The following is a 144,179-nucleotide window of genomic DNA, read 5'->3' as shown; positions in this document are numbered from 1 at the left end:
ACAAAAGTGACAAGGTTTATGATGTACAGTACTTTTAGCTGGACTTTCAGCTAGGCTCTTCTTACATGACTGTTCTCCATTTGCATGATTTTTATTTCCACAGCGGAGAAGACAAAACCAGCAGAATAATTCAGTTATGAGTCCCGGTAGTACAGCTGTGTGAAGTTTGCCTGCTCATACCTTTCAATTGGCCAAAGTAGAGTACTCGTACCAACGTGCGCTGCAAACTGTGTAATCAAATCTTGCGGGATTTGGTAATGACTGTAGCGCAAGGGTCTCAAACTCAATTTACCTGGGGGCCGCTGGAGGTAGAGTCTGGGTGAGGCTGGGCCGCATCAATTATTCCACAAAAAAAGGGTTTCAAGTATTCCAAAAAAAAGTACAACTGATCCAATCTTCTCAATATTTATTAGAACATAGGCTTCTCTTACCTACTCCTTGCTGCCAGAGACCTGGCAGCGCTTCCTCTTACATAGCTGAGCCACATTTGGCTTGAGGGAGGAAGCAATTGAGACCCTCAATATGGCTTGAAGATGCTCATCACTAAGTTTGGACCTGTACTTTGACTTGTTAAAGTTCATGGTAGAGAAGAGCTTTTCACACAGATATGTGCTCCCAAAAAGGCACATGGTCCGCTTGAACATCCTGGAAAGCTCAGGGAAGGTGGGGGGCAATTCTCTCAAAAATTGTCCAAGCTTGTCTGCTTTTCCACTCACCTCCCTGAACTTGGCTTTGAGTTCAGAATTGCACTGCAGGTCAATTAGCTCCATTTGAAGCACAGGAGGGGCATCTTGCACATCGAAGGAGAAGGGGTAAGCAAAAATTTGGCTCTGTGTGTCTTGAAGTCTGCAAACCTGTGATCAAATTCCTCCTGTAGCTTTACAATGGCATCAGCATACTTCTCACCACTGAATGGTGTGCCCGCATCCATGAGTGCCTTGCATGCTGGGAAATGGTAGAGGTTTGTCTGAGAGAGCTGGGCTTTCCATAACACAAGTTTTGTGGAGAATGCTCTGACGTTGTCATAGGCAGCACTGACAAGCTGCCCCTGGCCTTGTAAATTCTTGTTCAGTACATTCAGCTCCTGTGTGATGTCAACAAGAAAAGCTAAGTCCATGAGCCATTTGGGATCACTTAGCACAGGAACAGCCATCCCATCCTTCTCCATGAAGGCTTTCACTTCTGCTCTCAACTCAAAAAACCTCTTCAAGACGTTTCCCCTGCTGAGCCAACGTACCTCGGTGAAGTAGAGCACATCCTCATATGCTGACTCTTTAAGCCCCTGGATCTGATATGGTTGATGCATTTCACAACGACAGACATCACATTGTCAAACTTCAGGCATTTGCTGCAAAGGGCCTGCTGATGGATAATGCAGTGCAGAGCAATGGCCTCCTCCACATCCTCCTCTTCCAGTTTTCTTTGAACAAGTGCCACCAGTCCACTTCTCCTCCCTGTCATTGATGGCGCTCCGTCGGTTGTTATTCCAGCAAACCTCTTCCATGGTAAACCGGCATCCACAATGGCATCACACAGCTGGCGGAATATCTCCTGAGCGGTGGTCTGGCCATGCATTGGAGTCACTGTGAGCAACTCCTCCATCACTTCAAAATTGTCGTCAACACCACGGACATACATTGCGAGCTGCGCAGTGTCAGTGATGTCTGTGCTCTCATCAAGAGCGACTGAGTATGCACGGAAATGTTTGGCTTTCTCACGCAGTTGATTGTATATGTTACCTGACAGGTCAACAATGCGCTCTGCCACTGTGTTGGCTGAAAGGCTGATGTTGCTAAACTGACCCTTCTTTTCCTGACAGACTATACTTGCAGCCTGTAACATGCACTTTTTGATGAACTCGCCGTCTTTGAATGGCTTTCCCGCCTTAGCAATCATCTCACTCACCACGTAGCTAGCTTCGACTGCCGCATCACTCTCTTTGCTTGCTTTCTTGAAAAAATCTTGTTGCCTCAGTAGACATGTTTTCAAATTGGCGACCCGGTCCTCTCTCTCATCTCCCTGGTATTTTGCATACTCCTCAGTATGTCTAGTTGAGTAATGACGTCTGATGTTGTATTCCTTGTGCACCGAAACTTTCTCTGTGCATATAAGACACGTCGGGGTGCCCCTGTGCTCAACGAAAAAATATTCCGTCTCCCATTTTTCCTGAAATTGTCTGTGCTCGTCGCCAACCTTTCTCTTCACGGCAGGTTTTGAGAAAGACATGACTGGGGCTGGGTGACAAAAATGTAAATTTATCAATCGTGTTCTCTCTCAGGTGTTTAAGTTCAAGTGAAGTCTTCAAGTTCAAGTGACTAACGTTGCTAATTCGCGTTGGCTAACTTGTCAAAAACACCACCAGAAGCTGTCACGAGCCTGAGCTATGGTAGCCCATAAGTGATAAAAAAAATATTAAACGCCCAGGGCAACGACTCGGCAAAAAGGTGCGTGTGAGAAAAACGCGCGGGCCGCACTAACACTAAACTTTGATGTCAAGTAGGGGGCCACAAAATGCGAGTTTGAGACCCCTGCTGTAGCGTAAGCCTATGGTAATTTGAAGACACTCCCATATCAGCAGCCACTAAGTAACACGATCACGGTGCTCAACATGCAATATCATAATTTTGCAAAACGGCATCCCACATGTACGATGAAGCCCAACTGGTATAAACCTCTGCTATAAGTACCTTTCAGATCAATTAGGGCTCGGAACCCTTAAAAATCAGGTACTAACAAAAAAACAACTGTCAAATCAAATAGGATTTCAGTCTGAAATTAGTGGTTAGTAGTACAGTGCCCTGCGTAAGTAATTGGACAGTGAAGCATTTTTTCTTCTTTTGTCTCAAGACAAACAATTACTATGAGGTAGAGATTATCAGCTTTTATTTATGTACATATTGGTTTCACCATTTATAAATGACATCACTTTCTATACATAGTCACTATTTCAGGGCACCATAAGTAATGAGACAGATTCATATAATGTCCAAATTAAGCACTCATGTTTAGTATTTGGTTGACAATCCTTTGCATGCCTGAAGTCTGTGACCCATTGACCCCTCCGGACGCTGGGTATATTCTCTGGTGACGCTCTGTCAGGCCTGTAGTGCAGCCATCTTCAGTTGTTGTTTGTTTTTAGGCATTTTTGCCTAAAATCTCATAATCAGGATTTAAAATATCCAAATATTGACTTGGCTAGTCACAATCTTTACACTTTTTGGCCCTGAAAAACTCCTTAGTAGTACATTTTGGGTCACTGACTTATTATGAAGCGCCATCCAATGAATTTGAAGCCATTTACACTCTAGTAGGCAAGATGTTTCTGTACACTTCACAATACATTCTGCTGCTGCCATCAGCAATTACATCATCAATTAAGACAAGTTAGCCAGTTCAATGCCAGCTATACAAACTATAACACCCCCTCCACCATGTTTCACAGATGAGGTGGTATGGTGTAAATCTTAGGCAGATTTTCTCCAAACTTTCCACTTGCACTCTGGTACATAATAATATTCATATCATCTGTCCACAAGACCTTTTTCCAGACCTCTGCAGACTTTCAAGGTACCTTTTAGCAACCTGACCATTCTTTTTGAGGATAACTAGCGGTTTGCACCTTGAAGTGAAGCCTCTGTAGTTTGGCTGGTGACGTATTCTGTAGATGGTAGACTCTTCACGTCTAACTCCTGGAGGATGTTCCTGATCTGTGGGACAGTTGTTTTGGGGGTTTTCTAAATTATGGAGAGCATTCTTCGGTCATCCACTGTAGAAGTCTTCCTTGGCCTACCAGCCCGTTTGTGATTGCTAAGATCACCAGTGCTCCAGTGTCTTTTGAATGATGTTCCAAACTGTTGATTTTGGTATGTTTAAGGTTTTAGCTATGTTTCTGATTTGTTTTTTTCTGATATTTCAGCCTCATAATGGCTTCCCTGACTTTCACCAACATCTCTTTGGTCCTCATGTTGACAGATACCAGACTCTACCAGACTCCAAAGGCAAATGCAAAGCCGAGAATCATCACTAGACATTGAGAGCTCTTTTATGACTGCACAAATGATGTGACGGAACACACCTGATGAACCAGAAACACCGGTTTACTAATTCTGATGAAATTTCATGTGACCTACTGTCTCCCAAGTTCAACACTTAAAATCAAATAGGCTTCTGGGTTCACCTTTGTTGAGCAGTTCCTGGAGTGCATTCCTGGCCAGAGAACCCCGGATCTTCAGCCTCTCAGACACAACTGCGGGTGTGATGAGCTTGTAGTTGGGCACTTCCTTGTACAGCTTGTCATAGGTGGCCTTGTCGAAGAGGACCAGGTTGTTGAGCTTGTCCCTCACCTTTCCCTTGGACTACTTCTACTCAGAAGAAACAAAAATGGAGGTTCTAAATAAGATTGTTAAATTCCAATAATGTGCCGTTTGTCTGTTAGCCAATGGCTCCAGACTGAGACCAAATGAGGTTGCTTTGCAAGTTCAATCCTAGAATAATGTGCATGATTCGACCAGAATGTAAATGTTCACATTTTGCTATATAAATGGACAGACATACCTTCTTCTATATAAATGGACAGACATACCTTCTTCTTGGCTTTGCCTCCAGATTTGTTGGCTGGGTCCTTGTCCTTTTTGGACTTCCCTGAATCCTTCTTCTTATCGTCCTTTTTAGGAGGCTGTGAAAACAGGAGGGGATGGTCAACAACACTGAAACATATTGATGTAGTTATTGATGTAGTTATAAGCTTACATCAAAGATGTTCCTTTGAAAGAAGATTGCCTACATGCAGTAATAAGAAGGAAGGGTCAGATGTCATAATACCCAATAACCCGGAACAAATGCCACACTGGGAGCAAGATTTGAAATGGAATTGCATCAAAACCTATGGAGCAGGGTGAAAAAAAATCCATTCAAACACAGAGCACCTGTATTTTAAAAAGGTTTGTGGTCGCAGTTCAAGTATTAAATGAAGGTATATGGTAAAAGTCATTTGGGGTGCCATTTTATTTTTCTTCATGGGTCCATTTATTTCCCCATTTAGGAGAATAGCCTTGGGTGTTCTCCTAACTTGGGTGAATGATGGGTCTTCCCATACAGATGGGACCTTTACGAAATTAAACTGATCAGTTTTGACAAAGCTACGGTGAAATAGATTGTTTAGGATTTTCCGCCAGTGTAACCATTTGCTGTTTCCGTGATTGTAAACATAGATTGGAATTGTAGATTATGCCTGTTAGTTCTCAGTTTCTTAACTATTGTTAATATGGTGACAACGGTGTATGTTCTGTAACGGCTATTGCAAGAGTAGTATTGGAGAGGTTTTTGCGCTCGGTTTTATAGACAGCTGTTGTGCACTTAAGTTCCCAGGCGAAGGGAAAAGGTGAGAGGAGAAGAGTGCGTGGATGAGAGGGAATTAGATAACAAGCAAAGTGATTATGCTGTATGTGGCTGCTATGAAAGTGAACCGGATGATTAGTTCAGCAAGACACAGCAGAGTGCAAGGCGGTATTGAATGCGTCACTATCACCTTGATAACGCCAATCTCTCTCTCCTCCTGTGCACCTGCGTTATAAATGTCCATGTGTAGGCTAGGTTGTAGCAACCTCATGATGGGTATAGGATGGGAAAATTCTAGTATCATGATGGCCGGGCTGGTTATGTAATAGCCTAAACCTATCGATGTGTGAATAAAGCCCCCAAAATGTCCTTCCTAATCTTGAACGGCACCAGCCGCCACTGATGGAGATAAGGGGCTGCAGTTGTTAGAAATTATTTTTTATAAAAACAGTTGCATTATAATGCTCAATAGCAGATGAGTAAATAAAGCTATTCAGTTCTTTATTTAGGGTGATTAAAATAATTGTATTTGATGCTCCATGTGCAAATCAATTGATTTAACTTGTTTTTTTAATCATCTGATTCAGGGAACATTTGTTTGGTAATCATTAACTCTTGATTGAGAAGTGTTGGAAATCATTATTATAAAAAACAGTTTATTATTGCTATATAAAATACATTACTGCAGTGTGCTAAATTTACTAATGTGATGGCCTGTTGATAAATGAGAGATGAATCAAGCATTAGTCCCATGGTACGTTGGATTAATACATGGAGAGGTTAGGGTCAGGTCATCAAGATGGATGTTGCAACACACGCATAACGCAAGAATGATGTAATGGAAAAATACTAGGCTAGGAAAGGACAAATCAGAGTAGGTATATGTTTTCTTCAGCAGGTCAACTCGTTCCCAAGAGGGAACGGACCGGCGATATCTCTACCTGGAATGGATCGAGTGTCGGGGGCTGGGACCAGCCTAAGCACCAACGAGGGAAGAGCCAAGTCTAAACCGCGGCTCCTCCCCAACCAAATAGCCAATCACAATCACTTTGTTTTACCGTAAATGCTTTGTGTGACATTTTGAATGTATCCATTTTTGGAGGGTTGGTTACAGATTAACAGCTTGCTGACTGTGATTTTCTTCGCCAAAAGTGGTCCTTGTACAAGCCTAGAATTTTGACATATAAATAAATAGCTAAAAGTAAGAAGTAGTTTGTCTTCTCCTTCAAATAAAGAACACGTTTTCACACAGTTCACACTTGTATGCTATGATGGTATGTTACCAAGCATGCATGGGTAGCTAGCTAGGTAACTAACTGGATAAGGTCCGGTTCCATCACGAATTACACTAAGGATGCTGCTGTCTGAGCAAGAAAATGTATAAACTGTAAATTCACATCCCTACAGAATCGGCACTTTTACGAGATTCATTACTTCTTAGCAGTATAACTTAATGAAAATCCTGAAAGCCTCACCATGATGCTTTACTGTTCCGTGTCAAAGAAAATTCACTCCGCGCAAAAGCCGACAAGACAACCCCGTAGGTCCGGAGTTTGCTACAACCCCTGGGAAATTTAGTTTTTGTTATTTCAGTTTTGCTCGTTCATCATTTTATCATTAGCCAAACAAATCTCAGGACGTGATGATGCACTTAGTGTAGTAGAGAAGAACGTCTGTAAAATTGCTTTTATTTATTCAACACTATTTGAAATAGTTCCCGTCACGTGACAATATTGACAGGAAGTCAGATGTGCGGAACAGTTCAAAGATGGCGATATTCAGTGTTTACGTAGTAAATAAGGCTGGTGGATTAATTTACCAATATGACAATTATGTCCCGAGAGCAGAGGCAGAAAAAACATTCAGTTTTCCTTTAGATTTGGTGCTCAAGATCCACGACGAGAAGGTCGTTGTATCATTTGGTCAGCGCGATGGCATTCGAGGTAGACAGTCAATTCACATTCGTCGAGCAATGATCATTAGTGGGCTTGCTTCAGCAAGTTTTAGGTCATACTCATACTATTGTTATTGCTTATACTTATTATTATTAGTGGGCTTGCTTCAGCAAGTCAAACTATTGTTCTTGCTCATACTTATTATTAGTGGCGTTGCTTCAGCAAGTCCTACTATTGTTCTTGCTTATACTTATTATCAGTGGGCTTGCTTCAGCACGTCAAACTTGCTTTTTCTCACTTTTGTTCAACTACTAGCCATCATCCTTTCATCCTATAACCCTAAGTCACTACTGCTTCACTCAGTATAACCCATAGGCTACTTACAACCAGTAATGATGTTAGTGTTATTGTATCTATCTGTCTATCCTCTTACCTTCTCTCATCTATTTATATATTGAAATGTATGCACTCACTGCAATGTAAGTCGCTTTGGATAAAAGCATCAGCTAAATGGCATATATTATTATATATATTATCTAGCTGGCTATCCTACCCTCAGACCATTTTCACTAGTCACTACTGCTTTACTCAGTATAACCCATACTATAACCCATATACTGTGTGTATGTGTATATATATATATAACCTTATGTCTATCTAACCTTTCAACTACCTAGCCATTATACCTTCTTCCTTTCCCTAGTCACTCCTGCTTCACTCAGTATAACCCATACTGATTAATCTCTTAATTGTTTTGATCTATCTATACCTCCCCTCTCTCATCTATCCTACTGTATCTATCTATTGATCTATCTAATAGATCTATCATTCTTTCTATCTCTCTATCTATCTACAGTATCTAACTATCTTATCATCCCTCCATTCAACCAACCAACAGACCAATCTTTAACTTTATCCAGGTCCACAATAAGACTATCTCACTTTCTTTCAACTACCCAGCAAATCTATCTATTGTCCAAACCATCTTTAAACTGTTTTTACTACCAAAATAAGACTTTGCAAGCCCACAAAGTTTCTTCTGGAACATCTTTTTCAAGCTAGCTTCACAATTGAAACAGATTGCACAATCATTATAGAAAAATATTTGTATTTGTATACTCAAGTCTGCTGAAGCAGTTGTTAACACTGTCTCTTCATTCAGTGGGCCATGCTTTGCTATCCATCAATGGAGTGGATGTGAATGGGAAGTATACTGCAGAGGGCAAGGAGATCATCGAGTATTTGAAAGACTCAACAAACTATCCAGTGTCCATACGATTTGGAAGGGCTCGCTTGAGTTCTAATGAAAAACTGATGCTAGCTTCAATGTTTCATTCGTAAGTATGTACTCTCAGTCCCAGAGTAGTAACGGCAGCATAACACAAATCCTTTATCCATTAGTGGTGTTTGGATTGCACAAACATTCTTGTGGCTAATGTTGGTTATATTGCTGTGATGATAAATTATAGCTACAAGCAGTACAGACCTCCAAAGGAGCTTTTCCATAATCTATCACCTCAAAAGAAGTAACTATTTCAACTGCACACCGTCTAATGTTCTCAACATTTTGTGCTATGTCCTAGATTGTTTGCTATTGGCTCACAGCTGTCCCCTGAAGTTGGCAGTTCAGGAATTGAGATGCTCGAGACAGATGTTTTCAAGTTACACTGCTTTCAGACTCTCACTGGTAAACCATGTACCATGCATTTTAACTCAACTACAGTTCTGTATGTGAATTGTCCATAGACGCTCTTGTAGTTTGTCTCACTGTGTATTAACTCTTTTTTATCAGGTATAAAGTTCATTGTGCTAGCAGACCCCCGGCAGTCTGGCATTGATGCACTTCTGAGGAAGATTTACGAGATCTACTCAGACTTTGCCCTCAAGAACCCTTTCTATTCTCTTGAGATGCCTATCAGGTACCTTACTGTAACTAGTCACTGTCACATGTCAGATATCCACCCTTGTCTCTGTCCTATGAGTACCCATCAGTTTTGAGGCCAATGCATGGCTATACAGTACAATCATGAACTATGCTTTGCGCTCTGTATTTCAGGTGTGAACTCTTTGATCAGAATTTGAAGAGCTCATTGGAGATTGCAGAGAAAGCTGGCAACTTTGGACCTGGATCATGAACTGGAACAGAAATGGCAAACAGTGCTCAAACATTCTTTGAACCAATCCATTAAATTAAGTTAATTGTGACTGGGGAGCTACAGTACATTATATTTGGGTTAAGATGTTTCAGAACTAAGAACTGGCAAATGAGAAGCATAAGTAATAATGGGATACATTGTAAATACTTTGTTTTTGTACGTATCTCTAGAATAAACATCACTATGTAAAGATGTTAGTTGTCTCACAAAGCCTACTATATGTTAGATATCATATACTGGTTTCATGTTTTGTTTTTTTACAATTTAAGACATTTGAAAGGAACTGCAAAATTAACCACAATATAAACAATTTCATTCCATGTTTTTTATTAGTTAAAACAGATTTCTCCCATATGGGGATGACCTGTGTATGACACAACAAATGTTATCCTTGCTTGAAAACTTATTGAGTTGGCAGAAAGAAAGAAGAAATCTGGTATTACATTCCAGTACACTTTCTCACTTCCCTCAAATTATTGTTGAAATGTAAATAAATAATCCTTCAGTCAACTTCATCTCACCACCTGAGGTGTGGCACCCAGCACAGATTCCTCTGTACAAAAACAGTGCAAATAATCAATGTAAAAATACAGAATTATGTCTCCCACCAATGTACTTGAAATTAAAAACACTTTAAATGAATCATTGCAACAAAGCACCATCAAATTACATTTTTTTGTGAATAGCATGTTTCTAGATGACAGAGAGGGGGAATGGCATGCTCAACTCATTCTAAAAACTTATTTAGGTTGCTGGGTCACAAGGACATAAAGAAAAAAAAAACACACTCACTAGAATTACTTTTAGTAATTTAATGCATTGCAGCAGTGGTCAAACGTACGTGTTTCGGCATTTGCCTGCTTCAATGTTTAGATTAATTATCCTGAGTTTTTATGTTATATACTGTACAGATTATTAATAGAAACTTTCACTGTACATTATCACATCTGTTTGGCTCTTTTGAAAGGGTTAAACATGAAAAAGGGTTTGGAGGTAACAATGTATGTAAAAGAACACAAAGAGATAATGGCCACAGACGTGTACTTTCTCTCCACATTGGCAATAGCGTTATGATATAGAACTATCAGTCAGCCTTCTTGGGGACATGACCCATCTTTGTTCTGGTATTACGCAGCAGGAAAAAGCAGATGGTGGTGGCGGCACAGGTGATCTCTGCTACCCAGAAGGCCATTTCCCAGCCGTGATGTTTGGCAATTTTGCTGAATGGCAGTCCAGAGAGGAAGCCACCAACTGATAACAATGCAGAAGGGTTATTGAGGCTGGTTTCTAATCCGGGGATAGACAGTTTTAATCATTGACCAACATGTCTGAACCATCATTTATGCCAGGATATCATGACCAATTATGAGTGCAAAATATGATAACACACAATATTACAATTATTGTACAATTGGTTTGAGATTAACTTACTGTTTGCCATCAGGGCAACAATTGCATGTGACGTCCCACAATAGTTGGAGGGAGCACTCTCATTGGCTATCACTCCAAACAAGGCTATTGGTCCATAAGATGAGAAGCCAAACGCAGCCCCCAAGACAAGGATCCACATCTGAATTTATATGGCAAAGAATAAAGAAACCAAACACAGACAAATAGAGCTTTTATGCTCCAAAACGTTTACAGTTATTCAAAATTATGATGTATCACATATGTTTTAAGTGCTGCAGCACTAAAACTGCTAAATATGACTAATGCTAATTATGACAGTTTGTGTATACCATACCTTAGGGCTGTCTGCAGTGACAGTGACCCGGAAGAGATACATGGAAACAAACATCCCAGCCATCATTGAGATCAACAGAAAATGTCGGGGGTTGCCATGGCTTTGCATGCCTTGCTGCACAAAATATATATATATGTCAAAATACTGCATAGATTTTGTAGAGGTTCTACTTGGTAGAAAAGGTGGTATGTAAAGCACTGTATTGTACTGTATGCATCAATGTCAACTCACTTGTGCCACAGCCTTGTCTGTAAAATATCCTGCAGCTAAACTGCCCAAAAGGCCACCCATCTCCAGGGCACTCATGTAGGAACTGCCTGTGAGAGAAACAATATCTGCAGTCAGGTAATTGTGTGGAGAAAAGCAAACTCAGACACACAGTAAATAGACATGATTTCACTCCACGCAATAGGAGTTATTACCAACTAGCAGAACTACGTGTTCATGTGCATGTACATACCAAAGAGGTATTTAACATGTTATACTTCCATACCCATGAGTGTTGACTGGCCCTTGTCCTGGATGAGGAAGAGCTGACCCCAGTCAGTGCATGCCGTCTTCACCCCAAACACCACAAGGTAGCCTAGAGACAGCAGCCAGAGGTAGGGGGACAGGAGGAACTCTTTGAGAGTGCTCTCATCAGAGGAGGAGCCTGGGAAAGAGGAGGCAGAGGTTGGGGCAGAGGCCTTCAGTTACGCTAGCACATCACTATGAATGTCTTGTTCACACTAGTGGCATGTGAGGAGGACCACACTGGGTACAGTGTGAGTCCATTACCACAGTGTCACTGACCTTAGACACAACAACACATGCAGTCCTAAACACATACACATACAATCATTGATGCTTATGATCTCAAACACACCATATTAGATCAGTGACTATTCTAGCCTTCTTTCTTGAGACTAATAACAACTATTAGAAACAGTAAGTTTGAACCAGGTCTGTCTAGTAAATTAATGAGTCAGGAGAGTGCATTCATATCAGAAAAACTATCAGGTTGTAAATAAAAGAGATATAAAAGGCAGGAAAAGCATCTACACAACCACCTGAACTTAGTAACTAAGTAATTAGTAACTCGGTAACTAAGCAATTTATCCTGTACTGGGTCACATGGGTTGTCTCTTCTCTCACCTGCTTTACCCTTCTTGGCCGCGGCCTCGATATTGGGCAGGCCCACATCCTTGGGTTCGTTCCTGATCAGCAGCAGACAGAAGAAGGAGACCACCACACAGCTCAGGCCTGAGATGGACAGAGTAGTCCTCCAGTTGTAAGTCTGTGCCATCACAGTGGCGATGATGGGACCTAAACTCCCAGCCAGGTTCATACTACAGGACAGAATCGCCCACCATGTTCCAAACTGAGAGGGCTCAAACCACTGAGGAACAACAAGAGAAAGGAAATTACATATCATAAGACTCAACAGATTTGGCATGTGCCACATGAATGGACAGGGATACAGTAAATGGTACTTTTCATGTCAACCTCATATACTGTGTGGACATTTCTTATTTCAAACAGACCTGTTACCTCCTGGTCCTACCTTGCGCAGCACCCTGCCGCATGGGGGCCAGCCTAGGCCTTGGCCGAGGCCGTTGAGGAACCACAACCCAGAGAAGACAATCACAGTGGAGGACCAGGAGAAGACCACATTGATGCAACCCACCATGAAGAGGCCAATGGAGAAGAGCCAGCGAGCGCTGATCTGATCTGACAGCACGCCGCTAATGAACTTGCTGATAGCATAGGCTAAAGACTGGCTGCTGGTGATCATGCCTGAGGGGTAGATAGGACACACAGTCCAGACATAGAGCAAGGAATTCAGATTATTGAAACTTGATTAAATATATATATTATATTTATATATATATATATATGTATAGTAAACCATGTAAAACTCAACAGTAAAATAAGATGTTGAATTATTTCGACATTCAAGATCAACTTCAAAAGGAAACTTTCTCACTCCCCACTGAATGCTTGTTATAATTTTATATAACATTATAATTATTATTATACTACTATAAGCAACAACTGATGGTTGACATTGGTTGTTTGGGGTCAACTGTAGATAACAAAACTAAATGTGACATATTGTATTGTAAATGTACATTATGTAATTCAAGAGCTCCACAGAACTTAAGGGACATGCTAGACAAAACAGAGGGGAAGACAATGAGTGACATGGCCTTACCCAGGTCATCTTTATCCAGCTTAATCTCTTTCATCAAAGAAGGCATCACAAAGGAGAATGTCTTCCTATTGAAGTAATACAGTGTGTAGCCCACAAACATGGCCAGGAAAATTGTGGTGCGGTAGTATCCATAACCTGATGTCGCCATGTTTTTGGCAGTCCAAAGAAATAGGCTCAAATTGAAAAAAGCTCCTCAAAAGTCAAAAGTACAGAGGAGGGAAAAGACTCCTCTTGTTCAAGGGTGTAATACTTCTGCCACCAATGACTGTGAACTTTGAGTCAGGATCTGTTGTGTAGTAGAGAGCTAGTTAGATGAGGGAAAAAGCTGTAATCAATAGTGGGGTTAATGGTCAACTTCCCAACCCAAAGACTGATTTTCTCTGCCTTATCCAAGTTCTTAAAGGTGCAAGGAAGAGGCTAAAGGTGGAGAATGCAATTGATATGTTCTGATGCTGTTACTGGAATGACACTTTCTTTTGTCAAGTAATTGGTAAAAAATATGCCAGGATCCTGCTCACCTTGGCTGTGTCCCCCCCCCCCCCTCTAGCTGATCCCGCCTATCCTTCTCTGTAACTGTAGAATGTTATTGAGGGTTCTCAGCCGTAACAAGTTAATGATTAATTGGGGAGTCCAATGGTGACTACAGACCTAGAGGGTGACTCCTCTCAGCTGAGGGGCTGTGTGAACAGTAATGGGCCAGCAATGCAAGACCCACTTTCACTAACAAGAGTAGGATATCCACTATTTTAGAAAAGAATGATGACCAAAGAGGATGGGGAAATTCATTCAGAGGGAACTCTCTCTAAAGGTTTTATTTGATGGTATTTGTGTACATATTGGTTTCACCATTCAGAAATTACAACATTTTTTATGCATAGTCCCCCTATTTCAGGGCACACAAAAATGACACTTGGCTTGACAGGTGTTTCTGGTTCGTTAGATGTGTTCCCTCACATCATTTGTGCATTCATAAGAGAGCTCTCAGTGGGCCTCATGCAGGAAGCGATATACAAACAAATTTCCTCTTATTTTTGTTCGTATCCACGATTTGTTCTTATTTTGTTAGTACTCATTGATTTCTGGGATTCACCAAAGTTTTCTTATTTTTGCTCTTCTCTTAGGTAAGATAACATTTTACGACTGGTCGAGAGCAATCTTACCAAAATAATAAAAAATATGATGGGTGGCTGATTGGTAAGTGATTTGTAATTATGGAAACCACTATCCAGTGTAACCTTTATAAAAACTCAACTTTATAAACATTTAACATAGGCGACCGAGGTTATGTCCTCACTCAATGGCTCATGACCCCGCTTGCAGACCAGACAGGAGCGTTCTTACAACCACCGACACGCGCGCACTCACTCCATGGTCGAGCGCACAATTAGAGTGCTGAAGGCCAGGTGGATGTGCCTTGATTCCGCTGGTGGAAAGCTTCTATTCACCCCGGAGAAAGCTTGTCTAATCACAATGGCCTGCTGTACGCTGCACAATGTGGCCATGAGACGTGGCGTGCCACTTCCAGATCAGATACCCCCTGTGTAGGAAATGCGAGACGACCCACTGGACGCACCTTATAGAGATAGTATCATCCTTCGGCAGCAGTTAATTGACCGCTTATGAGATAGGCTAGCATATGGTTTTGTATAACTGTGGGCCTGTAAAGCCCTTTGAGATTGTAAACAGTGATATTGGGCTTTAAATAAACTTGAACTTTAAATGGTGGTGAATAACAAATAAGGAATTCCACACAAGCCAGTTGCAGTGTCACATTTTACTTTTGAGTGTTTCATTAATCCTTTCAAGGTTTTCGACTATATTATTTAACACAGAAGTCAATGAAATTAATGTTGTGGAAATATCTCGTAATGCTGAGACAATCTTAATTTTACAGTTTGGATTGTTGCCTCGGCTGATGTGGCCACTGACAGTTTACGAGGTTCCCATATCGAAGGTTGAAAAAATGGAAAGGTTGATTAACTCTAATATTAGAAAGTGGCTTGGAGCCCCGCGCTGTCTGACCAGTGTGGCCCTGTATGGAAAGGGCATGCTAGAGCTGCCGATTTCTAGTCTGACAGAGGAATTTAAATGTGCCAAGGCTAGACTGGAAATGACTCTAACCCAGTCAAAGGACCCAGTTGTTAGAAGTGCAGCGCCCATAGTTAAAACTGGAAGGAAGTGGAAGCCTAAAGAGGCAGTGCAACAGGCACAGGCAGCCCTTAGCCATAGGGATATCATTGGGCAGGTTCAGCATGGACGTGGAGGTCTAGGGCTGTGTGCAGGAAAACCTCTGTGGAGTAAGGCAACAGCAGTAGAAAGGAGGAAACTGGTAGTGGAAGAAATACACAGACAGGAGGAGATGATAAGATGTACAAGGGCGGTGGCACAGGCAAAACAAGGCCAGTGGGTAAACTGGGAGAGTGTAGTGAAGAGAAGCTTGAAGTGGAAGGATTTGTGGAGCATGGAGGCAAGCAGAATTAAATTTATCGTAGGGGCTACTTATGACGTACTGCCATCTCCCCAAAATCTTAATCAATGGTTGGGTGAGGATGCTGCCTGCCCGTTATGTTCCAGCGTATGCACACTTAGGCATATAATGACTGGGTGTAGAATCAGTCTTTCTCAAGGGCGATACACGTGGCGTCACAATCAAGTGTTGAAATGTTTAGCTGCTGCAGTTGAGGGAAAACGGCTAGAAGCAAACTCGCTAGCTAGTAGTGGCCAGCGGAAAGACATTGCATTTATAAGAGAGGGAGAGACTGGCGTAAGGAGGCCAGGGCGCAGCTGCGCGCAGGGACAGTTGCGAACTGGCGCAGATTGGAAGTTAAAGGTAGATTTAATTGAACAGCTAATCGTACCGGCTGAAATTGCTAGCACTAATTTGCGGCCAGACATGCTGCTGTGGTCTGAAGCACAGAAGCTAGTTTATATTATCGAACTCACGGTCCCTTGGGAAGACCGGGTTGACGAGGCTTATGAACGAAAGAAAGCTAAATATGCAGAATTAGCGGCAGACGCGACACAGCGTGGGTGGACCGCTTTTGTTCGCCCAGTGGAAATTGGTTGTCGAGGATTTGTGGCCAAGACAACCTATGCACTGCTAACGGAGCTGGGTATTCGCGGACGAGAATTGAAACTGGCGATAAAGAATATGTCGGTAGCAGCGGAGAGCGCTAGCCAGTGGCTGTGGCTGAGGCGGAAGATCAGTAGCTGGGGTTCCCGTTAAAGGTAAGATGCAACAGCGACTTGACTAGAGCATGAGGTAGCATAGCTTGGCATTGTTTGGCTATATTAATGAGAAGGCATCGTGTCATATTGTGGTGGTGAGGGGTTTTGTACTGCCATTGTTTGGCTATATTTATGAGAGGATATCGTGTCATAGTGCGGTGGGGGGGGTTAGTACTGCTAGCCAGTGTAGGCTAGCCATGAAGTTGCACGGACACAAACATTCCCCCACAACATAAATAAAGGGCACACTCACCCCTCCTTTCCCTAATCCGGGACCGTATCCACCCGGGGGCTTCCCCACCTCTAACCCTTCCCTCTACCCTAAATTAGGGTTTGAATCCCTGCATCTACACTTATATAAAGACATAAACATAAACACATGCACACACTATTTAGGCCCCCACATACACCGTTCCCTTACCTTACAGAAAACATTTACCCTAGATAGGGCATCACACACACACACTGATGGGGTGGGTAGGCTGATAGGTTGGTTGTAGGGTTTAAGTTAAAGATAGTATTGAGGTAGTGGTGTTGAGGGGGGTGTTTCCAGGACGCTGGACTACACAGTTAAGCCTTCTCGAGGTGTCGTGGGCCTAACTTAACGAAACACCGGTGACAGAAGGTGCCCACTTGATAACCCCAATGACATGCTGCTTACCTCAGTTGGCTAGAGTAGGTAACCGGTGAATGGTACCACCTGAGGAATGACTCCGTAGACCTATGACGGCGTAGCCTGATGTTTGCTATGGTGTTGCATCGAATGGTGGATATATCACTCGCTTTGTTGGTTTGATTTGGCCTTCTACATCTGTTTTACCTTGGATCATGGCACAAGGGATTATAACATCTTGTCCTGTGTATTAATAAATGTTTGCAGGACCGCATCGGAGACAACATGAGTCCAAGAGAAAATGTGGCGAGGGCGTTCAGGCTCTGTAGTTTGTGATGATGATGCACTTGCTTGGCTTTGTTCTGAAAATAAAATACATATTTGAATGCAGATGTTTGAGTGTTAATTGAAATAACAGCAAAGAAGCCTATAGACTACCACAGGTAGAAAAAAAGTTATATGTATAAATTAATTTTAAGGCGTTTATACAGTAGATCTCCAACATGAACATGCAAAATGTACCTTCAGCAACTGGTGTGTCTGTAAATGCATCGCTGGTGGGGGCTTGAGTCCCTGATGTGCCTGGCAGTGGATCACTGTCTGTGTCGGGAGGCTTCAGAAACTGATGCACCTGGAGCTGCATTGCCGTCAAGTGGAGCGTCTGACTGGCAGTTTAAGGCCTACCTCCAAGAAAACAACATCTTAAATGAAATGCAATCAGGTTTTAGGTCAGGCCACAGCACTGTTTCAGCAACATTGAAGGTTTTAAATGATATCCACTGTGTCCTTGACAAGAAGTTACATTGTGTGTCTGTCTTTATTGATTTGTCAAAGGCATTTGACACTGTGGACCATACTGTGTTGGTGCAAAGGTTAAAATGTTGTGGAAATACTGGTCATGCTCTTGATTGGTTTATAAATTACCTATCAAATCATACACAGTGTGTAATGGCGGAGTCGATAGAGTTGTGCTTAGGTGTGCTGCAAGGTTCTATTTTAGGCCCACTGTTGTTCATTTTGTATATCAACAACATTGGGAGACTTATTGATACAGCGGATGTTCATTTTTATGCAGATGATACTATTCTTTATTGAAGTGGTAGTAGCTTGGCTTCAGCTTTTGAAAAAGCTCAAAGAGCTATTAACACCATTCAACAGAATTTGTATGACTTGAAGCTTGTTCTGAATTCGGTTAAAACAAAATTCATGGTATTTTCAAATGCCATGATAATCATGTCATTGCTACACTGGACTGACATACAATAGAGCAAGTCAAAGTGTATAAATATCTGGGAGTTTGGGTGGATGACAAGCTGAACTTCACTGTTCATGTTGAGAACTTGATAAGGAAGCTCAAGCTGAGAATAGGTTTTTATTACCGGCATAACGCTTGCTTTTCTTCAGAGGCCAGAAAGGAGCTGGTACGGTGTACATTCCTGTCGGTCTTGGGTTTTAGTGATATTGTATATATGCAGGCCTCAACCACTGCCTATACTTGATTCAGTATATCATGCGGCCCTCAGGTTTATTACCAACCACAAACATCAGACACATCATTGTGATCTCTACAGTGCTGTTGGCTGGTCGTTATTGACTCTGCATAGGCTTAAACACTGGTATACTCTGGCCATACTGGGTAAAATGCCACCTTATCTCTGTTCATTTTTGATTAGGTCGGAAAATAAATATCAGTTATGATTTCACTTGCACTTGCTTTTAACGGTTCCAAAAATAAGAATAGGTCATGGTAGAAATAGTTTTAGCTACTCAGCTTTGTGGTCCTGGAATTCTCTCCAGAACTGTTTAAAACTTGAGGATCCAGTCACTTTGGTGGAGTTTAAACACTTGGTCGATGCAAATATCACAGATGTGTGTAACTGTCATTAGGACAGCTGTTCTTAATTATGATGTTTGTGTTTATACATGTAACTGTTGTACTGTATGTGTGTCCATAGTTTGTTCAGTGTTGTGTCTGTGCATGTAAGTTGTCTGAAACTTTGTTCCCCCCCTGCTGCTGTTGAAACACTCTCTTGAAAAATAGATTTTATCTCAATGAGACTAACCTGAGAGTTTTCCATCAGCTCTTGTAGTGTGTTACCCTTTGATCTATTACCCAGTCTGAAGCAGTATACAAAGCATTAACATATTCATGTCATACCAACCTGTATGTTAATTGGTTTGATAGTTCTTGTCACACAGAACTTGATCACTCACCATCACTGTGTGTTGTGTAAACCAGTGGTGTAAACCAATGGTGGTCGGATTAGCTTGTTTCCTAAGAGTCTAAATCTTTCCGGTCCATGCCTCATTTAGAAATATAAATGTAAAATGTTATGCAAATCCACCACAAGGTGGCGCTATAACTCCCACATATGGATATACAATGCCCAGAGATGAGAGAACATTTCCTTTCCTTCTTGGAGACGATATTCCAGAATGGACTGCAGAGGTTTCACCCCTACTCAAAGAGGAAGACGAATGTTGGTACTTGCCAACCTTTGGAGTCATCCGAAAACACCAGGCCAAATCTGTGTGGTATTTGATTCTCACCTTCAGTATGTTGGAGTCTCGATAAACAAAAAGAGGATAAAGTCCTCTTGACTGGACCGGACCTCAATAACACACTTCTCAGAGTGCTGATCCATTTCCGCAAGGAGTCAATCCCAATAACAGCGGACATCCAACAAATGTTTCATTGTTTCCTTGTGAAAGAAGAGGACAGGAACTTCTTGAGATTCCTTTGGTCCTGCGACAATGACCTAACCAAGGCCCATCCTGCTCCAAGTCTTCCTGAGAGGGACACTTTCGATCTACTGGACCCAGGATCACATTTACATTTACATTTACATTTATGGCATTTAGCAGACGCCTTTATCCAAAGCGACGTACAACAATACATTTGTTTAATACACACCTCATCCCCTTGTGCCAGGCACAGCTTGATACAACTAAAAATTGTTTTGAGGGTGCACCTGACCAAGGCAAGACTGGCGAAAATGTTCTCTAACGTAGACCCTTCATGCCCTCGCTGTAAGGGTCAACCAGCCGACTACATACACATGTTCTGGTCCTGCCCCAACCTTAACACATTTTGGGCCAACATCTTTGGTGCCTACACTAAGATATTTAAAAAAGTCATCACCCCCAATCCTATATGTGCTCTATTCGGTTTTACCCCTGAAACTCACTCCCTTAAAGGCAAAGCCTAAGTAGTCATAGCATTTACCTCCTTGATTGCCAGACGTCTAATTCTTCTCTCCTGGAAGGAACAAACACCCCCTAACTTCACAAGATGGATCAAAGACACTATGCATTTTCTGAAACTTGAGAAAATCTGATATCCCCTTAAAGGTTCTTTGCAAAACTTTAGGAAGATCTGGGCCCCATTCTTAGATTACTACGATAGCTTACCACTCATAAGTACCACTCAATAAGGATGACTAAAATACTAGTATTAGAGTGAAGCAGCGGAGTCCCTCCCCCATAACTCTATCATCTATCACACTTTACTTGATGCTTTTTGTGTTTTTATTATTATTATTATTATTTTATTTTTTTTCTTCTTCTCTTTTAGATTGTGTGTATTTCTTGGTTGGACAATTGCCTCAATGGACAAGCATTCTGTTGAATATTTGGACTAATAAGGGCAAGGGGGAAGGGTTGGGAGGGAGGGAGGGAGGGAGGGAGGGGAGGGCTGGGGTGGGTTCACAAGTGTGTAATTATTTTGATAGTGCAGCTGTCCTATACTTGCATACAATGTCATTTAAACCATATGCTGCATATGATTGTATGTTAATTCAATTGAAAAATCAATTTTTAAAAAAGTGCAAACCACTAGTTAGCCACAAAAACAGTGGTCAGGTTACAGTGTGCTAAAAAAAAGTAGTACCCATAAGAGCCTACAGAGTTCTGGAAAAAGGTCTTGTGGACAGCTCAGAACCAGAATCAGAATTATTTTTATTTGGCCAAGTATATTTGCACATACAGGAAATTGACTTGGTGAGGTTGGTACATGGGACATAAAAAACAATATATAAGCAAATATTAACAAAAAATGTACAAAATAGCAATAACAAATGTACAGAATAGAACAATAAAACAATACATTTTGTAGGCTGTGCAAGGCTAAGTGGCAATGAGGCTAGAGGCTGGGAAATGGGTATGGGGCATGTACACTATAAATTAGAATAATTTTAAATAATTATAAATTACACTGTCAGTGTGTGTGTGTGTGTGTGTGTGTGTGTGTGTGTGTGACAGGGGGGGGTGGGGGTGGGGGGTGCGTGGGGTGGAAGTTCCAGAGTCAGTGAGAGGCAGGGAGCTTGTTTGTGAGCCCCACTGCCATGGGGAAGAAACTGTTCAGGTGGCGCAAGGTCTTGGTCTTGATAGACCGGAACCTTTTCCCAGATGGGAGTCTATGGAAGAGGTGGTGACCAGGATGGGAAGGATGAGCTATGATCTTTCCTGCTCTTTTACTGGTCCTGGAGTGGAACAGGTCCAGGAGAGACGGCAGGTTACAGCCGATTACCTTCTCAGCTGACTGAATGGTCTGCTGCAGTCAGCCTTTGTCCTTGGCAGTGGAGGCAGTGAACCAGATGGTAATCGATGAGCTGAGGATGGACTCAATGATGGTCGTGTAGAACTTGAACATCACTTTCTGCGGCATGTTGAATTTCTTCAGCTGCTGCAGGAAGAACATCCTCTGTTGGGCCTTCTTGAAGGTGGAGGTGATGTTCTCCGCCCACCTGAGGTCCTGTGAAATTATTGTCCCCAGGAATCTGAATGACTCCACAGTGTTAACTGAGGAGTCAAACATGATGAGGGGGGCGGTTGGGGCTGGGCTTCTCCTGAAGTCTACTACCATCTCTACAGTTATTCAGCTCCAAGTTGATGAGACAAAGATCAACCTGATGGCAAGTGTGGAGAAAAAAGGAACTGCCCAACATCCACAGCATACTGCCTCATCTGTGACATATGGTGGAGGGGTTGTTATGGCTTGGGCATGTGGCTTCCAATGGAACTGGTACAAGCAAATGCCTCCAAACTCATTGGACGGCGCATCATCATACAGTTTTGATTTGAAATCAATGAAGTTATGAGGTTAAAGTCAAGATTCCCAGTTTTAATTCAGTGTTTTCTTTTTTTCATATTGGTTTCACCATTTACAAATTACAACCTTTTTTATACATAGTCCCCTATTTTAGGGCACCAAAAATAGTGGAGAATTGGCTTGACAGGTGTTTCTGGTTTGTCAGGTATGTTCTGTCACATAATTTGTAAGACAGTAAGACAAAAGACCCAAAACATCCTGACATAGCAACAAGGGAGTTTTTGGGGGCCAAAAAGTGGAAAGTTGTTGACTGGCCAAGACAGTCTCCAGATTGAAATCCTGAAGAGGAGACTTAAGGCAAATGTCCTCAAAACAAACAACAACTGAAGATGGTTGCAGTACAGGCCGGGCAGAGCATCATCAGAGAAGATACCCAGCATCAGGTGGGGTCAATGGGTCGCAGACTTCAGGCAGTTAATGCATGCAAAGGATTTTCGAACAAATACAAAACATGAATTTGGATATTATATGAATCTGTCCCCTTACTTTTAATGCCCTGAAATAGTGGGACTATGTCTAAAAAGTGTTGTTATTTCCGAATGGTGAAACCAATATGTACACAAAAACCATCAAATAAAAACTGAGTAGAGCCAAAAAAAAAAAATGCTTCACTGTCAAATTACTTACAGGGCAGTGTATATCCAGTTTTCATGTTTTTGTAAGTAGCAGTCCTATAGAAAGCAATAGGAGGGCACATGAATATCACAAATTAGGATCTTTTTAAAAATTTTTTTTTTTTTATCGCGGACGCTTTCTAATCTTCAACTCCTCCTTAGAACAGTGCCCTACAAGAAAGGTGAGTCGAGGTTCCGAGTGTTGCGTAGGAATGACGCCACCTGTCGTCAAGCCTGACAATAGAGAGCCGAAGTCGGCCCCGCCCCCTTTATTTTTGGTACCAGTAGTGCTTGTCTGTCCTCTCTGTTCCTCATCAGCTGGATTTCTAACCTGTATTTAAGGGATTGCTTAAAATCACGCTAACATGATGTAGCTTTAACCAGTGTCAGTCAAGCCTGGCAATATGTGTTTTATAAGTGTACAACAAAAAAGTTATGAACTTCATTTCCCTTTCGGCCGCGTCACTCCAGTGCTGAGTCTCCGCACGCTTGTTCATCATCCCTCTCTCCAACATGCTTAATCATCGCCAAAATATTAAGTTGTGATCAGCTGCATACATCTAGCCGTACAGGAGTGAAGCCTTTTGATCACGAAATTAATATGAATAAAAATGATATCATTGGTTGTTTTCCTCGGTTGATATATCATTAATAACACCAGTGAAATTTCGAATAGTCAAATCTTTGTATTTAAGTGAAACCCATTTATGGTACAAAGCCTAGATGGAGCATCTCCTGTATAAATTATTACTTCTGCTACCAGCGCGTCATACCGGTTTCCCTTTTAAGCCAAGTGCAGTTTCCATGGAGACACAACAACAAAACACCTTTGTGCAAACGTCCTACAGCCTACAATGATACAGGCGAAAGAATTGGTAGGTACTTCATAAACTTGAATATATTATTTCATAATACTATTTCGTATTGTAATGCTGTTCTGTTGATCTTCTGTTCAATGTTTTAATTCTTATTTCATTTTGGTTGGCGAGTGAGAACGATTTGAAACATCATGGTAGCTAAGTTTCGAATCGTGGGCCACACTTGTCTGGCATTCGTAACATCATTAGCTATATATAGCTATAACTAGAGGTTGTACACTCATTTTACACCTTTCTTCTGCAGCCACAGCGTGTGGGGTCTTCGTCTACACGACCTTCTGGCAGCTCTCATTCACGCCGCTATCGCACCCGTGCCCTCACTTCCCATGTGGATGAAAGTCTCTTTGGAACCCCAAAACAGGTGGGCCATATTGGGGGGAGGGAGGGGGGGGTAGAAAAGGAGTGAGAGAGAGTGTCAGAGTGAGAGAGTTGAAGAGATATGGTGGGAATTTATGTTGGATAATATAATCTCACCCAAGGTGTCAGCCTGTGATGTCAAAGACTCTGAGAGATGGCGTCACTCAGGACCCAGAGGCCAGTCCCGGTCTGCTCCAAGTCAAAATGCTCAGAAACCAGTGACAGTTCGCATTATTACCAAGGACCTCATCCGTGACCTGAAGCAAGTATCCAGTCACTAACATGCACTGCAATCATTTGATGAACATTAGGAATAGCCTATCCCAAAGTATTTGACATGGTAAAACCAGCATTGTAGCAATAAACATACACAACAACTTTACCAGTGGTAAAATACAAATTAAGAACAAATTTACTGTCATTTTGCCAGGATCTCAAGTAAAGATCCATCTGGCCTGTCCATTATCCTCGGCCCTACTGAGATTAAGCGTATCGCAATAGCATCTCGAGTTCCAACCAAGGAAGAGAGGGAAGCCATGTTGGAAGCCCAGCGGAAGGAAAGGGAAGATGCCATGGTGAGAGGAATAAGTTGCTCTTCTGTGGAGCAACCCTTCATACATGACACAGCTATATGAAATATGTAATATAGCTGCTTCAACACAGACACAGATCTATGATCAGCTCAGTTTACCCCAGTCCTACCATTAGGTCTAGGCCTAAACTGATCTAAGATTACTATGGTTGACTCTGGCTAGGATGCTGCTGAGGAGAGGAAGGCTCATATCCGTCAGGCAGACCTGTCACGTCAGAAGAACCAGGGTCTGAGTGAGCTGGAGGCAGAGGCCAGGGACAGGGCTCAGTACCTGTTGGAGAGAGCCAATGCCATGAGGATGGAGCAGGAGGATGAAGTCAAGAAACTCAATGAGGTAGGAAATCAACTGGTCACTGATTTACTGTTGACTGTCACTGTCACTCTTTCACTTGTGGTTCACACCTCCTTTATAATAAATTTTTAATCACTACACAAACACATTCCTTCAGTAACTTACCTACTCACTGACCATACTCTCCCACCTCTGTGTGAGCGTGTGTGTGTGTCCTATTGTCCATGTGTGTACCTTTCTGGCCCTCAGTTGATCCTAGGTGCCCAATGCCATGCAGTGCGTGATGCTCAGATACTGGAGAGGCAGCAGATCCTGACTGAGCTGCAAGAGGAGGAGAGACGTCTGGATGCCATGATGGAGCTGGACCGCAGGAGAGCCCTGGAGGCCCAGGACCAGATCGTCGAGCTACGCAAACATCAGAGGATCCAGTGAGGCCTCATTATGACACACAGACACACAGACACACAGAATGTTAGTCTGTCTCTACCATACAACCCCTCCACTCTTTCCTCTGTTTGTGAGTGTCCAGGGGAAAGCAGCTGATTGTGAATCAGATTGAGGAGCGTCTGGAGGACAGGATGCTTCAGGATGAGGTGAAGGAGCAGGAGGGTCAGCAGATGCTGGAGAACCTGGAGAGGATGCAGATGGAGGAGCTCGAGGTATTTTAGTGCAGTACAGCAATTATAGAATAATTATGGAAAAAATGTTGAAAAGTCAGAGAGTGGCGTGTATGGAAGTAGGCTGTGTGTGTGGTATATGTATGTCAGTGTGTGTAGTGTGTGTGTGTGTGTGTGTGTGTGTGTGTGGCTGACTGATCAATCTGTGGTTGTGTGGGCACAGGCTCTGGAGAGGAAGAAGGAGGAGCAGCGGAGGCTGCAACAGGAGATCCTCCACATCAACGAGGATAGCTTGCTGGCCAAAGAACACAAGAAGGAAGAGGAGAGACTGGCCGACCTCAGAGCCATGGAATATACCCGCAAGAAAATGGTGAGAATACTATGTAGAATGAACAGCCCCTATACTGTATGTGTAAGTGACAAAAGGTGTGTACTGTGTGGATCTGTGCACCGCCCCCAACACACACAAACAAATAGATTAGTCTTTGAGGTGGACAAAGACTAATCTCTGTATGACCTCTACAGGAGCGGGAGGCTGAGTATGAGGCTGAACAGAGACGCATCAAGAGGGAGAAGGAGAAGGAGGTGGCCAGGCTGAGAGCCCTGCAGGAGAGAGACAGAGACCACAAAGCAGAGCAGGTTAGTATCAAATTACTTCTTTGTCCCCTTAACACACATAACCACAACAGCCATTCTGAACTCATTTTCAACTCAAGACACTTTTCTTGCCCAGTCGCACCAGACCCTTTGTTCTATTAGCCAACCCCTATTTCTTTTGTTGTGGCGACCAGGCAAACATGCTGCTATTTCAGTATGATACCTAATTGGCTGTAGAGGACATGGAGACATTAACAGTGAGTGTTTCTATGTGACTGTCAGGATGAGCTTCGCGCCCGGAGGAACCAGGAGGCTGCGGAGAGGGAGTGGAGGAGAAAAGAGAAAGAGCAACTTAAAAAGAAAGTAGAGGAGGAGGAGAGGTTGAAGGCAGCACGCTTGGAGCAGGTCACCCACAAAGAGCACCTCCTGTCCATTGAGGCCGGGCGAGAGAGGGCTGAGTTTGAGAGGGTGTTGAGGTATGTTTGCAATGTCACACTTTCCTCAGAAGACAAACAGTGCCATTTGAGCTCATGAGAAAATATTTTATTAGTTTAGTAGAAGGCCAATTCATGTTTTTCCAAGTTAAGCACAACTCTACCACAGTACTACTAACTCCTAACTATAGTAACTATAGTTCCAACAATTGAAATAAGTCTCTTTGCCCTGCTCCCTCTTCTACCAGGGCCCAGCAGATGTCCATCTCTAAGGAGAAGGACAAGGAGGACAATCACAGGCAGAAGGTGCTTCGCCATGCGGACGGGGTGCGTCAGCAGGTGAGGGAGCGTGAGCTACAGGCCATCGCACAGCGCAGGGAGGTCTTCAAAGAGGGAGACCGCCTGGACGAGGAGGCCCGCCAGCGCCGCATACGCCTGGACGAGATCAAGGAGAAGAAGCTGAGGGAACTCAAGTTAGTGAATTGCAATACAAAAGACAGAGCATTACATAAAGCTTTCTACATTGTGTAAACTACAGTAAGAGGCCATTTTCGATGCGCTAAATCAATTCATGTTCATTCATTTTTCTTTCAGGGCTGCTGGACTTCCAGAAAAATACTGCAATGAAGTAGAGAGGAAGGTACATGCTCTTCCTACTCTGGATCACTAGCACTACTGATGCAAATCCTAAACCTAAAAAAGTTCTAGTGATCCTACTCATATATTTCAAAAGAGAAACTGTGACTAAAGTTGACTAAACAGAAAATCAAGTGCACAGGTTGGAAAATTAGTGGAGCATAATCAGTAGATCATTTCTGAATAAAGATGTATTCATTGCACATTATGATTCATGAATGTTTTTAAAAGTTGTAACTGTTGTATGCCTGAACGTTGCAACTATTGATAGCGGCAGATGACAAATTGTGGCTTAATATGTATCTACTCGTAATAAGTTATATCATCAAATTATTTGTTTGTAAAATTGTTGACTGTCCCTCACACTGATTCATTAAAAGTACCAAAGATCAACTGGACACCATTTTATTTAGACTATATTTATCTTTCAGCCAGGTCTTGCTTTAGTTGATCAGTGATATAACCTCTTGCTGTCAATATGCATGACAAAAGTTATCATTTAACTAGTTTGATTGATTGATTTAATTTATTTGATAATTAATAGTAGTTAGTACATAGTACATGACATCAGTACACACAACTGGTGGATTTATGAGGGGAGACAGATTTCTCATGTCATTTATGATATTCCCTATAATCAATATAGCCATACAACAATCTATTTCAATCTGTATAACCATGTCATGATGATCATATTTTGTTCAGTCATACACTGTTCAATTTTGTTATGATCAGTATTATAGTCATTTATGATTTTATGTAGTAACGGTACAATTCAAGTCAGCCAGTCAGTATGGCGCCAGTTATATCTGTCCCCTGGGTTCTATCTGTTGGTAGGGACTTAGGTGCAAAGCCACTCTGACCTAAATGGCGGCCTCTTGTTATTGAACTGTGCATGTGTTGCTGTCCTATAAAATGGTTGCTTGAAAACACCTCATCTGAGAGTTTGAGACAGAGAGATCGTGCACTCCGCCAGAGAGTTTGGTCTCTACGCAGACAGACATCTTTTACTCTCTGCTGTAGATCTGTAATAATTGGTAAAGCTTGGTTGGACTCTGGAATCAAATGGGTCTTCTTTTATTTAAAGTATTCAAGTTGGGCCCAGGGGATTTCCTTGCACCCTAACAGATTAGGACTCTTTACACAGTTTAAAGCATTGAAAGAATACATCAAGGTAAATACAGGCTTTTATTTCAGACCATTCTTGACAAAGAACTGTATTATGTACTGAGATCTAATTATTCATAATAACCATCTAAATATATACCTACAGGAGTGTTACTGACCTAATCAAGTTGACATTGGGACACCAAGAGACCACTGTCCAGTCATCTAATTCCCTATTTGTTCTCAGTGCCAATCACATTAAACCAAACAGGTAAGTTTCTCTAAAGCGTCATAGCACTAAGACTATCAAGTCCATTGTGGGCAAATGGTTAAAGGTGATTTTAGTGCTAGCAGGCCTTCAGGAAATCCACCCCAAGACAGGACAGTGGAGGAGGTCTCCACTTTTTTATTTATCATTTGGTCTGTCCACGCAAAATTATGGTGACCTAGAAACACCACAACACCTGGCACATACAGACCTCAGCACAAGGAGGGTGGTGAGTAAATACACACATACAGGTCCCTAGGAGTCAGCCGTGGTCCCCTTGCACATACACAGACTCACACACAAGCACTGTACACGGTACAACAGAAGGTCACCTAGAACACACAGAGCCAACAAAGGAGGACTAACATCTACTGGATTGACTAGAAAGCCAATATAGCTGAGAGGGGATTAAAATTCTTATTTAGATCATTAGATCTCACACACACAGTCTGTATGCATTTTAAACTCCATAAAGCTACACGCCTGTGCAGAATATACTATCATTACTTAGTGTTGCTAGCTATAGCCATTGGGTGGCAATATATGTTCAAATATTATATGTAACCTTTTTTTTCCAGAATATACAATGAAATGCATTATACAGACAGACAAGAGACAATGTAAGCTGTTCACATGTTCAGTACATTAAAATTAAGAGATTTCTATATTAGTTTCTTCTCACGAGAGTGCAAATCAGTTGCTTCTCCACCTATTTCAAAGGTCAGTTGCTTCATTCTGAAGTCCACTTACATACATAACAAAAAACATAAAAAAATACATCATTACACACAAAAATCTTCATTCTAGTGATGTAAGTAGTCATAAATATGGAATGTGAAAAACAAAACAAAAACATGTGGTCCAATTTATTTTAAAACAATACAAATAAAAGTCCTTCATTGCAGTTTTATAATGGAGAAAATAATGAAAATAATTTAATGAGCGCATGTTTGAATCCCCTGTTGTGAGTAGAAGAGCATGGAAGCTGGTGAGGAACACAAGGAGAAACAGACAGGTGACTCGGGTGGGGGTTCACATGCCATAGCCAAAGCCAGGCTGGGGGGCCTGGCCGTAGCCGGACGGTGCTGTGTAACCGCCATAGCCATAGGGTTGCTGGGGGGCCACAGATACGTTGGTGCCCGAAGTGAGCATGAGTTGGGGCGTGCCTGCAACACAAGCACAGGGGAACATACATGAGCATATGCCCCAAGAAAAGAACAGACACACTCAAATATTTGTAATTTCCTAGCTGCTAACATAAAAAGGCAACTCATTACAGGATCCGATAAACATAGCGTATAGCTACCATAAACAATGGGCTGAGACTCTGTGGCCTGCTCCTCCTGTTTCCTCAGGGACTCGGAGGCGTCAAGCTTGTCCACCTGTAAGAGGCAGAGAGGTGAGCGTGTTGGACCATGATACAGCCAGCAGGGGGAGCTCTGATGAGCAAGGCTGAGTTGCCATTATAACTGACCTCTGGGTTATTTCACTGGCTGACGGATGGGACCATTCCTGATAGGCAAAGATGAATAAATCAAGATTAAAATAAGCTGGCCGAGACAGGCCTTGCTACTAGGTGGGAGGGCTTTTTAGGCAGGAGCTATGACTATAGTTGGTGCTATTGGCTATACTACAGTACAGTACCAAGCTTGAATGACCACGACAGTCCAGTGTAAGGAAGTCTGACTTTGGATTAGACTAAGCAGACATAGAAAACAGCTCAGTACAACAATGGTCCCACCATCCAGCCACCAGATGTATCTTTTTTCAGGTGTTTAAACTGTATGTAGAGAACCAAACCCATTTAAACATGAACATGCTTCAGCTTCAGTAAACTTAACTACAATGGATTAAAAAATGTATTACAATACTATCACTGAAAGTTTCAGAAACTTACCCTATCATAAAATATTACAGAAATGCACAATCAACTAGAAACTACAATCAAGAGAACACACTACAGGGATAAACTGATAATATTTACAATTATAACTGAATAAATAACCATCTGCAAATAAGGTAATATTTATTATTTTGTCCTCTTGGTTAGTGAAGCAGGTCTGAGCATGATTTATAAAAGATCAAATTCACAGCATCAAGCAAGAAGGAAGAAACTCCAGAAAAATACTATTCTGAAAATTCTTAAAATATAAGTTTGTCATGTGAGAGTAAATTCCTCCAAATCAAAATATAGGGTTCAGTTCTCTACATACTTGCTGTCTACAACTACAGTAAGTTTGGTTAAGTAGGCTGTTTCAAGATAGATCAACAGGCTGTAGTTCCATAGAAGGGAAAAGAAACATGCTGAAGCGGCAGTTTGGTTATTTCTCTGTTAAAAGTGCATGAGAGAGAGGCACAGAGCCACAGTGGAGGGAGTGAGAGGGTGGAGGGATGATTTGTACGGCCAGTCAAGGCGTCCAGGAGCAGGCACAGCCAACAACTATGTCTCCTAGTCTGTCCAAAGTGCTGCTAATTCTATGGAAAGGGTAAATGCATGCTTGCCCTGGACAACATGGTCAATTCACACTACAGGTTTGTTGCACGTTGCATCTCTTACTCTCACTCTCTCACACACACACACACACACACACACACACACACACGTTCTGGTATAGCTAAAATAGCAACTTCAGTACAAAGAATGATAAAATGGAAAGAAAAAAATATAACCACCAAAACCCCACAAATAATGTACACCGGAAATGTAATGGGAGTTCATTTACCCCAAATCTTGGGATATATCACATTAAGCGTTAATTGACTAATACATAGCCACGATAGATACAAAGAAATAAACAGGGAACTCTGAAAGAATGGTCACTTCATCAATTATTGTAAGTTCAATTCCTGGTTTCAGACTTTGCAGCAGTCTACAGCCCAAATGCTGTATGAATCTTTATATATTAATTAATTCTAATCTTATCCAGTTTGAGAAAGACAAAGCTATTATTATTTGCGAGTAGGTAGTATAGTTACATATAATTACGCTGTCTAATGGCTCAATCAGATCACATCAGGCTAGGTTCAACATGGTGGAAAGTGTCAATTTAGAGTTACAGTAAGCTCTCCAATTCACAGTCCCCATCGACATTGCACATTAAATAGGAAGTCATATTGTTCCTCAGTGACTCCGAAGAAATATAGGCCAGCAGCTGACTGCAGCTCAGTGAAATTACAGATTGGCATTAGTATCTACAGGTATATTGGAGAGAGGACTGGCTAACTACAGTAGGTCAGTTATCCAGAGCAGATATCTCCATTCATGCTCAAAGACAATTACTGAGCTTGCTGGTTTATGTGGATCTGGTGTTATGCATTTTCAATGTCCCCTTGTTTGAGTGTTGTTGGAATGAATGAGTTTCGAATCGGTGCAACCTTCCACCAGTCACTGATTTAAACCAGGAACACAGAGCTAGAACAAACAGCCGTCACAACCACCAGCAGGCTCAGTGGCTCTTCAGACACAGGATAGGCGAGCCCCACTATAGAACATTCTGTGTGGGTATTCTAGTCGAGGTGTGACATGTGGACTCAGAAGCAGCAGAGTGACATGGGGAGGGGACAGACTCATGCAATTTCATCTAGATTCACTCCTCGAAACTACAGGCTACAAGGGGGTCAAAAAGAATGATTTGAAATGGATTCGACTTTCACCTTTTCCTTAATCGCATCAACCTGAAAGGGAATTCAGAGAGGCAACTTAAGGAGAAAAACAAACTGAATTCTCTAACAGAGAGAGAGCAAGAAATGTGGAATCATCAAGTTAACAGAAAACAGAAGAAAATCACAGTGAGAGATGTAGATAAGCCATTTTTGATACAAATGCTCATTTAAATGCTGGAACTATGTGGTAATTTAAGTCAGTCAGCAGATGATGTATACAAATAGATATAAAGTGTTTTTAAAACTATAGTACGCACATTGCACAATATTTACCTAAAATATCGTCATGTTTAAGTCAGTTTTACAATTTCATGTTAACATTTTATCACAATTCTATCACAACATTTCAACTGTTACAATGTTTGTCTTTGGTACCAGTATATCATTCTACATTGTTTAATCACTAGACATGTCAGGCATGAACAAGAACTGGTATTTTCTGCCATGTGACAAACATATGTGGTATGAGGAATAACTTGGCAGTAGGAATCTTTGTGAAAACATTTGTATGGAAAAGTAGCAGAGATGAAAAACACAAATGAAAAGAAAAACATGATTAACATGATTGACAGGAACAAAGAAGGATGAGAGTGAGATCATATGGAGGAAGTAGAAACTGAGATGCAGACTTCAATTTAAACAGTAAAAAAAAAAAGGGTTGCTGGAGTTTGGTTGTAAAATTACCTCCTTTTAGGTAAAATGCCTGATAACTACATACAGCTTATTCAACAGTATGCCACTGTGTACTCCCTTTGAGTTGCTGCCTTTCACTATTTCAAAGAAATCCAGTAGGCCATTCCGAGTCACTGCAAACCTAAGAAACGTACCTGACTTGCTGCATAAAATTTCATAGGTTGTGAATTACCATCCATGTCCTGGCCAACCCACCTTGGAAAGGTACTCCCTCATGACCTGGATGAAGTAGGGCATGGAGAAGTCCATGAGGTTGTGCCTCCAGGCGGTCTCCAGGACCACGTCTGGCCGCAGCAGGTCGTAGCAGGTGAAGAGGCAGGCGGCAAAGCACTCCTTCTTGTCCTCCTCCAGGAACCACGCCAGCAGCTCCTCCGCCAGCTCTGTGTCCTTCGATTCTGACGCATACTGCATGGCATCCTGGAGAGACAAAGACACTCCAGTATCAAACCTGAAAAGAGGATGATGATGGCATGGTTGTAACAGAGTGACACATAAAAGCAAGCAATAGTAGCTTACAAAACCAACTACCGCAAAAGGAATTTGTGCTAAATATGGTCAAATCTTCTCCGTGGCTCAGTTGGTTGGAGCATGGTTTTGGATAAAGTTGTGGGTTCCCATGAGTCTAGTATTGTATTAATTAATTCACTTTGGATAAAAGTGTAATTCATGGCCACTGATCAATAGGCATAAACTAGTGCGTACCCTCTCACTCACCGCTCTTTCTTCCTGTCTTATCCGCCCTACCCTCTGTTGAATCCTTCTCCCTTCTATCTACTGATGCAGCCTCCTCCACCCTCCTGTCCACTCTTTCCACATCCTTCGACTCTCTCTGTCCACAGACCTCAAGGCCGGCACGATCCTCTCCACGCACTCCCTGGCTGTCTGAAACCCTGCAAGCTTGTAGAATAGGGCTCCGGGCAGCTGAGAGGAAATGGAGAAAAACTGGCCTCCCTGATGATCTAGACCCTTATCTCTCTCTCCTCAACTACACCTCATCTGCATCATCTGCTAAAGCTTCTTACTACCATTCCAAAATTCAATCCTGTGCCTCTGACCCAAGGAAACTGTTCTCCACATTCTCCTCAACCCACCTCCTCCCCCTCCTCCCTGTCTGCCGATGACTTTGTCACCTACTTTGAAAAGAAGGTTGATGACATTAGCAGCTCTTTCCCTCTACCTCTAACCAACACTGCCACCTCTCCTCCCAAACCCACTGCACTACACCCGGTCTCTGGTTTATCTGATTTTTCCCCCGTCTCCCCTGATGATATTCTAAAACTGGTCAATCCAAGCGGGCAACCACCTGCCCCCTCAATCCTATCCCCTCCCCCTTTCTCCAGTCCATCTCCAAAGACCTCCTTCCGTTCCTTACCACCTTAATCAATTCCTCTCTATCCACAGGATCTGTACCAGCTGCCTTCAAGACAGCCAGAGTCAAGCCTCTTCTCAAGAAACCAACTCTTGAGCCGGCTGCTGTCCATAACTACAGACCGGTATCCCTTCTCTCCTTCTTATCTAAAACCCTTGTACGTGCTGTCTCTAACCAACTGTCTCACTACCTCCTTCAGAACAACCTCCTTGACCCTCACCAATCCGGCTTTAAGGCTGGGCACTCTACTGAGACTACTCTCCTTGCTGTCACGGAGGCCCTCCACTCTGCTCGAGCTTCCTCCCTCTCCTCTGTTCTCATTCTTCTGGACCTGTCCGTTGCATTCGGCACTGTAAACCACCCGATCCTTCTCTCTACCCTCTCAGAATTGGGCATCTCTGGCTCTGCACTCTCCTGGTTTGCATCCTACCTGGCCGATGGCTCTTACCAGGTGACGTGGAGAGAATCACTGCCCTCTCCATGAGCCCTCACCAATGGGGTCCCCCAGGGCTCTGTCCTAGGGCCCTTACTGTTCTCCCTCTATACCAAATCTCTTGCCTCGCATCACATTCAAGACCCTGGTGCTCACCTACCGGATGGCAAAGGGAACAGCCCCTCCCTACTTGCAAGCAATGGTCATCCCCCAAACCTCTGCCCGATCACTCCGCTCTTCCACCTCGGCTGGCCGCCTGGCGCCGCCGCCTCTACGTGGATGCAGCAGTCGTGCTATTCAGTCACGGCTTTTCATTGTCCTGGCCCCCCGGTGGTTTCTTATGACTGATGTATAGATGATTCACTTACTAAAACAAATGTACTTGTTGTAAGTTGCTTTGGATAAAGGCGTCTGTTAAATGTCTAAATTGTAAATAATGTAATGTAGTGTTTCACTTGAACTTGAGGAGTCAAGCTACAAAACCTTGTAGAGTTTATCCTTCTTGCAGAGCTCGACACTTTGCTTCCAGCGGTTGTTGCCTTTGAACAGGTAGGCAGCGATTCTCCTGAACTCTATCAGCTCGTGCTTTTCCAGACCCTGGGCCAGGGAGATGTTGTCAAAGTTGTCGTAGGCATCGATGGATGAGCGCAGAGCCTGGACAGGACAGGGGAATTGCACAGAGGGGTTGGGGAGATGGAGAGACACTTATTAAACGCAACAGTCAGAGTTTATTCAACAAATTAATCAAGGAACTTTCCCTTTTTAACAATGTTAATACTCTTACTCCAGTGTCTCCACAGATGATTTTATCGATACAAACATCCAAAAAATCTTAGATTGTAGATCTTTGTACCGCATAGTCTTCCTCTGTGATGAAGAGGTTGTTAAGTGCTTCGTTGACTGACTTGTTGTTGTGGTTCTGTACTGACCGCAGATATGGTTTGACCAGGGAGAGCTGTTTGACCTGGTGACAGGGACAGAGACGCAAGGGCCAAAAGAATTGTTGGGTAAATAACTCTGAACCTGAACAAACATTACTATCCAGCTAACAGAAAATATTATAAAGCACATGTATGTAATCACTGGAAGACAATATGGGGACAAAGGAGCATCCCAGTACCTTGCTGAAGAAGTTGACAGCTCGTGTGTGGTCAAGTCGTGGCGACAGCACTATGAGCAGGTCGTTCAGTAACAAAGGTTTGAACTCCAGGTAATACTGGACGGCTTTGTAGTACAGCTCCACATTGGCCACCTACAATGACAAATCATCATACAGTCAAAAGTCAGATATGTATTCATTAACACTTGTCTTATACAAAACTGATTGAATATTGACAATGTCATACCACACCATTTAATCACCCATGCAAAAATATTTAAGAGCTGAAAAGCGCCATCTACTGATCTGTCTGCACATTTTGTGGTGTTACCTTGGTGACGATGTCCTTGAACTGGCCTTCCTTCCAGGCATCTGCTGGGTGGTTCATCATGGTGATAATGGCGTTGTCGTACTCCTCGTATTTGTCATACAGGAAGACCAGCTCCCCCCACAGGTGGGCCTGCTCTGCAGCCCTCAGAACCTGCAGCAGCACAGATGGTATATCCACACCTCAGCAGAGACAACTGCCACATCATACATTCAAACACATTGCTGTCCATCAAACAGCATATACATAAAATAAGAAAGCATATAGATTTAGAGTGAAAATATGCAGACAAATGTACAGATCTCTTGGATGCCTCTGCAAGGGGACTATCTGGAGACCACTTACCTTTGGAATGTTGACTCTGGACCAGAAGAGCTCCAGGTGCTCCCTCATCTTCTGGGGTTTGAATTTAGAGTACAGAATGGCCAGCTCAGTGAACATGCCCATGTGAGCGCGCTCCAGCCCCAGGGCCGCCTCAAGCATGGTGATCAGCTCCTCAAAGTAAGCACGATCCTGTGGACACAGACACACACACATTACACACACACACCTGACATTCGATCCTCCAATAGAATATGTAATACACTTCAGATATCTTGCCTGTTAGAGCTAATTTCTATAAGTGAGTATGGGCAGTAGCACAGGTATGCATCATCTGATCTTGGTGGTAGTTGATGTGTATGTATGTCACTGTGACTGTGTTGGCATACGGCTCAGTGGCATTTGCACCCTTGCCTGGTAGTAGTTGATGAGCTCCTCCAGTTCATCAGCGTGGACCACAATGTGCAGGCCACACATCTGAGCCAGGCGGAACTCATTCCCATCCACACAGGCAAAGCACACCTGGGGGAGGAAAAGGCAAAATGGACTTTTATTAATTAAAAAAGCAACACAAAAAAACTTTGATTTGAGAATTATTCATGTCTGAAATGTGGGTGTAGCAACCAAAAAGTAAACCAATTGCTACCATATACTATAGTTTTATATATTGTGAATATCTGACCTCCTTCCAGGTCCTGGTGCTATTTGCCTTGCGGGCCCCATCCACAGCGGCCTGGTACTCTCCAAGGTGGACCAGAGTAGACGCCAGCCGCCCAAAGTTGGACACATTGTTGTAGAGCAGCTTGGCTGCGTCGTACATCTTCTCATCATAGCATCTGTCACCAACCTGGAGTAAAGTGAAACATGATAGTGATACAGCAAATGTACAGGAAAACCTGTGTGTCTGTCTGTGTGAGAGAGTAAGTGAGAGATGAGTGATGCGTGTGTGTAGGGTTTGGACCGTACCTGTTGAATGTGGGCGTTGTTGGGCCCATTGATAAATTCCTCCAGCTCAGCCAGACGGTTGGTCTTGGCCAGGGCAAAGATCAGCTCTGTCTCCACGTAGGACTCCCGAGACTTCTTACGAGCCATCTGCAAGAACTTGACCAGGTCCTCCCAGTTACCTGAATTTAGTAGGGGAGGATTTCAGCTCAGTACAAGTTTGCATAGCTCAACATCAAACATATACACATTCTTACACTTATTGTCTAATTTACACTTATACCAATTACACTAATTGCCTATTGTGTTATTGTATTTTTATTGCTATGTCCTGATATTTGCACTGTTGAGAGGAAGCTTGCAATGTAAGCATTTCACTGTACAATTTACATCCTGTATCTTGTACATATGATCAATAAACTTTGACTTGATTTGATACAGCTCAACCCCAAATAACAACTAGAGTGAAAACCCTACATAAATTGGACAGATAGGGTGGAACATGTAGAAAAGATTATTGTTGTCTCTCTTACCGCTTTGGGCTGCAGCCTGGCCCACCTCCATGTAGGCGGATGGGTCATCAGCTTTGATGTAGGAGTCGATGGCCTCCTTCACCAGGCCCTTCTGCAGCTGGGCCTTGGCCAGCTGACTCCACACAGGAGGCTCGTTACAGCGCTCCGCAAACTCATAGGCCCGGTCTAGGTTCCCAATGTGCTCAATCAGGACCTGCACACAACCAATAAGAGCTTTATTCAATTGACATTTTTAACCAAATCAGGCAAAGAGGGGCACAAAAGTAGCATCTCCACCAGGAATAGAATCAGCAACCTTTTAGTCAATGTTCCATGTCCCAAAGTAATATTTCAACCTGATAACATGATTAAAAGGGAGAGAGGACGCTGTCAGGCCCAACCACTGACCTGCACAGCAGAGGTGTTGACGTCAAACTTCCTGAAGATGGCGAAGGCCTCTTCAAACAGCTCGTTGCTGATGGCAATGTTGGCAATGTCAGGGGCGTCGTAGTTGTCCAGGCGGTTGATGTACTCCATCACACGTGTACGGTCTGCCTTGATGGCTGTCAGGATAAGCAGGTTTTGCAGGTTTCTGAAAACAAGATGGGATCATTCTCAGCACTGGCATACCAATAATAAAAGATTCAAATAACAAAAGATTCAAACCACCCTTGAAATGAACAAGAGTTATTACTTTTGGTCGGATGCAACTACTGGAGAAAATTTGGTATCATGAATGAATAATAAATCTTCCCTATTACCTGTGTTCACTGAAAACAGAGTTGTCCAGAACAATCTTCTCCAGTAGCTCGATTAGTTCGTTGGGCAAGTCGGCAGTCATGAAGGCCTTAACTGTAACTGACACCTCCTCTGGGTCCTGAGTCTCAGACAGGGCTGTCTGCACAACCTGCATGACACAGCCAGCCATACAACAGTTCATCAGAAACACAATGACCCCTGAGTGTTAGAAGTATAACATTGTTGGGACCAGTTAGCATTAAGTATTAATGGAGGTACAGCTACCTGAGCCTCTTGAAGAAGAGTGGGGATCTACAGTACCTGGTCAATGAGGGGTCTTCTGTAAGGGTTACTCTCCAGCAGCACACTGGCCCACAGCTCAGCGTCCTTACGGCGAACCAGGTAGCGAGACAGACTCTTGAACAGGGAGTTCTCATTGCACACCTACACAAGAAACACAAAGGCAAAAAAATACAAGCAGAGATGCATTCCTATTTCAGTCTATTAGACAAGTTAGAGCATTTAACCGTACTAATGCATTAATGCTTCTGCTTTTGAATATCATGAAACGATGATGGGTCATTAATGTACTGTGTAGTGTACAATACATTATTGCTCTGCTTTGAGCTCTGCTCCAACTGAATGTATGCAGCTATTCCCCACTTACATGGATGAGCTCCTGGTCACACTGTCCTCTCTCGTAGGCCACGCAGGCCAGGTGGGGGTCCCTCTTCTCACAGTACTTGCCCACCACACAGCTGTCGTAGAAGGGATTCTCACGCAGGAAACGCTCTGGGTTGTTGTTGCTGTCGATGTAAATTTTAGCCAGGGCATTGTGGGTAGCAGGCTCCTCACAGCCCTCGTGGATGCGGGCCTCCAGCCATGGCAGGAGCAGCTTCAATCTGAGAAACACACACACACGATCAGTCTTATGCACACCAGGTGCACATGGTTTATGTGTAGAATACTGCAGCCTCATTGGACAACACTGAGTGCAGTCTGCTGCCTTCCCATTAGCCTCTTCTCACAACTGTTTTATCTCTGTTGTTTTTCATTTTAGTGCTAGAGTTGTTTACCGAAGCTAGTTAGCTAGAAGTTAGCAATGGATATATCCGACAGTCTCCTTGAGTCAGAGGTATGCCAGCTTGTTTTTTATTTTTTATTTTATTTCAAAACGGGATTTGCTTGTGATATCTAATTCATTCATTCATTTCATTTAGAACATCAACAGCCCACCCACTTCTGACTGCTCAATCCCAATTAAACAAGGTCTGTTTGACAGATTCTTGAGTGTGTAGTGTGCGGTGCACTCTGAGCCTGTCATGAGAGACTACCTTGCCATGGACTGTACTAAAACCTCAATTTTCATTAAGAGTTGTTTCTCTCCCCTTGAAATAAAATCATTGAGACTCAAAAGAAATAAAGGTTATGGAAACATGCCCAAATGGTCCAGATCAGATTGTATTTAGTTTTGGATGTCTGCCTATGTGGCTGAAAACGGTATTTGATTTTATGAAGGTACACTGACCTACACCGGGGAACACCAACCCTGTCTATGCTCAGTGCAAAGAGAAAACCTTTAAATAAAATAATAATAATAATAAACTAGTGACTATGAGATCTAATAGATACTAAACAGCTATATTATTAATATATGCAATTTATTTTTGCTGGAATTGTGAAAAAGGACATGAAGCTTTTTCAAGGATTAAAGAGTTTTAAAATGGGAGGTTTAAAAAATACAGATAGAGTTGCGAACATCACGTAGCATGTCTTTAACATACTTCTACATTTAATTGGACGACAACTGCAATACTGCATCCTTATTTCCCTATTAGGTGAAATACACAATGAATGAATTATAGCTGCAGTTGGTAACAAAAAAAAAATATCTTGCACGCCACCTAAGTCTAAGAGAAAGAGCCCCCTTACTGTCCCTCATGGTCCTTACCTGTTCCTCTTCTCCACCTCAGCCACGAGCTCATCAGTGGAGAACTGGCCCCTCACCACCAGGATCAGGTTCTTTATCACATCCTCAGCACAGTCCACATCCAGCAGCCCTCCTATCACCACCGGCAGACGACTGGGGTTCACCTATGACACACACACACAACCGCAACCACACACACACTTTGTACACAATCTGCATTTTCTTATAGTAACCCTTACGCTATGGGCTAACAATGACTCATTCTAGTCTCTCAGTCTAAAAATGTTTTCTAAAATTAATGTGTTGAAGTGGTTGTTTTATTTGACCTATGGTTGTCATCGTATAACAGACTGTTATACAATTACCATGCCAGTCCTTCTATGTACCTTTTGCACGTAGATCTCAATGTATTTCTGCAGGGTGTTGCGGTAGAGATACAGGACCAGATCATGGACAAAGTCAAAGCGATCACACACTATGATCAGGGGGAGCTGGTCAGTTAGCTTGGCTTCCTGTGAGGGAGGAAATGGCTCAGATCAGCTTGTGATATCACACCAACATTCAAACCTTCCTTGGGTTGACAAAAGAGAGACTTGAGCGTTATGATCTGTGAAGCCTCATCAGAATATACCCTCTTTACCTTGAGGAAGTTCTTGACCCGTTCTGGGTCGTAGCAGTTGCTCTCTCTGCAGATCCTCTCCACCTCTTTGATCTGGCCAGTCTTACACGCTGCCTGGATGTACTTGAAGTGGACCTCAGGGTCCTGGCTGAAGTTCACAATGGAGCCCAGGAAGTAGAACAGACCTAAAACAAACACAGACCAAGAACTTCATCCCCACACTAATCCAGGTGGGAAGATCAACAATACTTTTTCAGTCAAAACAGAGATCAGTATGGAGACAGGATAACTGATATAGTCAGTGTAAACAGGTGTAAGGCCTGCTTACCCTCAAAGCTCTTGAAGGACTCAAAGAGCTCAGTGAGGGACTGTGTGGAGAGCTGCTCGTGGTACTTAGAGGCCACCTGGACACAGATCTGCAGGTTCTGACGGATGTTGGCAGACAGCATGGCCCTCAGACACTCCAGTGAATCCTCCACTGACAGAGAACCAAAGAAGTTCACCAGCCACTGCAGAGAAAGGTTATACAGATATACACATAGTCAGTGCACAGACAACCAGAGACAATACACATACGGTACTGGTTTTCAGACAGTACATAAACAGCTAACCAGTCAATTTTGAGTTCAGAGACAGCATAATACAACACTATACTCAAATGATTTAATTACCCTTGACAAGGTCTGAGCTGCATTTCCCCTTCCATACAGATGGGTGCTACTGTACACTGTGGTGTGTTGGGTACCGTACCTCAGGGTTGAGCAGGTGTGTGTGCACCACAGCGCGTTTGATGTCATAAAGGTCAGTGTAGTGCTCCAGAGCCCTCTGCAGGAGGCCTGCCTTTTCACACAGCTGGGCCACATGGGGGCGGTCATAGTGAGTGAACATCTGGTTGCCCAGGATGGCATCAGCAACCTGTGAAAGAATACACAAAACAACTTTTACATCCATCAAATCATGACTTGATGTGAGGTGGCAAGATGAGAATGTGTGTTTGTGTGGCAAAATTCTGTTAGATTACCCAAAAAAAGGTATTTATGGAACATTTAGAAGAGTGTGTTACGGAACTTTTCCACTAGAGAGTTGGTCTCACTCTTTTTGGGCCCAAGCACTGGAGTCTTTTTTGGTGTGTTGTGTTTCCACCCAGGGTGATTTTGAGGACTTGTTTCCCAGCGAGTTTCACCCTCAAACCAGCATGACTACTGCTAACAATAAATCTATCAATAAGTTTTTCTCCAGCGAATTTCTTAGTTACATGACTTTGAAACTAGCTAAAGAGTTTGGTTGAATGTGTGGCATTCATTTAGCTTGTAAATGTAAATGAAAACTAGCATAGATTGTTCAGTTACCCAGCCATTTCCCATGAAATGAAACGGGTGCTTACCCACAGTTGTGCAAACTTAACAGTGCATGCACATGCTTCTAAATGTGACTTCAAACCAAAGTAACTTTTGTAACATAAAAAGTAGCAGTCCCATAGACTAGCAAAGCCAAACAATGGGAGGGCACAGTAGACATTGCATGCCTAAACCCAAACCCCGCCCCAAGTCCCAACCATCTCCCCAAGGTCACAGGTCAGGGTAGGACCTTTTTTTTTTTTTTTTTTGCCGTTTTCAGAGATGGAAAGGAATGGAGTCTGAGGCTTTGGGCCAAGCACCGGTGCCAAAAGTGACAGTCGAAAAGCAACATTAGAGAGAGAGAGTGTGAGTGAGTGAGTGAGTGTTAGACTGACTGAGTAAGTGTACCTGAGGTGCGTGTACAAGGTTCATCTCCAGCAGGCGTGTCTGGAGGGGGCCCTCCATGGGCCTGTTGTTCTTCAGTGCATCCAGCAGGAAGGAGGTACACTGCTGGATTAGGTTATATTCCATAAACACATCCACGATCTGGCCAGGGAGAGAAAGACACATCAGCTACTGCACAGTTTCTTACTGGATATATCATAGTGATCTGCAGAGGCAAACATCTCATAAAACAGTGATAACAAATTACATGCATGCACCTAAGAAAGATGAATACAGACATTAAAGTAAACCATAGATAAGACTTGTGGTAACATGAAACCTGTTTTGTCATTTTTACAGTTTGAGAGCAACCAACGAAACCTCTGCTCATGACTTCATTAAGCTGTTAACCCATAATTTTACAGCCCGGTATTAAGCAGGTACTTACTTAGAAAGTACTGGGTAAAATTTCAAATTTCATTACCTGATATTTGCACATTAATTACACCCACTATTTACTTTAGATTCACTGACTCAAGCATGACTGTGCGCCATTTAGTATCAGGTAGTTACCAATTGTGCTGAATTTATTGAGGAATGTACCAGAAAATCCCTGTTGTTACCACAGTTTCTTACTAAATAACAGTTGAAACATGGCTGTAAAATAAAGTGTTACCATAAAGCATTTTTGGAAAAGTCAATGAGACTTCGCTCTCTGACCTGTGTGATGTCAGCTAGGGGCTCCTCATCCTGTACTAGCATTTGGGAGAACTGCAGACCCTGTTCTGGACTGATCCGCATCACATTCCTAAGTAGGAAGATCCAGTCTGGAGTGTAGCCCACCTACAGAAGGAACAAGGAAAACAAAATCATTCAAAACTGGATATCATCCTTTCCTCAGTATTCCACAATGCCAGAGTTTTCCTGTCATGTTGCAGAGGATTACTACATAAACACCACAAACCTTTTTGGCATAGAGCACAATTTTCTGGAACTGGCCAGTCTCAGCAAAACACTGGATCACCTTGTTGGGGACGTTGGCCCTGAGGTAGACGCTGAGGGCCAGAGTGGGGTCCACAGACTTCACCAAGTCTCCCAGCTCCTCAGAGCACTCCAGCTACACACAGAAACACATCACATTGAGAAAATGCACTTCATATCTTAGCATTTAAGCAGATTTAGGACCATAGACCAATAATCATGAAACTTTAAACCTTGAGTGACATTTTTTTTAATGTGTGATGCTCTTTTCATGGACTTCTACATCAATACAATGGTCTGAGCTTTCTGATACATCAAATACAACCCACAAACATGGGTGCTACACAGTATCAGTTTGACATCACAGTCATGGTTCACTTACCTTGTCCTCTTTCAGCCACTTCTCCAGCAGCTGCTTGCGGCCCTGCTGGAGGACAGGTCTGCACAGCTCCAGGGACTCAAACTTGTTGAGCTGGCCTTGGTCCAGCAGGATGCCAAAGTACTGTAGCAGCGGGGAGGTCTGGCCTGGCTGGGCCGGCACACTCTGGAACCGCCTAATAGTGTCTGGTGTACGGAGGATGCCCTACGGGTGGGCAAAGAGAGAGGGTGTCAGTCCATCCCATGATAACCCATGATTTGCGCTGTTTGTTTCTCACTGTCAGAATGTGACATTAGTATACAGTAAATAGTGTATGTTTTTAGTTTAATTCTGCTTTTTATGCAGTAAAAAGCATGACTATGCTAATGTGTGTCACGTATAACATACAGTAGGCAGGGGTTTAATCCATGCACACAAGTGTGAAGTGCAGCTGAAAAGCCACCACAAGGTGGTGAAAAGAGTTGTGAACGATGTTTGAAAAGAGAATTGTTTGCCTTATCAGATACATGTACATATACTGTAGATTGGCAACATTTTTTGGCAAGTTTATTTATAATAAAAGCTCATGAATTTCAGATCATGCATTCTCTCACAGTGCAGAGAAACAGGGGGAAATGTTTTAGTGCAGTCTAACATGAATAAGCGCGAGTCAGCTCTAATAATGTAACAGAATGATTATAGAATGAAGTTGACAGCAGTAGGTACAGTATGTTGGGTTTCGGTGGTAGAAAAGTAGCCTACAGTTATAATAGGGTGCGAACATCCACATTTTCAGCAAGGGCAGCTGTGTCTCGTTCACACAATGTAATAATAATAATAATAATAATGATGCATTTAATTTGCATACTGTAGCGCTTTTTGAGGGATGGTTTGAAGGGGAGAGCGTGTTGGATAAATTATCACGCCTTTGTTTGTTAATCGGAAACGATCAAGAAAAAGATTATCCTCCTCTAGAGTAGGGCACAGGCAGGGCTGCGCGAAGCTCACAGATGGATAAAGTTCAACTCCTGGTGAGAAAGGCAAAGTTGGATAATTTTGGTGGGGGAATAGGACACTATTGAGAAGCCGTGTTGGTAAAAATGACAACCATTATTGACAACTAATTTGGCCACGTCTCTCTTCAATGTCTTCCACAGCAAATTCCATATTGCTGCAAATACAAACAGCCTTTTGTACTTGCAATGACTACCTGAACTAGTGAATACCTGAGGCTCTCAAAACACAAATGAATACAAATGCGATTTACACAAATTGTCAATATAGGCTACAGGGACCATCCGACTGCAGCCATGTAGGAGGAGCATGCTGACAATGAGCAAGGCGTTATTTCTATTACAGCATATGGCTGGATAATGGATGAATGGATATTCCATTCACCCAGGTCGATGTAACATCCAGGTTTAGGCTATTTACATTCCCACCCCGGGCATGCAACTGAAATGTATCCACCCTATACAAGTCATGAGGTTGCTACAACAAAGGAAAGTTTATAACACAAGGGCACAGGAGGAGAGTAACATTGAAGTAATCAAGGTGACAGTGACACATTCAATAATGTCCTGCACACAGTTACATCCCCCTCGTTCTCTCACACAAAGATTACCCTTCCCCATCAACATTACATAAGCCTAACTTTGACTGAAGTCTGTGAATAGAGACCCACCAAAAGTTGGATTTGTCTTGATGACACAGGTCTGTTTGCTACAGTTGAGAACAACTTACACCAGTAGGCTAAATCTCGTTCTTTGTTTAAACATGGAGCAAATAAAATAATGTCATCTTGTTTTGTGGACAAATTTTTTATCATAATGCCATTGCCTATTTGGAAGGTGCCGTTCCAAGATTAGGGAGGATGATTATTTTTGTTATGAACATGGCATTATTTGATTTATATTCCATTGTTGATGTGTTTAGGCTTCACTTTGCTCGTTGTATTATTCCATCTCGCGAAATATACTTGCATCGTCCCTTCCCCCAATAATTCTATTCAAATGCATTTGAGCAGAGTGGGAGTGAATAATTGTTAAACGCTCTTTACTTTGCGAGCGCGCTGGGGGTGGGGGTGGGGGGGTGTTCACCTTACTATATGCAATCTCTTTTGGTGGTAGTGCATGTCAGGTTTGGATGAGTTGGGATATACACTCACCGGCCACTTCATTAGGTACACCTGTTCAACTGCTCGGTAACGCAAATATCTAATCAGCCAATCACATGGCAGCAACTCAATGCATTTAGGCATGTAGACATGGTCAAGACGACCTGTTGAAGCTCAAACCGAGCATCAGAATGGGGAAGAAAGGTGATTTAAGTGTCTTTGAATGTGGCATGGTTGTTGGTGCCAGGCGGGCTGGTCTGAGTATTTCAGAAACTGCTGATCTACTGGGATTTTCACGCACAACCATCTCTAGGATTTACAGAGAATGGTCCGAAAAAGAGAAAATATCCAGTGAACGGCAGTTCTCTGGGTGAAAATGCCTTGTTGATGCCAGAGGTCAGAGGAGAATGGCCAGACTGGTTCGAGATGATAGAAAGGCAACAGTAACTCAAATAACCACTCGTTACAACCAAGGTATGCAGAAGACCATCTCTGAATGCACAACACGTCGAACCTTGAAGCAGATGGGCTACAAAAGGGGGTCCCACCCAGTACTAGCAAGGTGTACCTAATAAAGTGGCCGGTGAATGTATATCCAACAAATATATCCAACGCTCTCGTGATCAGAGCTGTTTATCGGGTCCACTCGGGTGAATCAGCTGTAGGCCTTGTGTCATTTAGCCAATCATTTCATGCTTTTCACTCGCACTAACCACTACGTTATTCTCCCATCAAAAGTTACCAGAATTGCTTGTTTATCAGGTGATTTGCAACATTTTCTGTGGGTCACAACATTTTTATGATGTGTACGTCCCTGGACAAATAACCAAAATGTGAGGGTGATCAGATCAGACTGACATATTAACAAATATATGCAACGCTCTCATGATCAGAGCTGATTAATTTGTTTTATTCTCGTCATTGCACATGGCATGTAAACATATTTGATTGATTCATGAACGTTCTCATTTCAATCATGTGAAATACGTTCAGTGCTCGAGCAGAAATCGAGCATTAATGACACAAACTGTGCTCTTTGCTTTGTGAATGTGGGTTAGGGTTAGGGTACTATATATATATATATATATAGTGTCCACATACAGTAGCCTACTGCTGAAATGCACGGAATCAACTGAGAAACATTATATCCAAATTGAAACAACTCATAAGCTACACTTCACATAATTAGATCAGGCGGTAATGTTTGTACACAGTGTAAACGTATCCATCATGCTCAATGATGCCTCCTGGTGGTGGTTTTGACAAGGTGAATGACCTGAAAAAAAATTGACTAGTGCCGTTGTGACATCGTCACACAGGCAGCTTGACTCTAAACTTCAGCCTACTGTACTTAGGCATGTTGGTGTATTGGCAGTACCTTGGGTGCGTTGGCAGCCACCTTGGCAGCCTCTGAGTAGTTCCCTGCTGCGAACAGAGTGTTGAACTTGCGGGCAAATAGCTCCTCAGCCCCGGCCAGGTTGTTACGGACGGCCATGCGCAGGGCCAGGTCTGGGTTCTGCAGCACGTTGGTGATGTAGGGGATAATGTTCTCCTCCTCTACACACACTGACAACACCTAGGGAAAAACACATTTGCACACATGAATACATACATTGACAGCATTTGATATTAGAAAGAGCAGGTCTTCATATTGTTCTACACGAACCATACATGTATGGTACGTAACAATGCAATGGTACAGCTTTTTTGTTAAGCTAATTTCTATGTTTGAGTTCACTTGTGTGCAAAAATACAGTTAAGAGAATCACATTCTGTGAATTGGATTTGTGAGGTTCCTGAAATACACAGATGTCTAACCCCATGGAGCAGTGTTTGTGTGTGATACATTAGCTTGTATTATTGAGGCAGACTTGGGGGTGAGAGCCAAGGACATTATGACGCCTGGCAGGCGCTCCCACTGTGTATGTCACATGCTGCTCTCTGCTGGAGGTGCTGCAACAGCATGTTATTTACAGGAATTAATATAGCTAAGGTCATTCGGTAACACGCCACATCACACCGATGGATACAAACAGTGACAGTCAGATACACGCACACTAGAGTTTCAAATTTCAGCTCGAATGCTCAGACACAAATACACTGAAGTCACAGGGAGACAAATACACGCTAGTGTTGTCATGATACCAAAATGTTGACTTTGATACCGATACCAGCTTAAGTATCACGATTTCGATTGTTAAACAATACCACGGCAACCAAAAAACATCAGGCAAATGAAGAGAATATCTTATTAAATAATGAATCCATAATGAGATTTGATTAGCTGATATTTGAATCAGTATACTATGCTGAACAACACAAGTGAACACAAAATAATTCTATACATTTTTACATTCATTAAATATTATACAAAATATAAGGTTCTATTTGTTAATCTGCCCATAATACAATAGGTCATATCTCAGTTCACAAGTTATGCTATGTAGATTTTAACCTTATCTTGAGATTTCATTTTTAAATATAACTCAATTCACAAGAAGAAGAATAGATTAACATGTACAGGGATGGAACATCAGGCAAAGACACATGATCACAGTTTACCAGGAGAGGAGAATATACTTTTTTTTTTTTTTTTAAACTCACCCGCTTGCTCAACTGAATATTTGTGGAAATGCTGAACTTAATTTCCATCCCTGAAAGTGTTATGTTATCGAATCATGTACCTAAACATATCCTTAGCTATCAGATCTATTCACTAACCTGTCATGATTTTAATTCCTTGAAGAGGTTGGGATGCCTATCGGAGAGATGCTTGACGTGTTGCCTCCCTTTGACTACATAGCCTTGTAACAGCTTTTGCAAATAGGCTTTGTGATTTCGGTCTGCTAGCCGTCATCATTGGCTCTATAAGCAAAGTAATGCCAGATTTCACTTCTGGCATTCTTATCATCAACAAGCTGGGGACGGCCAGCATCGACACTAGCGGCTTCCATCCTTCTCTTTCCTCCTTCTCGTCAACGCGGCGTGTGCGATTGTTTAGCGTTGTCTTTCCCAGCCACACCCACCATGCATGCAAAATGCATGCCAGAGCGCACTGCCCCCCGCAAGGATATAGACAAATTACACTACAATATAACATTCCGCACAGCTCAAAGTAAATACTGCATCAGGCATTTATGGGGGAAAAAAAACAAAAACGTCTACATTTTCTTAGTATAGAACCGTTTTCAAAGCAGGGTATCATGATACTTTTGCAGAACCGGTACATTGTGCAAAACTAACACGCATACTACACACAGACTCTTGTTTTCACAATGCCATATATAGGCTACTATATACAGCTCACAACCCAACACTTACACACTGTACTGTATATCTGAATGCTGAGAAGAGGAGCTGGAGCAATAGACACTATATAGCCCATCAACTTTCCACCCTTCTGCATATTTAATGGCTCTGTGTTTTGGACAGGAAACTCAGATCAGCCCACCAGCTTCTAATTACTGAATGGATTGAAACATCACATTTCCAAAGGTTCTCCTATGTACACTATTGAGACTCCTACCTGTCCTTTCCTGTTGACGCCAATGATGCCAGCGGTGGGCTCATGGGGCGCTGTAACAAAGATGGTCTCCCCGCTGATTCTGTTCATGTAGATGCAGGTACCCGTCTCTAGGTCATACAGGTGGATGTAGCCATATTTAGTGATGAGAAAGACAACATCCTGCTTGGAGCTGATCTAGAGGACAGAAGGCAGGGACAGGGCTTCATCAGTACCTGTATGGTGACCGGTATTAGTGTGAAGTGCCTGAATGTCTGTAGAAAACAGATTTGGGTACTTGAATGACTGATGTGAGCTGATCTGAGTACCTGCATGGCTACAGGAAAGTCATTCTGAGCTTCAGGAGGGAAGAACACGTCCACGGCTTTCTTTGGAAACGGTTGATTTCCGGTCGGAGGGGTCCCCACTTCAATGATGTGCAACTAGAGACGACAACACATTCAGTGGAAATATAACAAGACAATTGTTTTCTCATGCAGCAAATAACCCCTTTCTTTGTTTTGTTTCCCTATTCTACTTCACACCCCTGACATCTCGATGCTGGGCTGAGACATACCTTTCCTCCAGCCTGGCCTCGCACAGCAAAGCAGAAGAGTGTGGACTCCTCTGTGTTGCCCTCCATTTTGAACTGGGCAAAGCCGGCCGCGTGGCCCTCGATGGGCTGGGACACCTTCCTGTCCACAGAGTACAGCTGCATGGCCCCCACCACACGGTTTTGCTGGAGACAGGAAATACTGTACTCATATGATGCACTATTGCTCTGTTTACAATTGTACAGAAATGCAAAGTAAACATCTCATGATGCTATGCTAGTTCCAATTCTATTAATGCTAACTATCAGTTTTACCATAGAGAAATCACACATGGCCATTTCACAATAATGCAAGATGCCCAAAAGAAATTGATAATATTCAATTCAATTCAATATCTGGGTCATTCCATAAATTTGGGGGTCAATTCCCAATGTTTTGGGGATGGAAAACCTACAAGGGCTGTTCCAAAGACATTTATATTTAACTTGCAAATTTTTTTGATTTCTTTTAAATGTATTGGGACAGGATATATTGTAATGGAGAAGAGCACAGAGTATTTCAAATGCTTGTTACATCCTTGTATCGGCTTGGTGCATTCATATATTTAGCAAAAATTGAGTGACAAAACTATACTTGTCTTCCATTCATATTTCATGGTGTTATTAACCAGAATATATAATTTCAATATAATGGCATCTAAATGCCAAGTAAAACTTGAATCCTATGACATTCAATTTGTTACATGCGTCTTTGAAGCTCACTGTAGCAGCGTAACTTTTTATGCACTTGATGTTACGATGGTAAGGCAGATCTACTGGTCCCACTAAATCACATTAAAATTTGTGTGATCAAACGCCTTTAAAATTGTCATCATCATGGCTCCAACACTACAGTGATGAATGCTGTTTTAGCTCTTATTTTATGTCTGTCTATTTTGTTACTACGCAATAGTTTTGACCATCATCAGAAAGATACTAAGTAAATATGTGAAAGACAAGCAAGCATTGACTATCTTGTGCCTTACTGCAGGTGATCACCATGAGCAAAAGTGCGGGAGCTGAAGGCGTTCGGGAGAAATAGCTAGCACTTTTCTATCCTGTTACTACAGGTTGTTGTTCACAATAGGCTATTGGGGGTAAGTACATTTTCTTGATTAATTAAGGGATCTTTTTTCAATAGAATCCTCACTTGCCCCTCTCGTTACTATATTAACCATTGGCTCACAGTGTATCATCCACCATGATTCCAACTACACGTTTGCGAAACATAAGGCTCTGCAATTGGCTTTTCCATTGATCGTTGACAACGAAGGTCTCAGGCGAGCCAAACACTATCCAGAAGTCTGTTTGCAATCTTACTATCCTGGTGTTCGTCTCTGCCAGTGATCGTAGCAAGTATCCCTTTATCTTGGCTTGATCCTCCATGATCGACAGAAAAGGACCCTAACACAAGTAAAATCGAATTGTCTGGCCATTGATGGTGGTGGTCATCAGCTAACATGGAGCACAGTGTTGGCCATGCCAGGTATATTAAGCTTTTCCCATAACCCATTGGCAAGCAAGCAAAAACATCTCTTTTGGAGACTAGTTTTCTCAAACAAATCCTCTGTATATCCTTTATTGATATTACTGCATGTAGTTTGCACACTTGTGACAGAACTGCATCAAAAACCTTTTTCTAAAATGTCTATGTTGCCGAGTAGGTGAGCGCATACCAGGGGACCGGTTAGGGGGAGGGTGGTGTTAGAGATGATTGGTTGATAGTCGAAAACGCTTAATCTGTCTTTTTATTGGTTTAATAAAGGCCAAGTTTATTGCGTTGTTCCACCAGACCTTTCACGCATTGGCGCGGAAGTGTCTGGGAACGAGACTAGGTGTCTCTTTATCTTTCTATCATTATTTCTCTCTCTCCCCCTCGCCCTTTCTCTTGCTCACTCGCTTCCATAATATGACATTTTATTTATTTATTATCATTGCAGTATCAATTGTTGCAAGCCTGTTTAATGTGAATATCTTCAACAAAATAAATATGTTGGTGATATGTCATTTAGAGATTCATCTCATGGAAAATGAGTAATGATGTTTTGGTGTCACATGAGTAGTTCACATGAATAGTTTTGGATGAGGTGCGTAATGCATTTTGCCACACTTAGGACAACATGAAGTCCAATTCTGCAAATAATGACTTTTATTCCTGAAACTGGACAAAATATTTTATCTGTATTGAACCACTTTTTACCCCAATGTCACACTTTGGCCACCTCATTTATGAAATGACCCATATACAGTATAGACTATCTAGTGTTGACAGAATATAAAATCAATTTCTCCAACTTTCTCTCTACCTGTGCTGAAATTCCAATGAGGAGCAGCCATTTCTGTTTGGCGTCAGTGCGGTAGTTGATGATTTGACAGCCTGCAAGACTGGAGTGTCGGTCAAAGACTTTGATTGGCTGTGAGTCTCCCTCCATACTCCAATGGTAAACGGCGTTGTCTGTGACAAGCGCTACAGTGTTGAGGGAGATCCATTTCCAGAAGGTGACATCGTCCGTCATGGTGTGAGCCTTCATCTTGCTCTTCATCTCAATGTTGAAAATCTGGAGTGTTTTTGCAGCTGAAAATTCAGAGAGGCAGGTTTAGATCATGCTGGCACTGCCTCTTGATTAACTACTGACTACTACAAATCACCACACACATCAGACTTCAGGCTAATTGAAATAGGGTAATACCAAATATCACTAAATATTGGTTGTGATGGTTCGGTGCGAGTACCACTAAATGACCATACAGTTGCAATGCAGAAAGCAAGACCGACAACAGACAACCAATAATGTGATAAGATCTGCATTTAGTTAGAAAAAGGCTCAACAAAAATAGGTAAAGGGAATAGCAAACAAAGGGACCCCAGCCACCCCAACCACGCCCTGGTCTCTCTGCTACCTTCTGGCAAAAGGTACCGGAGCATCCAGACCCGGTCCAACAGGCTACGGAACAGTTTCTACTCACAGACCATAAGACTGCTCAACTCATCATCACCACCACGACCCCCCCCCCCCCCCCCCCCTCCAAAAAAGTTGAAAATGCAATTCAAACACGGCTTATCATAAAGCTAATTTCCCCATGTTATACATTTCTGTTCACTCAGAAATCCAAATTGAGTAGTTCAACGTCTTCATTTCATTTAAATCAACAGTTGTCAACTGACCGAAATGTAACATCAACAAACGCATTCAATTGTATTTTTGTTGACATATGGAAATAGTGTTGATTCAACCACAATTTTGTCATGAATTACAGGATTCTTGACAAAATATGCTGACGAGGGTATTAGTTATGTCTGAATGCAGATTCACAAAATAAGACCACAAAATAAAAAGATGTGATGGGTATGAGAAGTGGCCAGAGGCATTGGGATGCGTTCACACCCATTCCAGTTCAGGCTTTTCTATTCAGGCATATTCAATTCCATCTCTTTGCAAAAGTGAGTATTTGAGCTTGGCTTTAGAACCCGCTATTCTCTACCTCTCTAGCCTATTCCTGTGATTAACTCAGACACTGAAAAACATAATACTGGTGATTTAAATATGCCAATAAGGCTCATACAGGCAAAAAACACTAATTAGTAATAAATATGAGGTTAAAATAAAAAATAAATAAAACAAATCTAATTGCAATGTAACATATACTGTACAAACAGGATTACAACTTCCACAACTTGTGATATATAAAATTCAACTCACCATCTGCAAACATATAAGAAAGCAGTAAGAAAAGAAAGAGCAAAATCAAGCAAAAATCGACAAAGCATTCATAATACTATGACCGTTTGACCAATATATTTTACTTATTGTTAATAAACTATTAAAATGTACACTTTATTTAGCTCTTAACTGGCTGGGTTTTACAAAACAAAATAGAAATGTAGGCCTGTTGAAGACATTAACAAGTGAAGCAGATTTTGATAGGTCTAGATTGATAACTGACAAATGCAAGAACTAAATCTACAATAAATGGCCTTATACATACGGATAGCAACAAACTGAGAGATGATTGGTACAGTCAACAGAGTTCTTGTTAACCCCTGAGTTTAGGTGCATTAAGTAGTTAAATACTGACAGTCTTGGTGAATCATTTTATGCAGAGTTTACAGTTTGGGGTTCATGCTGAGTTGGAGGCCTTACCTTTGAGGGCAATAACTTTGCTGGCTGGATTCATGATGGCGCTGTCAGCAGAGATGGGCCTGCGAATGGGTGTGTTGGGGTCGGCCATGTCAATAATCACCACCTGCGCCTGCTCGCCCACCTTCTCCCTGATACAGATGAACTTATCAGACTCCATTGTCAGGGTGCTGAATCCAATGTTGGCGGGGTTGATCCCCAGGTTCTGGAGCTAGTTCAAAAGAATGGACTTGTTAAAATGCTTGATTGAAAAATAATAACAGTACACACAGTTGGATCATAGATCCAGATACTAGTGAAGAATTTATTTTAATGACGACAGATAATGAGCCTGACCCATTTAATTTAACCAATGGATGTACAGTATGCCTGTAACATTGTGTGCATGCTTTTGACAACTTAATATCGTTATGTAGCTAGCTATATTATATCAAAATCTATAAAAGGTCGCTTTCAGTGATAATAACTAGCTTCTTGTTGTGTGTGTGTCAAGATAAACCAAGCTCAAATCAAGAGTGACGGATAGATAACTACTAGCCAGATAGCCTATTCAACTCAAACAGATGCATGCAGGCTGTCATGTGTTGGATATCTACAGTAATAATAATGATAGCTAGCAATATTACTGCTTGGCTGACTAAATAAACTAGACTAATATCATACAAAATTAGTTAGTTAGCTAGCTAGTGCTGTGTTAGTATCCTCCCCTATACAATCCTATTAATACTACGGTATGGACAGATGGAATCGGAGGCTGTCCTTATCGACATAAAAATTACCCCGCCAAGACACAGTTTGTATATAAGTCCTTCTTTCACTGACTGATGGTTCGTCGGGTGGTTGCCCCCTTTGAAGTGCACCAAGCTTGCCATATTTCTCTTGCAAAGTCATTTAATAGCAAGTAAAGGGACTTGACCAGATCCCGATTTGTAGCTAAAGACTTAAAGTTAGTTCGCTAACTCAGCTCGCTTTGTAGTATACCCCTCGAGTAGTAGAAAAGCCCGTTTATTTTATTTTTTTGGAAGGCACATTTGCAAGCTTTATGGCCGCCAAAGACGACAATCACAAGAGGAACAATCAGAGTGAGTGAATGAAGGATTTTATTACGAACTGTGGCTTGGCGGGGTCATTTGATTTCGATACAGTTTCCGACTATTTATCCATAGTGGACTGTATGGAGGAGGATGCTATCCGGCTAGTGTTGTCAAATTGGCCTGTTTCATACAGCTAGTTGATCTATAATTCCCCTTATTTTGAACATGTCAAGTCAGTGCTAGCTAAATGAGTAACTGATACGATAATTGGCTAGCTGTATCAAACAGGGCAATTTGACACAACAATAGCAAGCTGTGCACTAGCCAACCGTTATCTAATTTACTATAGTAGCTAGCTAGCAATCTAGCTGTCAATTTTGCTGGCTTGCCTGCCATTTCTGCTAACATATGATAACGGGGAGGGGAGGTCATTCATTTCGCTGCGGGTGTTGGATTGCTTGCTGCTAGCTTGGCACATCACACCGTCGAGGGCTAGTCTGAAATATTGTGTGGGTTTAGTCAATTAGCTAGGTAAGCAGCTAATCTCTCTGTTTACAACTGCTTTGACAAGATACATTTTAGCTAACGTACCTGCAGGTGCTCCTGGAAGCGGATAGGCAGGATTTGGGCCATGGTGGTTCTCCTTCTTGCTTCTCCGGAGTCCTGAAATTCTAGCTAAACAGCTAGCTAGCTAATGGCAGCTTCCTAGCTACGACCTCCTTACTGACTCGTCCTAGGTCGGTGTCAGACAGTGAACATAAAATCCCAATGAATGTGAATGCGATACGTTTTAGTTGTGGTGCCACAATGGAATGTCTAATCTGTCAAAGGTGTACCAGCCGGATGTTAGTGGGCTTTCTCCACTGCCTCAACGCAAAGGATGGCAGTGGTTTCAGCACTGATCTCCTGTCCAAGACCGCAATGGCGGTAGAAACGGCTCAGAATATTTCAATCCGGAAGCAGCTAGGGACCTCTCTGGAAGAACATATTCAAACATACTAAAATCAACATGCCACCTGCAATTTTATTTTTGCCATTGATAGGAAACACTTAAAAACAAAATATTTGTCTTGGGAGCATGCAGATTATTATAGATACAGTACCTATTTTGCCACATCATTCGCCCTTGTACGTCAGTTCCGGACCATTCAATGCATCAGAGATGCAGACTGTCTTCCAAAATGCGTTCTTGCGCTCAATCTAGAGCGTATACCAAGTACGGATATGCTCTAGGTAGATCCACATTTTGGAACACATCGCATATTTTGACAGCTCTTCTTTACACTTGAATTATTATTCACCATTTCTGTTCATAGGTTTCAATAGCATGTATTTTTTAATTTACTCCTATCCACCTGCTATTCATTACACTTTCAAGGTCGACTGTCTACCAAGATGCTTCAGAATCAAACCATTCGGGAAACATTGGTGATGATGCAATATCCATTCCACACACAGCCTATCTAATGAAGCAATGTTTTTGTAGTCCCTTTTAAAGATATTCAGATCTTAGTTGACTTAAATGTAATGTAAATAAATGGTGCATGTTTTTTATTTTTTTTCTGATGTGAAAATAAACAACAAATTCCCTGCAGATGAGTCATTTTTAATATAAAAATTAAAATAGTATAACTGCATTCTCTTGGTTCACCCTTGATTTTAATAAAGTATTTCATTTTCTAATGCATCAGTCTACACATCATAATACCATACCATTGAATGCCTATAGGTAGATGGTATGGTATTATAAAAAAAAGTAGGCCTATAATGAGAAGTTGGAAGGTATTGTGATTCAATTGAAAGACAAATAAAAAGGAAGACTCAAGACGCAGATGCATTACAAGAAGCAGCTGTATTCGACTATAAAAGGCATCTCTAATCCAGTGTCTACGCTGTTTTCTTTATATTTCAGTGTAAAAAGCCTATACTCTATTAGAAAAAAAAGAAACAAAAAAGATAACAATAAACCCAAAATAACATCTATTAAAAAGAAAACAATCATAAAAAAAAATCCCCATTCACCAGTCATTCTCAATTAAAATAGAAACAGCATTTAATTTTTGCTAACAATTTCCCAACAAATATATATAATTTTTTTCCTGATATATATTTATATATCTATTCTCAAGGCAGTTGTTCACGGTCAATTAATTGACCTAGTCATGGCCATTTTTTCATATGTCAAGAAAACAGACCTAAAATAGAAGAAAAAATGATGAGACGTACAGTTTGGAACCACTGCACTGGCCAACTATTAGTGTCTCATTCTGAGCGGGAGGAAAAGAAGAGAGTGTGTGAATTGCACACAAGACACACTTCCTCTGGGCCAAGAGAACTGTGGTTCCTCTGTGGTGTTGAACCACGGCCCTCTTCTCTCTCAGCACGCTAGTCGTCTGGCACATTCCTTTGTCAACGTCTCCTCCTCTGATTCCTCCTCCTCTGATTCCTCCTCCTCTGATTCCTCCTCTAACTCTCTGCATTGACGTCTGTGTTATATCTCTTTTTTGGCCAATGACATTGGAGCTGTGTAACCCTTGCTATGAGGCAGTGGGGCAGAATAGGTTCTTGCTACTTTATCCCAGACCTGTGGGGGGCAGTGTGTTCTATGGGTGAAAGCTATCCACCCTGGAGTCCCTGATCCATCAGATTGTGTCCTCTCATCTTCAAATGTTCTGAACCAAGACACTGTTTTTGCTTTTAAGGGTTGTCTAAACAAATTTCTATGAAGGCAGTATTTGAGGTTGAAGCTAGCTGTGCCAGGCAGGATAGGAGAGATGATTATTACAAAGCCACACATGCCAGCACTAATATTACAGTAACTTGTATGAATGACATGATCTTCCCTGAATACTGAAGTCCCTAGAAAAAGAATTGGTATGTCTGACAAAGGGAAGGAGTAAATGCAGGATTTCCATAGGGTAGACACATGGGGGGAGAGATACATCTGTACATGACAAGGAGTAACAGTTCAGCAGCCATGAGTATGTGCTCTGCAGTAGTTCTCATGAAATAAAGAAGGAATTGGACAGAAGAGGGGATGAGAGTGTGAGACAGAGAAAAGGTGGTATCATCACAAGTAGGGTCCTGGGTTTGGATGTGAATAGGTTCCCTGGATTAACAAGTAGGTGTGTGTGACTATGTATGCATGTGTATATGAGACAGCATGTGTGTGTGAGAGAAAAAGAAATCCCTGGGCTACTCAGGATGAGGTGATGGCAGATAGTCCCACACCATGTCATCAATGGTTCACACAGGGCCATAACCTCCTCCATCCCATCCCTCCTTTCTCCCAACAATCATCTAGCAGAACTATGTGGAGCTCCTCTTTTGCAGCTCCTGGATAAAAGCTGTGGAGAGCGAGAGAAGAAACAAACAATACATCCGTTGTCCAATTTCAGCTTAAAGCGGAATTTTACTCAAAATGTATTTTAAGTTTATTCTCATCAGCCCACCATTGAAATGGTCCCAAAATATAATTACTTTGTGCATAAAAACCTCAGATATCCAAGTTATCAAGATTCTTTAAACCAAAAAGTTCTCATAACTCTGTGAGTATTTAGGAGTCATCAAGAGGTGTCCTAACTCATTATGAGTAGGCTATGAGTTGCTGATAGATGGCTGCACATAACAGATATAGAGATGTTTTACAAATTATATTTTGTAATCTCCATCTCCGGTAGATCTTTTGTATTCTCTGAACAAAATAGTCCTTACGCTTCGTGGTAGGCCTACTATTTTATTGTGATACTATGATTAGGCCTATACCAAAATAAACCATTAACAATTATTTACCCTCAAGTTGAACAAAAGGTGGTAGGCTATCAATCATGCATTATTATGTTCAGTTACTTGTGTTTTTATTTTAATTTAGAGAGTGTTTGGAGAAAACCCGATATAGGATATATGTCCTAAAATCTAGAAGAAATTCAATAATTTACATTTACATTTTTTACATTTAGCAGACGCTTTCATCCAAAGCGACTTATAATAAGTACTTTTGTCTAAAGTAAGTGAATCATCTATACATCAGTCATCATAAGCAAAAATCATAAAAGTTGTTCTACTTCTTCCTGAGAGTATGTGTAAGGAGCTTGATAACACACTCCAACTGCCTACAGTACTAGAGAACTACAGTTGTTTTAGTCATAACTGCGTTTTTAGCACGATTCCTATGAGTAATTCCGAGACTGATAACATGGGCCCAGATTTACTTCCTGAAATAGCACTGAAACAATTATATTTGGGGACCATTTCAATGATGGGCAAAAAAATATGTTTTCAAAATTCCACATCAATCTTGGTGTGTCTGGGTTGTGACTTTAGTTCAATAATAATTGGATCAGTGAAATGACATTAAGCTGTCTTTTCATTTGAAACATAATTGTGTTAAAAACATATAGATATATATAACTCTGCATGGTCTCACCTCCAATGATCTCCTCCTTGACTTTTTGTAATTCCTTCCGCACCTCCTCCAGAATATCCTGCAGAAAGGACACATTGCAACCAAAAAGTTATATCATTTTAATTCTTATATTGATTTGGACTAGATGTGGTGTCGTAAGAAAAGAAGACGTACCTGCTTAATTCTCTCCATATCGGTCTCTTCTCCAGCTCCTGCATCATTACTACCACCCCCATGCTTCATCCTGAACGAGTTGGGAGGGGGGGGGAGATATACAGAGAGAGAGAGATAGAGAGAGAGAGAGAGACGTTAAAATAACTGCATGCTGAAATCTTGCAGCCAGGAGCGGCCTTTTCCAAGTCCATCACCATGACAACCCCTGCTGACAATCAAACTCATCACCATAGCGCCTTAGGGAGCATCAAACAAACACACACGCACACCCAGACAACCCTATCCTTGTTTTAATTAGATTGACACCACCAAATGCCCAGAAATGTCACAGAAATAAACACAAATCAATTTTGCATAAATACAATTGATCAACACAAAAACGCTTATTACCAGAATGGATTCATGTAGCTTTACAATCACACAGGAATGCCCAAAGCTCAAATATGATCCCTGATGAACTCTGCCATAATATTCATGCTATTCTTCGTTCCACTAGATGGTGCTATCAACAGTGAAGTGCAATGCCCCAGCACACCTCTCAGAAGCTGTCACAGTTGACCAAATGATAGAGGAAGAGAGCAACAGCCCTGTCTTTTTATTGGGGAGATAGGGGCATTGTACCTGGAACCCTGGGGCAAGGAAGTGGTGGAGTCCATGCTCTTGGGGATGGAGTTATTCCTGTTTGTGAGACACACACACTCTGCTCTTAGAACAGAAATCAACCAAATCTCTCACACCCTTTTTTACTTGGGGACTGAAACACACAATTGCACAAACACAAGTTGCTCTTGAGAACTGATAGGCAACTGTTCTTCATATGCACGTACACACACACACACACACACACACACACACACACACACACACAGGTGGGAAGCTGAACTCTTACCTGGGCATAGTGGCTGACTTTTCCCAAGGTTTCCTAAGTGTGTCTAAGAAGCAGAGGAAGGCACATTTGAAAAATAAGAACAGTGTAAAAGACAATAATAGCAATAACAATAAAAGCTGATGACACATGTCTCACTCACACACACACACACACACACACACACACACACACACACACACACACACACACACACACACACACACACACACACACACACACACACACACACCCTCCTCACCACTTTGGCCTTGAGATTCTGAATCATCCTGTAGAAAGAAAAGAAGCAGAGTTAGACTCAAATTTGTTACAATGAATTCACCTTAAAAGCTCCCTATTTGTTTTCCGATCCTCCAGGACTACCTGGCACACATGAAACTGACTAATAATAAACCAAATACTTACATTATCTTCCGTCTTAGTTGCTGGCTTCTCAACCTTATCAGTTGCTTTTCTCCTGAAGAGAATGATATAATGATATAATAAATGTTTTATTGTTTAGAACAACTAGAGCTATAGGGACCAACATTCAGGGCTTAAGGCAATATTCATGCATTGAGAGAGGCGTGGTCCCACTTAAGTGCCACCCACCTTCGTGCCAGGATGGCACTCATCTCTCCCATCAAGCCGCCTCCTCCTCCACCACCACCACCAATGGAAGCACTGCTACGGCTGGCATCAGCCTTGGCAGCTGGGGCTGCAGCACCACTGTCATCCTGCAGAGGTCAGTAGATAAACATCAGAAAAAGGAGTTACTAACACAAAACAATCTGAGCACCTCTTCAGCAAGGCAGTAAATGGGCTAATACAGGCTCAACATACTAAATAATTGGCATTTAAGTCTACACAACTAACAAATATAATATGCTAATGTGAATGTAGACTTCTAGAGGATATATGGCTCCTCCTCCTTATTCTCTCACCTTGGCCACTTTGCGGAGCTTGGCCCCAGCCAAAGCTGCTGCCAGGCCTCCGCCTACCCCACCACCACCATCTCCTCCAGAGGAGGGCAGTGGTGGGGCAGGGGGTGGGCCTGAGGGAGGGGGTCCCGGAGGAGGAGGGGGGCCGGGAGGTGGAGGAGGGCCTGGGGGTGCTGGGGGACCTCCAGGGGCCATTGGAGGGGCCGGGGGAATGGGAACTAAACAAGAAAGGCATAGACACTGTGACAGACTACTCCTCCTTGTCTTTTCACAGTACATTTCATGGTGTCATTTTGCAAAAACTGCAATTGAGCGTGAATTAGAATGTGAATGTGATTTTGCCAATAATGTATTGTAATTAATGTATTTGCAGTTATTGTGAGCTATTATTGCCAGTGTAGTTCAGTTAACCAAGGCAGTCCCTCTGACCTGCTACAGTTTGTCTTTCCCGCTCCTGTCTCTCCCTCTCCTGATGCTCTCTCTCCTGGCGCTCTCTCTCCTGCTGTTCCAGCTTCTGCTGCTCTAGTCTGGAGATACAACCCAGTCGAATTAAAAACACTGACATAAACAAACACTGATACATACAATCAAACAGACACATGAATGCATGCTCATAAACAAAGTTACTGGATCAAGATTAGTATACATAACATTCAATGTTTTATTCATTGAAGGTATGAATGAGAAGACAGCACTTCATACGTGAAAAAAAGGCAGCATGGCAGAGGAAGCCTTAGCCCACTAAGGACAAGACTCCTTCTCTGAACTGAGCTATAAGGACTACTTTGTTCATCTAAGTAACAACCACATTGCCCAAACAATTCTAGATGGTACTGTTTATTTGTGACAGATGGCATTTGAACAGTGTTAAAATCAGGACCACATTTAGTGATTCTGCTGACTAGGCGGCTATACCTGGTGTATAGGTGGGCATTTCACAGCTTCTGATTAGCCAAGCACTGGAATTAAATTCCACATCTGGCCAAAACAGCCTAATCCGGGTCACCGCAGTCCCTCTTCCCTCCCGTCAACACATCTGTCACCCACAGGAGCTGTTCCACACACACACAGCCCAGTAAGATTTAAAGCCCTGTTGGTTGACTTGGGGTATTAGTGAAATTGTACTTCCCCTTCCTCTTTCTGTGTCCATGGATTTATTCTGTGGGATATTCAGTGGCTGGAGGAGATATATATATATATATATATATATATATATATATATATATATATATATATGGTGGTCTAATGGTGTAGGGAATGTTTTCTTGGCACACTTAGGGCCTGTTAATACCAATCAATCATCACTTGAATGCCACAGCCTATTTGAGTATTGTTGCTGACCATGTGCATCCCTTCATGGCCTCAATATACCAATCTTCTAATGGCTACTTCCAGCATAATAATGCACCATGTCACAAAGCAAAAGTAATCTCAAACTCGTTTCATGAACATGACAATGAGTTCAGTGTTCTTCAGTGGCCTTCCCAGTCACCATATCTGAATCCAATAGAACACCTTTGGGATGTGGTAGAATGGGAGATTCACATCTTGAAAGTGCACCTGCAAAATCTGCAGGAATTGCGTGATGCAATCATGTCATCATGGACCAGAATCTGTTTCCAACATCTTGTGGAATCAATGCCACGAAGAATTGAGGCTGTTTTGAGAGCAAAGGGAGGCCCTACCCAGTATTAGTATAGTGTTCCTAATAAAGTGTTCAGTGAGTATATGGCATGAAGGATGGACAAAATATTCAAAACTACATGATATAAATGGTGTTCATGCTATTCTAGCTTAATTTCTATATCAAACATTTGAAACCATAGTTTTCTGTCCAACTGGATAAACCCCATGTCGATGACCATGAGTGCCGCCATTTGACATACAACCTTGCCAACCTATGCTAAAGCCTACTCAGTTGTGTCACATTTTGCCCATTAGGGTAAATGAGATTAGGGTTAAAGCCAGGCATATTCGGGGCAAATGTTGGGTCCAGAGTCACTAAGGAGGGGTTGGTGGGAAAGGAGGGATTTACTTGTCAGAGGCATTGACCCTCTTCAGCTTTTTAACCTCTGACCTTAAGAGACAGGCTGAGGGCTAAGCAGTGTGACGCTAATCCTGTCAAATCCTCTGAGCGTGCAAATGTGGTTATGCAGAACTGTGCCAATAGGACTCTGTTTATAAGGAACCATCGTTTTGAGTTGATAATTGAGTGTTCATCCCAAATTACAATGCAAAGGGGAAGTAACCCTAACCCTTTCATTCAATTGGCAGTTTGAACCATCTATTGGATGCATTAAATAGGCATACCTGCTATTCCCACCCCAAGCCATTGACTGGCACTAAAACATATTGATTAACTTGACCTCAGAGTGGAATCTTATATACAGGTAAATGAGAACAATCAAGATAGTGCTGGTTTCCCTGACACAGATTAAGCCTACTCTTAAACTAAAAGGCATATTTGATGGAGACTCTCTTTTGAAAGTGTGATTTAGTCCAGGAGTGTGATGTAGCCTGTCAGGGAAACCACCCCCAAATCTGTACTCTCCCATCCCCACCCCGGGTTTCCCACTCTTGGTACCTTCGCTGCTGTTCCAGCTCCTCAGGGGATGGCCCATTTGACACTGGACGGGGGAGGGTAGCATACCCTGGAAAAAGAGGGGAAGTAACCTTGCTTAGCATGACTCTGCGAGAGTACTCATGTTCCCACACCTGAACCTCTTAGTCATTCTGTTTTTACTGTTTGAACCTCCATGGAGGTAATACTTTTATTATCCTCCATTGTTTTTATCTTGTTGTTTTTTAATCATCTCCCTCTGTTTTTATTTATTCTTCTTGTAAAGTCATTGTATTTGTGTATGTTTGTGTATAAAATGTGTTAAATAAAGTGATTGATTAATTGATTGATTGTTCATGACATGCTGTTGGAATGTCTATTAAGGCAGCATGTACTTTGACAGCCATGTACATTTAATCCTGTCTCCTGACACACATACACCCATTCTAACAGTACCTGCATCTGCCAAGGAGTTGAGCACCTCTAGAGCATGCGTCATGCTAGTGGCGAACAGGGTGGCGTCCTCCTTACTGCCGAAATTAAGCCCCCAAACCTGCCTTGCGTCCCGCCACTGGTGGAAGTTGGGTGTGGCTTGGTTATACTTCAAACCCTTCACGATTGGACAGTTAATCACCACCTGTTACACAGTTAAACGCTACCAGTTAATCACCAAGACAAGAAATGTGCATATCAAAGATACCAAGTAGATACTGCGTAATATTGAAATTAACAGAATCTTTCAGACAGGTTTGTAGTCAGGCTGCATAATCAATAAAGGTAGAACATTCCTTAAGCACACAGACGTATTTATTCAAACCAGCAGGTGGTGCTCATCCTGTGAGTCAGTGGAAGAGTGCTCTGGGTTTGAGCGGCCTGAATGTGCTGACGCGTCATTTCTCTGTTTGTTTTACAACCCAAAAATTCCACAGAGCAGAGGAGCGAGCAAGCCTCCCGCGCCAAAAAGAGAGGCTGGCGAGTTTAACTGAGGCACCGCAATGGTATTCCTAACCTTCAGGCCTGTCAAAACAGAGACAGACAGGGACAGGGGACAGATATCGAGGGTACATACAGAGATAGAAGGCCTGAGTGACTGGATCAGAGAGAAAGAGAGAGCTATAGAGAGAGGGGGGAGGCTTCTTTAATTGTCACAGGAATGGTTGAGCTCGCCAACTCTCTCAGGAAATATCCACTTTAAGGCATGTCTCTTGGGAACACTTGTGTGACTGAGTGTTTAAAGACAGAGAGGGAGGGAGAGAAAGGGGGAAGAGATGAACGAAGATGGGGTAGTGAGAGAAGTGAAATAGTGTCTTGTTCTATTGTTAAAAGCTGTCACACAAGTAGTGTTAGACAGTACTGAGAAGGCATAAGTATTGATAGGTCACATGTGCCAAGCTGTATTACCCTGCTGGCCCAGATAGGGGCCTATGGAGCATACGTCTCTCACACATCACAGAAAACCTGGGTTAGGGCATCTGTGCAAGTGTCACCGTGGAGGCTAATGGGCATTAGCCTACAGTTGGTAGTAGGGTGGGAGAGGTTATACTGTTCCGCTGTCAGTCTTGGTGGTGCTAGAGGTGCACAGTTGTGACCCAGTTTCTGTTGATGACGTAACATTTCCTACACATGAATAAACACATACTCACATACAATAGCTGAGCATGCATGCATGTACGCATAGGTATATGGTATAAACAAATGCTTAAAACACAAATACTTACACATGCTGTACAGAAAGAGAAAGACATATGCGCATGCACTCTCACACACACACACACACACACACACACACACACACCTGCTGATCTGTCTGCATCTTGCGGCCCACCACTCTAAAGGCGTTGGTGGAGGGGTTGTGGTAGATCTGGACCCTGCTGAAGGCCTGGGGTCCTGTGCCTGCCGGGAGCCACTTCTTATTGCCGTCATCATAGATCATCACTGTGGCCCGAGCCTGGCAGATACTCGACTCACTGACAGAGAGGGACAGAGTAATACAGTGTTACTGTACTCTTCATCATTAACATTTGTTACATTAACATTTTCTTTGTGTTGTTGTCTAATCATGTTCTTATATGTGTGTGTGTGAGAGAGAGAGAGAGAGTGAGATATAGAGAGATAGAGAGACAGAAGAAGGAGAAGAAAGAAGGGTGGTGATGGGGTAAGGAGAGGAAACAAATAAAGATAGCAAGCAATGGAGGAGAGAGCGGTGAAACAAGGACAAGTATGACCGGCAGAGCAGTAGGGAGGAGAAGAGGAAAAAGAAGGGCAGGGAGGAAAAGGGGTCAGGGAGGTTAGGGGGGAGTGAGGAGAGAAGCAGAAACATAATCACAAAAATGAGTCACATCACACACTGCCATACACAAGACATGCCTGAGAGTGGAGCCAGTCCATGCAGGCTGACAACCTTCAGTTAAAACTCAGCCAATGTGACACAGTGGTTCTCAATGGGCCCAGAGTACTGACGCAGGGCAGCTCAATAATAAACGCATAATGAAGGAAAGCAACAGGTACTGAGTGGTGTCTCTTCAGCACAATCAACAGACTGAAGTGTATAGTTAGTCTAAGCTTAGGTTCTCTCTTGGCATGAGAATGGATTGATGACGCATTTACCAGATATTAATGTGAATAAGAGTGCAAGTGTAAATAAGAACGAATGAGAGGAGACAGACAGACAGACAGACAGAGAGAGAGAGAGAGAGAGAGAAAATAGGAATGTTGTCATTTGTTCATTTCATGAGGACAGGAGAGATTGGTCTAATCTTAAACAAGACGAGTGGTGAACAACAATGGAGGCTGACAAAGACAGGATACTGTGTCGTTTCAGCACAGTGGAGAGGCTCTGGAACCTTCCACCTGCACTACATCAACATCTCCTCCTACCTATACACAGAGAGACAGAGACACACACACACACACACACCAGAGTCATGAGGGCCACTGTGAAATGGCTTGACTAAAGATTTGCAAGGCCAACAGAGAAACAAATCAGATCCTGTAGAACAAACAAAAAGTGACTGGACTGGAAAAGCAGCCCAAATTCTTACGGAAATAGGACTGCTTTGTGGCACCTTTACCCCTGATCTTACAGAGAAACAACATACACATTCGGAGAGACACATGTTCTGTAAATACCAACAATAATATATAGAACTGTGGTGTTGTGCCGTGTGTATGGTGGTACTGACAGGCGTGTTGGCAGGATGACACAGACACAGATGCTGAGTGCCACCCTGCTGCTCTTACTCATCAACAAACACTATCCCAGTCAGACATACAAGAAAAGCCCCTGAAGGTCAGACAAGGCACAGGTTAGAAAGAGCAAAGATGAAAGAGAGGTGAGGCAAGAAAGAGAGCGCAAAAGAGAAATATGTAGCAGACTGTCAGTCTAATTTCTCTCTTTTTCCTCTTCCATCCTCTCCCATCTCTTCTCCTACTCCTCCTCTCTCTTCATCTGTCCAGCCTGATAGAATCTCCCACTTCCTGTGACACAGCACTGTATAACCACAGCCAACTTCCTACTCTACTACTTACGCACTGCCTAATAAGGGCTAGCTGAGCCTGACCAGTAGGCGCACAACCACTCATGCTCATATTCTCCCACTCATACATAAACACCCACCCACCCACCACACACACACACTATTAACCCTATTTAAGTGTGCTGACCCAAATGTTTGTTAGCTAAGGAGTGGAGAAATTAGAGCTGGGTCGCCTTGAGAAGGGATGAAAGGCATTGCTGTACTGGTCCAACAATAATGCTAATATTTAAAAGCTTCAAATTGTTTTCTGAACTTTTCTCCCATGGGTTTCTAGTGAACAGGAGCCTGGTGTGGAGCAGTGTGGAGTTGCTGGTAACTGGGAAAGGACAGAGAATGGGACTGGGAAATAAATGCATTTTTAATGGACAGAAAGCTTGGGATCAGGAGGAAGACAGAGTGAAGAGTGAATTATTTATATACTTACAGATACTGAGACTCCCATGTAAAAGCAGGCCACACATATCCTACACTAGGAACCCTATACAATCGGATTGGTAGTTTCTCAGTCAGTGAGGGGTTAACAGGAAACTGCAGTGCATGGCTGGAGCACACGCTCCAAGACATGTCTGTATAAGGCTTTACTCTGAGCTTTTCCAAATTCACTGACATGTACAGTCAGGCCCAATGGTTATCTCCCTCCCTCTGTTTACCTGGCCCTCCCACCATACTCTGTCACCACACAACTTATTTTCTTTCTCCCCCTTTTCCTGTGTCTTCATCACCCACTGTCTCTCGTAATCCCCCAATCCTCCTCTTCATCCATGTGCTTATACTTATACCAGTATAGTCTAACTTCCCTTTTGGTCTCAGGAAGACCACCTCCAAACATGGTTTTCAACTATATGTTGGCCTTTCCCTCCACCTCATCCTTCTACCACTCTGTTTCTCAGATAGGAAAGTCTGACAGTCTATCCTGTGTTGAACGGGTGCTTATGTCCAGTCACTATGGGTTACTCATGCCAGACATAATGTCCAGTGCAATACAACTGATCAATTCAGTCTTTATTTGTATCTAAATACAGTCTGACAAAACAACACTTGACTTAAATGTGTTTTATCAACAAATAATTTTTAGTGATTATTCTCAGTCTTATTTTCTCATTTTCAACATGTATAATGGAGAGGAATAAGACGCATCATAGCTGATTCAACTCTTTGGTGATGGCCTCATAACTTCATGTCTGATTTGAAAACTATAAAATGAAGTTCATCATCCATAGCTTCTCTTTCCTACTTAGCTCACTCCAAAGTTCTATAAAAATCTCAACTTTAAAACTGTAGAGCTAAAACAATACAACGTCAACCAATACTGTAACCAACACCTACTCCCTCTTCCAGCCTTGATAAAAATAGAGGCCCCATTTCTACGACGTGGATGATGATGCAGATAGAGATATCACACAATCTTAAAGGCAGAGCAAAAATAACCTGGCCCAATGTCTCCAGGCAGGCAGGCAGGCAGGCAGGCAGGCAGGCAGGCAGACACACACACACACACACACACACACACACACACACACGGGGCGTTTCTAATTTGAAGGTAAAGTTGTGAATTAACACTGACAACAATAAAACAATTTCATACTTTATTCACCTAATAGCATTTGCTAATCTATAGCCACAATATTGGACCAAATGACATTCATTTGATCTATGATTCATTACAGCTAAATAATGTAATGTATTTAATAAATAGTTTAGTTCCAAAATGACAAACAATTTTACACATGCCATTTGCATTGAAATGTTATTCTACTAGCAACTAAATTAGAATATTTTTTGACAATGACAAGAACATGTATTCAGCATATTACATAATATTCTATTACATTCTATGCTATTCTACTTCGCTGGCCAACCAGCAGGCCTGGGGTCGTCACTAGTCACAAAGTCAGATTCCAAAGCCACAGTCAAAATTGTGGAGCATTGAACCCATGAATTTGTGGTTTTGGAACTCTTTTTTTGAATTTGTGGTTTTGGAACTTTTCAAATATGCAGAGCAATTTAATTTAATTGTATTTTGAGATACATAGCCTACTATATCTCTTATCTATTTTGACAGCTGGTTAATCCTAGTTTGTTAGCTAGCTAGCTTATTCGCTAATCTGTTGTTTTTTGTCTTTGAAAAGGTCTGGGTGCCTGTCACTAAGGTGTTTGGCCAGGTTGGAGTTGTTACCTCCCTTGCACTGCATAGCTTTGTAACATTGTTTGCACAAAGGCTTCATAATGTCAGTGGACTTGCGACCTCATCATCAGCACGGTAGGCAAAGTACTCCCATAACTGGCTTCTGGAGCCCACTTTATCTACAAAGTGCGGGTGTGATAAGTATGATATAGGTACGATATCATTTGAAGAAGAAGAAGCCATGCTATTGGGGGGTGTTCTTGTGTCTCTCTCTTATCACTTGAAGTGTTTTGCTACTCGCACTGTGGCGGTCAGCTAACTCACCATTGCATGCGCAAGCACAAGTAGCCTGCTTGGACTAGCTTACTACTACCCTCTACAGAAGATTCAGACAAATTATGAGACAGATTTGTTCCTCTCAATCAGAATAGACATGAGAGACACATTTGAACGAATAACGAAAGTTAAAAAAAATCTAGTTTTTCGAAAAAGTACCTAAGTTTCGGTATACCGTGCAACACTACCATCTCGTGGACATACTCTGGTACTATCGCACTGTATAATGGGACATTAGACACACAACTTCATTGACGACTATCTTTGGATAGGGCAACCTCAAGATTACCAGAATACCAAAAATACATGACATAGTATTAAGAAACAAAACTCCAAGCCGCAGCACCATATTACTCATCAGCCACAGAGAACTGATATTCCACACTGGCCAATTGCATCTTCTAAAGGAGGGGCTTGGAGGATTCATGAGTGACTGTTTCGAATTTCTCATGTCTTAAACATTATCAGGTAGGACATTGGTCCAAATTGGATTTGGGATGGAAATTCTACTGAAAATTATGACTCCCACAAAACGAAAATGGCTAATTTGCGGACAATCAATTATCAATAATCTGAAAAAACATTTCAGATGGTGGGTGTCAAAGTCCTCTATTGTCCGTTGATTTGACATGGAGTGACCCAGTAGTACAAACCACTGCATCAACATCCTCATCTCATGCTCCAAATGGAGACTTAATTATTCTTCAGTACAGTGTGAAAAGCAAAGCCGGCAAATCACATGAATACAGTGCCCTGCATAAGTAATGGGACAGTTAAGCATTTTTTCTTCTTTTAGCTCTATATTCCAAATGCTTGGATTTGAAATCAAACAATTACTATGAAGTGAAAGTGGAGATTCTCAGCTTTTATTTAAGGGGTTTTCTGTACAGTATATGTTGCGAAAACATTACAACACTTTTTAGACACAGTCCCCCTATTTTAGGCCACCAAAGGTGATGGGACAGATTTATCTTAATGTCCAAATTAACTACTTTTGTTTAGTATTTGGTCAACTATCAAATCAATATATGCAATAAAAGTCTGCGACCCATTGACCCTACCCGACGCTGGGTATCTTCTCTGGTGATGCTCTGCCAGGCCTGTACTGTAGTTGTTTTTTGTTTTGAGGACGTTTTGCCTTAAGTCTCCTCTTCAGCAAATTAATGAATGTTCAACAGGATTTAAATCTGGAGATTGACAGTCAACAACTTTCCACTTTTTGGCCCTGAAAAACTCCCTAGTTGCTATGGCAGCATGTTTTGGGTCATTGTTCTGCTGTATGATGAAGCGCAGTCCAATGTGTTTGGTGGCATTTGCTTGTACTTGGGCTGACAATATGTTTCTGTACACTTGCTGTCAGTAGTTACATCATCAATGAAGACAAGTGAGCCATTTCAGTGGAAGCCATACATGTCCAAACCATAGCACTCCCTCCACCATATTTCACAAATGAGGTGGTATGTTGTGGATATTGGGCAGTTCCTTTTTTTCTCTACACTTTACTCTTGCCATCACTCTGGTACATGAATATTTGTCTCATCTGTCCACAAGACCTTTTTCCAGAACTCTGCAGGTTCTTTTAGGAACTTTATTAGCAAACTGTAACCTGGCCCTCCTGTTTTTGTGGCTAACTAGTGGTTTGCAGTGTAGCCTCTGTAGTTCTGCTGGTGAAGTCTTCTGTGGATGGTAGTCTAACACATTCACACCTAGATCTGAGTAATTGTTTGGAGTGTAGAGCCAAAGGAAGAAAAAATGCTTCACTGTCCATCACATTAAATCCATTACTTACACAGGGCACTATATGTAGCACCAATAACTTGACTTTGAGAATGATGATATACAGTCATGAGAAAAAGTTAGGACACCCCCCAAAATATTAAGTTATTCTCTTAAAAATATGGACATATCAATATGTTATCTTCTTTCTAACAATGTCTATAGATAAAGGGGATGTAATTGAACAAAAAACTATGAAAATGTAACTTTGTAATCATTTATTTAACGAAAAATTAACAATAATGCCAATTCCTACTGAGGAAAAAGTTAGGACACCCTATGCCCAAATAGCTAGTATTGCCCCCCTTGGCTGAAATAACCTCAATTAGACGTTTCTTATAACTGTCTACAGGTCTCTGACATCAATTGGGAGAAAGTTTTTCCCACTCCTCCTTGCAGAATTCTTTCAGCTGTGTGATGTTCGAGGGGTGTCTTGCATGCACAGCCAGTTTCAAATCAATCCACAGCATCTCAATAAGATTAAGATCCGGGCTTTGACTTGACCATTCCAGAACTCTCAATTTATTTTTCTTGAGCCATTCCTTGGTAGATTTACTGGAATGTTTTGGGTCATTGTCATGTTGCATGGTCCACATCTGCTTCAGCTTCAACTTTCGAACAGATGGTCTCACATTTTCCTCAAGCACCCTCTGATACAATACAAAATTCATAGTGGATTCTATGATGGTGAGCTGACCAGTCCCTGCTGCAGAAAAGCAGCCCCAAACCATGACATTTCCACCCGCATGCTTCACAGTTGGTATGAGGTTCTTGTTCTCAAATGCTGTCTTGGTTTTGTGCCAAACATGTCTACTCTTACTGTGCCCAAATAGTTCAACTTTGGATTCATCTGTCCAAAGCACATTGTTCCAGAAGTTCTGGTCTTTCTCTAGGTGTTCTCTGGCAAACTTTAGTCTTGCCCTGATGTTTTTTTTTGACAGCAGGGGTTTCCTCCTTGCACACCTCCCATGTAATGCAAACTTGTTCAGTCTCTTTCTTATGGTGGATGCATGTACTTTGACATCAATTGTGGCAAGAGATACCTGTAGGTCTCGTGATGACATTCTGGGATTGTTGGAGACTTCTTTAAGCATCTTTCGGTCAGCTCTTAGGCTGAACTTCCTTGGGCGGCCTGACCTGGCCATGTTGGTGGTGGTTTTAAATGTTCTCCACTTGTAAATTATTTTCCGGACAGTGGAATGGCCAATTTCGAATAGTTTGGAGATCTTTTTATATCCCTTCCCAGACTCATATGCATCTACAATTTTTCTTCTGAAGGCCTCAGAGAGCTCTTTTGATCTCGCCATGGTGATGCAACTCACTTCAACAATCAAGAGCAAACCAAACTAAATATCTGAGGCTTAAATAGGACAGGCTCCTCTAAAATCCTCTGTAACGATGTTCTAATCATTTGCACCTGATGTGGTGCTCTTTATTATAATTTTAGGCATTTTAAGTGGAACTAAATGTGGGGGTGTCCTAACTTTTTCCTCACAAGAAGATTGCATTTCTATTAATTACATTTTACCAATCATTTTTTAAATAATTTGTTTCAGTTGTATTTGTTTAGTTATATTACCTAAATTTTTCAATATTGTTCAAATGAATATCAAATGTCCATATGTTTGAATATGTTGAAGAAGACAAAGGTTTTCATAGGGTGTCCTAATTTTTTCTCATGACTGTACATGTTGCACACTTCTACAAAAAAGACAGCAAGGGATTTGTCTTCATCATTAAAGAGCGCACATATGGTGTGGTGTCCCTGAGATGGATTCTTAGGATTCTTTCCATACCTGTTGCAGACAACAAAGAACGTTGTCATTTCAAATAGGTGAGTGTATGTGTGTGTCTGCACATGACATAGGCCTACTTGTATTAAGTATTTTCAAATTCAGTTTTTTGTTGGTACAAGTGTAGGCTCTTTTTGTATAATGAAAAAAAAGACATTGAGAACAACAAATGTGAATTGATTTGAATGATACTAAATGAAGAGTTTCAAATACACATTTACATTTATAATCTTTTGTGAGTTTGTATCATACATTATTCCCTTAACAAGTGTCTTTTGTATATTTTTAACTTTGTTTCCATATTTTAGCTACATAATAATGTACAGAATGACATTCAAATTCATAAATCATGCAGTTCTGTGGTGGACCCATTTAGTCATTATGTTGCTGTCATTCTGTTACCGAATGTAAATCCACTTCACTTACTGTAGCTCAACAACCAAAGTAGATATTTTCTAACTCAAGGTATCGATAGCTAACACCCCACTCTTTGAACTGCAGACCCAAGTGTTAATCTGTCAAACAGAAAACAGATGTGTACACTATCATGCTGATGCTATCTCTGTCACAATCCACAATGGTCAAAATGAACAGTATAGCCCAGACCCTTTATGTACAGGTATCTTCATGAAACACTGCCCTATATGGACAAGCAGACTGCTGAGGCCCCAGATTGAGAACTGAGGACCATGGGCTCTGTGCTAATCCTTGGGCTCTCTTCTGTTGGTAACTTTCTTCCTTTCATTCTCTCCCTCTCTATTTTTCTTACTTGTGCTTGCCCCTCCTCACACAGGTCCTAGCATGCTGCTAACACACACATGCTGCAGGCTATTGCTTTCAGTCTCTCCCTGTCAGGCACACAACACCAGGCATGCAGACTATTTTGCCATTATTTTGCAATCTCTGTGTGTAAAACTTGTCCAACTCTCTCACTCAATGGTGTCTAACTTTTTTGTTCTCAGTCAGATCTAAAACACTCAGCATTCTTTGTGTTCTGACTCATTGGGGCCTGTGTTCCTTTGGCATTATCTATCCAACATCTCTTCCTTGGGCGTCTGGGCAAAGCCTCTCTCCTTGGAGTCTGACCACTTGAAGAGGCTGAGGAGCAAAATCAGCATTCCAGACCTTGCAGCACTAAGGGGGGCCATGACTGGCACGCTCTATGCCCTTATTTGGAACCATTAAATCAACTCTCTCCTCGCAGTGTTTAATTCCTTTTACAGGTTGAAGCATATCTTGCCTAACGGAGGCTGAGGCATAGCCCCTTGGAAATATACCTCCACCCCCAGTAGACAATAAAGGTGGGAGAAGAGGAGACAAAACTCCCCACTCTGCTGTTCTGACATGTACAGTAGGCTAGCTGTCCACATATTCAGATTATATGTCATGAGTGTATGAAACTGAACCCAAAGGGGACAGGAAAGAGAGACTTGGGGGGATTATTGAAACAATCTCCACATCAGTGATAACTGAATAAAATAAATATATGGACTTAATGGCTTAATGTGTTCTGAATAAAGATTGACAAGAATGCAAAACTACAGATAGTCCTTCCTATCATCGTGCTACCTAGCAACAGTTTTGAGCTCACATTAAACAGTTAACCAAGATTTCTGGTCACTGTAAGGTATTTATGCATGACTGTCATTTAACTTGAGAATGAAGCAATGGAATAAGGATCAGTGCAAATCTTCCTTTTCATGAAGGTGCTACTCACAATATTTGCCTAGTTTGGCCATGCAATGGAGGTGAGTTCACTAACCATTATAGAAGAGAGAGATTTGATGAGGTAATAGCATAGTTTCTGTAAACAAGATTACAGTCTCATCCCTAATCACTCACAAAGCTTTCACCCATGCAGGAAAGGTTTTCAATGCTCAGTCTGGACAGAAATCATCCTTATTTAACCCACAGTGGTGTCTCTCACTCCTCCATTTGAATCTACTTCAGAAACTTCTATGGTGCCTCTGTCACCAACACTCAAGTATCAGCCTTTATCCATAATCGTCTCAACATCATCGAATGGCTGGAGGGAAAGTTAGGAGACATGAAATAGATGTACATTTTGTGATGGCTGACAATATAAAACAGTTTTATACGGACATCCATTATGCTCCATTATGGAGTGGCACTCTCCTGAACCTACTGTGTGGCCATTAATGACAGCCATTGCTGACCATGCATTAAATCATTACAGCATTGCTGACCACAATGAGCTTTGGTTTCGCTATGTCCCACTCAGACTGTCTCTCAGACATTTCCACTCATGCTTGGCTCCCAGTAGACAGACCAGAATGGGCATATGCACATCCTATGCTTCGCTCTGCCTCCATCATCTATTGCAACGCAATGACAGTGCATTTTGTACAAGATGTATCCCCCTTGATGTGAAGCGCTTATGGGGAACCTGCCAAGCAAGGCCTAGAATTGTCTGGGGAGCCTGCAGAAGAGTATAAAGTATGAGGTCCAGAGACACAACAGTGTCTCCAAGAAAACATGGAATTAGACCAATTTAAATGTATTTGCAGTGCAGCTACTTCTAAATATTTGCCTGCAATATTGAACTGAAAGGACAAACAGGGAGGGAAAAGGAGAGAGGGATATAGATATATAGAAGGATAGCATGGTGGAGAACAGGAATGGGGTAGGGAGAGTACCATGCTTTAAGAGGATGCTGAGGTTGCTTTCATCAGTGACTTAAGAGCTTGGCCCTACTGCTTCCTGTTTACCATGCACAACCTTTTCCACCCACCTAGACTGTAGTAGGCCATGTGCCAGCTTCAACTCTGAACATAGAGGGAGGACAGCTTGACCTAGACAAGGGATCCTCAATCATGGAGAGCCAAAGTACTTCAGGCCCTTGTCCTAGCTCAGCAATGACACACCTAATTCAGCTAATCAAGGTTTTGAAGATTAGTTGATTAGTTCAATCAGGTGTGATAGCACTAGGTGGGGACAAAAACATGTAGTACTTTGGCTCTCCAGGACCAGGATCCACTGAGGATCACTGACCTACAGTAGATGCTAAATAAGAGAAGAAAAAAACGCAGTAACTGAATGTTTCACTACTGAGACAAATGTTTTGTATGTTGAGCAACTCCTGAAACAATGTGTCTAATCCTGAGGCAAGCCCACATAAAGGCCTATTTATTTGTGTGAGAGGAGCTAGGACCAATGGTCGTAATGGGTGAGGGGGGAGTGGGGATCAGGTGTTGGACATAAAAACTCTTTCACAAGGTGAGATGCTTATAAAGGGAAAGCTTGTGAGAGCAGACATACGCGTGGTTACAGAGACTCATTCTCTTCACAGTCACTTCTGGTGTTGTACAAAACAGGGACTGAAAGCAAATATTTTCTAATGTACATAGTGTTTAAAACTGTTTATAACCATAACTATAATCCGATCAATCTAAGTCTCTGCCACAAAAGACAGATTTAAGACAGGGAGGTAAACACATCCAAATTTTCTCTGATTAACTAAGAGAAGATACAAAATACTTTGGGGGACATGAAAGTCAACATGAATTAAACAAGTAGTGATAATAATTACACAATGCCATGCATGTATTTGTGAGTTAAGATTACAACAGTAATTACATGACTATCATCCCACACTGAGAGACAACAAAGTTAGGCAAACACCTAATCATCAACCATTAGCCTGGGCCTTAAGCCTGAGGTAATGAGGTCAAAAGGTCACAGGGAGGGGCAGAGATGATGACGAGTGAAAGATCCTTGCTGTGGGTCAATAAAAAAACACTGTAAGCACAGCTCGTCTGAGAGTCTGGACTCTACAGACTGTTTTAATGTATACTTGCAGACAGGCACAGAGATGTGAGAGACATATAAAAGACTGAAGGTGAGTCTGTGTTCCTGCTTTTAAGTGGATCAAAATACCACCTGAGCTCACAGTAGAGAGTGAAAGAAGAAAATGTAAGAACTGCTGACAGCACTCTTTTCTTGCCCCAAATACACAATCACTTTAGCGTTGCTACTAACTAGACAAAGCACATGGAAGAACTTGTTCGATTGACAGCCACATTACACCTGTGTCTCCTCTCAAGCCTGGCAACCGTGCCATAAGCTAGGGGTAGTCATTTAGTCCCAGACAGTGTGAGAGAGTCACCGCAGGCGTTGGTTTGATAACAACAATAAATCATGGTGTTGTCATTTTTGCAGACGGATGTCTTTCCTGTATCACAGTGAATACAATCAAGGAGAAAAATTGGGTGGAAAAGCTCAACTGATTATGGGTACTGGGAGAATGTATGTACAGACATGGTGGTCAGATTTTTTTTTTCTTTTAATCTTTGTGTAATATATGATAACAAATTGGTTGGATGTATTGACTGTGAGGTTGTTATTTCCCACAGATGTGGGTCAGCTTGCCACACTGATTAAGACCTATTCGGGAAACAACGTTTGACCAATTGACTGCACTTCTGTGTCAACATGCACATACCAGAATGTTGGAGGACAATGAACTTGAATATGTCACAACATTCCTTTCGTCACCTATTATGCAAGTAAGGTAAATTACGTGACCTCTTTAGGCAGGCTGGCCATTCATTCAGTAGGCTGTGTGTGCTGGCTTTCATAAATTCAAAGCATTGATGCATGATGTTGCCCTTATTCTTTTTAATGTGTTGTGTTTTACTATTTTCTACTTATATTTTTGCTTTTATTTGCATATCTGTTTGGTCTGAACATTTGTAAAGCACTTTGTAACGCTGTTTTAAAAAGGTGCTATATAAATAAAGTTTATTATTATTATCCAGATGAGAAATGTATGAGATTACTAAACCTGATGCCATATCACACTGATATTGATCTACTATAGGGTAGAGACAGCTGTCATACAAACTAACAACAACCAGCATAAATGCTTCAAGAGACCAGTTCAATGCAGGAAGACATAATTATGGGTAGCAGATAGCCCGAGAGGACCTCACAACTGTACGTATGTGGGGTCCGAGGCTCCGCCACAAAAAGTGGAGGCAATTCGTTTTATAGGTATGCAGCGCACATCATCAATCCCAATTGCTAAACGAATTGCCTCCACCCTTTGAAATTGGAGGTACACGAGTACAGGATTTTTGGGAACTGAGCTGTAAGGAGGGATATATATATAAACTGCTCACCATCATGGACAATGAAGGTCATCCACTGTACAACACCATCATGGACAATGAAGGTCATCCACTGTACAACACCATCATGGACAATGAAGGTCATCCACTGTACAACACCATCATGGACAATGAAGGTCATCCACTGTACAACACCATCATGGACAATGAAGGTCATCCACTGTACAACACCATCATGGACAATGAAGGTCATCCACTGTACAACACCATCATGGACAATGAAGGTCATCCACTGTACAACACCATCATCCAGCAGAAGAGCTTGATCAGCTGGAGACTACGAGCACTGACATGCAAAACTGACAGACTGAGTAAATCATTTGTCCCCAGAGCCATACAACTATACAATGTGTCAATCAAAGGCAAAGAGATGGACTTCTCTGCATAACCTCCACCCTCTGCATCACATCACTGTCCTGTACCTTACTGTTTCACCTAATTAATTACAATGTTTACTGGCTATGCTAGGCCTTATACACAGCCCCTACCTCCCTCCACCAGCCTGGACTAAATGCACATTAAAAAAAATAGTCCATATTTATTTAGCCCATATTTAGTATTTAGTTTTTAGTATTTAATGCTGGTCTCCTGACCTATAATTGCACTGTCTTGCCTTACCTTTTTGCACCTCACCAAATCATACTTGAACTATCTTGTACCACAGGGTCAGTCCCTGCCCTGTCACCCTTATCATACAGCCTCAGCACATCAATGTGGACTTGTTTGTTACTTAGTATTTAGTATATTTTTCTCAGTATCTTTATTCTTATCTGTCTATAGCGTTCATATAGACTTCCTGTTTACAATCCTGCGTATGTTGTATGTGTATGTTATGTGTGATGTCTCTATGTCTTTAAGCTACTTGGAACCTGAATTTCCCCTAGGGATAAATAAAGTTTCTATCTATCTATCTATCTATCTATCTATATTGTCTGGTAGGAATTAGTTTTCAATGGTGCATTAAAGATTTGTATATGTTGCGATCGGAAAATTCTGGGTATTCTGGGTAGTATAGAAATAGAGGATTTTAGGTTGTGAACATTGGGCCCATGTCATAATCGCAAGGGGCCATTGTGTTTGATTCAAATACAAATAACATTCCAGAAAAGGACTAACCATAGCGGAAGCTTCAAAGCATGTAATTAGTGGGCTTGTCCAACTATTGTTTTTGCTCATACTTATTAGTGTGCTTGCGAAACGCTACAGTTATTAATCATTAATTAGTGTGCTTACTTATTTTCTTATTATTACTATATTTTCTTCTCACTGTTATAGCGTTTATGCTAAACATACCATTTCAACTTCATTCAACCAATAACGTGCTGAGAGGTCTAGTGTTGCTTGTATTGACGTCTATGGTGACCAAAAGATGCAATTTTTGAAACGCTGCTCTTTGTACAGCTTTTAAGCGACACACTCCAAACCAACTTTATAATGTGCTGAAAATTCCAAATTGTAAACCGTGTAAAAGCACGCCCTTTCGGCCGATGCTGTCTAAATCCGACATTCAAGAACTCTTCGTGGTTAACAAGTTTCTTATGTCTCTGTCTTTTACAAATAGACAAACTAACATATTTTAAGATGAGCACACCAATTCAACAGTGCAATGCGCAGTGCAATGCCCCCCCCCCCATCTCTCATTTTCTTTTTCTTCAACAACTTAAGTATAGAAATGATATTGCCTTAGTTAGCTATAACTTAAGGTTACTTAGTAGTTACTCATAGTAGATTGAAGACTCACTCCACTGAACTACCCTCAGGCTCTTTTCAATCCTTAGATCCCCACTGCTCTTACATTGTTGAACCTAGGAACACCAAACCAAATTCATAATATTCACATAACTCTTAATTAATAAAACTGAAGAAATAATTTTGATACTGTTCATATTGTACAACTCAACATGGGATTCATTGGTTAGCTTATCTTACTTGAAGATATCCTAGATAAAATTATGCAGCTAAACTTCCTCCACTACCAATAATAAGAATACTTTCAGCCAGCTAAGCAAGCACACAAACTTACTACTGAAACTTCCTTTTCTAGTTATTATTATTCCAATTCTTCTGCATGCTACTCCTCCTACAACGTTTAAGCGATTCACAACAATCCAATATTCCAACATTAAAAGGTGCAATGTTTTTAAAACTCATTATACTTTTTAATCTATTCAAACTTGAAAGTGCAACTTTTATCATGGAGGTCTATGGAAACCAAAAGATGGACATTTGGTACCTCTGCTACTCTTAAACCTTTCAGCTATTCACACCAATCCAACTGTAAAACGTGTCAAAAAGTCCAAAAATGTATCAACCCTCATAAAATCTCTCTGACACTGATTAAACCTTTTAAACTACTAAGCTTTATGTAACTATAAAAACTCTGGTTATCCGGTTAAAATGGTAGAATGTTGATTTAGGCCAACATTCTGTGAGCTTCTTTGTTACTGCAACTGCCATGGAACTTTCAGGACTCTTCAGGAAGTCCAACTATTGTTCTTGCTCATACTTATTATTATTAATTTTCTTCCCATTTTTAAACTGCCATTCCCACTAAAAAAAATTATTCACACCATTTGTCAATCCCATTATACTACTCAGTTTTTTGCAACTCAAAAACTATTAGCTTTTAACACGGTGGAATGTTGATTTAGGCCAACATTCTGAGACCCCCATTGTTACTGCAACTGCTATGGAACTCTTGAACAAAAACAACAGGAGACCTGCAGAACACATTCTTAGAATGATTACACAACAATGCACAATGAACTTGACTACCAGTTCTACCCCACTGAAACCACTCTCAACCACTAACCAACAAACTTTCTATCCACTCCATGAACAACCCCAGACTTATCCCATCCATCCATCTATCTATCATACCATCTACCTAACCTTATAACTGTGTATCTTTCCAATCTTTTATCTATCTACCCTTTCAACTACCTAGCCATCATCTTTTCTTCCTTTCACCAGTCACTACTGCTCCACTCAGCATAACCCATATTAACCTCTTAATAGTTTTTTTGCTGCCAAAATTGTAGGTTATTATCTTTTAATATAATAAAGAAAAAGACACTGAAAATCACAAATGTCATTGTAGTTGAAGTCTCAAATGCAATTTTTTTGTGAGTTTTTATCAATTTTCCTTTTTAATGTTATATATAAGTTGATAAAATATCACAGTATTACCTCAATGGTGTCTATTTCTACCTTTGTTTCCTATTTTAGTGGCATCATCATGTACATAATGACATTCAAAGGAGACCCATTTAGTCATTCTGTTACCGGATGTAAATCCACTTCACTTACTGTAGCTCAACAACCAAAACAGATATTTTCAAATTCAAGGTGTCATATGATAGCTAACACCCCACTCTTTCTACAGACATATTCAAATCTTAATTTGGAGCATATATTTAACAGAGGTTTGAGGAAACATGGTTACATAAAAACCCCAGGGAGATCTTAGGGTAATTCCATTAATAAACTTTGAAGCTGCACAGCTCTTAAAGTAAATATGTTTTTTCTTAATTTTCAGTTAGAATTGTTATAAGTAACCCTTGTGCATATAGTTGTATAGTTTGTCAAACTTTGTTATCAAGCTGTTTTGTTTGGCAAAGGTTTGAAAGTGAAAAATCGAGTCCCAGGGGTCATTCTGTTAGTGTGGAATTGTCCTCTATCTACAATCTATCTATCTATCTATCTATCTATCTATCTATCTATCTATCTATCTATCGATCATGAGTACTTTTTTCCATTTGTCATGAGGTGCCTCAATGCATGCATGCATGTATTTTAACCTTCTCTCATTTACCTGACCTTTTCTCAACTACTGCATCTATCTTTCTATAGATCAATTCATCCATCCAACCAAACTTCTTTAACTTTAACCGGTACCATAATAAGACATAATAGTCTCACTTTCTTTCAACTACCCAGCAAATCTATCTATCGTCCAAATATTTTTAAACGTTTTCTACTACCAAAATAAGACTTTGCAAGCCCATAAAGTTTCTTCTGGAACTTCCTTTTCTAGTTGAGTTGCGACAGGATATGGAATGTGTGGACTGGAGAGTTCCATGCACGGCGGTTTGTTTCCGGGTAAGCCCACAGCACATACAGCTCTGGCACATCCCAATACAAGGAAATAGTAGGGATCACAACTGTGGTTACGTGGTTCTGTCAGGCAGCCAACGCGAACAGCTGCATTACAGTGCTCAATAAACAACATAGCACAAATATGAGCAGTAGGCCTACACATTGATCAATCACACCATCTCTGAGCGCAGCCCCACATTCCGGCAAAGTTTCAATAGGCCAGGATTTTGATTCCACTAATAGACTATAAATCACAGTGTGAAAGGCCTACAACCTACTATTCTGAACCGCTTTTCCATAACAAAATCATTCGCATTCACGCAAATATGTCTTAATTATTTCGTCATAACAAAATAACCAGTATGATTTATTTTTAGAATATTTGCAATGATTAATACACCAATTATTTATTTTGTTATGGATTAGCCTACAGCTACAGTGGACAATGGACAGTCACATAAGTTTGTAACTGACATTAAATCAGTAAACCTGCGCTGGGGGGAACTTCTCACTGAGCCGCTTTCCAATATTCCACTACTGGCTACAAAACGTGATACTTTGTATCAGGTGCGCTGCATTGTAAATTCAGTCTGACGGGCGCTTTAATGACTTGTCCCGCGAGTCAAAACTGAGCTACAGTAACTGCTCGAGATTCATCATGTTACAATAAAATAAATCATGTGATAAACTCATAACAAAAAACCTGCACCTCCATGCTGTATCGTGGACTACAAGCGCATAGGCTGTTGTAGGCTGGTCCCATAACAAAATGAACACAATGAACAGACCGATCAGATTTGACCCGCTTTACCTCATTGTTAGGCGAGAGTGGAGATCCTCTCCGGTGCAGTTTTTTTCCGGCTTCAGATCTAAGCCCGGGTTTAAAAAGCGAAAAAGCTAATAAAAAACGACAATATCGGCGAGATACACATGTATCTGCCCGCAAAGGGGTATGAGCCACAAGGGATAAGGAGAAGCACACCTCGACGATTTCCTGGTTTCGGAGAGAGGAGGGGTGGGGGTGAAAGAGTGGATGTAGTTGAGCGGGCTTGTCAACTCCAATCAGTATCGTAGACTCATCTCTCCTTTATAAACAGGTACCCCGAGCGAATGGGCACAATAAACACGGTCAAACTACACCCGCTTTTTCATTTGAGTCGAGTCAACGCCGTGAACTTTCGACAGACTTTCCTCCCGGTAGCTGGTCTGTGTACTTTCATTGGTGTTTAGCCCAACCCGCCAGCCTCAACTCCAAGCTTTCATTCCAGGCTCACCCCTCCCCTCCGTGGATTAACGAAAACACAACCTCGCGCCTCTCTAGTGGTTGAACGGCATAAATCCAATCCGGGTGTTCAAACCAACCAGGGATGGCCAAAAAGATGTAAAGTGGGAACTACAGTATGTGACTATATCACAACAAATTCAGCCCTATAGCCTACTCAGCTTGGCCTTGGTAAACAAGTGTAGGCCTAAACCCTATGAACAGGGCCCAGTATTTCAACACTTTTAATCTTGATCAGAATGATCCAGATTATTTTTTGCTATCCAGAATCAAATCGAGCTGTCTGATTTCGCCTATACTACATCTGACCCTGGATAGCAAAAATAATCCAGATCATTCTGATCTAGATTAAACATTTTTGAAATACCGGGCCCAGCATAGCCAAAATGTGTGCAAATGTGGATATGGTCAGACAACAAATTATGGTAGCCAGCAACTTAGTTTAGTGCTATTTCCTCTATGGGGGGAGAGGCAAGTGGAGCAGAAGAGAGAGGATTGCATTACATCTGCACACGCACACGCACACACACACGCACACACACACGCACACACACACACACACACACACACACACACACACACACACACACACACACACACACACACACACACACACACACACACACACACCTAACCATTCACAATAGCAACTGTCAATCTGTCACACAATTGGAGTCATCCATTCATTCTGCATTCTGCTGTCTTCTACTGAAACTGGCTCTATAGCCATGCTTAAAAAATAATTAACATTTTCAAACAATTATGTAAGCTCCTGTTAATTAAATAATGATATAATCAGATTTCTCCCCAGTCAAGCATGTACATTTAAAGAGGACGGGTGATAATGAAAGTGTGTGTGTGTGTGTGTGTGTGTGTGTGTGTGTGTGTGTGTGTGTGTGTGTGTGTGTGTGTGTGTGTGTGTGCCGGTGCTACTCCCAAGAAGTGGGAATCCAGAAGTAATGTAGTTATGTTGTAATTTTACATTTCTCTCTTCCTTCTTCTCTGTACCACCTTTCCACACCTTGATGTTAGCTCTCTTCATAGTTGGCACAGTTTCACAGTGGACCTGTTGGACATAAAAAATGAAGTAATATGAGATTGAGATAGAGGTTAGAGTAAGAGATGGACAGTAACAGATAAGTGGAAATGTATCTTTAACAAAGACATGAGCTACTACATTTTATGTTGGTGAGACTAGGACTATAAATTGCAAGGTCCTGAGGGACAGCCAAAAAGAGAGAAGAAAGGCAAGCCGTACTCATGAACTCTTAACAGCTAATTAATATGGGTAACAATATGGATTATTTCATTATGCATGCATAATTAAGATAGCTTGGATAGTTTTGCACACAGTTATTAGAATTATCTTTCCAGGAAATATTATAGAGGCAGAAAACCAAAGAATATCCAGAAGCAGGCAAGAGATGACATTTTTAACCCAGATGAACTGAATGGCATTCTATTTAAATGTCTAATGCTCTTACGAGACATAGAAAGGAATGTGTGTGTAGAGGGGACAGAGAGGAAGAGAGAAACTGTGTTGTGAGATCTGGGCTAGTCGCCAGGCAGAGGGAAGCTGGATGAATTTAGAACTGAAACCAAATGAGCTGACCTGGACCAGGTCCCTGACCTCCTCAGAGGGAATTGGGGAGGATAACTCAAACTGAAGCACAAATATGTAAGAGTCGAAAAGCTATGCAAAACGTACTGTTGGCTGAGAATACAGCTGCAATTATTCATTATGTCTGCATGAGGATGATGTATTATTAAATATTTCCAAGTAGGCCCCAGACTGCTTGATGTTTGACCAAAAGTTGCAAATAAAGCCCTGATAAGAAGCGTAAGAGCGCCCTCTAGTGAGTGTCCCAATTATATACAGTGCCCTGCTAAGTAATAGGTCAGTGAAGCATTTTTTTCTTATTTTGTCTCTATCCAAACAATTACTATGAGGTTTTTATTGCTTCATGTTCCTATCACCATGAAGACATTACAACACGTTTTAGACATAGTGCCCATATTTTAGGCCACAGATTAATCAAATGTCCAAATTATGCACTCATGTTTAATATTTAGTCAACAATCCTTTCCGTGAATAACTGTCTGAAGTCTGTGAACTCATTGACCCCATGAGACACTGGGTATCTTCTTTGGTGATGCTCTGCCAGGCCTATACTGCAGCAATCTTCAGTTGTTGATTGTTTTGAAGTCTCCTCTTCAGCAAATGTTAAATAGGATTTTAATCTGGGAATTGATTTGGCCAGTCAACAACTTTCCACAAAAACTCCCTTGTTACTATGGCAGAATGTTTTGGGTCATTGTCCTGCTGTATGATTAAGTGCTGTCCAATTCGTTTGGAGGCATTTGCTTGTACTTGGGCTGGCTGACAAGATGTTTCTGTACACTTCAGAATTCATCTTGCTGCTGCCATCAGCAGTTACATCATTAATGAAGACAAGTGAACCCGTTGCAGTGGAAGCCATACATTCCCAAGTCATAACCCTTCCTCCATATTTCACACAAGATGGTATGCTGTGTATATTGGGAAGTTCCTTTTTTTACTCTTGCCATCACTCTAGTACATGTTAATCTTTGTCTCATCTGTCCACAATACCTTTTTCCAGAACTCATACTTTTTTGGAAACCGTAACCAGGCCATCCTGTTTTTGTGGCTAACTAGTGGTTTGAACCATGCAGTGTAGCCTCTGTAGTTCTGCTGGTGAAGTCTTCTGCGGATGGTAGTCTCTGACACATTTACCTCCTGGAGAGTGTTCCTGATCTGTGGGACAGTTGTTCTGGGGCTTTTCTTCATTAATCATGGTGAGCATTCTTAATCAGTAGTCCAATCTGTTGGCCTATCCTTCTTGGCTGTGGGATGGGGTAACATTCATGAAGATGAGGTGACCTCAAGTTTATGTGTGTGTGTGTGTGTTTATACAGAATTGATACCTTTCTGTCACCCTTTCTCCACATGGCCTCGCGACACTGACACCCCGATCATGGATCTGCTTGGTAACAAACTGCCGCGGGCCGGGTTACGGGCCCGGTCGATGACGAGTGTGAGCCGCGCGCCGGGCGATGGTGTCCCGTTGCGCGGAGGGGAGGGTATCGACACTGACTGATCGCTATCATAATCACACTTCCCCTCATATCGCGCATTCTGCCGGCATGCCTACTGAATTAAACATCCCCCTTCCTGCCGCGGATCACTCACCCCAACAATCTGGAGGAAAATCTAGCCTACCTTCCAAAAATGTAGATAAGGGCATGGCACACTCTACTACTGTGGAAACAAATGAAGGTCTGACCACAGATTAAAAAGTCAGATCTAGATCATAATTACAGGCAGACAACAAATAATTCTATATGAAGAGGATAGGACAAGGAATAAAATGTAAAGTATCAAGTGTATGGAGAATAGAAGTTTTAACACAGATTCCATCCAATCCAAGTGTTTTTTTGTATTTGTGTCATACACTGACAATACAATTCCTGTAGTTTGAATGCCCACAAGGCATGGCTGAGCATAGACAATTCCATCCCAGGTGACCTGAGAGCTATAAATCAGAGGATGAGCCCTACACCCACACACATAGATAGCCCACCACAGGTGTAGCTGTAGCAGCCCTTAGGGAGGCAATGTAACAGGGAGGGGATGGGGGGCATCAAATGGATGTTTGTCTATAAGTTCAATCAGACAGGGGTGGAGACCTGGAGGACACAGCCACAAGCATAGAAGCCTAGGAAGCCTAGGGGGTTGTTGTGAGTCAAAAGATGGTTTTAAGTAGAGAACTCATCTGAATGAATAACCTCAGCTGGAAATAAACATGAAGGATATCAATCACAAATGGCACAAACTGTGAAGTTTCTATCATATTTCTGACAGTTCATCCACAAAACCACACTCCAAAATGTGGTATCTGAACCATTGATCTATATCCCAGTGGTATGAAAACTCTGCAGAAGTGTTTAAATTCTGATTCATAGTTAACTGAGCAATGGTACACTTCATGATACAAGACAGAAAACACATATCCTCTATTACCTGTTATGAAAAACTCAGTTCATGCATCAAGTGCCTCCTCTTGGACTAACCTAAAAGGTTAGAGGATATCAACCATAAAGACAAAACAGGATTATGTACAACTGTGCCACTCTTAAATGGCCAAAGGGAATAAGATGTGACCAAGTTAAACAGAAATGCACAATCTGTTCATTCAGGTGACTAGGAAGCTTGCAGAACGATTGTGGTGCTCTTGCACACACGCCAATTCATGGAAAATGACATGGCACACAAGCCTCATGTTGACGGCACTAGCTACGTTAAGTGCCAACTGTTTGTGAAGTAAGAGAGATATGCTATTGAGACAATTAACAAAGTGGTCAGAAGGGAATGAGCTGTGGCAAGGGACAGGCTGAAACGGAGAGAGCAGGGTGTGAAGTGACAGTCAGCACATCTGGTCTCATCAATAATGCATGGAGCCTTTAAACGGCAGTTTGTCACATATCGAGCGCTGCCGACTGAAATCAACACTGACACTCAAGCTGCTGCCAGGGGAAACAGGCTAGGGAGAGTGAAACGTGGAGAGGGAGAGGGGAGAAAGAGACAAGAGTCAAGATTTCTTCTCCTCTCAGTGGATTCCTTGCTCTACCTTGACACTTTGAATATACTGCTTTACAACAAGACCGTACTCATAGTAGAGAATCAACTCAACTGGTGGGTAGGAGAGAACACATTGACAGAAACACTTAATTCCTATTTTCGCTTTTATTATAAAACATTTTTTAAAAAAGGCCCTAAACAAAACATAAAACATTAGACCTGAATGAGCCTAATCAGCCGTCTAAAGTGTGCAGATATAATTCTCACACTACATTTTGTCTTACACAAACTAGCATTTTCCTTAATCAGTCCAATGCCATCATCTCTTAGACTATGCCAGGTGACTGGGCTGGGGAAGTGAAGTCTATTTCCCTGTGATGAGGGGGTTTCTCAGGACCACAATGACAGAGTCTCCTCTCAGGAACATCTTGGAGATGTAGCGGTCCTTGTTGACTGGCTTGGACTTCTTTTTGCCCTTGCCGCTCTTGGGAACTTCTGTCCACATCTCCTTCACGTTCTCCAGGACCATGTTGCAATGTCTAAATTAACAACATTTTACAAATGCATTGTAAAGTTACCAATAAGAATGAACTATTTGAGGGACGAGGGGATAAGAGATAGAGAGAAGAAACACACATTAATTTGATGACATTGAAAGGATTCAGATCGTGACATCCTAAGTGTAAAATATATTGTATGGAATGTGCAAAACATGTCAAGTTTATCAATATAGCTAGCTGGATTATCCAACTCCATGTCACCTGCCACAGAGTTGGATGGTCTTCTCAATCCATCACAGTATTACTGTGGTTTTACTCCAGATACTTGAATACATTTCCACTCTACAGTAATCATGTCTGGCCATGTATGACATTGATCTATATCTTTTTTCAAATGTCCCAATCGTTTGAGAATAATCATTATGCCAATTGGGGGGTGGGGGGTAATCACATTTCAAGCACCCACTGTCTTCAGGTCGTCACGACAACAGTAAAAAAGTGTCAAGTCGCAGTGAGTGATATCTAGAGCCTGACTGATACTGAAATTTTGGGTCCGATACCGATTTAGGGAGGGAAGATTCACTGATAACCAATATATGTCTATATTATTTGTTATACAGAATTCCTTTTACGCACAGTTCACAAACAATGGCAAAAAGATGTTTTCAATGCTGATTAGGCAAATATCTATATGTCAATAATGACCAGAAATGATCTCCATTGATAAATAAAGCAACATTTATAAGTTACTTGTACTATGCCAAATTAGAATTTCACATTTTGTTCACAATTTGTTCTATTGACATCATATCAACTTCTACTATAGAGAAAAAGTGTGGTCTGGGCAGGTCTGGTCTTCCCGAACACTAATCAAGGTGAGTGCAATCAGCACAGGTGTTTCCTCACCTTGATTAGTTTGTCCTGCGTTAATCCGACTGCAGTTGGGCAGACCAGACCACACTTTTTCTCGATAGTAGAAGATGATGATATGATGTCATTCCGCGGCTCGACACTTTCACGTTGTTGTCGTGACTACAACACCCCCCCCCCAAAAAAAACAAAAACGATCTGAACATCCCAAACCTGATCATGGGTGAGTCGAGAAGAAGACCGGTCAACTCTGTGGCAAGTGACATGGGGCTGGATAATCCAGCTACATTATAGCTAGACATCCATGGACCCTATAAGTAACTGTATAGATCTGGTGGATATTTGAATCAATGTCAGTGGCCCATGCCCAGTCCCATAACTACCTGTCAAAGGCTTTGACACGACCAAGCAGCTTCTTGTTGTTGCGGCAGTTTACGAGGACTTGCGTGTTGTTTTTGACAGACTGAGTGAGCACTGAAAGGGGTCCGGTGTTGAACTCCTCCTCCTCTCGTTTCTGGAGCTCCTCTGGGGTCATCTCAGACTTGGGCTTATTTAGCAGACTCCTGAAGAATACAACAGTATTTAGCTAGTAAGACTGATCACTAACGTAGATATAACCCAAATACCACTGATGATGCAGTATTCATGGATGGAAGACTTGATTAAAAGCGACCAGTGCAGCTAGCTAGTAGTTGTTGGATAGACACAACTAGAATAAAAGTGCTGTGTTTTGCAACACATTATCTCCAAATTTAGACCTAGACCGAACGCTCACTAGTCTAGATTAATGGCGATATTACTGTCTAATCTAGATTTAGATCGTATATCGTAAAGCATCTCGGTTTAAGGTATTGGCTAGGCAACAAGGTAGCTGCTACGTAACATCGTTAGCCACATGTACACAAAAGGATATGGCTAGTGTGCAAACCAGAGACTAAAGATCACTTGTTTGACTGTTTCAAAACAATGCACAAACTGGTAGTTGTATTTACGTACATTCTTGCCCGAACACAACAGCGATTTTAGCAAATAAACTTGTTAATGTTGCTGCTGGCTACTTTCGTCTCTTCTTAAGCTCGTGTGTATTGGTGTGTGTGTCTACATGTGTTTCCGGGTCTCCATCGAATGTAATAAGAATGAAGGTTCCGGGTTAAGGAATTTCACACGTTATCAATTTTGTACTTTGAATTAAGTTTCATAATATCTTATTTAATGTGTCAAGGTTATGTAAAAAATAAAACAATGTTCTGAGGGAGAAATAATCTACCCCCTGTTTATCAGTTACCACTGCACCTGGTCAATTTTGAGAGGAAATTCATTAAGAAAACATTGAGGGGAGGAGGGGGTTGATAGTGGACTACACTAACTCTTTGTTTTAGGGCCTATATGTTCTCAGCGAGAGAGAGAGAGAGACATATGATGTGTGAGAGGGGGACAGAGATGTACATTATCTGCACAGCACTGAAACACTGGTAGATTGACTTACCAACAAGAGACAGGCAGGCGCCCAAAGGGAGCACAATCCACCCACCTTATTTCACAGGATGGCAACTCTACCTGGGAAGGGCACTTGCTAGAGGATAATCGCACCCACAGTGTGCTGATTTGGGAGGCCTGAGTTTGGGATTGGTTTACAAAGCTTGACTATCATTATGAAATATACACCTTCTACCTGCCTCAGCCAAACGGCTTACACTTGCCCCTCTTAACGATCGCTTAATGGGGGATCTTGTCATAAGTCCCAGATAAATTCCTCTAAAGGGGCTTGGAAATTTGACTGTTACAGTGAGCTTTTCAGACAGCTAGCTGATACACCCATCCTGTGTGTGTGTGTGTGTGTGTGTGTGTGTGTGTGTGTGTGTGTGTGTGTGTGTGTGTGTGTGTGTGTGTGTGTGTGTGTGTGTGTGTGTGTGTGGTCTAGCTGCAGGGTCTTACTGAGCACCAAACGGCCCATGAGTGCATATTGAAAGACGCTCACTGAGGCTCTTCTTCATCTTGATTTACTTTTTGCCAAAAAGTGCAGGTGATTTACAGGTGTGGGGTTATTAGCTGTGTGTGTGTTAATGTGTGTGTGTGCGTGTGTGTGTGCGTGTGCGTGCGTGTGTGTTACAGTCATGTTACAGTTGCCCCAGTATAAATAGCCATATGCCTATTCTGTAGTATGACTGTTGATTCACAAACATGTCTCTCTGTCTCTAAGTGGTTATACCACAATGAGAGTTATGAACATATTATTATTATTATCTTTATATATAATTTGCCAGCACTGTCGCTGTAACGTTACATGATCCATCCTACGTGCTTTAACTGCAGCCAACCATGTTTGAGACTCGTATGGGAGAAGTGGCGGCAGTCCTCATAAAGACTCTTTTGTTTAATGGAGGCACACTTCCAGAAATCTCTCCTTATCTTTGTCCTAACACGTCTATTTTTATTAACTTATATCTCCTATGAGCCCAAAGCAAGGTGAGGAAAAGTTCACCAGGCAGTGATGTAATGTTCAAGCGTAACAGTAGAAGCAGATCAATGAGATCATTCTAGCAGTGATGTCTATCACTATTGACTTACATCTCAGTCGGGGCATGGTCTGCAAACTCCCGCTCTGACGCACTGACACCTCCATATTTTCAGATTCGTACTTTTTATTATCTTTATTGCACTTGCAGCCTATTGTATGACTATTGTGGATTTAATTAATTATCTTTATCAAGTCCTGAAATTGTTGTGTTTTGGGGCCATTAATGTGTGTGTGTGTGTGTGTGTGTGTGTGTGTGTGTGTGTGTGTGTGTGTGTGTGTGTGTGTGTGTGTGTGTCTATGTTTGTGTGCACGCGCGCTTGTGCCTCTGTATTATGTTTAATGTTTTTATATTACTCCTCTCTATTAGTTATAAAAAGTTTCATTAAATATATTAATTACACGATACTTATACACAGTGTTTTATAAACAATTACTTTTTTTTTTCTCAGAATTTAAGGAAAAGACGATCAAATCAATAGGGATGAATCAAACAAATCAAGCATGCACCATCTCTAACATTTTTCCTGTGGTCTTTGAAGGGGCAATCTTTAGGCTAATTGGTACATCAATTTGGACTTTTAAATTAATGATATATAGCAATTGATTGTTAGCCACTGTAGAATATAACTATAGCTTAGTTCAACTGCCTTACCTCATCAGAACCCACAATATAAGCTTGTTTTACTCCATTGTATGTAAACAATGCAATTGTGAACACTGTATAGCTTCAAATCATGGTTAAAACTATAATTTTGATCTCATGGATGTCCTTGCATCCATAGCTCTATCTATGAAATTGAGAATGGTTACATTTCTCCAGCCCTGTCCCTGTTTACCTAAAACATAGCGGTGAGCCCGCTTTGTTGTTTTTTGAATTACAGATTGCAAATTTATGCTATGTCAAAACATTATGTATATAAAAATGAAGTTGTTCAAATGATCAATTTCAAATGATCGAAAATAAACGTATAAATTGCATCTGAAGTTGCGCTTTTTCTTGATTCTAGCCATAGGCTATTATTAGGGTTAGGGTTAATTAACATAGCCGAGTGTATTATATTACGAGAAGGCCTATTGCATCATATTGTATTCATGTAGAACTATACACTTAAGTTGTATTATAACAAATAATAAATACTTGTATTTCCAAAGACGAACTTAATCGGAAACAAAGACTGAATTAGCACCACCACCACCACCACCACCACCAGATAATTCATTGCTGAGCATAAACAAAAGTTGTCTTGGAATGTTGTTGTTATTGAATGAGATATGAAGATCAGACACAACGAATTTAGAGATAGGCCTAAAGATTGTGTGTTTCTGAGCTGAGGAAAAGTACACATTTGTGATTGTGATGCTTTATTCCTAGAAAGCCTTATTAGTACGAAGATGCCGAAACCAATAAGACATTTAATAAGAAAATGATAGCATATTGTTTAGTAAATAACAATGAATTACAAAATTGCATGCGGTATAAGTTAAACACAGGAAATTATTGTTACAATGTCACAATGTCTCTAACGTTGGAAGAGCATCAACAGTGAATCACTGCTGAACGGATATTTCAACCACGAGAGTATAATAGCTTACATCTAAAGCGAAAAAATTTAAAAGATAAAGAACGAGGAACGAATCAACATTTTCAGAGATCGAGAATTTGCGTGTATATTATGTTCCAGTTATGCATGCAAAATCTTCACCCTAATGGTATATAGTAAGACAGTCTATTAATACATCATCATCATCATTAGACAATTGCACATTCAAAATTCAACAAGAATCATAGAGCTTTAGGCTTCTTTTTGATCCCCTTTTGTCATAGCTATAGACTTATTCAGGGCAATATATATATATATATATTACCTTTGTGGAATGGTTATTATTAGGCTGTTACATTGAAAATTGTAATGATATTTCAAGAGGCATTTGCCAATTAAATAGCTTGCACATTGTGATAAGCAATTCTTAACGGTATCCTAATTACTCGCGTCGCCAGCGAGCATTGAGGGGCAAAACAGATCTCTCCCACTAAAATCTGTTTGGGTGTCCTAATCAGCCGCGTCCGTCAAAAGGTTCTGCGTACGTCTACACTGTCAAGCGTGTTAAGGAAATCTGTGTCTCTATTTCAGACGCTGCGGCGGCTATAGTTCCATCCATAGTGGTTTGTTTTGGTGTTGTCCTGCTGTGCCATATGTCGGATCATATCAGGACAGCCTCCACAGCTTGCAGAGTAGGCTAAATTATCTCAGCGGTGTCAGGTTATGACGTTCGTTTATTATTTAAAAATCTCATTTTAATGGCATTATACATGAGTGAAATTTTTGCTAGATATATAAACACACATTGAAACAAAACTTCGCAGCTTGAGATATCCTAAATCAGCATGAAAGACAGTAGAATCTAGCCTATATCAATTAAGAAAAACAATTGGGATCATTTTCCTGCATCCCAGGAAAGACTAGCGTTGAGTGAGCTAGTGGGGCTGCTTGGAGGATACGAATAATTTGGGAACTCGGAGCATAAACCCGTGGGCCTCAAGTAATCTGGTCCCCTCTTTCCGGATAAAAAGTGTCCGGCTGGAGTCTTGGATGTGGAGGACTCCTCCTGGCACCATGTAGGCCTATTGAAAGCCGCCGGATGTGACACCTGGTGCGAGTAAAAGTAACTGGCTTGTCCGGAGAGCAACAATGGTGAGCAAGGGTTTGGGAGAGACAAAGTACATGGCAACGATGAGGAGGCGAATGTCGTGGCTGCGCTCATTTGGTGCCGGCGGGACTGTGTGCCACTACTCACTCCAAAATATGATGTCTCCTGGTTTGTTTGGAGATGTCTGTCGGCAGTTGTAGCGCTGTAGCTGCTGTGGTGCGACCGTTGTGAGAGAATCGATGTGGCATAGGGATGAGGCCCACCATATGTCCCATTACTAGGTTGTGGGTGCGCAGGTGGTTGAAGCGAAAGAAACGATGGCACCGGCCAATAAAAAGACCCTGCGAACGCAAGCCCGGCTGCAGTGGTGGAGGCCAGACGAGCACTCCTTTTTATGGTAAGCTTTGCCCGGGAGTTGGCCGTCGACCGGCGCCTGAGTTTACCAGTTGTGCCACCTATGAACACGTCGTCACTTGAGGAGTCTAGCATCCAGTAGTTCCCTTTTCCTGGGTCATCATAGTGGCGTGGTACCTTTACGAAGCACTTATTCAAGCTCAGGTTATGTCGGATTGAATTTTGCCATCCTTGTCTATTCTCTTGGTAGTAAGGGAAATTGCCCATGATAAACTCATAAATTCCATTGAGGGTGAGCCGTCGCTCCGGGCTTTGGCGAATAGCCATCATAATAAGCGCATTATAGCTGAAAGGGGGTTTCTCCGGTTTACCTTTCCCCTCTACTCCCCCACCTGCCTTTACTTCTCCCACTACCTCAGTCCCTTCTCCGTTCTCTCTCTTACCATTTCTTGTGAGTGATTTGTTCTGGGTCGTACATTCTTTCTTGTCGCAGCTTCTCTCCTTGTCAGTGTTATATTTTTCATATTGAGCACAAACTTCTTTAGGCCTGGCTGGGTCTGCAGGAAATTGTTTTCGGTGTAGGTTCTTGTAGGCACTTCGGGAGAGGGTCCCGTCGAATTCTGTGCCGTCGTCACTCATCACTCCCTCTCGTTGGAACAGAAGACTGCTGATGCTGAATGAGGACTTGTGGAAAAATCTGACGGGGGCTTTAAAATCCTCCATGTTCAACATCACAAACTTCCCACGGCGTCTTCGGAAATAAAAGAGCTAGAATGTATTAATTAAACGCACAGAACCAATGTCTTTTAATAAGCAATGACAAATGGCTCTACTCGTGAGCACACTTCTGGTCAACTCAAACGCGCAGTCCCATGCGCTGCCAATCTCACTGACTGATCGATGAACTCCAAGGTTCAATTATAACACTTCCGAGGCGCGTGAAACTCAAGCCTCTCATCTGCGACTCGGCCTCTGGGACCGCCTCTCCACTCCTTCTCTTTCTTTTACACAATAACTTTGGCAAACAGCCCATCAAAAGACTAATAGGTAAAGGTGTGTAACTAATCCACAAATAGGTAAAGTAGGTAAACAAACAACCTAGAACATAAGAGTCTAAGCTCCCAGCTTGATGTCTGCCTCGAGGGCAGGTAAGATGTTACAGTAATATCAGGGCAGCTTTACAATATGGAATAGCCTACATGGCATTTATCTTACACCAGTAACCCCCTTTTCTCAATTTGGTATGGGGTCCCCCATAATCCCAATGCAACAGGCCATTAAACATTTAAATGAGGATTTTTGGTTAGATTAACCTAATAGCAAATAGCTAACAGCCTACTAGCAAAAGCTTTAGATCATTTAAAATGATCTAAAACACAGAATGAAATTTAAGTCACCTAACAAAACACTTAAATTACAACCACAGTTTTTTTCTGTTGTTATCTTTGTTCAACTGCTCAAAATAAATATGTTTTCTCTCCCACAAATGATGTTAAATTACGACATGTTTTGATAGAGTAATACTCTGATCTGGGTATAAATCCAACATAAATCACACAAGTCAATATGTGTTATTGATATGGTTAGCAAATATAGGCCCAAGTATACTATTATAGACCTATATCCAGCCAATTAAGCAAATCAGTATGTTATCCAGATAATAGGTTCCAGCTTTCAAACTGATTGTGGAGCTACTTGCATTCAGGTTTATAACACATTTTCAGTCTGAAATATTCCACACGTCTTAAATTTTCCATGTAGAATGGCTGAAAAAATACAAATGCGACAAAGGATTGCGTTGGTGAAGTCTACAGAAGGTGTCATTGCCCCACCTAGTGGTTCAAAAAGCACATCATGATGTTCCAGCTTGCTTGGGGCTTGAGGTGTTGTAATGAAGGATACAGTCTCTCTCCAGGACATTCTGTGTCCCTTAAGTCTCTATGTCCTAGCAGGACAAAACTGGGATGTAAATGCCCTTGCTGCAGGAACAGTTTAACAGAGGAAAGGATCCCTGGACTGGGGGTCTCATCTGAAACTGAGATACACCCAGTGACAGCAATGTTTCACACTGTAATGAAAGAGATGGAAAGTCTAATGTTGTGTTTCTTACTGTTGAAGTTGCCCATAAAATTATTACCTAAATTATGTTTGCTTAGTGTTGACTGTATGGTTATCAAACTGATTATCTAGAACAGTCCTTCCCAAACTTTTAACAGTCACGTACCCCCTGAGACACTCTACATCCTACTGAGTACCCCCAGCACGCGAGAGCATAAACACTGTTGTGATTGGTCAAGAGGTGTCTGCTCTCGTGCACTCATAGGCACAGGAAGATATTCGCGCTAAATTTAAGAATATTTAGTCCATACATTTAAAGTCCATACATTTATTTTCGTTTTCTTATTTAATATAATTAATGGATTGTGTAAGCGGGATTATGTTCAGGCAACATTCGAGAAATGCGTTCCAGCTAAATTTACGCGATTCACACTGTCGGTTATTTTGTAGCCTAATTGATATTCTATGAACATTATCCCTTACATATTAGACATTGTGATAAAATTATTCTGTTGGATAGGGTGCATGCATTTATTTTTGGTACTGACACTGCAGTCGGCTATTCAACAGGACTGTTTGGGAAGGTAAATCACAGATTTATTTAGCGTTTTCCCGGGGGTAGGCGTACCCCACTTTGACAATAATGGATCTAGAGAAAGGGTATTGTCTGTATATGGGTGAGCTGATCCATACATTCCTAAATGCCCCGCAGCACCCGAGTACTGTGTGGTGTATGACAGCCCTCTGAGCAGGACCCTTCAGAGTCTCCCGGCATCGGGGAGTCACGGCTCCCCACTGTCTCCGAGAAACCATCTCCTCTGAAACTCTTGCATTGGGAATCTTTGTTGTTCTTCTGTTTCGATTTCGTGCCGCAGTCCTACCTTCAAATCGCAACGAAACTCAGTAGAAGTAGCCGCCCTTACCTGTGCATAGTGTGCTAGGTTACAGTTTATAAAAATGGTAGGCTATAGGCCCGCCTACTTCCTTACCAGTGGCTAGTGCGTACATTTACAAGACAATCCAGATTTGCTTTCATCGATAGAGACTAGTGATAAAGACCGTTTCTGTGCTTCGGCACTAAAGAAGACTAATTCAAGTTAAAGTGGGTGGTGCTTCTCCATTGGCTATTACGTCTTTCGCGTACTTTCTTTCATGCCCCATATTACGTCTTCTGCGTACTTTCCTACATGCCTTATCCTCTTGGAATGGCTTTCAGCAAGAACTGAATTAGGCAGGGATCCTACTGAGACTGTAATTTTCAGAGGAGCCCTGCTTACAGACATGAAAGAATCCTGAATATTCAGAATTACAAACAAAATACAAATTGTAAATTACATATCAATTACGAAGTCAGTTAACAAAATATAATCCATTAAACCACATTCACATTCACCACAAGCACATTCTTCGGATGACAGACCCTTTATCAAGGTCGTATATCTTTCTTTACCACCGGCCCCGCAGCCCACAGATCAACCGACGCACGGGGATTTCTCCCGGTGCTCCGGGTGGCCAGTCCGCTACTCATTTCAGATAAATCTATATGGCGTTATTTTTGTGCCAAATATCCCTTCAAGCGCACATAATTTTGACACAAAAAAACACCATACAGATGCGGCATTTAGGAAATTACACTGATTGGCCCCATTTTTACGAAACTATAGTGAAAGATGGGTCTTTCTACAGAGACTGTTTAGGTGGCGCCAATTCATCATTAAAAACATGGTGCAAAGTGTAGAGCTAGTAGTGTGGCCTAATGCAGTAGGAATATAGCCTTACGAATTTGGGAATAATATTTTTAGAAATCAACGCAAAGCTGTAAAAAGCACGATTGATAAACAGATTAAATAAGCACTACAGGTTCCGGTGACTTTTCTGTTTGACTACGAATGCAGCTGTAGGAGTGTAGTAACCTAATGTAGTAGGCCTATAGGCTAACGAATTTGGGAATAATATTTTGTGGAGTCTGTTATGCAGCATAATTTAATACCGATACTTGGCCTATATCAATACGGAAATCCAGAGTTGTGTAACCTAGGTTTATAGCCAGTGGCATTTGTAACTAAATAATAAAAACAATGTATCCCAAAACAATTAAATATACTTATAGCAATTATGATATAAGTACACCTGAGGCAGCTGAGTACACCTGGGATAGCTCTAGTATTGATCTCACAGGATTGATTGTATGCATTGTCTCCGTATGAAGGCTATCCATATCAGGGCTATGGATGGGGATAGCCCTGGGATAGGTTTATTCTTGAGTGAAGGCCTCCCAAAGTGTGGTTAGGCAGACTGATCAATGCCCAATCTGCTTTAAATCTCCCAGTCTGCTGAAGCTGTCCTGGCGGTAGCTTGCAGAAGTTGCAAAGCACTACAAATTTATTATTTGTATTCTGTCTGTTTCATTATCAGATGTACAGAGACGTAGCGGGAGTTTGGGTAAGCTATTTTTTTACGGTGGTCTGGGTATCTTCCCCCACAATTCATGCAATTCTACACATTTTGACATGACAACAATACATTTATGAAACGCATTTGTATGCAATAGGTCTATAGTATGATCATTTGTTCCGTGTGCATTTTGGCCACCAGTCTCCACCGCCTGTGGTTTGGTGTGGAGGGAAGTTATGCTCTGTATAGAGCTTTGATTAAGTTCGGACTCCACCAGGGGTTCGGTTTCGCTAGAATTTCTAAGAATTAATATTAATGATTAATTAATTAATTAACCGAAACGATCAGTGCAGCCGCCTGGTTGAGATTTGGGTGTAGCAACATGGCCCAAGACCAATCCCCGAAAACAGAAAGGTTCCAATTCCGAAAACCAAAGATAATTGCAGACACTCTCACTTCCCTCTGCAATGCACGTAGCCTAATCTTAATTTAGAAATGTTTTCCCTGTATCTACGTTCGTCTGCAAAGTCAGGTAGCCAAATTGCGTCCACTTCATGCTGCACAGGCTCGAGAAACAGTAGTAAACCACAACTTCACCAGCGGTTACTGTTAAAAAGATAGGGCTCGATCAATAACGTAAATAATTATAAAAGGAGGAGAAAAAAATAATTTACTCTACAAATGTACTCCATCAGTGTCAGTCTTGCGGTTTTCTATTTCTATCTCAAATACGGTACTTAATTTTCATCATATTCAGAAATAAATATTCAACGTAGCCAGCTGCATAATCTCAACATATTTTTTTTTTTGAGTACATGCATCTCATAAAATATATGATGTTACATTTACTTACATGTATCCATTTACTTAACTGAAACTCTCATGACCAGTACAAATTCTGTCATATAAAAAAATACCACCCCAACAAAACACATCAACATGAGCACAGATGTAATACAGTCGGAATAAAATAAGAACGAACATCACAGGTACATTGGTTAGTGAGATAATGCACCACAAAGAACAGAAATTCACACTTACCCACAATTCCCTGCAATATTCCCACAATATTTTTATGCAAAATGTTTTTAGAAGGGCACCCTTTGAAGAACCCTTTTGGGTTCCATATTCAACCCTGTAATAGAGTAAAATAGTGATATTTACAAAAGAAAATTGAAGCAACTATTTGCATCAGCTTTTTGAGTAGAATGTATATAACCAAAAAATACATTAGGAATAATACTTAAATAAAATCTGAGTAAGAAAAATCTGAAAAATTAAGTAAACCAAACTTACAAGTACAGTTCTGGACTAGAAAAAAATATCTATATATAATTTACAATATTGACTCTGGAACTGATACAATTAAGTTGGTTTTACACTAAAAGCTAAGGATATCATACATAAAACTCAGATTTGTTGGTAATACTAAAGGTAAAACTAAAGCTGATGCAAATAGTTGCCTCATTTTTTAAGTAAAGCAAGCAGCATTTTCTTTTTACAGTGTATAGGCCAGCCACGAGTCACCCTAACTGCGTGAAGTTTGGTGAGGACATGGTTTGAAAAATCCATTGGTTCTGTAGCCTACTCTTGCAAGTTACGTTGGTAAAGGAGAGGAACGCGATTGTTGCGAGAATAAGGCCTCTGCTTAGTATGAGAATACATTACTGACTTTGATTATAGTCACAGGAGTAAATATATATAATTTTGGTACATTTATTTCAATGTACTTTCCTATGGGATGCAGATCGCGTCGCTCACCGGCCCCGCAGCCCACAGATCGACCGGCCCATCCACCGGTCCCCGGCCCAAAGATTGACCGGCCCACCGGGAATTCTCCAGATGCTCCAGATGGCTAGTCCGCTATTGAATACAACTACTGTAAACGCAACTTGAGACATGGGCACTTTCATTCACAAACACAGACCTAAGTACAGTATCAACACTAACTTTATCTGGGGGAGGGGGTCGAAGGATGTTTGTTTGTGTCATGGTGCTCCCTGTCCTTCTGAAATGTCTATATTCCAATTCCATTACCTCCTTTTGGGTTGTTGGACAAGTCCTCTTGTGCCTCCTAGTGTTTGACAAATAAAGTGTTTTAAAACGGCCATCCCCAAATCAGTGTGTGATGTCAATGTACAGTACAATGACGTAATACAAGCTACGGTGTGTCGGCGTCAATCACAACTTGGAAGACATCTGGTCTCAGCGCCGCAAACAGGGACGAGCAAACCAGAGACGATATGGATGACAAAAAGGTAAGGGACTTGGTACATATTTGAAAGAACTGTCAAGAGAAATAGTAGCATAGTGTAGGCTATAGAACTGCAGGAACAGTACAGTATATAGCACCGTCAGTTGAGCGATAGGCCTATTGTATATAACACTGTCAAGCAAAAAGGCTTATTGTGCAGCACTGTCAAGCGCCATAGACCTGCATATAGTACTGTCAAGAGCAATAGGCCTACTGTATATTGCACTGTCAAAAGCAAAATATTAGATTAGATTAGATTAGATTCAACTTTATTGTCATTGTGCAGAGTACAAGTACAGAGACAACGAAATGCAGTTAGCGTCTAACCAGAAGTGCAAAATAGCAGAAAGTGCAATGAACAGTATTTACAGGTAGTGCAATATATGAGCAGTAAGTAGTGCAGTGTAATATAAGTAGTGCAGTGTAAGCAGTATATGAGTAAGCATTAGCATTATAGCAGAGTAAATAAGTTACAGTATGAACAGTGTAGCAGCATATGAACTGTATAGGTAATGCAGTCTAGCAGTATATATGTATTAACAGTAACATGAGGTAGATAGCAGAATAAATATAAATATGGAATGCCGTATGAACAGTATAAACAGGTATGTACAGTATGTGCAGAGTATTAACAGTAGTATTAAGAAAAATATAAGGATATGTGCATTATGTGCATTATGAACAGTATGAACAGATATGTACAGAAGAGCAGTGGTATTGAGTAAGAGCAGGGGAGGGGAGTGATAGTGCAATTGTCCGGGGGGGGGGGGGGGGGTTGCAGGTTGTCAGGTAGGTGCAGTGTTCGAGTTCAGTAGGGTGACAGCCGCAGGGAAGAAGCTGCCTCTGAACCTGCTGGTTCGGGTGCGGAGAGACCTGTAGCGCCTCCCGGAGGGGAGTGGGGTGAAAAGTCTGTGGTTGGGGTGAGAAATGTCCTTGACGATGCTGCGTGCCTTACGCAAGCATCGTTTGCCCTGGACAGCTTCGATGGAGGGGAGTGAGGAACCGGTGATGCGTTGGGCAGTTTTCACCACCCTCTGCAGAGGGTGCACCACAAAATAGCATTGTCAAGAGCAGTACAGTGCTGTCAATATCAATATATTTGGTCTTTAGGCTCAATATAGGCTAATTATTGTCCTAGGTAAATTGTTGCGCGATATCCTAAAGCTTAATAAACCTGATAGATATGAGTCATGCTCTGTTGCTTTTGTGACCCCCTAATATTATCTAAATATATTATTAATAAAACCAAACTGATTTAGTTTATGATATTGGTAATCTTGTGTAAACTAGTATGTAGTTGGATTGCATTATTCACTAGAAATATGTTTCCATGCATTTCTATGTATCTTGCTAATATTAATTGTTTTCAGCGGTGAAATGCAACGAGAGTAGGTTACAGTTTAACACGATTGTGAAACAGTATTTTCTTATTGTAAAGATATGGCCTACTATAGGGTGAAGGTTTGTAGGTGGCTGTCATTGAAAGTGTCCTATTAATAACTGCAATAAAAGTCACCAATTAATGCTAATGTAATAGTTTTAACCTCCTATTTAATCTCCTATAATTTCGTGAAATCATTTAATATCAACGAGGCAGATACCATTGACTATACACTTTTCACATTACGTTATATACATGTGGGATCATTATTAATGGCACACATGAGGCTCCCTGGCAGTCCCATGTCCGCTACTATGACGCACCTGACGTCAAGGTCATCCGGCTTTTTCCGCATTTTGGTTGTGTGCACTTATTATTGCACTCCGCTTCGACGTAGAGTAACCTTAGCTGACGAAAAGAAGATTATGGCATTATTTAGCAAATAACCAGAAAAACGAATAGAAAATAACTGGAAATTAAATCAATCACTAGATAAAACGGTTATTTATACATTATTCGACCTAGACATTGAACATAGTTTCAATAAAATAGTTAAATATCGTGTATTTTATTTTGATGGTTAGATATGATGATGAAATAATCATAGGCTGGTAGGAACTAATAAGCTACTTTCACTAACATGGACTGATAGAGGAAACCTGTACTGGCATTAACATCCATGCAGCCTATCTATGTAGCAGTATTTAGATTTAAATCTTATTTATATATCATTCAGGTATTGAAGGATTGACCCCAGGAGAAAGGGGTGGAGGATGGGAAGAAGCCAGTGGCTTTGCCCAATAAGGAGAGGAAGGACAAGAGTGGCATACTAAAACTGACCCCTTCCTGCATCCTTGTAACACTGTATCATTTGATATAACTCTGCTTTACATTACATGTAGTGTCCTGTCAAAGGTCTATACAGCCATCTGTAGGCCTGATCCTAACATTTACAGAACAAGCCCTTTGGTGCCCCCTTCTGTCTGATTATCATTTGAATAATTTTCTAATGTGATCTAGTCTAATGAGCTACAATAAATTCACATAAACAAGTTGACCATAATGTGAGATCTGAACTCTTGTGTTGCAGGTCAAGAGGAAGACTAGTGGTAAGAGGGCCTTGGCTGAGAAGAGCACCAACACTGTTGTTACATTACTTCTCCATTTAGAGTCCAAACTGACAATTTGAAGACTTGTTTGAAAAACATTTATTTCATTACATTAACATCCAATCACAGCCAATAATAATAAACACTTGAGAGTGGGTCATTTGTGTCAATAAAACCCTATTTCTGCTCCCTCTGTGGCGTTCTCTCCACCAGGAAGTTTCCTGATAAATATGAGGACAGAGCAGCAGTGATCAAGCTTCCCCATCCTGATCAACTTTCTGAAGGGTTTCACTAATATGTAAGTATTATGCCTTCTACTTTATCTATGCTCCATATGTTTTAATAGCACACGGTGCAGGAGAATAGTGCCGGAGGATAGTGAAACTGATCGCCCACAGGTCCTCTCCTGATTCTACATCGTCTTATAGAGCTGAATGTGGCGAGGGATGCTGCAGCTGAGAGGATGGTGCGTGAGATGTCCACCAAGCTCCACGAGTTTGGGGTCACTGGCCCGGTGGTGTCAAAGGTCAAGATCATGACCTCTAAGGCCAAGCTGGGGCCAATGACGGCTGACGTCATGACTGTCATCGTGGAGACGGTGGAGACATGTGACAGTGATGATCAGGGAGGCATGCATGGCACGGCTGACATGCTTAGACAGGTGGCAGAGAAAATCAAGACGATGCTGCCGTCTTGTAATTCAGATCAGGAGGGCTCCTCTGCTAGATGTGTGTATCCGTCTGGTGGTGTGGGGCAACACCTGGGTTTATTATTTCTAGTGAGGAGTTTCACACTAAAGCCAGCAAGGCCATGGGTGTGATTCTGTGTTGGAATATCCACTGTTGCCCACCCTTTGGCACCTTTAGTGATGTCACTGGCCCGGCCAAGATGGGACACCGCAATGACCACCTCCCAGACTCCTAGTGATGTTGACTCTGAGGCGTCTCACATCATCGACACCTTTCAGACCATTGATTTGGATGCGTCTGTTGAAAATGCTAATAATAAAGTCTTCTCTGATATTTTTGTAAATATGCCAAGTTGAGTAAATTGTTGGTCACAAGTGTGGAGGGCTTCACCTAATGGAGCGGAACCAACTCTAGAACTACATCAGCAACTTTCATTGTCACCAAGGAAGTCCTTGGTGAAATTGCAACAACATTCAGAACTGAGGTGGCGAAGATAGAGTCCTCATTCTCTGTTGGGAGGAAGTCCTCGAGTCCCTAGCAGCTATTATGCTTGTGGAAGGCATGGAAGGCGTCATATCTAGACTGGAGGATTATTCCACATCAAAATCCCCCTCACTCTGTGATCACATGCATCTAGAGGATTTAGATGATGTCTATCTCCAGGTTTAGATAGACTTTCTAATGAGGACATTAGATGTGAATCTCTGCCTGTTGCACTCAATCTAGTTCAGAGACTTCAGAGAAGGCTGGGAGCATTTTACATATGGTTGTTGGCATATGCCACAAATCTCTCAAGAGCAAACTGCCCTCAGAACATGCTCTATCCATGGACCTGCTCTGATACATGTGTCAGGGGAGTTTTGCCAGAGTGAGCCTCTGCTGTCAACAGTTGTCTCACCAGATCTAGTAGTGCTCCGTAGACGTCAGAGTGAAAGCTCTCGACTAATGGTGGCTCTCTGTTGCCCTGGGGTGAGCCAATTCAAACTCGACCACAGCACCAAAAGAGGTTCTGAGTGAGATTCTGGTCTTTTATAAGACAGTGGACAAGTGGACTGCCTCAGCTGAAATCTGGTGCGTCTGATGACTATTTACTTTATTCCGTTAGGGGGTGTGTTTTTGTTTTCTCATGTTTTTTTAATTTCCTGTTTCTAGTTTACTCCCACTCTCTAGTGAACGTGATGTTCTGTGCCATTATTCCTTCGAATGATTCCGGCCCATCCTGTTTTAGTTAATGGAGATGAACCTTTGCTTAATCAAGGCCATATAGCTTTTTTTTCCTCATTCTTATTATAAAACAAGAATTTATCTATGAATTTCTTGATTTGATTTCTGTTCTCAGTGAATACTGGTCTTCTTATTAGCTAACTGAAATTTGTCTCATTTAGACTGCACTTTCTTTATGTGTTGACATGTTATTGTCTTTCTTAAAGGTTAAAAAGAAAGTTTTCAATTTACTACTGGTGCTCAATGTGGAGTGCAAAAGAGTTGTTGACCTGAGTCGCACCGCAAGTGTTTGTGAATCTTCTGGGGGGGGGGTTCCAGCACACTTAGTTTGGGTAAGTGCAGTGGGGGGGGGTTTATCCTCTTATTTATCTTACTTATGTTGTCTCATCAATGTTTTTGTTTTCATTTTTTTTTTTACTAAGTATCTACCATTATACACTCAATGTTACAACTCTTTCTAAGCACAGAAGGCGACTCCTTCTACCGCCTTCAGCCATTTACATTACTATGAGTGGGGTTAGGAATTGTGATTTGAATTTAACTTTATCTTGTGGAATGTAAAGGGCCTGAAGCATCGAGTTAAGAGGAAGTGTTGGCTCATCTCTCACAACTGAAAGTAGGTGTTGCTTTTCTCCAAGAAAAGCATCTCCACAATGTTCATGTCAACAAACACAAAGAGTTCACACACGATGGGTTGGAAACATTTTTCACGAAAAATTGACTTTGAGAGCTAGAGCCACAGCTATACTTATGCATAAAGACATCCCTTTTGAGACTGAAAGAACAATAACCAGTTCTAATGGCAGATTTATAGTTACTGGTCAGTGTCTTAATAAGCCTGTGATCCTTGCAAATGTGGATAATAATCCCTTTTTTAGTTAATTCTTCACCACCCTACCTAATGTAAACAATAATTGTTTGATCATTGAAGGAGACTTTAACTGTGTTCTCTGTCCCAAACTTGACCACTCATCTGCTAGGCCTGTACCTATGTCTAAAAGAGCTAAACAATTTCATCAAACAATATGGAATGTTTCCGTGGCGTTTTGTTTTTCCAGCTGGTAAAGCATTCTTTTTTTTCTCAACTGTTCAAAGCTCTTTTTTGCGTATTTCTTTTAGATTCCAGGCTTATACCCCTCACAAGCACTCCCATGTATCATAGCATCATTATATCGGATGCCCCCCTCGCATTTGAATTATCTTTCCCAGACCAGCCAGTTTCACTCAGAACATGGCCCCTGAATCCTCTTCTTCTCACAAACACAGCATTTGTGAAATACATTAGGTCTGAAATAAAGTTATTTCTTGAAACTAACACCTCACCAGAAGCTTCTCATGGCACCCTATAGGAAGCCTACTTGCACCTTATTTAAAAGCCTACTTGCTAGGCCAAATAATTAGCTTTGCTTTGAATGATAAAAAGAAACACATTTCTGATGCATTCTCTCAGTTGGATGCACAATACACTGCCTCAACTATGCCATAGCTTTATCAAAAGCAGATCCGTCTTCAGACAGATTTTGACTTAGAATCTACTACTAAGGCAGTGCAGTTGCCAGTTGCTTCTCAAAACTTGCCATTCAGTTTATGAATATAGGGATAAAGCAGGCAGGCCCCTCACTCACTAAGCATGCCAATCTTTTGTCTCATGAAATATTACCCAAATTAAAACAGCATCTGGCTCTACAATAACAGACCATAAGCTAATTAACAATACCTTTGAAGAGTTTTACTCTAATCTATATATATCTGGATGCGAGGACAACCCTAACGAGACAGAATATTCTTTTTACAACCTGAATTTATCTACACTTGACGACTCTCAAAAATCTAATCTTGAAAGCTCATTGTAGACAGGAGACTCAGAAAGCTATAAAATGTATGTAATCCGGCAAATCCCCTGGGCCTGATGGTCCTCGGTAGGATTCTTTGAGAAGTTCCTACCCCACTGCTTTTGTCGATGTATGAAGAAGCATTTTCAAAAGCCCAACTGCCGGCAACTCTGAGGCAAGCAGCAATTTTTCTTCTACCTAAAAAAGACAAAGACCCTTTGCTTTGCGGATGTGGACAGTTTTTGCAAAACGCCTCGCTAAATGGCTTGAGAAGGTCCTTCTACTCCTTATATCATCTGACCAGACAGGATTTGTTTGAAGCAGACACTCTTTTTAATATCTGACTTTTCAATATGATATATTCCTTGCCACAGTCTGACTTCCCTGAACTTGTGATATCCCTACATGCTGAGAAGGCTTTCAATCGGGTGGAGTGGGGGTACCTATTTGACGCTCTACAAACATTTGGTTTTGGCCTAGATTTCATTTGCTGGGTAAAACTGCTATATGCAGCCCCATTGGCATCCGTTTGCATGAATAACCTGCAGTCACAGTATTTATCCCTCCATCGAGGAACAAGGCAAGAGTGCCCCCTCTTCCAACTGATTTTTGTTCTGGTAATTGAACCCCTTGCGATCTCGTCAATGTCAGGCTTTTGAATGGATAACCCAAGGCAATAAGATACACAAAGTCTCTCTATACATGGACGACCTACTTTTATACTGAACCAATCTGGTGTCATCTCTACCCCACGTTTAACTCTTCCATGTAAACTCTGCTGCACTCAACATACCCCCTTTGCCTTTCCCTTTAAGAGAGTGTGCTCTCACTTCATATCTTGGTGTGGTGGTACCTCGCTCCTTTCAGATGTTATACAAACTTTCAGCTGTTATGCAAACTTCAGGTCCCTAATTGAAAAGTGCAAACAGGAAGTTGAGTGAACTCTACCTTTATCAATGGCAGGCCATATTAACCTATTTAAAATGAACATTCTACCTAGATTCATATATCTTTTCCAAAATATTCCCATACTGATCCCTAAGAAACATTTTATTTCAATTGATAGGATCCTGTCCACTTTCATATGGGATGGTAAGCATCCACACACCCACAAAGGTTTCTTACATAGACCCAAAGTGCTGGGAGGAATGGCTCTGCCGAATCTGCTTCACTATTATTGGCTGTGTAACACTCAAAACGTTAGCAATAAGGAGGATGCACTTGTTTGGGTGAAGATGGAGTCCTATGACCTACCGATTCACTCCTTGGCCACCTCCCCTCTACCAATTTTAGTGAGCACAGTCTCTGACAATCCTGTGATTGCCCATACCATCAAGGTCTGGTCTCAGTTTAGGAACCATTTTGGGCTGCAGAGAACAACTTTAACGGCACCTATAATTCTAATCATCTCTTTACTTCATCCTGAATAGACTTGGCTTTCCGGGCTTGGCATGGAAATGGGATTAGGTTTATCAAAGATCTATACATTGATGGGGTGTTTTCACCATTTGATCAGTTATCAGAGAAATACACACTGTCCCGCTCTAACTTTTCCGTTAACTACAAATAAGGCATTTTGTAAGGAAAAGTTATCTCCCCTTTCCTGAGATGCCCCCATTCACACCATTAGACAACCTGCTAGCATTTGAAGCAGGTTTGAAGGGCTCCATCTCATGGATTTATATCTCAATTGGTGTATAAACCCTTAAACTATGATCAATTTAAGAACACATTGGGATCAAGACCTCGGCACATCCTTCATGGAAAAATTCTGGGAAGTAATTCTAGAGCAGGTTCACTTGTCCTCTCCCTGTGCCAGACATGGTCTAATGCAGTTTAAGATTGTCCATTGTAGGTTGTGTGGTGCATGGAGGATGTGAGTTGCAAGTCCTGCCAGCCATTCTTTTTCACATATTGATTTCTTCTTTTTAGACAATAAACTCCTCCCCTTTGCCCACTCTTGCTCCTACAGTCCTATTCTTGTATCCGACCACCCATCAGACTCTGTTGATCTCTCCCTCCCAGGTGGGTCTCCTCCATGCTCACCCTGGCGTTTTAACTCTACTGCTGTCAGACAGTGACTTTGTAAATCGCATAGGTACTGAAATTGATATATTTATTATTTATAAATGCCAAAGTTATGCCTGATGTTTCTGCCGCCACTATTTGGGAGGCGTTTAAGGGGAGAAATTATTTCTTACACTACGTAGCTGAGGAGCAGGGATGTCGAGAATAGAAATAGACTTTTTCAGCTTATTTCTGACCTCGAGTCAAATTATTATGCAAATTATACTCCTGACCTTTATAGGAAGATTCTCACTGTTAAGGCTGAGTTTGACTTGCTGACCTCTAAAGAGGCTGCAGAAATATTACACAGATCCAGACACAATTTTTATGAGTTTGGAGACAAGCTCAGCCCATCCGCTCTGTCAAATGTCTTCCTCTTATCTTATCTCTCTTCTCAGCCAAATCAACACACCCACTGTACTACAATTGATCCCCTTCTATTAATAATCAATTTAAACATTTCTATAGCTCCCTAGGAGACGCTTGATCCCACACTGTTAGAATCTTTCTTTCAGCCATTAGAAATCCTGTCCATCGAGCCTAAACAGAAATCTGAGAGAGAGAGCCCTCACATCTGAGGAAATAGTCCTAGCCCTGAATTCAATGCAAAGCGGCAAGAGCCCTGGTCCAGATGGCTTCCCAGTTTCTCTGGACGGGTAACCCCTCTCCTACTCAATATGCTTAAAGAATCGATCGAGAAAGGCCAACAACTCTTTACCAAGCCTCCATCTCAGTAATTTTAAAGAAAGATGCGGATCCCCTCCATTGTGGCAATTACCGTCCAATCTCCTTACTCTGCACCAAAACTAAATTGTTAGCCAAGGTTTTAGCCCTCAGTTGGAGTTAGTACTCCCAACTATTATCTCCAATGATCAAACCGGCTTCATTAAAAACAGGCACTCATTTCATAATATCAGATACTTATTTCATATTCTGTTTAACCCTCTTCCTTCCAAGTCCCTGGAGCTGATAATATCCCTAGATGCAGAGAAAGCTTTCGACTGGGTGGAGTGGCGTTACGTTTTTGAGACCTTAGATTTGGTTTTGGTGATAAGTTTCTACCGTGGGTTAAAGTTTTATATGTTTCCCCAGTGGCATCTGTTAGAACCCCTTTAATCTTCACGGCCGCCATTGAGCCTCTTGCCATTGCACTAGTGGGCATTACAAAGGAAGGAGTGGAGCAAAAACTGTCTCTCTATGCTGACGATTTAATTCTCTTTATATCAGACCCAGATAAGTCTCTTCCCTAGGTCTTGACCCTACTGGGCACATTTGGTAGTATTTCTAAATTTTAACAAAAGTGAACTCATGCCAGTTCATTCGACAGCTAAGAAACTCCCCCTTGCAAGGTTACCCATCAAGGCCTCACATGATAAGTTTACCTATCTGTGAGTTTGTGTTACAGAGACATTTTATGACCTATTTAAAAACAACTTCACGCCCCTGCTCAATCGCTTGAACCAAGACTTTCAACATTGGGCCCTCCTCCCACTCTCATTAGCTGGTCGCATAAACTGTGTCAAAATGAACCTTCTTCCTAGGTTTCTAAATCTCTTTCAATGCATCCCGATTTTCATCCCAAAATCTTTCTTAAATAAGCTTCACAGCAGCATTTCACAATTTATTTGGTACAAAAAGAACCCTAGGATGCAGAAAGAGATTTGGGTGGTATGGCATTGCTCCATTTCCAGTTGTATTATTGGGCTTCCAACCTCCGTTCTATTTTATACTGGGCTAAGCAAAAATCTCTTGATCCTGTTCCTGCCTGGGTTCATATCAAATCAATCTGCTGCCCCCACATCACTGGCTGCCCTGCTTTGTTTGCCACTTACAGTCCATCCTCCCAAACGAAACAAAAATGTAATTGTGGCAAATAGTGTTACAATTTAGAAACTATTTATTCGGCATCAGTTTCCAGCAACTTCCCCCTCATGACCCCCTTCATGCTAATCCACTGTTCCCTCCATCCCTACTGGACAATGCTTTTGAGCTTTAGTACAATCAGGGTGTTGCTACTGTTAAAGATCTTTACATAGACAGCATATTTGCCTCATTTGAGCAACTTGTTCACCGATTCGGAATCCCTAGATCTCATCGTTTTAGGTACTTCCAGGTCAGGGACCTGATTTCCCAACCATCCCCCCCACCTCCCCCATTGACCCTTTTCTACAGTCTAAGCCATGCCTTAAAGGTGCAATTTCTTCACTGTATAACAACCCCTTTGTGCTGCAGCCCCCTGTGTCTGTTATGCACACTTTATTAGAAAGATCTAATCAATGACAAATGAGGCTAAATCAGCTTTTTGATTGATTCATGAAAGCTCTCATTTCAATGTGAACTTGTGGTGCCAGAGCCAATAATTGTTGACAAGAACTGCGCTCTTTTCTTTGTGAGTGTGCTGTGTCCATATAGCCTACAGCTGAAATGCACGGAATCAACTGAGAAACATTATATCCCTATGAGTAACGGATGCAATTTCGCGGATACCCACATTCCATGTCTGACATCATTTTATGAAGAGTCATTGAAGACATGATTTCTTCTAAATGAAGGTTTATGCAACATCATTTCGAATTTCTCCGACCAGACAATAATTTGTCCTTTTCCAAATTGAAACAACAACTCATAAGCTACTCTTCACGTAATTCATCATACTATAACACATTGCCAGCATACGAACCTGGCATCTCTGAGACTAAGACATTTACATTTTACATTTATGGCATTTAGCAGACGCCTTTATCCAAAGCGACTTACAACAATACATTTGTTTAAGTAAGTGAATCATCTATCCAACAGTCATCATAAGACAAAGTAATCAATGCTCACACCAGGGGCCATTGGCAGTCGTAATGCCAGTAGGCTAATTATTATTATTATTATTATTATTATTATTATTATGTGTGGTGGGTTTAGGAGGAGAGGTAGCATTGTTGGTGAGAGGTAGAGGGAAGGAGCTGCTAATGTCATCAACCTTCTTTTCAAAGTAGGTGACAAAGTCATCGGCAGACAGAGAGGAGGGAGGAGGGGGAGGAGGAGGGTTGAGGAGTGAGGAAAATGTGGAAAAAAGTTTCCTTGGGTCAGAGACAGAGGATTGAATTTTGGAATGGTAGTATAAGGCTTTAACAGCTGATGCAGATGAGGTGTAGTTGAGGAGGAGAGAGAGATAAGGGTGTAGGTAACTATACCGTTAGCTCAGTAAAACGTACCGTTTTGTTAGATATAGGCTAGCTAGCTAGCTAGGAATATTGATATTTATTTTAAAAGATGACATAACTTGTGTGACGTGACATTACAACTAGCACTTCTGAATCATATTAAAATTGTGCATACAATTATTTCTGAAAAATATAACTGCCATCGTCATCGACATAATTTCCATTAGTGAAGAACATTTCAAAATCCACTCTTCTTATTCGTCCTGTGCGCAAATCGCAATGTCCACTGGGAAGGGAAAGTATGCTGGCCACCATGCTTCGTTATTCAGACCTCCCAAGTATGCCAGTACACTACCAATTCGCTTCCGGCAAATTAAGTAACAACTTCACTTTTAACGGTTTTGAGTTTGGAACGGCATTTCCGCACATGACCAAACATATCCGTACTTAGTATACGCTCTAGATAGAGTGCAAGAACGCATTTTGTAACACAGCCATAGTGTTTCCTAGGCTGCATTGCTCCCTGTGGGCATCCACCTGTTGTGTTGTGTGACAAGTTGATAATGCCTCTTATGGAGCCAGTAACCACCTGAAGGACAAGGGAGCAGCTACTTGTCTACCTGTTGTATGAGTGAGGAGAATGCTGGGCTGAAGGTGCCATGCATTTGCCAAACATCGACATAAACTGCCAGTGGTGATGTTGAAAGTATGTGGTTCAAATTTGATCAAATGGGAGAACAATATACAATAGTTTGGCACATTGTGTTCTTTGTTCATGTTAACTTTCTTACTTTTAAAGTCATGATTAACTACTAGAGACAAGGAATTGAACATTCACGATGGGCACAAGGACCAGAGAGACACACACTGTGAATTGCAATCAATTGTATTCAATATCCTCCAGAACTGACATTCACATTCATCATATGGTACGTATGATAATTATTTTTCAGTGCATGAACAACATTGAAGTTGGAGAGGGATGCGATGAGGTTTGAGCACACCCCAAAATATTTTGTGACCAATGTGATCAATGTATCCCGATTACAACTGCTTAGTCTGACCCTTCACTCTGGTGGTGGAGGTAGAAATCGGAGTATGTCAATGAAATACATGTCAATGAAATAGGTGAGGAATGGTATCAAACACACATCAATGTCATTGGGTTTCCACTTACTCCTGATAACGTCCTGACTGACAGAAGCCAGCTGTTATTTTGGTCATAACCACAGACTTCCTGAAAAAGTTGATTTGTTCCACACCAATCAAAATCCTGGCCCCACTCCTGGAAAGTTAATTTAGAACCAGGGTTTCAATGCTCTAAATGGTAGCTGTATGTCAAAGCAATTATTAACTATTTCCTCTGCTCTCTTCTTCATTCACAGAGTAACCTTGTTGAGACCTAGTTTTCCTAGTTTGGAAAGCCTGGTAGCTACAAAGGGGTGGAAAGCCATTTGAAATGAGTGATGCCTTGCGACACGTCATACCAATCAAATACCTTGCTTGGGTGGAGCTCCAAAAAACAGAATTTAGTTTTTCCTTCTCGTTTTCTTGCATTTTCTACAATGTTGCAAGCTAGCATAGGCATCAACTCTCTGCAAAATTGTCCTACCTGGTTGGAAAAGACAACACAAATAACAACAAACAACCATTATGCAGGCGTGTGTGTGTGTGTGGGGGGGGGGTTCTTGGAATGTAACATCCAATGAAATTGCAAGCACATTCTCCCATCGCTCCATCCAGTTCAAAGCCAGATCGGCTAATGTAAAATTCTTAAGGCCTTCCAAAGAAGCGTGAGAACAATGTGATTTGTTAGCTGTAGGTCAAAGCAGAGAGAAATGCGAAGCTGGTGCTGGCCTTGTCCTTTAGATGTATTTTAGATGTGCCGGGGGTCTCAGGCCACCTGCTTATGCTGATTCTCTCCTCTCTTCAGCACCTGATCAGCCAGAGGAGGATGGGTCCTCCTGGAGCCGGGTTCCTTTCAAGGTTTTTCCTTGCCACTGTGCCCTATATTTTTCTCATCTCTGGGGAGTTTCTTCCTTGGCTTACTCATGGGGGTCTATGATTTGGTGTTAGATCATTATTGTTTGTATTGTATTTATTGTTTATATTGTTTAGTATTATTTTGTTGTGAAGCACTTTATGACATTTGTCTATGTAAAAAGCGCTATACAAATAAACCTGATTGATGATTTGGAGGTATGGCTATGTGAGACTATTAAGAATAACTGGCATTTTGAAATTCAGTCAATTATGCTTCCTCTCGATATTGTTTTGATCTATTCTCTTTGAGTGCATTGTCTTATGACAGATAGCATGACTGATCTGACTGATAACTCGCAAGCAATTATGGAAAGGATAAAAAGTAGCCCGGCTAAAATATGCGTTGTCAAAAAGTTACCATGGCTACAATGGGACAGACGATGACTATGACATGACTATTCAACAATAAATTATTTTTATTTAACCATTATTTATACAGGGGAAAACACACTGAGACCAAGGCCTGTTTTGTAGGTGCACCCTATCCACAATATCTACAGTGCCTTCGGAAGGTATTCAGACCCCTTCACTTTTTTCACATTTTGTGGAAAAGTACTCAAATGCAAATCAGAGACCCTATAAAAACAAAGACATTAATTCCAAAATTACATGAACCATGATGGACTAAGATGGACTCAATTCAACTTATTGATTTGTTGATGACATTTGTGCATTTTTAGCAAATTTTAAGAGTGTCACAGCAAAGGGTCTGAATACTTATGTACATGAGGCATTTCTGTATTTCAATTTTAATAAATTTACTGACATTTCAAAAAACATGTTTTCGCTTTGTCATTCTGGGGTATTGTGTGTGGATTAAAGGCAAATTCCTTTAATTTAATCCTTTTTTTTTTTTTTTTTTTTCGTATTTATTAAGTTTGGCAATGAGGACAAAAGCTATCATAGAAGATTTGTCAGCTAGCATGCTGGTTTAGCCAGTCACATTAATTGCTCATAATAATTTTGTGTAAGTACCACTAGAAGTAGCCAGTTCTATAAAACCCAACGGTTTTAACTGAGTTTTGATAGTTTATAAAGTAGGTTGTATTGCCATTGAAAGCGATGGACGGCGGATTGATTTTATGGTGTGATGTCACTATATTTCCGCGGATTCCGAAAATCGTGAAAAATCAAGAACCATTCCACGAGACAGTTAGTTCAGGCGAAGCGGTGTCTCACTCGAATTACATTATTTTATGTAAAACAATGGGGATGATGGGGAAAGCGAAAAAAATATTATGGTGGGATCAAGTTTGACAGCCAAATATCTGCATTATCATGTCACCGTTATAGCACTGCGTGCTTATTTAGGTGTTTCCGTACGTTCCACTTTACCACCGTATTACGGTATATTTGGTATTATTTCTGGCGTACATGCTAAGATATTTTTCATTTTTCATTAGTATAGTTCTTGAGATTTTCTTTTTAAATTCCACCCCTCAGGTGCTCTCAGCCCACTTCTCTTGATTTACCACCCTCTCTTGGCTTCCTTGTGCCATATATTTTTCATTTGTTCTGTGATGTCTCGCATAGTTCCTAAAACTTTAAACTCATAGAGCCTGCACCGATTTTAAGCTAAACATTTATATTTTTGCTAAAAGTATAATTATATTGATTATTGATTGTCCGTCAGACAGTAAGTCACCCAATAGTGCTTTTTGTAGGGTTATTTTTAGATATAGTTTTTTTGCCAGCCATTCCTGAACCATAGACCAAAAGTCAGACACCTGAGGGCAATACCAAAACAGATGATCTATTGCTTCGGTTTCCTCACTTCAAAATCTGCATAGTGGCGATTGTTCAATGTCCCATTAGTTTGGTTGCAATAATTGTATACAGCAATTTAAATTGATTGTTTTCTATATTGATTCATAAACCTGATGCCATGGGGTAGGTAAGTAGTCAAACATCTGTTCTCAGTAATCTTGTATCCTGTATGACGCAACGATCAGTGTTTTTTTTACCTTAAATTAAACTAGTATTCTTATCTATTTACACTAATCTTTTTCAGCCATTTGAAGGTATATAAGAAGGGGCCGGATTTTAACCCATGCCGACATGGGGATATTGTGTGTGCTGTAGACCATGGTGCTAAACCACTGGATCACCCCAGGCCACTGTTTGTGTTTTTTAATATGAGGCAGACAAACTAAATCCTTACCTTCTCCTTTTCCAATTTTCCTCTTCCAATGTTGTGGCAAGGCTGCAATCAATTCATTGTGATTTGGGAGTGAGCATACGAGCATACAATTTCCTTTGTCACATAAAAGTTTATGTGACATAGTATTTCCATCCTTCAATATCATTGATGAAAATTATTCCGTTGTGAAAATTGTTTTTCATAAATGTTATTTTTTCTAATCAGTGTATTTGAGTTTAACCAGATTATTCGCTGTAATATTTGTCCAGACAGTTATAAATTTGAAAATGTAACCAGCCTTTGTATGGCTGTTTTAAGAAGGATGATACTTTGTACAGTATTTCATTTTCAAGATACTGAAAATGTAATTGTAATCTGTATAATGGCAAAAAGGCTATTAGGATGAGCTTCTTTTAGTAATCTGCTAGAGAACCAGTTTGGGTGTAAATATAGTTTTTGAATAATTGAAGCTTTTAGTGAGAAATTCAATGCTTTGATATTTAATAATTTCAACCTCCCATATTCATGTTCATTATATAGATAGGCATATTTACCATTTCAAATAAACAGAAATATTAGTTTTTCATATAATTTGAAGAGCTAATCATCTGGAGTTGGTATTGCCATGAGTAAATATATGAGTTGAGATATGATTAAGGAGTAATCAATGTAATTTTGCCAGAAATGGATAGGTATTTACCTCTCCAAGGTTGCAAGATCTTGTCTATTTTAGTTAACTTTTTAATTTATGGTTGTATCATTTATGTCTTTGGGGATAGGAATACCAAGCATGTCTACTGCTCCATCAGCCAATTTTATCGGTAAACTGCATGGCAATGAAAATGTTGGATCTTTCAGTGATCCAATACGCAGTATAGTGTATTTTTCATAATTAGGTTTTTATTAATAGAGAAGTTGTCCAAATCCTTAATAAGACCTAGAAGTGATGTGGATTGTGGACTCAAGGAAAATCTTGAATCGTCCGCACACATTGACACTTTTGTGTTCAAGCCCTTCTTAATCGTGTATGCTATACATTTTGCCAGGATTTTGCATCACAACATTGTAGGGTAAGGGGCCTCCAGTTTTTTTAAATAGACTGGGTCTTTATTCTGACCACCCGGATCCTGTTTTAGTAAGAGCAAGATCAGACCGTCTTGTTGCGTATCAGATAGTTTGCTGTTTTTTTGGAATAGTTAAAACTTGCCAGCAATGAATCTTTCAGTATCTAAAAAAAAGTTTGATATACTTCTACTACATTTTCCATCAAGACCAGGGTTTTCTCGTCTGAAAAGATTACATTGCCTTAAGAAGTTCTTCTTCTGTAATTGACCTTCACACATTTTCTACTGATGATAATTTATCATTATGTTTAGGAAATAAGTCATTGCAATGATCATCATTGAGGGGAGATGGAGGAGACTGAAAAGAACATGCTTAAAATTTAGCGTTTCCTCTTTCAGAATATAATTTGGTGACACATGGTTTGTTCTGTCATTTGTAATAAGTTTTGGTATATTATTTTTGGTCACACTTCTGTGTTGAAGGTTGAAGAAAAAATGTGTGCATTTTTCATTATTTTCCATCCAATTCGCTTTATTTTTGTAATATACTATACTTGATTGTTCTTGAATAACTTCCTGCAGTTCTTTTTGTTTGTTTTCTAAGTCGACCAGTTCTTCTATTGTACAGTTGTCATCTGCATCCACTTATGTTGTTCGTTTCTCTATTTCTGTTGTTAGCCTAATCTCTTTTAACTGGAATTGTTTTTGTTTTAATGATGAGTATTGAACTGAATGACCTCTGAAGGCACATTTGAAAGTGTCCCTTGGCACTTGGGAGGATCAGCAGTACCTATATTATGGAAGAAAAAGTCTTTTGATTAAATTTCCAGTATCCCCGTCCAAGTGGAAATTAAGCAATGGGACAATTCCGGCCTTGATCTTGATAATACTGGACAAACAGTTCCCTGTATAAGCTAGTGAATTGATTTAATTAGTGATTAGGTGTTTTGGACATTCTGAAAAATAGTATATAATAGTGGGATCAAGAAGTGTATTCGCATGCCTACTGGTGATCCAACACCACCAGACTGCAGTTACTACCTCTTGTAAGATTACACCCTCTGGGGCCAGTTGTGTCGTTCAAAATTAACCATAACACCACAGGCCTTTTTGGTATAGGTTCTCTGATAATATGTCCATCATTATATAGGCCAGGGGTTCTCAACCTTTTGCAAGCTGGGCCCCCCCAAAGCTGGTTCATTGCAGTTGGGGCCCCCCCTCCTCCCGGCGCCACCCCCCCCCCTTCCCGACGCCACCCCCACTACACCACCTTGCATAGATAGATGGATAGCCCTAGGCTAGGCTATTATTGTTAGGCCCACACTATTATTATTATTATTATTATTATTATCATCATCAGTAGCGGTAGGTAGGCCTATTATCATTACTAGGCTATTGTTATAATTGGCAGTAGCACCAGACTTCTAATGTGAGCTTGCAGGCATTATTATTATTATTATGAGTAGTGGTAGGCCTATTATCATTACTAGGCTATTGCTATATAATTATATGAGGTTATATGCTTTATTGTTGTTGTTGTTATTATTATTATCATTATCATCAGTAGGCCTATTATCATTACTAGGCTATTGCTATAATTGGGAATTGGCACCAGACCTAAAAAAAAAGTTTAGGCTATGATGTAACGATGTGTGCGTGGCTATGTTGAGAAACTAGTATCGGGGGCTAATCAGTTGGGACTTAGGCACGATCTTTAATACAACAGTACACAATAACGATTTTGCAGGCAATGCAGATTTTATTTTAAGACTTAACAATTGTAGTCCTACTCGCACCCCCCCTGGGAGAGTGTCCCACAGGTTGAGAACCACTGATATAGGCCAAAAGCTGCAAAAAAACAGGATTATTGTTAAGCTGAAAAGTAAACATTTTACACCAAAATGTGTTTTTAATTTCTCACATTTCTGAAAATAACACAAAACCAACCAACAAACAATAATTGTAAAAAAAGTACGAATCTAATACATTATTAACAAAATGATGTTCAAACAGTAGCTACAGTGGGTATCTCGCCACAGGTGTCAGATTAGCTGTTAAAGGTCCTTACACATTGCAGCAGTTTCTTATAGTACACACCACAGGATGACAAAGAACTAACATACAAAGGTAAGAAAGGTAAGGTAACATACAAGGCCTAATACTCCTGTAGATAAGATCCACGACTTAAGCAAACTATTTAAACCCATTATAGCCTTTGGTCTGTTGATCTAAAACAGATAACTGATTTGAACCCCAGTAAGTCATAATGCTGTGATGGGCAACAGCAGAGGTTTTTGATGCATACATCAGATTCTTTTCATCATCATCATCATCCTCCTCCTCACTCTGTCCAGCGGTGTCCGCAGTGTGGGGCAGTGCACACATAGTACAGCCTCATAGCATCCTACAAGGTAAATACAGCAAAGTTATTTGCTTTCCTTTCGGACACCTACGTTTTTATTAAGCACTCCAAACACTGCACTGCCTATACAGAAAAAAAATTACAATGTTTACAGCTGATTGGGCAGTTATTCCCTGTGCACAGCACTACACAGGGCATTCAGCCATTTTAAAGGAGATTCCAAACCATAGGGAATAAAAATGTTCAGGTCTAAGGGACCTGCAACCTGGGCGTAACCATAGGGGACAATCAGTGTTCACTATACAAGAAATGGAGCAAGTAGTCTTCCTGAAAGTCATTGCAAGAGCTGAGCGTTGATTGCGGGAACATTTAAAAAATAAGTTCTCATATTTATAGCATTTATTGTTATTTATTGTATTCTGATATTACAGGTGACTTAGTTAAACAAATGAATATATTTCCTTGGTAATATGAATGCTCAGGAAACATGTAAGATCAAGAATACATAATACAGTACCTCAGCTTTCATACTGTGGGACTGGAAAAACACAGCCTCTTTGTGGCCGCACCTGAATAAGAAGACAAAGGTCAATGAATGAGGTCAACTGTGCTGTAGAATAGAAAGACAATGCTGTTCATAATGCAGTCCTATAGAGTTCAGAGTGGACAACATGTCTTGACTTTGCCTGAGACAGAACAGAGACAAAAGAGTGAGAAGTGCATAAGTGTGTGAGACAGATGGCTATACTCACTTGGGACAGGGGTGGTCCTCTGTCCGGGGTAGCGTTGGATCCTGGGATACATCTGCAATGATCTGTGTCAGCTCACTGAGGAGAGATGAGACCAAGAGTTAGCTGCTCAATGTACCCATGACAGATGTGACCAAATGAGAAATATGTCTGGAGAATATTGAGATCACTGCACTTACTCAACCTCGTGGGTGATCTTGTTTACGTAGATGCAGCTGTTGTCTGCTTCTTGTTGATAGTCACAGTTCCTACACTGAGCAGTGAACACTTGCAAATTCATACATTTATATTTATATATAAATATATGTGCAAACCAACAGGAAGTAATCAGGGAGGCATAACCTTTAGCTAGCTAATTTATAGCAGTAACACAAGAATTCACTTACAGCATAGAGCAGGATACGATTCTCCTTGTCTTCTTTAGGATACAACATGTTGTTACTGAAAAAGAAAGTAGCCAGGGTTAAAGCTTCAATTTCAAACATTACAATTAATAAGCTAGACAATAACATGTCCACTTGAAGAAGATCTCGGGGAGTAGCTAGCCACTTACTTCTCTCTGTATCTTTATAGGTATGAGTAGCTGTACTAGCATAGTATTTTGAGTCATTTCCTTCTCTATACATGAGAGTCTCCAAGTCTATGTCCTAGAGGAGGGTGCTCTCTGGCTAGTCTACCCAAACGAGACATCACTAGGCAGGACAATAGAAGGCAAATATAAAAATAAGTCCTCAGGTGGTCAACTGCCACGGAACGCAGCAGTAGGTCAGAACACTATCGCGAGTCAATAGCAAATTAACTGATTAGAACTCGCACTGCAGCCTCTGATACCTCACGTTTACTTAGAATTCCATTTCACTTGGTGTCTGCGAAAAATCTCGGCACTCTTGCTTTTCTTTTTGACGTGACGGAGTGTATTCAGAAGCTACTAAAGACATCAAAATCATTTGAGAGTACACAGACAGTTCCCTCATACTGTTAGTTGAGCTAAGACGTACATATTAAGGAAATACGTATGTATTCAGTTCGAACATTTTACAGCATGTATTGGTCCGAAGACCCCGCCCAATATTACAGTATTACAATATTACTCCGTCAGACCAGCAATTCACTCCACAAGAGAGGCATTGGACGCGGGAGATCCAATATAGCCTGAGCTCGCGCCAGGTAATTTATCATACTGTAAGCTGAGAGGTACTATTTTCTTTTAGGAGTTCACATATCTAACATATCTGAACTATATAAACTCATCGTGCTTTCGCGATGAGGGAGGGTAGAATCCTGTCCCTACTTTATACACATAATTTGACCTCCACCCAAACAGAATTCACGGAATACCCGGTCACGGTTTGCATCCATGTTCCTGAAACATTGCTATAACCGTATAAATCCTCATAAAAAGCTATATTGGCTTACAATATGTTTCAAGAACCCTTACATCGTCTATGACAAATATTAAAATAACCTAAATATATATACCATTACAACTTAACCATATTTAACCTGGTCTCATTTAAATCATGGTATATATGCAAATAAGATGGGCCGACAAACAAACAATATGAACAGTTAGCCAAATATCACATCAGGTTTACTCTGATATTACCGGTAGCTAGCTAGGCTAAGCCTGTTCCAGTCACTTGCCCTACCTGGCCTGTGTGATGAACAGCTGTCTATGCTAGCGTATAACGAAGTAGCGGAATGAAAGTCTAGTTACCTGGAGCTTTATATTGTTATCACTATAGGTAATAACAATCGTCTTACTTCAAAACTGTTATCTGTCTGCTGTGAATAGTTGTGACACATAGCCTGCCTTGTTTTAGAGGGGCTGATTGTGACGTAGAACAATTGAGTTCTGATAGAATGTAAACTTTCGTTTCGTAAACGTCGTACCGCTTCTCTCAATACAGTTAATAGGCGCAGCCAAGACGAAAACTACCGCTAAAAAGGGCAACTTAATTGCAGACTACAATAAACGGGTTTAACATATGTGTATATTTGTTTCGAATATGCATACTCGGGCACGTGAGTGACATAGCAAGAACAAATTTGTTCGAAAAAGCCATTGGTACATTGTTCACGTGTCCAGCCTAACGTCACAGAGTGTACTAAAGCGTTGTTCCTACCATTCTTGACAAAATCGAATTCCAACGAATCCTGGTTCATATGTCCCACCCTCTAAATCCATTTGAAATAGCTATAATACTAATAATTGCTAAGTTGCTGACTATCAACGAAACGTTATCACCCGCCACTTGCACGACGAAAACAGAGCCTAGTACGCATGCGCAAGTCTTCGAAGGCACCTGAAGTTTCTAGTTGCAGCACCCCCCTGTTGTGGATGACCAAAAAATAACACCACCCAGACATTGTCACTATGTTTATTATTCTCGGAAAAATGTCACTCAAACAAGAATAATTGATTACAACTTTAGCGAAACATTATAATAATAATCTAATGATCAAATCAAGCACAGATTGAAATTGGTAGAGATCAAATTAACCGGTGATTCCATCACTGTTAGCTGAAAACAGAATCTACATTTACATTGTAGATGGCATAGTACATGAAGAAACCCTCTCAGTTATACAATGAAGCACTACCCCAAACGAAACCCAACAAAAACAGTATCATTATCCTCAGAGGCAAAAATGTCATGTCTACTGGATCCCCATAGATCAACCCAAACCTTGTCTCCTTGATTAAGCTGAACCACACAACTGATACTGGCTACCTGGCTACACTTATCTGGTAAACTGGTGTGGTATACTGAGACAACTCTCTGTTCATTCTTGTAGATACCACACTGGGCCCGTCCATAGGTCGACATATGCACTGCAAAGTGGTGAAAGCCAGCCAGCGGGCAGGTGAAGGTGCCTGTGTCAGGACTGTATCCATTTCCCTCATTGACTAGCACATTGGCAAACTTCAGGACTCTACTGTTGGTTGGGTAGCTGTCACAGGTATTTAGCTTGGCAGTGAAGGCAACAATCCCTAGAATTGCAGAGAGAGAGAGAGAGAGAGGGAGAGAGAGAGAGAGAGAGAGAGAGAGAGAGAAACTTCAGACAGAAAAACTTCCATTCAAAGTGATAATGGTATACAGGCAAATACAAATTCTATAAGAGATATGTGACATGTTATTTCTGTAATTTTCAGAAATCAGAAAATCAGACAGTGGGGCTTACTTGGTTTGGTATTCTCAGGGCCACCACAATTGCTGTTCTATATTAGTTTAGGATTGGTGGGATTGGGATCTGTGATCCAGATTAGAATAGTATTAACAACAAACTATATTGCTTTAGAAACATAATAAGGAGGATATAACCCCATGGGCATTTTAGAAAAAAAACATGATGGAAAATGGTATGGTGCAGCAATGTCTAAATCCAAACATTGTATAAACATATGTAAAAGGACGTTGATTCACTGTGCCAACCATAGAGAGATGATGGACATGTTAAAACCAAATGTTTCACAGTAGATTACACCATGTTGGTTTATGGTTGTCATTTAATGGTAATCATCCAACGTTGCTACATTGTTTATCATGGGTTGAAAATTAACATTTTCTTAACATTGGCAGTTGACTGTCACCATCAGACTATCTCACAGTTGTAAACATTGTAACATGTTTGCATGTGGACTGTAAAGGAAAGTTTTCTACATGTCATTATTTGACAGTCATGGTTCAACATTGTAGCAAGGTTGCCCATTGATTCCTAACCAAAGGGATGTAAAAATAGACTTTCATTACATTAATAGAACTTTACTTAACCGAAGATATATGAGTACTTTAACCATGCACTATGACTGAATAAACACTGTTCTTTATGACACCATTTGGGATTTGAACTGACAACCTTTGTCTGTCAACAACACCACTAGTCTACTGCTACAACACAAGAGTAATAATGGGGTGTTTTAGAGAAATTAGAAACTTGGGGAAATAATGTAAAGACAGTCTGTAACATAGAGAATAGTTGGACATGTTGAACATTTGTAAAAAGAAAAGGTTTTCTTGTTGTAATAGCCTTTTCAGCATAGTCTGAACTTCCTCTTTTTCTGCTTTTACTACTATCTCTTTTGAAATAAATTTCATTTATTCATTCATTACTTTTCATTACTTTTTTAATCTTTTCGTTCTAGTTCTGTTTTTAACCACATGTGCATGGAATGTCTAGTATACATTACTATGTATCATACAATATAAATATGATTTAGATAATTTAAACTTCTTAACATTTATGAGCCTAATGGAGGTGTATAATCTATGTTTCTGGAAAAAAATAGTAGAGATTTATTGTACAGTAATATGTGTTTGTTATAAAATGTGAAATATCAAACACAAATAGGGGGGGACTAGAACAGATCAAACTTTATGTTTTGGGCCTAAGTATCCATTTGGTTCACATTACATCACTATTGTACTATGTTGTATTTACATAAATAGGCAACATTTTAAAAACTATTATTTTCAACTGCGAGATGCTCTGATGCTGACTGTCAACTGCCAAACGTTCAATGCTGTCTGTGGAGTGGAGGCTATTACCAGGATTGCAGGTCCCTGCATTGTCCCCTCGACCAGGTTCACAGTCCATAGCTACTGAATCTTTGCGCCACAGTCGTTGGTGGGTTTACTTCTGCTGCAAAGATAAATGCATCCAAATGGGGTATGGAGTACCATCTAATCAACTGTCATTGTTTGAGAGCCATTATCAACAGATTTTTTTAGTGCCATTATCGGCATAAAATGAACATGGTTTGAATTAATTTAGCTCAAGAAAGTAATGCAAAAAGTAGTTTCTATTGTGATTGGCATTGCATCAAAAGCATTTTAGAAATTGAGTTAAACAATTATAGTATTGAGCTTTACCTGTGGATGTCATACAGAGGAGTGTGGTCTGACTACTTGGTCTGACTACTTGACTGCTTGAGACAAGTGGAGGTGAGGCTGGTTTTTCAGGTGTGTTAAGTTTTTCATATCCTGATAACACTAGAAGGAAACCTATAAAAAAGCTATAAAGCTACAAGAGCTAATCTTTGACAAGTTACATAAAATGATAGAGGAGAGTATTCAGAGAGATGGTCAGTTGTGACATGCTTGATGGGCATGAATTATAGTAGTGGATCATGGATAATTTACTGTACCTTCTATAACATGTGTTTACTGATTACTATTCGTTTCATATTAGTTTCAAAAGGACTCTGAATTCTGCGATAAACTAGCCTAATCACAAAAGTGAGCTGCATTTGCAAGATGAGTAAACAAAAAGAGATGGTCCGGCCCGGGTGTCCTTTATCATCACCAGCATTCTTTTTATTCTTTAAAGTACAGTCACCCCACTAATGATCGAATTGTTGTTAGTGAGGGGTGGGTGCTGTGGTCCTTCAGAAGAGGTTTTCTTGTTTTTAAGAAATGCCCTGAGCAAAGGGAAAATAGCAAGAATGAGAGTAGCATGAGTTCAAAGCAAGTGATGAGAATGTGAGTTATGAACCTATACAACAGGCACAACTGGAAAAATGTGGGCACTGGTTCTCAAACATGATGACACAGTATTTTGGAATAATGTAGCTGTGTTATGTAAGACATCTTGTGACGGAGTAGTTAGAACCAGTACAAGTAGTGATACATTTGAAGTGAAGACATTACATTGTCATAGAAAACCAGTGAAGTCGTTAAGTAGGTAATAAACTATTAAGAGTTTGCATGTCAATCAGTGGCCTCTGCAAAGGTAGAGTGCATGAGTGGAAAATCTGAATGCTACTATATATATATATATAACTATATATATATATGCAACTATATATATACAACTATATATATATATATATATATATATATATATATATATATATATATATATATATATATATAACTATATATATATATATATATATATATATATATATATAACTATATATATATATATATATATATATATATATATATATATAACTATAACTATATATATATATATATATATATATATATAACTATATATATATATATATATATATATATATATATATATATATATATATATATATATACCACCCCACCCTGAGCTCTTGATCCCAGGGCTAATTCTGAGAATTGTCCAAATCCACTCTGACAAGAGTGATAGCACACATCGAGATAGAGAGAGAGCCTGAGGGAGTGAAACTTCTCCTCAACAGCAGACTGTGTGTGAGCAGTAGTGGCTCACTGAGCCAGTTTAGCAACACATAGTAAAGCCGGCCGGCATGTGTGCTCGTTTCATGTTTTTCAGATTTCCCACCCAGTGTGCCGACTTGGCAAAGGGACAGTTAGGCCTGGCTGACGTCACTCTCCCAGCCTCCGTAATCGAAAGAGACGCTAATCCTGCTCCTCTGCAAAGCCGTGCAGTGGAGAGAGAGGGAGGGAGAGAGAGAGAGATAGAAAGAGAGAGGGTGAGGGGTACTGTAGCTAGTAGACAGAGGGTGAGAAGCCCAGAGGCTGTGGACTGTAGTGGACACATGTGCTTCATTTTTGTAGTGGGCTAGTCTGGTGTTGAGGGGCATCCTCGTTGACAACAGAGACTTGACCTTCAAACTAGAGCTCCCTCCTGACCCCTTCGACTCCAGCACACCCCAGGCATCGCCCTGGAGACCAACTGCTCTGCTGAGGGGCCGGTGGAGGGAAAGTGCTGTGGGAGCTGCACCCCTCCACCCGCACCCCCTCTGCCCCCTCTCACCATGGTGGCTGTGCCCGCCAGTGTGGAGCTCTGCCAGGATGAGGAGGACATCTTCCTGACCAGTGATGGGTAAGACTCCTCTCTTACCATCATGTGAGTTAAATAATGGTGGTGTATGGATGGAATGTGTGGGCTCGATACATTTTAACTGATATACATAGTGGAGTCAGTGGTGGAAATTATCAGTTTGTTTGTGTATCTATGGTCTATTAGTGCTGGTGGCTCCCACCTTGTGATTTATTCCAGCTTCATGTGCTCTATCTACCAACGCTAGCGTGAACTCAGTGCATTAAGTGGTTGTGTTAGCTTGTTAATGACTCACAGGGTAGGAGAGGAACGTGCAGCTTGGTGGGGGTTGTTGGTGGTGCTGTAGGTGTTGGTGGTAGGGAGATTACGTCTCCACTAAGCTACCTTGCCTTCATCTCCACAGCTGAAACTTTTCCGTCACAGGTGACATACAAACAGCTTATCCATGGCCAGTTGTGTGTCAACATAATATTATGGATTGAGTTTAAGTGGGTCAAATACAAGCTCTTCACTAAGCTGACCCCAATTCACCCATGGTTTAAATTATACAATTTTGAGTTTTGATATTTGTAATGTTTCTAGAAATCCAATTAACTCTATAACCTTTAAGCACATCCCAAAAAGAGGGAGCTTCCTGAGAATACTGTGCAACATTGTTAATATAGTTACTATGCCTCTTAAGGAGACAATTACTGTTGAGTGATGACTAACATCACAGAGCCTTAGCATCGTATAACGTATAATCTGAGAATAAAGACCCCAGTTAATTAAAAAAAAAGCTTTTAAAAGATTGTCACAACATAACATGTCAACAAGAGTGATTGACCACAGCACTGAGAGGATGTCATGATTCCCAGGCACTGACAGATCTTTAGCCAGTCTTAATCCTCCGTCTGCTTTTCTGGGGACATAAACTGATATAAAGAGGAAGTAACTCAGGCTCATACATGTTAATGTGAAACCATTTCTCCACTAATCACATGATTTAGCTGTGTTATCCAACATGGAGTTATTTTTTCTGCAGAAGGTCACAAAGGCCAGGGCTAGGAGGGCATGCTCGGCTGCCGACGCCAGCAGGAGAGGTCAGAGTTCACCTGGGCCTGTCCCATGCCATGAGTCGCAGATGGCTCTCAGGGAAAGTGTTTGTTTGGCCAGGAGGGGATGGCTGGAATTACAGAGAGGTGGCTTGGGCATTTTGGAGGCTTTGGACACACTGTCCTGATGGCCACATGATAACCAAGATCTGAACAATCTGTCACTTGTTGAAGGATGACGTAATCCATTTTGATTTTTATCAAACTCTGACTGCCATGATCAATCTGGAGCTCAGCTCAGTGTGTGTGAGTTGGGGCTGATGTTCCATGTGAACTTGGTGAGATTCACACGACTGGGATTCACAATGGTACCACCTCATAGACCAGCCCCAAACAAGCAGCTACTGCACTAACCCCTCCCTGGCCAATGTGACAGGCCTGTTTCCTAGTGATGTGGAGGAGAAGAGATGCTGAATGTGGCATAATCCACAGGCACTAAGGACTAAAAGGAAATTACATAGTTTCAGAGAAAATCTGATGTAGTTATGTGTTACATTAGTAAACACTGGAAGGTGTCATTGTGATAAGCTGATGCACATTGGCCAAGTGGGTAGGAGAGAGAGAGAGAGAAAGAGAGAGAGAGAGAGAGAGAGAGAGAGAGCCCATAGCATTAGCACCAGTGAGGACAGGTATGCACAGAACATGGAATGTGTTGGTGGATGAAAGGCGCAGCAGGAGGCAGGAGGAATAGAGGACATGCAAGCATCTGTCAACAACAGCTGTGTGATGTCCAGTGTCTGCTGGTTAGAGAGGCAAGGCTTCTGACAATCGTGAGACAGTCAGATGATCAGTGCAAAAACATGGTGATGATTCAGTGTGTTTGAGTACAATGTGGTGCAATATGAGTTTGTTGTCTCAATGCATTTCTATTGTTTTGTATGTGTATTTTTGTGTCTACACACCCAGCCAGAGTGTTGCACCAACTCTGAATGTCAATGTGCCTTTCTCTTTATGTAATGTGTTAATGCAGTTCACCACACCTGTCTGTATTTGTGATTTGAGTTATGAGTGTATTTGTCTGCTTATTTCTGTATTTTGTCATACACAGAGGGGAGGAGCTTGGTACTCAGGATTCATCTATGGACGAAATGTCATTGCAGAGGAAAGGGGACAGGTTGCCATTCCAGGTATGCATCCATCTACCCACCCCCCCACCCACCCACCCATCCATCCATCCATCCATCCATCCATCCATCCATCCATCCATCCATCCATCCATCCATCCATCCATCCATCATCACTGTACCCTGTACTGAACAATTGAATCTGCAACATAAAAAGTTATCATATCCAAAGACCCAATCTAAACCACATTACATAAGCATACACCGACAATGTATTAATGAATCCTCCATCCATACTCCATCCACGCCTCATCTCCCATCTCTTGGGCCCACCTGTCCAGATCTTCCCTGACCCAGTGGAGGTGATCCTGGGGCCAGAGAGCTCTCTGAACTGCCTTCACCATGAGAAGGAGAGGCTGCCCTCCATTGTGGTGGAACCCACTGATGTCAGTGAGGTGGAGAGCGGAGAGCTACGTTGGCCACCGGAGGAGATGGACTTTGAGGAGGATGAGGACCTGTTCCTGGAGCAGTGCATCCCCCCGGCCAACATTGCAGACTGGGGAGAGGAGGAGGAGGAAGAGACATCCGTAATTTTAAACAACCAGCAGAACACATCCCTCATTGGTAGGTTGTGTACATGCTCATTTGACTGTCTCTGTCTCTCTTTCTCTCTCTATTTGCTAGTTACCTCATGCTCTTCTCCTTTCAGACCCAAATTCACACTCCTCTGCTTTCATGTGTAAAATATTGGAAATGTTATTATTCTCTCTTCCTCACAGATCTTCAATCAGAAGCATTTAGGGATGACACCCCCACTTTACCCCCTGAAAGCGCACCCACCCTGAACTGAGCCACCCCTCCAACTCCTAAACCCCTGATTCTAACCCGAGGAAACCCCTCATAGACTGAGGGTCAAAAGTTCATCAGGAAGCAGATCCCTTGACACCATGGACCTACAAATATCTGTCTTAAACTGAAAGCAGAAAAATCCTCTACACCTGAGTGTAGTTAACTCAAGTTGGACAGTGGTGTTAAGTTCTATGCTAAATGTGTCATGAAACCATGGACAACTGTGAGGGAGTAGTGTGTTCAGACGTTCACCATTTAGCTAGTGTATCTAGCTAGATATAATGTTAGTCATATCAATTTCTGGTTACATTGCTAATACTGTGTAACCAGGGCATTCGTTCATGTAAAAATGTGTTAATGTTTGCTGTAGTTGTGTCATATCTTCATTACTTCCCCTGTCAATTTCTCAATTCCATGGGCTTAGTAGTGCTTTCGTTTTAAATCATTCTAGAGGCTTTCATTATTATAATTTCATTATTACTCTTTTGAAGATTATCATGATTATTCTCAAATTCTGAACAACTATATCACACATCAAAACAATAGCTGTCAGCTTTCATAAGAATGCAAAAGTCCAGTGTTGCTGTAAAAATATTTAGCATACCTTATTTGCCTGATTTAAATCATGCAGGGCTCCACCAAAACTAACGAGGGCACACCACAAGGGTTACAAATATCAATATAGACACCCATAAGCATTAGTGTTGGTTCCGACCAGTGTTTTTAATATAGACACCCATAAGCATTAGTGTTGGTTCCGACCAGTGTTTTTAATATAGACACCCATAAGCATTAGTGTTGGATCCGACCAGTGTTTTTACACATAATTCATTAACTGATCCCCCCTGATTGTTTGTCAATGGTGCTTATTGATCACAAGAGAATTACATTTATAATCATATCTCTTGTCCTTTGAAGGGGATCTTTTTTTCAATAGATTTGCTGTGCATATGCTATTGTGATACTCAAAAGCTGTATGTATAGCTTTGACCTCTCAGTAAATTGTCTCAGTAAGTTGTACATAAAAATAATAATGTTTTCAACATATTTTATGTTGCAATACTGTATGACTTCAATATTAACGTTGTGAAATACAGAAATACAGAATATGATTTGAGGCCCTTTTTATCTGGTGGTTGAAATATTTTTTTAAAAGCTCATTGGACATTCATCATAATAATATGTGCTAGCATAAGCAAAATAGACCAAGGGAAATAGCCTACATAACATGTTATATGGACATGAAAAAGTACGGTGTTGAAATAGACGTGTTGCGTAAGTGTGGTGAGATCATGCAAAGATGATGGGTCTGTGGACATGACTTGCGCTAAAGAAGAACAGTTCCTGCATAACCAAGATGGTGTGGGGTGCAATTAACACAAGGACGCCAAAGTCATACATCTGAAATCTGAGGTAAAGCATACACTTAATACAACTTTACTGTTTTGTGCTTGACCAAATTGGGCTATTTCTTACTTGAATTATGAATTTATGTTTGATATTACTCTGTACAATACTGATAACTGTAATTTCATGAAGTGTGTTTGTGTTATTCCTCCACATTAGATTATATTAAACCATGTGGCTATATCGGAACTAAGCCACTACAGTTTGAACAATATCCTTATCTAATTTAAGGATTAGGTGGATAGTGTTGAAATAAACAAACTTTATTTAGACATTATATGTTTTTTTCAATACTGTTGGAGCCCTGAAATAGTATGTTTAAATAATGTTGTACTTAAATGGTGAATTAAAGCTGAGAATCTCTACTTTGACCCCATAGTAATTGTTTGATTTCAAATCCAAACTGTATATAGAGCTAAAAGAAGGCAAATGCTTCCTCTTTCCAATACTTATGGAGGGCACTCTATCTATCTATCTACCTATCTATCTATCTATCTATCTATCTATCTATCTATCTGTGTAGACCGACTCCACTTAAAGAACAAGCTTTACTCGAATTTGCATGATATCCTATTCATGCTTATACTGCTGCGTGCATTAAGATGGACTCAATTCAACTTATTGGGTGATTTGTTGATGACATTTTTGCATTTTAGCTCATTTTAAGAGTGTCATAGCAAAGGGTCTGAATACTTATGTACCTGGTGGGCTTCCTAATGCCCTTCCTGACCATCGTGGCATGTCATTGGGTGGTGTACAGCAGGGCAGGGCATGGAGCACAAATGGGGTTGGGGTCAGGGAGAGCCAACAGGTCACGTTCCTGACGCAGGTTGAGCGTCATTGTTGCCGTGGCACTCAGCTTTTTCCTGTGCTGGCTTCCACTGCATCTGGACTTTCTGTTGCTTGATACCCCTCTAAACTCACCACACAGTGCCAACGTGCAGCTGGCACATGCCGTGGCACTCTGCCTGGCATACTCTAACAGCTGCCTCAACCTACTGCTCTATGTGTACCTGGATCGTGGCTTTAAGGAGAGTTTGACGCACTCAATGCGCAGTGTGTTGAACTTTGTTACTGAGGAGCCAGTGGCCAGACCAAGCATCTCCAACACTAGGAGCACAGTGGAAAACACCAAGGAGATGATGGTTATGTGATGTTGTGTGTGTGTGTGTGTGTGTGTGTGTGTGTGTGTGTGTGTGTGTGCGCACGTGTGTGTGTTCTGAGAGAGCACCATACAAGTTGTCGCCGAGGGCGAGTCTAGTATGGCCTTTCCCCGGCCTAAACACCATTCCCAACGTTACCCAGTTAAGCACAGCAGGATTGGCCCGAGGTTTGAGAGCAACCTTGGTGAATCACCACGACACTGCGAGAAAGAGAAAAAGCTTAGCAGCTGGGGGCCCAACCTGACGAGGGACACCGCGGCTGCGGATGTTCCTGAAACAAATTTATCTTTGATCTATCCCTCAAATAGGTGCAACTGCATAACTGCTTATAACTGAATATGTGTAACTGCATAACTAAATAAGAGGAATTAGAATGCAAGTGCTTGACCCCGTGTCACTATATCTGCTTAGGCCTCATTGTAAGAGTAGGCCCGCTAACAAAGAAAGTGCTAGAAATAACCATGTTTACTGTGTGGTCTTGCTCAGAATTAATCGCTGAAGTAAGGCAATATATCATTGAAAAGTTGAAGTCATGGGTGCAAAGTGCAACCACTGTAGGAAAGAAAATATGAAGTGAGACCCGTCGAAAGGTCAGGTCAGGTGATGGAAAGTCCCCAACAGGAAAAGTATCATGGCATCCGAAATCAAGTGTGAACATGTTAAGAGATGTGTAATACTAATAATATGAAGAATAGAATGATTTACTGGTTTTAGATCCTTTAAAATGATTGATTACTATATGGTTATACGGTTGGAGAGTGTGTTGATGTGATAGGGCCTAAAAGCAATACTTGCTGAGGGACAGAGGAAATGTCCTAGTCTTAGTGTTGCGAAATCTGGTGTTATTGCAATACCCTCTTCCTCTTTTTTATTTTTATATTCTCTGAAAAAATACTTTGCAGGCCTGCTCTGCAGAACATAGACACACACAATGGAAACTTAGACACAATGTTCAGACATAGACACACAATGTTCAGACATAGACACAATGTTCAGACATAGACAAAACACCCAAGATAGGGAGGTACCTTAACCAGGGTATAAAACATGCTTTTTGGGGCATTTCGTTGGTCGCACCCCGCTGAGGAGCGTATGAACCTGAGGCATCGGAGCAGGATTGAGTGTGTTGGAGACCAAGCCCGGAGCTCATACTCTGATCATATTCTGACTTACGGATTGCCACCGCTGAACAACTTTTGGAGATGAGTTTTCTTGATAAGTATTTGGAGCTCATTTTAGTGACTAGACCACAATCTGAGAACTCCACAGCTCCTCTTTCAGCACGGGGCTAAACCCTTAGCTGTTGGGGCTGTGGCAGTAAGCAACACCGAGGAGCTATTATCATAGGTTTTTCACTCTGAGGAGCATTTATCATAGGTTTTTCACTCTGAGGAGCATTTATCATAGGTTTTCACAAAGAGGAGCATTTATTATAGGTTTTGTTCTTTTCTAATTTTTATCGTTTTCAGAGGAGCACCTTTGGATATAGTATTATTACAGGAGTTCTCATCAGATTCACGGATAATACTTGGACACAGGATTTCAGGATCATCTGGATTTCAGGATCAACCAGAGTTCCGGATCATTGAGATTTCAGGTTCGTCCAGAATTCAGGATTCTTCAATCAATTGCAAAATAAATTAATTTTAGTAGTTTTTCTGGATTTTACTCGTCAGGGGCAAGGCTGAGGCCCCCCGCGGGGAATCAGAGCCTCTTGGCTGGGTAGAGGAAACTCGCGCTTACCACAAACACGGCGGATAGAGGAAACGGGTCTAACTCGACGGGGTTTTTGAACCGGAGTCTCTCCAAAACTTCATTGACCAACAGTAAGACAGACTGATAGGTTTTGTTATTTTCTAATTTTTTATCATTTTTAAATGTTATCATGTTAACATTTTAATCAAGCTGTCTGTAACCCCATTTATGATAATTTAGCTATGCTGTAATGCTTTGAATATTAATTAAACATCATATCCTGCATTTAAAGCAACAGTGTCATGAAATTTAATGGTTTATTATTATTATTGTTTATTATAAATTGTAGAACTCAGTATAAGTCATATTTCTCTTCCTGGTAATGTAAAAGGTTATAGGCTACTGTGCATGTGATATCATAGGATCTGAAAGGTTATATCTGGCCTATTATTTTGACCTCCATTGGGTATATTTTCCATACCGATAAATCTTGTATCCGCAACCACACCAACTGGCACTCATTGAGGTTAGAGCAGCCGTATAACCATAGAGGTCGCCTGCTTCTGTGCACGGTTTTATAGGGGTGACTTTTCAGTGCATTTGAAGTGAGTGAAGGAAGCTTTTATGGAGGAACTATGGGATTTGTAGGCTGTTAACAGCGGAGTGAATCTAACCACCACCGACCTACACCGGACCCCGAGGTCCAAACCTGTTACTAGAGGGTTGGTACCGGAGCCCTGTAAAGGGCTTTGAGTTCTGTTTGTGAATTTTATATTTTTAAACTGAAACTCAACTTTTGCCGGGAGACAAAGTCAAAGTAATATTAATAGTTACTGAAGGAACTGAGAGTACATCAATATGCTGGTAAAGTGGAGGCACCCAAAACAAGCGTGCATCGCTGTAACATTGACATGGTAATGCAGATATTTGGCTGTCAAACCACCATAATAAAATAGACTAGTGTTCATTATTTCATCCCAGAAACGGAGACAGTGTCAAAAACTGCACAGGTTAGAAGATTCTGTGGCTTCTCATGAAGTCTACTACCATCTCTACAGCTTTTAGGGTGTTCAGCTCCAAGTTGTTCTGGCTGCACCAGGAAGCCAGGCTGTCAACTTCCTCTCTGTAGGCGGACTCATCCCCATTGGAGATTAATCCAATGAGGGTTGTGTCATCACAAACTTCAGGAGTTTGACAGAAGGGTGGCTAGAGGTGCAGCTGTTGGTGTAGAGGGAGAAGAGTAGAGGAGAGAGCACACAGCCTTGTGGGGCTCCAGTGCTGATGGTCTAGGGCTCTGAGACAAACTTGCCCAGCCGCACGTGCTGCTTCCTGTCTGTCAGGCTCATCATAACATGCTATACCCAGTAGTAGGCACATACTAACACATTGGCCATCTGACTATCCACAAATATCTACTGTTTTTTGAGAGGTATGAATTGTCATTTACAACAAAATCCATGGGGTTACATCCATGTCTGTGGATTATATTTTTGCTATATACTATCAAACCTTTAGCAGCCAGAATATTGTAGATGGCATTGCTGTTAAAAACACATGGTTGAAGTGCAAACTAGATTAGAATTTAGATATGTTCTCTATTGCGTTAAATATGTCTTTAATAACTATACACAGTACATTCATGATAGAAAACAGTCTATACAATAGGTGAGATAAACACTTTTATTTTTTCCATGTAATAAAACAAGTAATATAAAATCTAATAACATGTAATACCATTTCATTTTGGCCAAAACATACAGTAAGCCATTAGCAAAAAAAGGAAAATAATCTGAGGGTACATCCTCAGTGACTGGTATTAGCTACATAATCAGAAAATAATACACTCAATTACAGAGCATAAATAAAAACAAAATAGATAAAAGTAGATAAATAAGTTATTGGTGTGAATGTGTTTTCTTAAACAGTGGAGGGTGTGTCACTCTCTACATACCCAATCCCAACCACTATGTAGTGATTACCACCAGTATGTAGTTCGGCAGCTGGTATACAGTATATATTGTTCAGTTTACTAAGTATTAACACTTACCTTTAGATGTTTTGTCTCCCCCTAGTGATTATTTGTGTAATCTGCTACTCTCTTAGTTCTTGTGACCCTGTGACCTGAGCTATCATGTGACCTCTATCTTCTGGAAGTGTATGTTGTTTTCTAAGAAGACAAGCCTCATTCTTGGTTGTCTGCAACTACCTGTTGTATTCTACTAAAATCTTCAAACGTGTTATGCCTTTGGTTTGAGTATGTAACTGAGACTGCAGAGTCACTACCAATCTTCCGCTGTAGATTGAAGACCCATCTCTTCAGGCTACATCTTAACGGTCCCTCCTAAAGACCTCTTCACCCCCACTACCCCCCTGTACATGTTTCTCTCCTGTTAATAATAAAAATAATAATAAAAATTCCTTCTTCTAGCATTGTGACTGCCTATGGCCCCTGGTCTGAGCATTGATTACTTTATCTTATGATGACTGATGGATAGATGATTCACTTACTTAAACAAATGTATTTGTTGTAAGTCGCTTTGGATAAAGGCATCTGCTAAATGCCATAAATGTCAATGTAAATGTATGTAACAAATTCATTGACTACTTACTTGAATTTATAGATAGTTATTTTTGGGAACTTTCTTGCATTTCATGATTATATTTGTACAAATAGTTGTCATGATGGAAGATAGTTTAGCTTGTAATTATTGGTTTTCATGATGATTAATATACAAACGTACCTATTATTTCTTCATGTGAGACCATACTAGCATTATATAGGAATACATTGGGCATTCATGGTTATGTTAGCTAACGGGATACTTTATTTCAATGTTAATACAACACAGCTTTAGCTATTGTAGCTATATGTAGCTATTTCTTTGTTAGATAATTTCTCCATTGTGATGTATGGAAAGGCAATGTGTGGATGTGAAACTATATAATTGATTATTGTTTCTCTTTCTCAGTTTCTAAGTCAATAAGCCTTAAGTCAGCTCAACATCCTGTCTCCAGACTCTTGATGATGGGAGGTGTTTAGCTGCTCTCAGCACACTCAGCTACGTGTGTGTGTTTTTATATATATATATATATATATATATATATATATATATATATATATATACATATATATATATATACATATATATATATACACACACACACACACACACACACACACACACACACACACACACACACACACACATACACACACTCACCAAACACTTTATAAGGAACACCTGTACACCTTCTCATGGTGGAGGTGGTGTAATGGTGTGGGGAATGTTTTCTTGGCACACTTTAGGCCTGTTAATACCAAATCAATCATTGCTTGAATGCCTACTTGAGTATTGTTGCTGACCATTTGCATCCCTTCATGGCCACAATTTACCCATCTTCTAATGGCTACTTCCAGCATGATAATACACCATGTCACAAAGCAGAAGTCGTCTCAAGCTGGTTTCACGAACATGACAATGAGTTCAGTGGTTCAGTGGTCACCGGATCTGAATCCAATAGAACACCTTTGGGATGTGGTAGAACGGGAGATTCACAGCTTGAAAGTGCACCTGAAAAATCTGCAGGAGTTGCGTGATGCAGTCATGTCATCATGGACCAGAATCTCAAAGGATTTTTGAGATTCCAACATCTTGTGGAATCAATGCCACGAAGAATCAATGACCCTACCCACTCAAAATTAATGCCTAATACTGCCTAACCGCAAAACCCTGGGTTGTAATATTTAATATGAATAATGATCACCCGGTTTACAAGAAAACAAATGTGTAGGACGAAAATGCAGCCAAGTCGAGATTGTAACTGAACATTGTCAGCAACTATACACAGAGTTCTATTCGTGAGGCAGTTAAATAACCACAGACAAGCATTCTGATCAAAACCAATTGAAGACAGTCTACTCACTAACAGTGAATGATCCACTGTACCTAAAGCTTTTAATAGATCAATAAACAGGGCAGCACAACACTGCTTTTTATCTAGGGCACAAACAATATTGTTGATTACAAGGGATGAAATAGCTGAAATAGTCCTATGTCACGCCCTCCACTTCCACCTAGCCAGTGTCAGTCTCTCTCCCTCTTCCTAGTCTGCGTGTTTTGGTGTGGGCGTGGCTCCAGGCTGCTGCCGATCATTCACGCCACCATCTACACACCTGTGGCTTGTCTCCTCATCACTCTTCTGTGTTTTTATATCCTGGTTTCCCGTCTACTCCCTGCCAGTGTGTTATAGTGCTTATCCCTATACGTCCCAGCAATTTCTCGCGTGTTGTTTTCCTGGTTTATGACTTTGTGTGTTTTTGGACTGTGTCTTTGCCTAACCCCTACCGGATTATCTGCTCTTTTTAGGAGTGCCTTATTGTGCCTCGACCTCCGCTTGAAAAACCCCTATCTCTGGACTGCCCTCTCGTGTATCGACCGCTGCCTGAACTACCCGCCTGCCTCCCTTGCCAACCTGCTCTGTCTGCTCTGCCTGCCCTGCCCACCTGCGTGCCCAGTCCACCCCGTTACCCTTTCCCTGTTTGTCCCTTATTAAATACTCTATTATTTTTATACCTGTGTCCTGACTCTGTGTACTGCACTTGGGTTCACTAGTTCTGATACTTGACGTCCTGGCCTGATTGAAATGTGTTCAAGATACCATTCTGAGACAAGAATGAACAAAGCTAAGAATTCACCAAGGATTATAATATTTTAGCTACACATGAAAGCTTAGAAATTGAACGATAATTATTTAGGTCGCTGCAGCAGACCAGGGTCTAGTAGGTCAGCTCCTGTTGACTTTACATTTATATTTAATAGAGCAATATATGCCATTTAGCTGACGCTTTTATCCAAAGCAACTTACATTGCAATGAGTGCAAACATTTCAGTATATATGGTCCCAGCGGGAATCAAACCCACAACCTAAGCGTTGTTAGCACCATGCTCTACCATCTGAGCCACAGAGGACCAGTCTCTGATGATCGATATGCTTTGGATCAAACAGTGTTAATTAATTTCTCAATTACAATTTGAGTCAACTCACATTACCTAACTACTATACTTGATGATTAGGCCATGTCGAGAATAAAATCTGATGTAGTAGACTAGATGGATTGACTTGAAGTTCATGATTAAATAACATGAAATATCATGGCCATATTGAAACTAATTGCTTGGTATATTTTCAACAGCTAGGCAGATTAGGAGCTTCTCATAAATAATCTGCATAAATGACACTACAGCTATCCAATAGGGCAATAATTAAGCTATCCAAGGGCTGCTTTTGGCTCTCATGTTCTTTTCGTGTTGTTCTAGACGAGAGTGAACTGAGCACATTCTGTGGGGTGTGGTGGATGTCTAGGATTTACCACTTTGTACTTTAGCTCTTCAGAGATGAGATTCAAGAAATAAAGTCCTGAGTAGCCACAATATCTGAGTCTGGTATTTATTATTGCTTGCAAACAAGAGACAAGAGCCTAACAGCAGCCCAGTGTAAATCCGAGGGACTGTTTAGCGCAAGTCTAAAGAGGTGATTCTTAAGATTGTCTTTTATAGAGATGAAACAACAATGGTAGGTGCCACAAAGTCTATCACCTGCGAGCTTGTGCTTGCACGAGATGTAGCGGGAGAGAAAGAACACTGGGGAGACTTCCTACCATATCCTATTGATCAATTGGCGTTCAACATTTCACACTTATCCAACTTCCTGTCGGCAAGATGTGTCTGTCCTTTTGTTCTCTCTCTCCTACCCCTCACCCCGGAATCACAGCTATCCATATAGTAATCATACAGTGTTTCTCAGAACAATGGCTATAGAACTTTAGAGGTGTGGTAATAAAGGAGTAAATGTAATCACAGTATTTGCACAAGTTGTATCAGTCATATGAAAGTGTATGTTCTTCAAACAGTTCTAACAATGTATCCATAACAGGGGGGACAGAACAAAATGGCCACTTCGAAGTATGCATTTCATTGGCGGATTAGCAACACAAGCTACTACCATTGAAATTAATCGGGTGACGTCAGACTCCATTGTGTCCATTCCTATATACAGTCATTGGCCCTGACCAATGACAAGGAGGAGGAAAAAAAAAAAAAGGCGTCTTCAACAACAAGTTACAAAGTATACCGGACAAGCAAAAAGAGAGGGACATAACAGATCTCATGGGAGATTTTTATGCTAAGATTGGAGCAGACAACTCAGGCTTCAAGGAGGTTATGGGAAAACACAGATGTATCGGCCAGATGTAAGAAAATTGGTACAGTTCAGGCAAAAGGCGTCTTGAACAACAGGAGAACTGTTGTTCTCAGGACAGAGAAGATGGTAAGAAATAAGCATCAAAGCTGATGAGGACATATGTGGACAATCTTGATGAGCCAACGGGCTCATCATCGACATTACATGTTTGATTTCACTGGATCACCCCAGTCCAGTCCATAATGGTGTTCCTCCATTTATGACATTTCCCCTTCACATTAATGATACCATTATACCGCTTTCCCTGTAATATATATTTATTATGAAAGTCAATTTAATGCTGTTTTGTATATGTATTATGTATTGTTATGTATTATAATATTATATCATGATGTATTGTATTGTATATAGTGCCCTGTGTAAGTAATGGGACTGTGAAGCATTTTTTCTTTATACTCGAAAAGTTGGGATTTCAAATAAAACAAGTACTATGAGGTTAAAGAGATTCTCAGCTGTTATTTGAGGATATTTGTGTACAAATATATGGTTTCACCATTAAGGCAATACTTTTTATACATAGTCCCCCTATTTCAGGACACCAAAATGAATGGGACAATTGGCTTGACAGGTGTTGGATAAGTCAGGTGTGTTCTGTCACATCATTTGTATGGGCATAAGAGAGCTGTCAATGTCTAGTATCGATTCTAGGCTTTCCTTTGAGTCTGCTATTGGTGTTTGTGAACATGAGGACCAAAGAGATGTCAATGAAAGTAATAAAATATCTGAAAAATTAATGTAAAAAAAGATCTGAAACATTGGCTAAATCAACAGTTTGAAACATTAAAAAAAAAAGCACTGTTGAGCTCAGCAATCGCAAATGGGCTGGTAGGCCGAGGAAGACTTCTACAGTGGATGACTGAAGAATGCTCACCATAATGAAGAAAACCCCCCAAACAACTGTCCAGGAGGTAGGCGTGAATGAGAGACTACCATCTGCAAAACAAATAACTGTCTGCATTTGATTATTATTTATTCAAGTGTACAAATATTGTACATGCATTTACATAAATGTAAAAATATATGTAAGCACATTGCACTCTTATTATAACATAAATCCCTTTAATTTATCAGGTTAAGAAACCCACATTAC

At 41.1% G+C, this 144,179-nt stretch overlaps 10 protein-coding genes across 11 annotated transcripts in view; 2 read left to right on the top strand and 8 right to left on the bottom strand.

The window, feature by feature from the left end:
- The window catches only part of LOC310822284 (small ribosomal subunit protein eS25-like), a 10,500-nt gene extending 3,547 nt beyond the window's left edge, over positions 1-6,953 (bottom strand). Inside the window, exons 1-3 of the mRNA XM_083694630.1 lie at positions 6,813-6,953; positions 4,583-4,675; positions 4,178-4,355 (exon numbers count right to left, since the gene is read on the bottom strand). Coding sequence (XP_083550756.1) covers positions 4,178-4,355; positions 4,583-4,675; positions 6,813-6,815 — 274 coding nt within the window. The 5' untranslated portion in view covers positions 6,816-6,953. The remainder of the gene's footprint in view (positions 1-4,177; positions 4,356-4,582; positions 4,676-6,812) is intronic.
- Positions 6,954-7,098: 145 nt separating this feature from the next.
- trappc4 (trafficking protein particle complex subunit 4) lies at positions 7,099-9,581 on the top strand. Its single transcript, XM_083694815.1, has 5 exons — positions 7,099-7,280; positions 8,395-8,569; positions 8,816-8,919; positions 9,025-9,151; positions 9,289-9,581. The coding sequence occupies exons 1-5, from the start codon at positions 7,106-7,108 to the stop codon at positions 9,365-9,367; spliced, it is 660 nt and encodes a 219-aa protein (XP_083550941.1). The 5' UTR covers positions 7,099-7,105; the 3' UTR covers positions 9,368-9,581.
- Positions 9,582-10,472: 891 nt separating this feature from the next.
- On the bottom strand, positions 10,473-13,474 carry slc37a4a (solute carrier family 37 member 4a; the record flags this gene model as incomplete). 2 transcript variants are annotated; one of them, XM_083696424.1, is made up of 8 exons in its annotated part: positions 10,473-10,639; positions 10,820-10,958; positions 11,115-11,246; positions 11,364-11,449; positions 11,626-11,784; positions 12,267-12,510; positions 12,676-12,908; positions 13,327-13,474. In XM_083696424.1, the coding sequence occupies 8 exons, from the start codon at positions 13,472-13,474 to the stop codon at positions 10,473-10,475; spliced, it is 1,308 nt and encodes a 435-aa protein (XP_083552550.1). The 2 variants fall into 2 exon arrangements, with proteins under 2 accessions (XP_083552550.1, XP_083552551.1); XM_083696425.1 differs by having other exon boundaries at positions 11,133-11,246.
- A 10,229-nt stretch (positions 13,475-23,703) lies between these two features.
- Positions 23,704-27,650, top strand: cfap45 (cilia and flagella associated protein 45). Its single transcript, XM_083695022.1, has 12 exons — positions 23,704-23,766; positions 24,014-24,130; positions 24,249-24,388; positions 24,557-24,701; positions 24,882-25,052; positions 25,260-25,438; positions 25,540-25,669; positions 25,851-25,997; positions 26,153-26,266; positions 26,507-26,700; positions 26,907-27,131; positions 27,253-27,650. The coding sequence occupies exons 1-12, from the start codon at positions 23,746-23,748 to the stop codon at positions 27,326-27,328; spliced, it is 1,659 nt and encodes a 552-aa protein (XP_083551148.1). The 5' UTR covers positions 23,704-23,745; the 3' UTR covers positions 27,329-27,650.
- Positions 27,651-28,367: 717 nt separating this feature from the next.
- On the bottom strand, positions 28,368-56,672 carry LOC310823003 (clathrin heavy chain 1-like). Its single transcript, XM_083695644.1, has 32 exons — positions 56,351-56,672; positions 54,729-54,936; positions 52,893-53,161; positions 50,572-50,733; positions 50,324-50,437; positions 50,019-50,192; positions 47,871-48,068; positions 44,401-44,601; positions 44,002-44,154; positions 43,758-43,880; positions 43,062-43,199; positions 42,067-42,231; positions 41,645-41,825; positions 41,338-41,501; positions 41,084-41,209; positions 40,719-40,861; positions 39,435-39,669; positions 39,089-39,211; positions 38,791-38,936; positions 38,438-38,621; positions 38,051-38,243; positions 37,542-37,699; positions 37,258-37,422; positions 36,990-37,097; positions 36,600-36,767; positions 36,258-36,407; positions 35,948-36,079; positions 35,681-35,791; positions 35,311-35,481; positions 33,221-33,442; positions 29,976-30,051; positions 28,368-29,835 (listed from the first exon to the last, which is right to left on the bottom strand). Exons 1-32 carry the CDS (start codon positions 56,390-56,392, stop codon positions 29,702-29,704), a joined length of 5,037 nt encoding a protein of 1,678 aa, XP_083551770.1. The 5' UTR covers positions 56,393-56,672; the 3' UTR covers positions 28,368-29,701.
- Positions 56,673-57,349: 677 nt separating this feature from the next.
- Positions 57,350-84,769, bottom strand: LOC310822898 (vasodilator-stimulated phosphoprotein-like). Its single transcript, XM_083695468.1, has 14 exons — positions 84,330-84,769; positions 66,500-66,671; positions 65,161-65,341; positions 64,729-64,795; positions 62,574-62,671; positions 62,148-62,362; positions 61,816-61,940; positions 61,630-61,681; positions 61,466-61,493; positions 61,228-61,270; positions 60,960-61,016; positions 60,339-60,408; positions 60,186-60,243; positions 57,350-59,106 (listed from the first exon to the last, which is right to left on the bottom strand). The coding sequence occupies exons 1-14, from the start codon at positions 84,332-84,334 to the stop codon at positions 59,069-59,071; spliced, it is 1,209 nt and encodes a 402-aa protein (XP_083551594.1). The 5' UTR covers positions 84,335-84,769; the 3' UTR covers positions 57,350-59,068.
- A 4,787-nt stretch (positions 84,770-89,556) lies between these two features.
- On the bottom strand, positions 89,557-91,888 carry snrpd2 (small nuclear ribonucleoprotein D2 polypeptide). The gene is made up of 3 exons (XM_083694938.1): positions 91,767-91,888; positions 91,154-91,333; positions 89,557-89,939 (listed from the first exon to the last, which is right to left on the bottom strand). Coding segments are annotated over exons 1-3 (357 nt in total). The 5' UTR covers positions 91,769-91,888; the 3' UTR covers positions 89,557-89,764.
- A 3,836-nt stretch (positions 91,889-95,724) lies between these two features.
- Positions 95,725-97,023, bottom strand: foxg1c (forkhead box G1c; the record flags this gene model as incomplete). The annotated part of the gene is made up of 1 exon (XM_083695249.1): positions 95,725-97,023. One exon carries the CDS (start codon positions 97,021-97,023, stop codon positions 95,725-95,727), a length of 1,299 nt encoding a protein of 432 aa, XP_083551375.1.
- A 1,100-nt stretch (positions 97,024-98,123) lies between these two features.
- pglyrp5 (peptidoglycan recognition protein 5) lies at positions 98,124-99,162 on the bottom strand (the record flags this gene model as incomplete). Its single annotated transcript, XM_083694629.1, is given in 4 exon segments — positions 98,124-98,320; positions 98,402-98,428; positions 99,019-99,046; positions 99,052-99,162. Coding segments are annotated over 4 exon segments (363 nt in total).
- Positions 99,163-121,449: 22,287 nt separating this feature from the next.
- On the bottom strand, positions 121,450-125,079 carry polr2i (RNA polymerase II subunit I). The gene is made up of 6 exons (XM_083695753.1): positions 124,942-125,079; positions 123,202-123,256; positions 122,995-123,068; positions 122,819-122,893; positions 122,584-122,635; positions 121,450-122,108 (listed from the first exon to the last, which is right to left on the bottom strand). The coding sequence occupies exons 1-6, from the start codon at positions 125,001-125,003 to the stop codon at positions 122,046-122,048; spliced, it is 381 nt and encodes a 126-aa protein (XP_083551879.1). The 5' UTR covers positions 125,004-125,079; the 3' UTR covers positions 121,450-122,045.
- Positions 125,080-144,179: the final 19,100 nt, after the last annotated feature.

This window comes from Argentina silus, assembly GCF_951799395.1.
Source record: "Argentina silus genome assembly, chromosome: X".
Taxonomy (NCBI): domain Eukaryota; kingdom Metazoa; phylum Chordata; class Actinopteri; order Argentiniformes; family Argentinidae; genus Argentina; species Argentina silus.
Note: the sequence above shows the minus strand (reverse complement) of the source record. Positions and strands in the feature narration are given on the sequence as shown.

Excerpts from the sequence above, each read along its gene's own strand:
- trappc4 (XM_083694815.1), top strand. The coding sequence starts at position 7,106 with ATGGCGATATTCAGTGTTTACGTAGTAAATAAGGCTGGTGGATTAATT. Across the intron at positions 8,570-8,815 it reads CTAGCTTCAATGTTTCATTC|ATTGTTTGCTATTGGCTCAC; the intron begins GTAAGTATGTAC and ends GCTATGTCCTAG. Across the intron at positions 8,920-9,024 it reads CTGCTTTCAGACTCTCACTG|GTATAAAGTTCATTGTGCTA; the intron begins GTAAACCATGTA and ends CTTTTTTATCAG.
- cfap45 (XM_083695022.1), top strand. The coding sequence starts at position 23,746 with ATGATACAGGCGAAAGAATTG. Across the intron at positions 25,439-25,539 it reads CGCAAACATCAGAGGATCCA|GGGAAAGCAGCTGATTGTGA; the intron begins GTGAGGCCTCAT and ends GTGAGTGTCCAG. Across the intron at positions 27,132-27,252 it reads AAGAAGCTGAGGGAACTCAA|GGCTGCTGGACTTCCAGAAA; the intron begins GTTAGTGAATTG and ends TTTTTCTTTCAG.
- LOC310823003 (XM_083695644.1), bottom strand. The coding sequence starts at position 56,392 with ATGGCCCAAATCCTGCCTATCCGCTTCCAGGAGCACCTGCAG. Across the intron at positions 39,670-40,718 it reads GAGGTGGAGAAGAGGAACAG|ATTGAAGCTGCTCCTGCCAT; the intron begins GTAAGGACCATG and ends TGTGTTTCTCAG. Across the intron at positions 37,700-38,050 it reads CCAGGCTGCAGCCCAAAGCG|GTAACTGGGAGGACCTGGTC; the intron begins GTAAGAGAGACA and ends TACTAAATTCAG.
- LOC310822898 (XM_083695468.1), bottom strand. Across the intron at positions 65,342-66,499 it reads AGATGCAGACAGATCAGCAG|GTGGTGATTAACTGTCCAAT; the intron begins GTGTGTGTGTGT and ends ACTGTGTAACAG. Across the intron at positions 61,682-61,815 it reads AGTGCCATCCTGGCACGAAG|GAGAAAAGCAACTGATAAGG; the intron begins GTGGGTGGCACT and ends CATTCTCTTCAG.
- snrpd2 (XM_083694938.1), bottom strand. Across the intron at positions 89,940-91,153 it reads CGTGTCAAAGCCTTTGACAG|ACATTGCAACATGGTCCTGG; the intron begins GTAGTTATGGGA and ends TTGTTAATTTAG.
- polr2i (XM_083695753.1), bottom strand. The coding sequence starts at position 125,003 with ATGGATTTAGAGGGTGGGACATATGAACCAGGATTCGTTGGAATTCGA. Across the intron at positions 123,069-123,201 it reads ATCGTATCCTGCTCTATGCT|TGTAGGAACTGTGACTATCA; the intron begins GTAAGTGAATTC and ends TTCACTGCTCAG. Across the intron at positions 122,636-122,818 it reads GAGGACCACCCCTGTCCCAA|GTGCGGCCACAAAGAGGCTG; the intron begins GTGAGTATAGCC and ends CTTCTTATTCAG.